Here is a 144,179-nt window from a genome sequence, read left to right on the forward strand (position 1 = left end):
CCAATCACTCAGATTTGCAACCTGCCAGTCATTCTTGACTCTTTTTGTCTAATTAAATTGGGGGAGGTAGAGTTTTGTGTAAAACTCCCTCCCTTCAGTATATCATAATGGTCCATTATAATGGTGTCCTAGTTGGTCTCCCAGCCTTTCCCATCTCTAGTCCATCAACTTCCAAGCTGATATCAATTCATAAACCACAGGTCTGACCTTGTCACTCTCCAGTGACTTCCAATGGCCATAGTATAAAACCCAAACTCCTCTGCTGGGCATTTAAAGCTCTTTACAGTCTGGCTTCTGTCTGTCTTTCCAGGCTGATTAGACATTTCTTCTCTTCACATATCTTATTTACTTAACTATAAACTATATCTGTGTTTTCCACCTACTTGGCAGGAATTGTCTCACTTTTGTGCCGGGCACATTTCATAAATAGGTGCTAGCTTATTTCTGAGCTTTGGTCTATTCACATACTAGGTGCTTGTTAAGTATTTATTGAATTAAAGTGAATTTGCCTACCTGACTCAGTAACAAGAATTTTCCATTCATTTTTCTTTGTCCTTGGTTATCCTTATCTCTTTCCTTTCTTGTGTGTGTGTGTGTTCTTAGAAATATGAGAGCATTCAGTTAGGGAAATGGAATATATAGCTTAAAAAGACACTTCTAAGGCAACATGAACAAACAAATTAATAGCTACTTCTTAGGTTAAAGGCTATTTTAAGAGCAGAAGAAAAGAGTGGTCAGCAATTTGGGGTTAATGAGGATGCATAATACTATTTTAGTTGCTTATGTTACATATTAAAAAACAGACCTTATTTACTGCCTTCCAGGAGTCCCATAATCTAATTGAGACAGGATAGACTAATATGTAATCAAAAGAAATATATAAATATAGTCAGTATCTGACTTAGAGACATGTACTTTCCTGCCCTGAGGCTTGAGCTAAGAATTTTTGGTCAAAATGCCAGCTACACAGGTAGTAGCCAACTTTTGACTAAAAAGGCTTTTGACCTCATTTTCTTCTAAGAATTTATATGCGCACACACACATATACCCCATATACATTCCAAACTCTCCTTCACAAGGACTGCATAATAATCACCCAGAGGTCCATCTATAGTAACCTAAGGGTGGCACACTGGCCCTGGTTTCTGTTCAAATCCCAGGTACAATATTCAGAGGATATTCTCCAGTAAGAGTGCTGGCTCTAGACTCAGGCACCTTGGCTCAAACTCCAGCTCTGTCATCGAGTCCCTCAGACAAGTACATGTTTTTGAATCCGTTTCCTCCTTTTTAAAATGAGTAGACCAGAGGTGAGACCAGGTCTTCCTAGCTTCAAGGCTGGCTCTCTATTCATGACACCATGCTGCCTCCAGATAAAAAACCCTTTTAAGGATTACCCCAGACCCATACTAACTTTAGGATAATTACATACATTTCTTTTAAGTTACTAAAGTATAAGAGCATTCTGTATAAGCCATCTCTTGTACACTACTGATGGACCAATTTTTCAAACTTCAGGTATGAACTCTGACCAGCTCCCTATCAGTTCACTTCTGTAGTTGTAATGAAGACTGTCCCCAGCTAAAAATGGATTGATTCCAAAAGTTTTTTATATAACTTACTTGTTTTGGCACACCAATAGAATTCTTCCTTGTTACAAAAATGCCTGGACAGACCAAGAAAACCTAACCATTATCTATGTCTTTCAACTAGTACTATAGATTTTGAACTGGAAGAGGAATTAGAAGTCATCTCATCCAGTCCCCTCATTTCACAGATGAAGAAATTGAATCCCAGAGAGGTTAAGCTAGTCGTTTGAAGAGGGGAAGACATATTTCCCTGGCATCCTTCTGAAGTTGGGCTTGGCCTCTACATTGATTGGAGTGCTGTGGTCTTTGAGTGTTGCATTCAGAATGGATTTTCCCCTGGGAGTAATATTCTATTCTGCTGATTTGGTTTGATTTTTTTTTTAAACCAGCTTTTTTTTTTTTCAAGTGGATTTTTTGCTCTGTTTTGTTCTTTGATTTTTCAGAATTTCTGTTTTGGTCTTTAATTGATGGGTTTTAATTTGTTGATTTTCCAGTGTTTTTAGTTGTATGCCTATGTTGTTGATCTGTGCTCTCTCGGTGTCTCTGTCTGTGCCTCATGTCCACCCCCAATCCCCTTGTCTCTCATTGAGAGTGTTTAGAGATACAAATGTTCCCATAAGAAACTACTTTGTCTGCATCCTATAAGTGTGTTGTCTCATTGTTGTCATTATCTTTGATGAAATTATTGATTTTTTCATGATTAAGTTTTTTTGATTACTTTTGTCATTATGATTGACCCACCTGTTCTTTAGAATTAAGTTAGTATCCAATTAATTTTCATTCTTTGCCTCAAAGGCTCTTTTATTGAATATAATTTTATCGTATTATGGTCCACAAAAGATGCATTTAATATATCTACTTTTCTGCATTTGTTTGTGAGGCTAGCAGTAGAAGCATTCATTTCTATTCTTGTTCAGTAATCTCGAGAGGCCCGCACCGTGTATTTTAAATTTCCAGGGCAGCCCACCAAAAGCCTATTTAACCTTCTATGTATGTGGCTGAATAGTAGTTTAGTACTAGCCTGAATTACAGGTCAAATGAACAGGAAGCCACGCAAGGCAGAAGAGACTTTATAGTCATACTTTTGTATTGTGACCAAGCATCCAATTAAAACAAATATACATGTGTTCTTGAACGATACCCAACTTCCATAAAAGCTTAAATAGGGAGTAGACAGTAGAGTTGGGTGTTATCAGTCAACCAATAGATGTTTACTGAGCACCGAATAGGTGAAATGTAAAAGCTGGTCCCTGACTTTAATGAGTTTATAATTTAGTTGTAGTGATTAAAGGAGGGTGTCCCACTGTGCTCCTTTGGACTTTTCCATCATGTTCCCAGGAACCTCCTCTTCCTGCAAGAACACATCACACCTGGTATGCACCCTTCACCAGAAACCTCTGCCTCTGCCATAGGGGCTGAAGGGCTGAGCTAAGAGCTCCTCCCCAAACTCCCATTAAGGAGAGCGTCCATGCCAGCCATCTCTCCATTATCCATCTCATTGCACTCCTTTGAGTTCTTCATCCTACCTCCACCACAGGTGCCTTCTCAGCTTCCCTTTGTCATCTTCCCTATTAGATTGTAAACTCCTTAGGGTAGGGACTGCCTGTCTTTTTTGTTTCTTAGCACAGCAATTGCACATAGTAGGTGGCTAATAAATGTTTGTTGACTGACAAGATTAACACATACACATGCACACACATCAGGGGCTACCTGTATTTGTAACTAATCATAGTGTTTGCACAAAGTTTGTAATTGGCTATGAGGACAACTTTTTAAGGTCTTCTGGTCCAACTCCCTTACTTTCTCTAAGTCAAATAGGAATTACTCAGTGATGTTGCAGTGCAACATCAGGCAACCTTGCGCTGATGGGCAGGGCTTTTCCATGAGGTATCTAGTCATTAGTTTCTCTATTCTCATAGTTCTCCCTGCTGTGGAGGCAGTAAAGAACTTGTATCACCACCAACCAAATTGGAAGTATTTTAGGCCATTAAGCAACTTTCAGATGGTAGTGCTGCTGCTGAGTGATGCCTGACTTGGAAGCATTTGAATTAATTAGTATTATCATCACTGTTTTACAGTACATGGAAGAAAGGATATGTTCCATAGGATTTTGGAGATCTCTAAGTCATCTGCCTTTATTAACATAAGATATTAGACGTGTGATAAAATCGTTAAGGGATGGCTTTCAACCATATTAAACGTATGAGTCATATAAATCAGGAACTCAGGTGTCCCAGTTCCCTAGTCATTGTTGCTCTGTGCTAGTCACAGTCATAGATTTAGATGAGAAGGGATGGGGAACAATAGATGTCATCATTTTCCTTAGGTAAAGCCCTAAGGGAAAGGTCAAGAACAGATTCATGGTTTATGTATTGTGTTTCTGCACTTGACTAATTAATCAGGTCACTGCAGAGAAAGTTTTGTAAAAGATGACCTATCCCAAGAGATGTATTTTAAAAATATTTGCTTATTCTGTAAGGGAAAGATGACAGAAGTTCCAGATGTAGGAGAATTGTGAAATTCATTTAATGTGGCTTAACAACACTAAATCAAGCACATTCCCTCTCCAAGTTACATGTTAAATTTGTGTGCTTTAAAAGGAAAATAATTTGTATCAAATAGATATTTACAGTTTCTAGTACAATCCTCTTTTTCTGTTCTACTCTCTATGTAAAAATGTTCATTTTATTTGGTGTTTGCTAAGTGTTGAGAATAATTTTTTTTTTAAAGAAAACCTATGCAGTAAACTTGGGAAAATGGATTGGTTGATCTTTGGATTCAGTTAGAGGGCTGCACTTGAGGACCTAGAGCGCTACATTTGGCCTTGAAGCTGCAGGTTTCCCCACCCCTGGGCTAAGCACTAGGAATATAAAAACAGTCTCTGCCTTCAGTGTGCTTACATTCTGTCAGGGGAAATACCATGTTGTATACAAGTAGATAACTAAAGATAAAAAGTAAATAAAAAGTAATTTGGGGGAGAAAGGAGGTAGCAGCAGCTGGTAGACTCAGGAAAGTTCTCCTGAAGAAGGTGGCCATTGAACTGAGCTGGGAAGGAAGCTAGGTATTCTTAGAGGAGGAAGACCATCCCAGTTTAGTGCAAAAGCATGCAGATGGGAAGTGGTGTGTTGTGTAGGAGAAAGTAAGAAGGCCAGTTTGGACTGCAGAGGGTGTGGAGCAAGGCATAGTTTGTAATAAGGCTTCAAAAGTAGATTGGAACAAGATGATAAAGATCTTTAAAGGCCAAACAGAAGAATTTCTTTTTGATCATAGAGGCAATATGGAGCCATTGGGACTTCTTGGGCAGGGCAGTGATATAGTTGGATTTGTATTTAGAAATATCACTTTGACATCTCTGTGGAGATTTGGATGAAAAGGAGAGAATCTAGAGGCAGTGATAAGTAGACAGGTAATTAAGTAAGTATTTATTATGTTCCAGGCACTAACCCAGCCCTGATCATGCAGAGCTAAGAAGGGCAGTCTCTGCACTCAAAGCACTTACATTCCAGTTGGAGAAGATAATACTTTAAGGGGAGTGGGAATGATAGGCATGGGTACCTGAGCAAGGGGCATGGTGGTAAAATCATTTAAGTCAGAAGCACAACTGAGAGGAGAACAAAGCTTGGCTGCTCTGGCCTTACTTCCAAAATGGAGTCTAGGAAAAGAGCTCATGAATGGGAAATGGGAGCTTGACATAGCAGAATGACATTGGTGGGTGATAAGGCCCCAGGTGATAGGCAACGTTCCAGAGTGAGTCATGGTGTTAAAATCATTAGAGTCAAAAACATAGCCAGGAAGGAGAAGGGGAGACCTTCTGGAGGCTTTCAGAAGTAGTACAGGTGGTAGGTGATGAGGGGCATGAACTGCATGGTAGTACATGAGAGTAGAGAATAAGGGATAGAGATGAACAGTCAGTGGGATAAGGGATGAGAAGCCAATTTCAGATTCAAGATAGCCAGAGTCCAAAACCACCCATCTCTAGATAGACTGGCTAGTCACTGAACCTCAATGCTCTAGGCAACTCTCTCAAAGTATACATTGCTTAGCATTTGCCAAGCTGTTAGTGAGGGAGGTTTATTCATGAGGAATTCCCTGCATCAATAAAGTCCTAAGTATAGACACTTGTATCCCCCCTCCCCAAATTATGTGATAAATATATGAGTTACAGAAGAAATTTCTTTGTGAGGTTTAAGGTAGAAGGTTGTTTCCTGACTGGGAAAGAGGAGGTTGACAAGTATGAATAGATAAGTAAACATTCTGGCTGTCTTAAAAATTGCTTTTGTATTTGTACAAACTTCTGGAGTCAAGTTATGAGCATTTACACCAGTATGGTAATGAATTGTTTAATGCAAACCTTTTTTTTCCTTCCAGACAAAAATCAGTGCCCTTGAGAAGGACGTGGGTGTACAGGAGTTTAATTTGGAAAAGGTATGCACTTGAAGATGCTCCAAAGAGATTTTAGAGGATTAGTGGACATAAATCTTGGGCAAATCCTGAATTTTATTCTTGGGTCTCTCATTGATTTATGAGGTAGCTGCCCTCTGCCTTATCCCACCTTATAAATGAATAAATATTACTTGCAGGAATAGGAATGTGGGAAGATTGGAGGCGGTGGTTTCCTACATGCATTCATACTGCTCTTTGAAATGACTAGAATTCTTTTCTGTGGTTGGAAAGGAAACCATACTAGGAAGAATGTTTCTAACATCACTAAATCCCTTTGACTTAAAACAAAGGATAAATGAATTATTCCTGATAGGTTGGTAACATTGATAGAGAATTCTAGTTGTAAGAGTGCAGACGTAGTTAGCATTCAGTGCAGCCTCTCTAAAATACACTGTCCGCTGGGATGGCATGCTTTCTTTAGGGCATTTAGAATGCGTAATTAGTGTTTAATGTTGCTCTGTGTTCACAGGCCCGTTTGGAAGTGCATCGATTTGGGATCACTGGTTATGGGAAGGGGAAGGAACGAATTCTGGAACAGGAGAGAGCCATCATGCTGGGTGCTAAGGTCAGATGCTCCTTGTTGCCTTCCTGTGCCTTGGGGAAGGACAGTCTTTGTGCAGGGAGTTGTCTAAAAACTGCCATTGAGTTAAGGTCAGTAATGTGTGTCCCTTTTTTTTCATGGCAGCCTCCAAAAAATAGTTACGTGAATTACAAGATTTTGCAGGAACAGATCAAAGAAAAAAAGGCAGCAAAGAAAGAAGAGAAAAGAACGGTGGGTATCATCTTTTTCCTTTTTTGATTTTTATACATTGAAAAGATCTTGTGTTTAAATCACCACCGCCTACAGATTTAGCTCCGAATGGGAAGTCAAATCAAATCAACAATCATTTATTAAGCACTTACTATAAGGTAGGCACTGTTTTAAATGCTGGGGACACAAAGAAAAGCAAAAAATAGTCCCTGTTCCCAAAACACTCCCCATCTAATGAAGGTAACAAAATGCAGATAACTTTATACGGATGATAGGTATAGGATAAACTGGGAGGTGATTTTAGAGGGAAGGCACTAAGATGACGATGATAGTGGTGAAGACTGCTCACAATTACATGGTTCCAGGCACTGTGCTGAGCGCTTTTGCAATTATTATCTCATGTGAGCCTCACAGCAACTCTGGGAGATAGGTTCTTTTATTAGCTGTATTTTACAAATGAGGAAACTGAGGCATACAGGATAAGTAACTTGTCCTGGGTCACACAGCCATTCTGCAATAGACAGGAATCTATTTTGTTTCCAGCTCTTTGCTTCCATGAAAAGCACTGCAGTAATCTCTTTGGGTTAAATGCTTAGTGGTGGAGTATCTGAGCAAAAGAGTATGGACATTTTAGTCATTTTATTTAAAATTCCAAATTACCAGAATGGTTGTACCTACTCACAGCTTGATATGTGTGCCTATCTTTCTACAGTCTTCCCAACATTTACTATTTACAGTCTTTGCCAATTTGCTGGTTGTGAGGTGGAATCAAAGGGTTGCCTTAATTTACATTTCTCATTATTAGTGAGATGGGATATTATTCTATGTGGTTGTTAATCATTTGACCACTTCTCTAGGAGAGTGGCTTTTGTTTTTGTTGGTTGTTTTTTTCCTGAGGCAATCAGAGTTAAGTGACTTGCCCAGGTCACACAGCTAACCAGTGTCAGTGTCTGAGGTCTGATTTGAACTCAAGTCCTCCTGACTCCAGGCCTGGTGCTCTATCCCCAGGGCTTTTGTATTTAGATATTTTCATTGGAGACCTATATAAATCTTGGATATCAAACCCTTAATGGAAATAGTTGATAGATTTTTTTATTTTTTACCTAAGTCAACGGCTTCCCTTCTTCCCTTTGGTTAAGCATTCATCTATCCACAGCTGAGAAAAGCACGTGATCTGCTTCAGGTCTCATTTTTTATAGTATGATCTTTCATATATTTAAATCATTTATGCATTTTGAATTTATTGTGGAATATGGTATAGTAACATGTTGGTCAAAAATCTAATTTCTCCACTTGTCCCAGAAGTTCTTATCCAATAAGCACTTCTTTCCTTTTCCTTTCATTTTCCAGTTTACTGGATTATTGTGTTCAGTTATTTCTTATCCTTCCTTGTCTAGTCTGCTCTACTGATTTACTTTCATATATTTTTTCAGCTAATAGAGCATTTATTGTTTTATTTTGTGCCAGACACCGTGTTGAGAGTAACACATACAGGCAAGCAAGACCTCCTTCAAGGAGCTTACCTTATAAAAGCTTATACTGTTTAAGAAGACAATACATAAAGGGGAGATGGAAAGAAGAGTGAGGGTGGGCCGAGGACCCCAGTGACATGGTTTGGATCCGGTAACTGGAAAGTATAGTGGAGGCTTGATTTCTGGGTGACATAAGAGCCCAGGATGGTTCATGGAGTGCAGTACAGATTCCACTGGGCAGCAGATGAGGCCAAAGACCTGAGTGGAAGTGGCATCATTTGAAGCTGATGACTATGAAGTAACAGTGGAGGCTCAATTCCCAGCAAGCTAGGGGTCAAGAGTTCAAAGTTCAGGGTGGTTCCCAGAGTTGGAGTTCTAGTTTAGGGGGAGGAGGAGGTAGGAAAGAAGGTCAGAGGGGAATTGGCATGATTTGGAGCTGGTTACTAAGAAATACCAAGGGGTTTTGATTATGGCTACTTCGTAATAAGAATTTGAAGTCTGGAAGTGCTGTTTCCCCTTTCATTCCTACCTTTTCATTATCTCTCTTGATACTAAGCTCTTCTGTTGAATTTTATAAAGTAACCCTACACTGTCGGTTCTTAATATGTGTTTGTTGAATTAAATGACCTATTAGAAATAAACTATGGATGTTTTTGTGAGAATCACTATTTTGTAGTGACATTGGTGATGCTAACTACTTTGACATAATTCTTTGAAATTGTGAAATTAGGTCCATATCACAGACACTCTCAGAAAAAAGAAGAGGAAAGGTTCAGAGGATAATAGGTGAGTGATAGCTTTTGTTTCAAAAAGTCAATGGTTAAATTCCTATTTAAGAGTCATAACAAAATCTTGTCACTAATATTCGTTTTTAACTTATCCAAGTTATGGTCCTGCCTCATCTGGTTTTGTCTTCACAATAACTTTGTTGGAAGTATAGGTAGAGTAATTATGTTATCCCTAGTTTATATGTAAGAATGCAGAAGTAGAGAAGTAACTTCCCCCAGACAACGAATTTATCCCATTTCCACCAAGCTGAACTTCTTCTTAGATTCCCTGATTGACAGATATTTTTGTCAGACAACTCAGTAACTGTAGATAGGCTTGTGAATCTTTGAAAGCAGATGTTGGCCATACACAGCAGTCTAAGATAGTCATAGACCAGAGATTGGCATTTCCAAAATCAGGACCAATTTCAGAGGAAAAAATAAGGTAAATTGTTACCAACAAATTTTGTTACTGTCTACAAGAACACAAGATTAGAACTTCTAGAATCCTCTCTTCCCCATCCTTTGCCTGAACCCCAAGCAAATCACTGTTTTGTTGAGATTGACTTGTTAATAAGGTCGTGTCTAAGACCTTGCTAATCTGCCATGGTTGTGTGTTTGTCCTCTTTGATTTTGTGTTTCCAGGACTGTTTCAACCTGACTCAAAAGAATACCATAACCATTTCTTTCTTTGTTTTTGGAACGGAATAAGCATTCATTAAGCACCTACTATAAACACTTCTTATGTGCCAGTCACTATGCTAAGCTCTTTATAATTATTATCTCATTTGATTCTCACAACAGTCCTGGGAGGTAGGCACTGTTATCACCCCCATTTTCAAATGAGGAAACTGAGGTGAACAAAGATTCAGTGACTTGCCAGAGTCACATAATAAATAAGTGTCTGAGGCCAGATTTGAACTCAGGTGTTCCTGACTGCAGGCCCAGCATTCTGTCCACAATACCACCTACCTGGCTCTGCCACATCTGTGTGAGCCTGGACAAGTCAGCTAACCTCCCTTAGTCTCAGTTTCCTCATTTGTAAAATGAAAGGTGACTATTTCTTAAGAAAAATATATTTTATTGATGCCCTTTATCTTTACATCACCGTTACCTCAATTCAACCTCTACCCCCCCACCATTAAACTCCTCTGTAAGAAAGAAAACCAATTAGGAAAAAACATCTGACACTGTGACCACATCTGACAACGTATACAGTACTCTATGATCTAGGGGAAATATATTTCAGTATCTTTTCTTTGGGACTGTCGTTGAGGTTTTTTTTGATGATCTTGAGCACACAAACCTTTCCATTTTCTTTGACACAACACTGTGCAATATAGAATATCAGTAATTTTCAGTAATTTCATTGGGTTATATTCTTTTCCTCTGATTTTCATCCTCAAAATAGTCTTTTCTCATTTACGTACATGTCAAGATGTTATCTTTGGTTCCCCTTGAGTTAGGACCTTTGATAGGTGCTTTGTGTATCTTCTTTACTCATCTTAATTATATCCTCGTTTTTTCTTATTTGAAACCTAGGAAATCCAAAAAGAAGAAATTGGCTCCCAGTATTTTGTCAACAGGATCAGCTGGACAAATTGGAAAATTCAAAAATGGGACCTTGATTCTGAGTAGTGTGGATATCAAGAAAATAAATTCTTCTAAAGTGACCAAGTGAAGCATTTGCTGAGTCAGCTAAAAAGAGAAGGGAAGCTGAAATGAGCCCCATTATCCTGAAAGAGGACATAAATTCATTTAGAAATTTCCTTCTTTTCACATTTTTGCTTGGCCTCTTTTTTTTTTTTTTTGCAACATGGTTTAATAAATAATTTAAAAAATTATTTTTATTGGTATCTTGTTTTTATATCATCTCCATTATATCCTCCTTCTTTCTTTCCAAAGAATCATGCCTTCTGACAAAAGAAAACAAAAAAGAGAAAAAGAAAAAAACTCATTTAAACTAAGGAACAGACCAGAAGTCCAGTGTTGTGTTCTGTACTCCATAATCAACGTCTTCCAACTCTGTCTGCAAATAAAGGAAGGAAATGCCTTCTTCCAGCTCTTCTCTGAGGCCAACCTCAGACACTATTATTTCCTAGGGTTCTATTTCTACTGCTTTGTTGTTGCTCATTTCATTTCCAGTGAGTATGTTGTTTTCCTGGTTCTGTTTCACTCAGCATCAGTTCACATAGATCTTACCATGTGCCTCTGCCTTCATCATTTCTTTCAGATTTGTATCATAGTTTCTTTAGCTATTAACCCATCACTACCAAAAGTGCTACTGAAAAAAGAAAAGACACAAGACATCAGAGTGTGATGCCTTTTTAATCATTGACTAGGGGACTGGAGGAAATGGGGGTGGTATATGCCTAGTTATGTGATCTCTGCATTTTCTGAGACTTTTTTACCTTTCAGGAAAGAAAAATCATGTATCATTCATGTCACATTTCAGAGTAGTGAAACTGTGATAGTTCAGAAATAACCAGTTTGTTATGTCCTGAAAGGCTAGTAATACATGATAGTTTCTTAAACGTTTTATAGAAAGGGTAAGTTGAATGTTAGAGCTTAAAAGGACCTTAGTGATTATCTAATTTAACCTGTTTATTTTATAGATGAGGCCCGAGAGGAAAAGCGACTTCCTCGAGGTTACATAGGCAGTAAGGGACAACGTTAGGATTCAGACCTACTTCATCTTACTCCAAGTTTAATTCTCTTTCTCTACTATACCATTATTTTCTGTCTCTTCTAGGTTATAAAGTATTAATTGGCCTTAAGAAGGCTCTGAAAAGCTTTCACTACAATATGACTAAATAGCATGACATTTTATTTTTTTTAATGTTGAACTCACATCCAAAAAACAACGAGCATTCCCATGTATATAGTAGTAACAATAGCTAACAGGGGCTGTGCTAATCACTTTACAAATACTTTCTCATTTAATCCTCATAGCCACCCTGAGAAGTAGGTGCTATTCTTATCCCCATTTTACATATGGGGAAACTGATGCAAACAGAAATTAAGTGACACGCTCAGAATCACATAGCTAGTATGAATCTGAGGCCAGAATTGAATTTAAGTCTCTCTGACTCCAAGTACCGTGCCACCAGCACCATATATCTATATATATATCTATATCTATCTATCTATATCTATCTATCTATCTATCTATCTATCTATCTATCTATCTATCTATCTATCTATCTATGGCAGAGGATTGCATAAGAAACCATGAAGCTCCCTTCCAAACCTCTTGTTTTTTAAAAAAGCAGTCAGCTGAAGTTCCCTACTTATTTGTGTTCCTTCTGAACGTCCTTTTGTTCTTATTTATATATTTTTAAAAATATGTTGAGTTAATGGAACTTCTTTCCCTTGTTGGTTATCTTACTGTGTACAGAGGGCTAGGGCTGGTGAACTGGTTACTAGACCTTGCTTCCTTACCTGTGCAGCATATATCAGTACAATGATCTATGACTAAAGGCTGGAAGAGTAGATTTCTGTTCAGTACAGCTTCTCTCTTAATTATGAGTGTCAGAAGCCAGATTGCACAGGATTTAGAAGAGTGATAGAAAGGAAATAGGAGTAGTGAACATAACTTGTTGTGAACAGGACCCGGTACTGAGTTTTGAAGACAACTTGCAAGCAAGATAATCCCTTCCCACATTCTGCTGGGGGGAGGGGAAGCATAAAGGAGAGCTGTAAGTAAGAAGATAGGTACATGCTATGGAGATGTTGGGGAAGTGATACCATTGGGACCTGGTTTGGTAGAAAATGAGATTGAAAACGCTCCTATCAGAACCCAGCTTCCTAGGGCAGAAGCCAAGACTCCCATGGAAAGGAAATGAGAATGACAGCCAGGCCACATGGTATACAAAGCTTAATTAACTAAATCTAGCTTCCTGGGACAGAATCTAAGATTCCAGTGGGAAACAGGAAATGTTTTTTCCTTTAAAGCATATTAGACTGCCTATTCACAGTTTACAATTCCCATTTAATCTTCATAGACCTGGTAGAACAGTTAGTATTGCTCCCATTAGACAGAGAGGAAGCATGCTCATATTACAGGGATTTTTTCTATCAAGGTTAATAAGTGATATATCAGGATCTTTTCACCCTTTCAGGGAATCTTGAATGATTTTGATGTGTAGAGAAGAGCCTGTGCAGTATTTTTGTTATAAGGAAAAGGTGGTTTTTTTGTTGTTTGGGGCCTTTTTTTTTTTTTTTGGAGGTAGCTAGGCAGCATAATAGGTAGAGTTCTGGACTTATTTATATTAAACTTCTGGATAAAATTATTGTTTTTGGCTTAAAGGGTCATTTGCATGGGATTGTCCTCATTGGTGGATATTGATTGCTCAATGTTTACTGTCTTTCTGAGTGGAAGAAAGAAGGGATTCTGGTTTCCTTTGGGCTTCCAGCTGATTGAAGTACAGCTCCTTTATACATCAGCTTCTACCTAGAACCTTTCTTTCCCTTCAGGAACCTGAAGAACTTTATGCCTTCTCCTCTCACCAGCTGGAGCAAACCCTCATCTCCTCACTCCTGAAAGGCTGCAATAACCTACTGATGGGTCTGCCTGCTTCCATTCTCTTCACCACTCCAATTGATCCACTAAAGTGATTGTCTAAAACTTCAGATCCTATTATATCATCCCCCTGCTCAATAAATTCCAGTACTTCCCTATCACCTCCACAATGAAATATAAAATCTTGTTTGGCATTCAAAACACTTCATAAAATATTCCCTCTCTTACCTTTCCAATCTTTTTATACCTTCTTCCTCACCGTATACTCTTTGATTCAATGACACTGGCCTCCTTGCTGTTCCACAAACAAGACTCTCCATTTCTCTAAGCTCAGGAGAGCAGCATCTCCCATGCCTGAAATGTTCTCCCCTATCTCTATCCAATTAACTAAATTAACAGCCACTAAATCATACTCAAAGATCCCTATGGGAGCTTATAACTTAGAAAGCCACATATTAGCATTATCTATATTTTACTATATTTTTTATTTTGATAATTTTTTTCTCAATTGCATTTTAGTCTGGTTTGTGCTGCACTCAGGGGGCACTCCTGTCATGTTTGACTCCTCTGTTCTACAGGAAGTCTTTTCCAATTCCTCAATTCTACTGCTTTTCTTCTCTTAATTATTCCTTAGTTATCCTGTGTATACCTTGTTTGGACATATTTGTTTGCATAGTGTCTCTCCCATTAAAGTGTGAGCTCCTAGAAGGCAGGAACTCTCTTATGCTTCTTTTTTGTATCCCTAGAATTAGTACTGGGCCTGACATATAATAGGCACTTGAATGTTTCTTTGGTGACTAACTACTACTCTGAGAAGGATGGATAGTTGAGATTGGTAACATTTAATATCATTTTTGGACTTTTAGTAAGGGCCAAAGCCTGAACTAATCAATAAGACTGCTTTGTTTTGCTCTAAAAATGCCCTTTTCTGTGTCAACAATTTCAAAGAGCTGTTTATGACAAGATGTCTGCAACTAGTGGTGTGATTCTTCTTTATCTTTTTTCACAGAAACATATGCTATATGGGGGAAACTCAGATATCCTGGGAATCCTAAATTCCAGCTGATCCTACTTTGTTAATTGTCTTGTCTCACTGAATTCACAACTTATTCAGTTAAGAAAATTACTTTCTCATGGTATACTTAAACACATATAGAGACCATAAATCTGAGGGACAGAGACATCCTTGGATTGTCCTAAAACAGATTTAAGCCTGGTCATTCTTGTATCAACCAGTCAGAAGTTTCCTTCTGGCTCCATGATCATGTATCTGCTAGTTTTAAGGGAATAAATAATAAGAAATTAGCCTGTCTGTGTCTTTTAACCAAACTTTCAGGTCGACAGGATGTATGATGAAGAAAATTTGTGAGAAATTTCCTTGCGTCAGTTCATTCCCCAGCCTTCCCCTCTCCCCCCTACACTTCTTCTTTGATGTCTACTATGCTGACTTTTAGCCAGCCTTGATGAAGGCTGATGGCCTGAGGAGGAGAGAGTGCAGCAGGTGTTACTAGGTATATTTTTCCAGGTCATCTACAATATTTGCTAAACCTACCTATCCTTTGAATTTGTACCAGGCTAATGTTGCTGTCATCATCACCACTGTTGTCATTATCCTCACCATTACTAAAACTGACGTTTACATGGTGCTTTAAAGTTTGCAGAATGCTTTAAATACATGATTCCATTTGAGCCTCTAAACTGCCCTGTGAGAGACACTACAGGATTATACCTATTTTACAGCTAAGGAAACTGAGGCTTGGAGAGAATGAGTGATTTGCCCATGGTCATACAGCTCATAAGCACCAAAAGTGAGATTTGAATCTGCTTCTTCTGATGCAAGTCCACATTCTATTCATTAAACATCCTGCTTGCTCACATGCCATCCATGTAGCACCCAGATAGTCTTAATACTGTCTTCTTCCACCTGGGAAGTGACTCCACCCACAGTCATTCTTACTACAATTGCTTGATCAGTGTGCTTACATGACTGACTACAGGAAAGCCAAAACTTCGGGGACTCATGAGATAATACCTGCCTTGCCTCATTTTCCAAATAGGTGTGGGGGGAATGGGTAATAACAAAGAATAACATATCATCTGCAGAGTTTTTTTCAAAAGCAGACCTAAGAGAAAAAGTCAACAAGAAAAGACTAAAACAGAATGATGAGCAGCACCATTTTTCTAAATCAGTGGGATTGAACCAATAGGCTTTTGCTGAAGGTGGCATTTCAATGTATTCTTTGTTCTTTGTTTTCAAAAGTGATGATGTGTGCATAAATTGGATTTAAATGAGAAAGAGTTGCACAAAGTCATCAGCCTCACTCTCAGAGTCACAGCAATCAAGTGTCAGGACAAAAGTCATGACTGGCGATGCCTCGGGATGCAGTGGATGACGTTGGCATCTTCAGTGTCTGAATATGTTCTAAATATTCCACAGCACCTGCCTCAGCCACTGGGATGGCCAGTGGAGCAAATTGTTCCCATCTGCACATTCTACTGGGAAAAGTTTTCACGTGCTTGGGGTAGATACCCCTTAACTCACGGATAGACTTGAGGCCTATTTGTCACCCCCAACCTGGTTTAACCTGTCTGCTGGGACAGTTTACAGTGAGGCCACTGAACGTGCCACAGCTTCTTGGAGTCACAAGTGAGAGTTGGGTGAATCAGGTGGACACCAGAAGTGGATGAGCAGCCATGAAAAGGGCTTGGCAAAACCTCACACCTGAGGTGCTGGTCCTCCTGAACACTCCATTTTGATGTATATATACTGGGTAAGTGCCAAAAGTACAGAAGTAGCTTTTCCCTGTACCATATGGTATGGAGGAAAGCTAAAGTCATGTGTACAGTAGAAAAGAGAATGACATCTTCTGGGTATAGTGGCTATAATAAACATGCTGGAAAAGCAACCACACTGGCACCTGCCAGGAAGCTCCAGATTCAAGACAAGAACTCCGGGTGGGGACGCAGACAAAGTTATGAGACTTGGGAGTGATGCAGGACATGTGAAAATGGGATTGAGAGCAAGCAGACCCCAAGAGGAAGCAGACAAGCAGACCCCATGCTGTGGATTCCATATACACATTACTGGGATTCTCCATTAAGGTCTGAACAATGACTGGTAGCGGGGGAGTGACAGGTAGGCCTATAATCGTCATCCCATATAACACATTCTGAGCTACTCTAGCTCCTTTAGGGCAAAGACAATGAAGTGACAGCCCTGGAATCAGAAGGACCTGAGTTCAAATACAGCTTCAGATACATGTGTGACCCTGGGCAAGTCACTTAACTCTGTTTGCCTGAGTTTCATCATCTGTAAAATGAGCTGGAGAAGGAAATGGCAAACCACTCCAGTATCTTTGCCAAGAAAACCCCAAATGGGGTCATGAAGAATCAGACTCAACTAAACAAAAACAACTGTTTCTAGCCAATTAAGAGTGAGAAAAGTTTTATTGTTTTGGAATAACAAAGAAATTCCTTTATTAGTCCCTTAATCCTGTGTTAGCAGCAAAGTATTAGCATCAGCATAGTCTGCTGATCCAGGAAAAGGTAGCCACTTGTAAAAAGGAAAATAGGTCCCTGGACACGTTGCCACACATATCTGGTCAACTAGAGCTATGCAATGATACCGTGTTGATAGATAAAATATAGACAACAAAAATGTAAAGTGACATCTTTGAGAAAGATCTAAGTGCATTCCCGCTTTGTCTAAGATGCAATTTCCAGGTCTCCTGATACAGTCAGGAGAAAGAGTGGAAAAGATGAGGGTGGGTGGGAAATCGGCATAGCAATTGTAGAATTTTTAATAAGGGCTTGAAATGGTTAATAAAAAAAAACCAAAACGTTTCCCTTCTATCCTAGGGGAGAGGACCTTCCCTGTATCTTTTCCTTCATCTTTTGTTCCTGTACCCCTGCCCCTGCCCAGTGCCCACCAGGGACAGGACAATGCACACGATCAAAGGGGAAGAAAGGTAACAGAGAGAGAGAGAGAGAGAGAGAGAGAGAGAGAGAGAGAGAGAGAGAGAGAGAGAGAGAGAGAGAGAGAGAGAGAGAGAGAGAGAGAGAGAGAGAGGAGGGCAAGAATGAGACTGGTGAGGATTCTAGAGAGCTTTTCTCAAAAGAAGGTAATTATGAAAGTCATTAAAAAGAACAGGAATGTCCTTATACTTTAAACCATTCCACCTTAATATTTGATTTTAAAAGGTTTAAAGTATTCAAATGGATTGCATAATTAATGCCAAAGCAGGCTGTTTTAGGTATGTATTTCTCCTGGATACATCAGAACTGATTCCTTATCTCTAAAAGAGACCCTAGTCTTCTGCAACCACTGAGGTGAGCCAGGTTTCTGTGAGAGTGAAAGAAGACTCTGGAAGAAGTATGAGATATTTAAAGTCACAGGGGTGCTGAGGGCAGGTCCAATGAATGGGGCAATCTAATTGTAAAATTTTTAGTGTGGACACATCACTTCAGAAATTTAGCAAATGCTATAAATCAAGGCTTGATTTATTTTTTTATTGATTTATAGACTTAAAATGATGGAGAAAAAACTAATAATATAGATTAAACTTAAGAGTACACTGAGTGTATGTTTCTTTTACCCCCCCAGCAAGCCAGTTGTTAAACATTTGCCAGCACATCCCTGTCTAAAGGGGAAAGAGAAGATTTGTTTTTAAATAATAAAATGGTGTTTAGGAGGGCTGTGACAGATATGCTAGATGTCCTGTGGAATCCTAAAGAAGAGGGGGAATTGAAAATCACTATCAACAAGTCCTGTTTATATTGAGAAGTAGAATAAAGTTAGAAGGGTCCATCCCTAGGGAAATCAGCTGAGTAGCTGACATCTCTCTCTTCTCCCAAAGTGAGCTCCTCTGCCTAATAACCTGTCATGAAAGCATCAGAAATGGAAAGATCAAGACAGACAAAGCACCCAGGAAATAAGTAGAGGTAGCAATAGCTTAACCTAGTGCGAGACGACATCTCTCCTTCCTAAAATGTTGGTTTTTAGAAAAACTAAGAGAACAAAAAAACCCAGTGTGCTTTCTGGTCATGTTCTGGCACCTCCTTTGCTCTTATTAGGGAGAAAGCTTATTATTTAGAGAGCCAACTCCACATTTTTATTTTGATGGCTTATCACAGCTTCATTTTAGTCCAAAGATGCCAGGTGAAAGTAATTGAAATAATAACTTGTATTAACCTTATGCTTTTTTCCCAGAAAAGCTTTGCACCTTAAGAGCAAAATCCAATTGGAAAAAAGATTAGTGTGCTTTTATTGTCTCTGAAAAGCATCTTGGTAACTCCTGCCCTGGGGCCCAGCTACCTTGCTTACTGAATGAGAGCAAATTTACCTAGCATACTCAATCTAGCTGGCCAGTGGGCCCAGACCCAGATGCTATGTCACCTTCAAATCTGATTCAGCTATCTCCCAGGCCATCTTGGAATTTGTCTGCTGCTGAGGCTACCCCATTTCTTCCCACTAAGGTCAACATCCTCTGTACACCTGCAGAATATATACTCTGAGTTGCTGGGGAAATTAATCCGGTCCTCAGTGAGCTTATCTTTTAGTGAGGGAGATAACATAAACACATATAAGTATATACAGAATATGAACATGACAGCTGTTTGGAGGTGATCTTCCAAATGGAAGAAAGGAAGAGAATTCTGATACTTATAGCATTGGCTTCTTTTCCTAGCCCTGGAAAATATGGAAAGAATATCACATTGCTTGATATTGAACGGTGGGGGATTATGGAAGAAGACTTGCATGGAGATCTTTGATGAGAATTGATGCCATAGATAGAGGGAAAAACTGTGACAGAGGCAACAATGGCCTCAACACCTTTTTGTCCATGGCAGGCATGACAGCACTGCCCCACTCCCACAATTCAGGGAGCTCAGAGTGTCTCCTCCCTTCTTTTCACTTTCCCTTCCTCTCTTTCACTGCCTTTGAGGAAACACAGATCTAAATGAAAAGCTTCTCATTTCCCTGTTAAGGTCACCTTTGCTATTTCAATATATTTTTTTTGATCTGGTTTTCTCTAGATAAATTATGGGGTGAATTTTAATTATTCCAGATGAGATGACTGAGTGTTCGAGCTATAGAGAGCTAAATGGCTGCAAAGTTGCTTTGAGAGTTTTGTGGCTGGGTGCTATCTAGAGGCCAATATTATTATATTTATTACTATCACTATGAACTACCCCAAGAAGAGAGGGAATAAGCATTTATATAAAGCCTACTATGTGTCAGGTACCATGCTAAGTGCTTTACAAATATTATCTAATTTGATCCTCACAACAATCCAGTGACAAGGTACTATTATTACCCCCATTTTAGAGGTGAGAAAACTGAGGCAGACAGAGGTTAAGTAATTAGTAACTAAGTTCAGATCTGAACTTGATTATCTTCTTGATTATCAGAACCAAAACTGTATCCACTAGAGCTACCAGTTGCCTCTTTAGTGAGTAGAGAGAGGAGTCTGTGTGAATCAGGGACCATTATTTCTTCTGGACATAAGTGAACATATTGTTTTTGTAGCCATAGGCATCCCAGAGCTAAGGAATTCTTTCTCATGACTTCAAAGAAAGTTAAAGTAGAGAAGGGAGAATGAGGCAGGGGCCAAGAGTGTCTCTCTCTCTCTAAGTCACTCCCTAAGCCTGCACCAAAGAGTACAGGTAGCTATAGTCTGGAAGGATTCTGTTCCTACCCTTATCTTAGAGGTGGTTAATGAGGAATGAGTTGACAGCCAATGAGTTTTGTTCTCCACATTGACATCTGGTAGTTATATATAAAAAATGAACACAACATAGTTTACATGTAAAAAATTTTTAAAGTTTTTAACATTCAGTTTTTGTAATTTAGAGTTTTAAGTTTTCTCCTTCCTCCTGCCCCTCCCTCACCCCCTGAAAAGGCAAGCAATATGTGAAGTCATACAAAACATATCTCCATATTAGCCATGTTGCAAAAGAAAAAGCACAAAAAAGCAATAAATAAATAATAAATGAACAAGGTTTTAAAAGTATGCTTCAATCTGCACTCAGTCCATCAGTTCTCTCTGGAGGTGGATAGTATTTTTTCATCATGAATCCTTTGAAATTATCTTGGATCACTGCATTGATCATAGTAGCTAAATCTTTCACAGCTGATCATCCTTACAACATTGCTGTCACTGTGTACAATGTTCTAGGAGTTTACATTCCAATAGGGAGAGACAACAGAAATAGGGGAGTCCTGGAAAGGATGGAGTATTGTGTTTCGGAAAGTTGTAGGGATGGTGAGTATTAAATTAATTTACCCTTTAGAATAGCAATGGTCTAGAAAAAGTATGGAAAGTATGAGAGGGCTGGATAGGGAGGAAGATCTCATGGTATCTACACAGCAGCAATTTGTGACATGAAAAAAGTCAAGATGAATGGCGATGATTCTGGACGCGGCGAATGACCTGGGCATCTTTGGTGTGGAACATTTAGATCTTGGTCGGCTGCCTCCATGACTGTTGGAATAAATTTTTCTCATTTGCCCATTCTGCCTGGGAAAGTCTTCACATGCTTGGGGTAGACACTGACCTAAGTAACCGAAGGGTTTGAGGCCTGATGGTTACCTTCAACCTGGTTTACTCCATCTGCCCAAGACAGTTTTACCAAGGTGTGGCTGCTGTGAATGCTATAGCTTTTTGGAGCAACAGATGAGAACCAGGTGGCAAGTAGACACCAAAGGTGATAAAGCAGCCCTGAAAAGTGTTCAGGAGCCCTCACTCCAAATATAATTGTCTTCCCACAATGCCTCATGTACCCCAATACTTCTGCCAGGTTTCTGCCCTACTCCGAACCTGGAGATATGATAGGTGTGAGTTCAGGTTATATAGGCATAAAGAAGATGGCAACTTGTTTCAAGATCTGTCAGTAAGCAGAGCTATTGATTGGTGCCCTGATCCTAGAGGCACCAATGGTTTATTGAGCAGCAGGTCAATTGAGATGATTAGACCTTTACTTCAGGAAAATCACTTTAGGAGCCATGTGAAGTATGGATTGGAATTAAGAGAATTTTGTCCAGGCAAGAGGTAATGAGGTGTGGGAGTGGAGAGAAAGGGATATATCTGAGAGATGTTGTGAAGGTCAAAATAGCAAAATTTGACAATGGATTGGCTAGGTAGGGGTGAGTGTAATGAGTTGAGAACATGGTACCATGGTTGCAAGCCTGGGGGACTGGAAGCATGGTGGTGACAAGAAAGGGAAAATTTGAATGAGTTGGCTTTTAGGGGGGAGATAATGAGTTGTTTGGTGTATGTTCAGTTGGAGATGTCTGTGGAAAATCCAGTTTGAAATATCCAGTAGCTACTGAAGTGGGAACTAGGGAACTCACAAGGAACTAGATGACTATGTAGATCTGGGGGCCATCTATGTATAAATAATAATTGAACCCATAGTAGCTGAAGAGATCACCAAGGGAAAGTATAGAGAAAAAAGGGCCCAGGACATTATTAGGGACATACTCATATATATGAGATTGCTCTGGATCAAGGGTGGGGAACCTGTGGCCTCGAGGACACATGTGACCCTCTAGGTGCTCAAATGCTGGCCTTTGACTAATCCAAACTTCACAGAATAGATGCCCTTAATAAAAGAGTTTGTTCTGTAAAACTTGAACTCAGTCAAAAGGCCGAACTCAAGGATCTAGAAGACCACATGTGGCCTCAAGGTCACAGGTTCCCTACTGCTGCTTGTAATGTTAATGGAATGGGAAGATCTTCCCCATCCATCAGCAGGGCTATGTGACTTGCTTTGAGCTCTGGCCCAGGTTACAGCTGTGATACAGCCCGAGTCACAGGGAGCCTGAGTCACATGGAGTCCATTGTGGGAGGAGACTGCCCAATGGAATGTTAAATGAAATAGAATGTTGGGGAGAGACGGAGAGAGGCAGAGCAGAGGGAGGAATTCTGCCTAGGGGAACTTGTTTGTGAGGAGGCCTAACAGAAAGAATGCTTAAAGTGTTGGCATTCCCTGGATTGTTGATTATGCTAAATCTTACTTCTTGGTATCCTAATAGTGATGTTCTAAATAAATATTTTGGTTTTGCCTTTGAGGAAGAGAGTTTATTATATTTTGTGAATCTACCCTGGAATACATATGCATATTCAATGCTATGGGTATCACACTGGCATTACACTGTTCTAGATGATAATTCAACACAGGAGATGGGACAGGTAAGAGGAAAACAAAGAGAGTTCAATATCAGGAAAACTCAGAAAGAAGATTTTCCAGGAGAAGAAGGTGGCTAGCAGTGTCAGATGCTACAAAGAAGTCAAGAAGCATGAAGATAGATTAAGAGATTGTTGCTAAATTTGGAGAGAGTGGTTTCACTTAAATGATAAGGTTTGAAGCCAGATTGCAGAGGGCTAAAAAAGAGTAGTGGGGGCACGCATCATAGGTGACTCTTTCAAAGAATTTGACTGAGAAAGGGAAGAGATGATAGTAATGATGGTAGGATGGAGTGTGGATTTTTTGAAGGATAAGGGTAATTTAGGCATGTTTGTAGAGACAAAACCAGGAAATAGGGATAGTTTGGAGACTGTAAGGAGAAGATAATAAATGAAATCTTCAAGAGAAAACTGGTAGAGATAGAATCAAGGGTGTATGTAAGAGATGGAACCAAGATGGTGGGAGTAGATGGAAGCTCCCCCCTCCAAAAGCTCCTCCAAACAGATCTGGAAAATATGCCAGACCAAATATTGACCAGGAAATCCAAGGAAAAAAATCACTGTGAACCATTTTGTTTTTTAGCCTAAGTTGGTATAGGGAGAAAGACAGCAAACTATGTAAATAATGGGAATAGGGTATGGCCATGATATAATGAACAGCTCATTATCTCCCCCTAAAACCAACTGTTCCCCAAATTTCCCCTTTATTGTCATCACCATGCTTCCAGTCACCCAATTTTGGTACCACGCTCTCAACTCCTTATTATACTCACCCTACGTAGCCAATTCATTGTAAAATCTTGCTGTTTCTACCCTCACATCTCTCAGATATATCCCCTTCACTTCACTCATACAGCCACCATCCTAATTTATTACCTCTTGCCTGGACAATTTGGTGACCCTGCCTCAAGATTCCCTCGATTCTAATCCATACTCCGCATGGTTCCGGTAGTGGAGCATTCCAGGGTATAATCAGATCCAGTCAAGAAAAGGCCTCAGATTCAGTATAATGGGACCTAGATATGTGTTGTGCAGGAATATGTGCCAACTGCCAACTTATCACCCAGGTCCAGGTCACAGACCCAGAGTGGACTGAGAAAGGGACTTGTACCTAGGTGTGGTAATCTAAGATGAGGAGGGGTTGTGAGCTCTTGCCTCTTTACCAAGCAAAGAGAAAATTCAGAAAAGCAAGTATCACCTGTGGATCCCAGGAGTGGAGCAGGGTCTCAGTTCGAACTTCTAGCCTAGTCCAAAACCTAGAGGAATAAACAGGGCAGGAATTCCAAACTCTGTTACTGAAGTAGCAGAGTTTTCAAGCTGACGGATGGTGACTGAGTCCAACAGCATTTTACTATTGCTCAGACCCAAACCCAGGTCAGGAGCTTGCAGAATTCAGGTTGGGGGGAGAAGAGAAGGAAACCAGATTTTGCCCTGGATCAGTCCACTTTAGGAGCACTGAAAGCTTGCCTGTTCCTCCCCCTCCCCCCAGGCTGAGCTTGACCCTGAAAGCCTGGAATAATACAACACTCAATAACCTAAGAAAGCAGAAAGCAGGACTAATTTAGACACCTCCAGAAGAATGTCCTAATGTAAAGTCTGAGGTCAGAAAATAGGCTAGAAGAATGAGCAAACACTATAGAAAGCTTTTATGATGGCAGGGATGTTCAAGACACAAATTCAGAAGAAGAGGATGCCTCCAAAACATCTTCCATCAAAGCCACAAAGAAAAACACAGATTGGGCACAAATTCAACTAGAATTCTTAAAAGAGATGAATAAAGAATTTTTAAATGTTTCTATGAATAAAATGAAAGTGCTAGAAGAAGAGACTGGAAAATAAATGAAAGTTATGCAAGAAAGGTGATTAATAGCTTGGCACAAGATGTATAAAACTTTGCCCAAGCAACAAACTCCTTGAAACAAGGAGGAAGGGGGATGGAAGGAACAGCTGGCACTCGAACCTCACTCTCATCTGAATTGATCACAGGAGGGAAAACCATATACACAGTCAGAAATAGAAATAAATTTCATTCAACAGGGAATTAGGAGGGAAAGGAAAGAAGGGAGTTAGAAGAATTATTGGAAGGATAGATTAAGAGATAGATTAGTCCTATGCAAAACAAAATCCAGGTATGTACAAAAATATGTATACCTTTTTTTTTTTGAGGTGGCAAAGAATAGAAATCTTAGGGATCTGATCCTCATCAATTAGGGAATAGCTCAATAAATTATCATATATAAAAATGTAATTTAGTACTCTTGAATACTATATTGTGCTATAAGAAATGATAAAATGTATGCATTCAGAGAAACCTGGGGAGACTTATATCCTACGAAGTGATCTATCCAGGCTATCTTACCAGGCCTGTACATATTCCCTCTCCCTGGCTTCCTTTGTCCTTCCCTCCCTCTTTCTCTCCTTGTCGCTATTTCTCTCTGTCTCTGAATCTGTTTCCCCCTTCTCCTACTCTCTCTTCCTTTCTTGCCTCACACAGCCAATCTAGATCTGAAATGAAAGAAAATACAGCCTGCCAGAAGCTCTGTAAGCTACAAGCACTCTATCAAGCACTTTATGATTATATGGAGAGCAAGAGGCAGTTTGATGGAATGCAGTCAGGAAGATCCAGGTTAGAGTCCTGTCTCTAGAATACATTGTCTCTTTGATCTTATGTGAGCCACTGAACCTCTCAGTTCCCCTAGACAAACTTCTAAGACCATAAGATACAGAATAGTTGCTTACCTTCATTGGTAAGTGGAATTTTCTCAACAGGAAGGAAGGAAACATGCATTTATTAAGTGTCTGCTATGTGCCAATTATCTCATTTGATCCTCACAACAACCCTTCAAGGTAGATAGATGCTGTGGAAACAGAATCAGAGGTTAAATGACTTGCCCAAAGTTATACAGCTAGTAAGAGTCTGAGGCTAGATTTGAACTCAGGTCTTCTTGACTCTAGGTCCAGCACTCTATCCACTGTGAGAACAATGAAGTGACAATTCTGGATCCCTCCCTCCTCCAAAATGACTATTGTTAAGGGCCTTTAGGAGACTTCATAGCAGCCAACAGAGGAACAAATTTTAAAACCTTTTTTTTTTTTTTTTTAGCAGAAGAATATACTTAGCAACTTTTCAGCTGAGGAACATAATTACAGTAAAAATTTGGCCTATCAGGTCAGACCCTATTCCATTCAGCTGGGAACCTCTGACAGATGGACCAAAGGATATTCTCTGAAAGGTTATTGTTGTTGTCTTTGAAGCCAAACTCTTGGGTAACTATTAAAACCCAAATATCTTTTTTGTTAAATGAATTGAATCTATCTTAGTGATCCATTGTGAAGCTGTCATCAGCAAATCTATCTAAATCCTTTTTGAGTTATGTTTTCAGCCGTTATCACCTCGGCATCTTGGAATAAAGAGTTCTAGAAGCTTAGTATTCATTGAATGAAATTGAATTCACTTTTATTTGTTTGAAACTTACCCATTTCAAGCCTCAAGGGCCATCAACTGAACACACTTTCACAGTTCCATGTTCGATGAATATAGTTTTCTACTGTGTTTGCTATTCGTCAATTATTAAACAAAACAAAACATTTGCTGGGGTAGAACACAATGCATTCATCTGTGCTGTTCTCCCATGAGGTATTTCCCAAGTAAATATTAAGATTCTCACTAGACTTGTAAAGGAAATGTCTAATATGTCTCTAAACTAAAATTTCCAGCTGTGGACTTTGGTGGATGCTTCCAGAACAGCTTCAGGGGCTATAGGACATTAGACTGGCTAAAGCTGATGTGAACTCATGCTAGATACAATATAAGAAAAACCAAGATTAAGATTCAGAGTTGGAAGGAGGTGGAAGTGGGGAGAAAAAAAACAGCTCCTATCTGGCAGGAGTGATCTGGGAGCCAAGTTCTATCTCTCTTGGATATCGTGGTTATTGTTCTTTTCCTGTTCTTGTGCATAAGAGACTTGAAGACAGACATGGAAGTACCATAGCAGACCAGAAAGATTTGTGGCAGAGTTGTGCTGAAGCCAGCTCAAACCAGCTCAAACCAGCTCAAGGAAGCTGATTGTTAAATTTTCAGTGTGAGCATTTATATCTCAGAAATTGTCAAATTCTATAAATCAGAACTTGTTCTATTGTTTGTTGATGATGTAGACTTAATAAAGTGACTTGAAAATGCTAACATCACAGATTAAACTTAAAAGTATATTATACACACTTTTGGGGGGGGAGGGAGATTCAGTTGTTAAATATTTACCATTGTGGGAAAACTTTATTGCATTGTTTGAGTATAGTCCTGTGTGGCTTAGAGACCAGATTTTTTGCTTAACTAGGATGTGCAGGTTGTGATTACCCCCAGAAAACTTCCAGGGGAGTCAGACATTACTACAAGGAATATAGGTAGTTTCCTCCCATCATCCATTTCAAGTAACCTCATGTCTTCACTGGAAGCTGCCTACATGGTGTCCAAATGGATATTGTTTCCTTGTACCATTGTTTGAACTCTATATGATGTAGAACTTACAGAGAATGAGAGGAGAATGTCACCTATTTTGGTTCTCTCCTCTCCCAGACCACTTAATAAACTTTTCTAAAACTTTTTTCAGAATTGGATTTATTCTTAACCAACATCAATACACTCCTGCTTATGAGACTTTTTTTGTTCCTGATAACATTAGACTTGAGGACTCAAATATGATTGCACAGCACAAGCCCCCTCCCTTTGAGTGGGACATTATGGCTACAGGAACATGGAGGTTCGCCCATCCAGTGGCAAGACACACTACAGGTCCAGGCATTAAAACATAGCATCTTTAGCCATCATCTATGGCAGATTTTTACTACAACCTGCCCTTGTTCCTATAAACTGAAAGTGACTGTAGTATAGCCACTTGATAGGAGACTGTTACAGCAAAGAAAAAGGGGATTTTTTATAATTTTTCTTTTTGGAGTTCAGTTTGCCAGGCTCAGGCTAAATCGTGAGCATCTGAAGGCTCAATCTCCTTTGAACCATGATAGTTCATAGCTGTGTTGAGTCACTTAGGTTTCGACCCGTGAGCCAATCATGAGCTGAGCCTTTATTATATATAGTCTGAGGTGAGGTTTTGTTTTGGGGCTTGCTCTTTGGAAGAAGGTTCATGTGCCAGATGAGACTCTGGGTAGTCATTAAGGAGCCCCATAGATTTGAAAACCCATATGTTGGTGCTTCTCTCTTTGATAACTATTTATGTATGTAATGGTCAGGAAGTTGGAGCTGTTTGTTGATTTGTGATGTATATATGGCTTATGGTCAAACAGTTAGAAGTCCTGCCTGCTGGTCTTTGTTTCCTCTGCTTATATTTTCTCTGTTTTGAATGTAATTTAAAAAGGTCAATGACCCCTTAAACAGCTCCCTTTCCTAGTAAAGGAGATCTAAGAACCTGTGCTAGTAGCCATCCTCAGTATGCCAGTGTGGTTGCCTTTATAGAGACCCAGAATTGTAGCCTTGTGGCCTGAGTCTGGGAGTTAAAAACAAGGGAGAGAGTAGTTTGGGGATGATGATTGGATTTGAGGTATGTTTTGATTTTTTGCCCTGGAAATCAAGATGCCTTTTATTTTAAATAAATTTTCTTGTTCTCACTATCATATGAAATCATATGATAATTCTTACTAGGTTGAGAGGGAGAGATTCAGTTGAGTTGGGGCTGAATATTATTTTTTTTAAAATTTATTTATTTAACTTTTAACATTCATTTTCACAAAATTTTGGGTTCCAAATTTTCACCCCATTTGTCCCCTCCCCCACCCCAAAACACCAAGCATTCTGATTGTCCCTATCACCAATCTGCCCTCTCTTCTATCATCCCTCCCTTCCCTTGTCCCCATCTTCTCTTTTATCCTGTAGGGCCAGATAACTTTCTATACCCCTTTACCTGTATTTCTTATTTCCTAGTAGCAAGAACAGTACTCGACAGTTGTTACTATAACTTTGAGTTCAAACTTCTCTTCATCCCTCCCTCCCCACCCATTCTCTTTGGGAAGGGAAGCAATTCAATATAGGCCATATCTGTGCAGTTTTGCAAATGACTTCCATAATAGTCATGTTGTGTAAGACTAACTATATTTCCCTCCATCCTATCCTGCCCCCCATTGCTTCTATTCTCTCTTTGGATCCTGTCCCTCCCCAAGAGTGTTGACTTCAGATTGCTCCCTCCTCCCATTACCCCCCCTTCCATCATCCCCCCCACCCTGCTTATCCCCTTCTCCCCCACTTTCCTGTATTGTAAGATAGGTTTTCATACCAAAATGAGTGTGTATTTTGTTCCTTCCTTGAGTCAAGTGTGATGAGAGTAAACTTCATGTTTTTCTCTCACCTCCCCTCTTTTTCCCTCCACTAAAAAGTCTTTTGCCTGCCTCTTTTATGAGAGATAATTTGCCCCATTCCATTTCTCCCTTTCTCCTCCCAATATATTTCTCTCTCACCTCTTAAATTCATTTCTTTAAGATATGATCCCATCCTATTCCATTCACTCTGTGCTCTCTGTCTCTGTGTGTGCGTGTGCTTGCGTGTGTGTGTGTGTGTGTGTGTGTGTGTGTATGTAATCCCACCAACTACCCAGATACTGAAAAGTTTCAAGAGTTACAAATATTGTCTTTCCATTTAGGAATGTAAACAGATCAACTTTAGTAAAGTTCCTTATGACTTCTCTTTGCTGTTTACCTTTTCATGCTTCTCTTCATTCTTGTGTTTGAAAGTCAAATTTTGTTTTCAGCTCTGGTCTTTTCATCAAGAATGCTTGAAAGTCCTTGATTTCATTGAAAGACCATTTTTTCCCCTGAAGTATTATACTCAGTTTTGCTGGGTAGGTGATTCTTGGTTTTAGTCCTAGTTCCTTTGACTTCTGGAATATCCTATTCCACGCCCTTTAGTCCCTTAATGTAGAAGCTGCTAGATCTTGTGGTATCCTGATTGTATTACTTGAATTGTTTCTTTCTAGCTGCTTGCAACATTTCCTCCTTGACCAGGGAACTCTGGAATTTGGCCACAATGTTCCTAGGAGTTTCTCTTTTTGGATCTCTTTCAGGCGGTGATCGGTAGATTCCATGGACACTTATTTTGCCCTCTGGTTCTAGAATATCAGGGCAGTTTTCCTTGATAATTTCATGAAAGATGATGTCTAGGCTCTTTTTTTGATCATGGTTTTCAGGCAGTCCCATAATTTTTAAATTGTCTCTCCTGGATCTATTTTCCAGGTCAGTTGTTTTTCCAATGAGATATTTTACATTATCTTCCATTTTTTCATTCTTTTGGTTTTGTTTTGTGATTTCTTGGTTTCTCATAAAGTCATTAGCCTCCATCTGCTCCATTCTAATTTTGAAATAACTATTTTCTTCAGTGAGCTTTTGAACCTCCTTTTCCATTTGGCTAATTCTGCTTTTGAAAGCATTCTTCTCCTCATTGGCTTTTTGAACCTCTTTTTCCAATTGAGTTAGCCTATTTTTCAAGGTGTTATTTTCTTCAGCATTTTTTTGGGTCTCCTTTAGCAAGGTGTTGACCTGTTTTTTATGCTTTTCTTGCATCTCTCTCATTTCTCTTCCCAGTTTTTCCTCCACCTCTCTAACTTTATTTTCAAAATCCTTTTTGAGCTCTTCCATGGCCTGAGACCATTGAATATTTATTCTGGATGTTTGGGATACAGAAGCCTTGACTTCTGTGTCTTTCCCTGATGGTAAGCCTTGTTCTTCCTCATCAGAAAGGAAGGGAGGAGATACCTGTTCACCAAGAAAGTAGCCTTCTATAGTCTTATTTTTTTTCCCTTTTCTGGGCATTTTCCCAGCAAGTGACTTGACTTCTGAGTGTCCTCTCCACACCCACCATGCCTTCAGATCTGCCCAGCCAGTGCTTGGGATCTGAGATTCAAATGCTGCTCCCCAGCCTCAGGGCTTTGGGCAGGGGCAAGGCTGCTATTCAGTGTGAGATTAAGTTTAGGTGCTCAGGTGGGGGTAGGGCTGTCTCACGGGGCTCAGTTCCCTCAGGGGGTTTATGCAGAGACCTTCAACAATGGATCCGAGCTCCTGCCTGCTTTGGGAGCCCCTGTCCACCATGCCTCAGCTGCTGCCTCCCGAGGGGGCCTGAGTTATGGGGACACCCCACTCCCCTCTCGACCAGCCAAAGAGGCCCTCTCACCGCCCTTCGGCACCTGTGGTTGGAGGGACCCGCACGGCTGCTGGAGATTCTGTCCCGAAGCCTGCTCAGACCTGCTCCTCTTGGTGCTGCATGGCCAAGGCAGGGCTGGGCTCTGCTCAGGGTCCAGTGTGTGATGGACCTTTGGTGTCTGTTTTCAGGGCTCTCTGGAACAGAAATCTCCTCCACTCCGTTATTCTGTGGCTTCTGCTGCTCCCAAATTTGTTGGGAGTTCTTCTTTACAGGTATTTTATGGGCTGTAGGTTTCAGAGCTAGCATATGTGTGTCTTTCTACTCCGCTATCTTGGCTCCTCCCAGCTGGGGCTGAATATTATTGTGAGTAGTTTCAAACTGAAACCAATCCAACAAACTGGGTAAATTCCCAGGGTGACATCTGGTGACCTCCCATGTTTAGAATCACAAAGATAATTTTATTCAATGATATTTGGATTATCAATATGAAGTGAGATATAACATAGGTAGAAATATGCTCATCAAAAGTGTCATGACCACTGCATAAAGACCGTTAAGGAAATCTATCAGTACAATAATCTTGCACAAATACTTCAGATAGACAATGATCTGAGTCCAGAATTGAACAAGAAGAGAAACTGACTGACACTTTTAATAATTTCAAGCTGCATGCACAAACTCAAAACACGCACATTCACACACACAATCTTTTTTTCTATTCATTTTAAAACATTTTTATTTAGAGTTTTAAGTTCCAAATTCTACACCCCCCCTTCCTCCTTTCCCCTTGCCCCTCCCTGAGACAGTATGCAATCAGATACAGGGTATACATGCACATATTAGTCATTTTGTATAAGAAGATTTGAGTAAAAGAAAAAAATGGAAGAAATAAAGTGAAAAATAGTTGTATTCAAATAGTATCAGTTCTTTCTCTGATCATTAGTCCTTTGGGATTGTCTTAGATCATTGTATTGCTCAGAATAGCTAAATCATTTCCAGCTGATCATTTAAAAATATTGCTGTAACTGTGTACAATATTCTCCTGGTTCTGTTCACTTCACTATGTGTTAGCACATGTAAGTCTTTCCAGGTTTTTCTGAAATCATTCTGCCTGTCATTTCTTAAAACACAATAATATTCCATTGCAATCCTACACCGCAGCTTGTTTAGTTATCCCCCAATTGATGGTCATCTCTTTGATTTTCAATTCTTAACCACCACAAAAAGAGTTCTATAAATATTTTTGTACAAACAGTCCTTCCTTTTTTGGGGATGTCTTTGGGATATAGACTGAGCAGTGGTATTGCTAGATCAAAGAGTATGCACAGTTTTATAGCCCTTTGGGCATAGTTCCAAATTGCTTTCCAGAGTGATTGGATTACTTCAGAACTCCAATGACAGTGCATTAGTGTCCCAGTTTTCCCACATCCACTCCAACATCCAATATTTTCCTTTTTTGTCATATTAGTCTATCTGCTAAGTGTGAGGTTGGACCTCAGAGTTGCTTTAATTTGCATTTCTCTAATCAATGGTGATTTAGAGCATTTTTCTATATGCTATAGACAGTTTTGATTTCTTTGTCTGAAAAATGCTTGTTCATTTCCTTTGACCATTTGTCAACTGGGCAATGACTTGTATTTTTCTAAATTAGACTGAGTTCTCTATGTATTTGAGAAATGATGCCTTTATCAGAAATACTTGTTGCAAAATTCCCTACCCCCAATTTTTTGATTTCCTTAAAATTTTGGTTGCCTTGGTTTTATTTGTGCAAAAGCATTTTAATTTTATATAATCAAAGTTATCTAGTTTACATTCTGTAATGCTCTCTATATTTTCTTGTGTTCTAAGTTCTTTCCCTATTCATAAATGTGACAGGTAAATTATTCCATTCTCTCTTAATTGATTTATTATGTACCTTTATGTGTAAATCATGTACCCATTTTGACCTTATCTTGATACATGGTGTGAGATGTTAGCCTACACCTAGTTTTTGCCATATTATTTCCCAGTTTTCCCAACAGTTATTGTCAAATAATGAGTTTCTGTTCTAAAAGCTTGGATCTTTGGATTTGTCATATACTAGATTACTATAGTTTTTCTAATATTGAACCTGCTATAAACCCCACTTAGTCATAGTGTATGACCTTTGTGCTTTATTGCTGTGATCTCTTTGTTAGTATTTTATTTAAAAAATTTGCCTCAATATTCATTAGAGAAATTGGTGTATAATTTTCCTTCTCTGTTTTGGCTCTCTCTGGCTTAGGTATAAGCACTGTATTTGTGTCAAAAAAAGGCATTTGGCAGGGCTTCTTCTTTGCCAATTTTTCCATATAGTTTCTATAGTGTTGGGATTAATTGTCTTTAAATGTTTGGTAGAATTCACCTGTGAATCCATCTGGTCCTGGAGATTTTTTCTTAGGAAGTTCATTGATGGTTTGTTCAATTTCTTTTTCTAAGACTGAGTTATTTAAATATTTTATTTCTTCTTTTTTTAATCTGGGTAATTTATATTGCTGTAGATATTTATCTATTTCATTTAGATGGTCAAGTTTATTGGCATATAATTGGCCAAAATAGCTCTTAACAATTATCTTAATTTCTTCTTCATTGGTGGTGAATTCACCCTTTTGTTTTTGATATTAGTAATTTGGTTTTCTTCTTTCCTTTTTAAAATCAATTTAACTAATGGCATATCTATTGCATTGTTCCCTCTCTCCCTAGTAAAGCCACCTTCTAGTTTTATTTATTAGTTCAATGGTTTTCTTACTTTTAATTTTACTAATCTCTCATTTGATTTTTCAGTATTTTCAATTTGGTATTTAATTGGGAGTTCTTAATTTATTCTTTTTCTAGTTTTTTAGTTGCCCAATTCACTGGTCTGTTTTTTTCCCTCTTTTACTGATGTAAGCAATTTGAGATATGAATTTTCCCCTATGTACTGCTTTGGCTGCATTCCATAAAATTTGGTATGTTGTCTCATTGTAATTTTCTTTAGTGAAATTATTGATTGTTTCTATGATGTGTTCTTTGACGCACTTATTTTTTTGTAATTAGATTACTTAATTTCCAATTAATTTTTCATCTCCCTATTGTCCATTTATTGACGGTGTGACATGGGAGACAATGGTACAGGACCCCTCAGTATGGCATGCCCACATCAGAGAAGGTGCTGTACTCCTTGAGCAAAGCAGAATTGAAACAACTCAAGGGAAATATAGGATGCTCAAATTTAGAGTATTCACCCCAAATGTTTACATGGACTATCTGTACCCAATCTGTGATAGAGCATTCTGAGCTCATATTGTTTTGATCAGCCATAGTTGGGCACATTGAAATTCACTTTATCATAGTGATATCATTTTGGTCCTCTTCAAGAAGGGAGGACAACAACCAACTGAATGTAATTTTTATTGCATCAAGATCTGAAAAGGATATATTTGCTATTTCTGCTTTTCTGCATTTTGTTGTGAGGCTCTCACAATATTTTTATAATGTGATATTCTTCCTGTGATTTTAAATGGTCATGTATCACAGAACACTGTAATCTTCAAAGAATCAAAATTTTCAGGGATCCAAAGGACCAGAATGTGGTACATGGTGGGTCTTAATAGGCCCATTATTCAAAGACGATTGCATATAAGAGATGGTGTAAAAAACATTATCCCTGAAATGTATTATTGGAAAAGGAGGTGGGCTAGCCATGTAGCAAGATTAAAGGATAATGGATTGAGTCTAATTGTTAGACTGTTAACCATAGAATGTTAAAGCCAACATCACCTATCATTGAATAACAGGTAAGCCAGCCTAGCTGAAGAAGCAAAGCACTCTGAGGGAAAGGCAGAAGATGCATATGCCAGGCAAGTCAAACCACCTTGAACATCACCTCCCCTCAGACCCTGGTGAAGACAGAACAGGACTCTGAGCCCAAAGACTACAGGAATATCAGTGCCCTTCATCCTTTCAGTTCTTCTTCAAGCTTGGTTTTTGTTGCCACCATCAAGATAATAAGCAACTCTTGTGGAGATGCAACCTGATGACTATCCCTGCAGGGGCTGCAACTCCTTCTTCTTCAGCAGTCATAGAGAATGAAGACCCAGAGAAGGATGTTCTCTAAATTCTTTGCGCTGGGGAAAAGAAATATTAACCCCAAATATTTTACAGTTAAAACAACAACTCCAAACACTAACAGAAATAACTTATCTGGGCTATGTTGGGAACAGAATACCATTCTTCTTTCATCAATCTGGTGATCTATGGGACTGACTGGTAGAAAAAGTTCAAACCAAAGAGAAACCGGAGATCTGAGGGTGAGTAGTAATTACAGACCACGCCTTCCCATGGGTTGTTGGCAGTGTCAAAAGAATTTATTTCAAATCTGGTTAAGACAGTGGTAAAACTTAGGTTTTCCAAAAAGTAATACATAAAGTTCAACCAGACCCCAAAAGACCAAAAAACACTTGTGTTTCCAATTCAAAAAATACAAATGCTTGCAGCTACCAATACAAAAATTAGAAAAAAGTTTTCTTTCCTTTCCTCCTGTCTCCAGTAACACATGAGTACAGATGTGACCAACAACTGTTACTAACTCCCAATGATGAACAACAGAAAGTGACCACACTACAGGAGGAACAAGGATGGGTAAAGAGAGGTGGAATTTTTTTTTAACAACCAAACAAGACACAATTTTTTTCTTACTTTTTAAGTTCCTTTGCCAACATTTAAACTAACATCTTTCATGCTTCATACAATAGTTTGGTGCAAAGGCAGCAATTCTATTTCATGCATTTTAACTCTTCTGCTTTGCCCCATGGCGCCTCTTGGCTGTGCTTTCATTCATTGCTGATTGAGAAAGCCTGGTGTATAGTTATTTCTAGCCACAGTGTTGAGGGGAAGGGTCGGAGTCTGTAACCACCATTTTTTCTGTCTCTTCTCTCCACCCCAAATCCCACTCACTCCTTCCCCAGTCTTGTTCATGCTTAAACACCTAACAGGAATATCTTTGCTGAGCCTGATGCTTATCCTAGGATTCAGCTTCATGGTTTTATCCTCAAATAAAGCATGCAGCAACCACAGGTGATGAACTTTGACTGTTTGGGAAAATACAAATAGATGCCCACAGAAGAAACCACACTGTGACTAATCTTCCAATTCCTTATCTACCTAAAAACAGTTTCATTCATTGAACGGACCAGTAAACTCCCATTGGAGACAGTTCAATGGAAGTCCAGGCATTTATCAATTACCTGGAAACATCTTAATACTCTTAAAGTTACTACCTTTTAGATTTAAGTTTGGTTTGCATCTTGTCATATGTCCAGACACTCATATGTAAGAATGCTCATGGTGTGTGAGGCCCTCAGTCATAAAAACGGCATGCTATCCGATGAGTGATTTTGTGTGTGTGTGAGTGATTGTGTGTGTGTGTGAGCACCAATCTTGAATGAGGAGGCAGAAGCCCTGACCCATCTCTTTGTGTGGCCCATAAGGGTTTCTGCCCATTCGATGCCTTGGTAACAAATAATGAGAACACTGACACTTATAACACTTGTATAAGATGACTCATTAAAACTGGCCCAACTTAAAGCTAGAGCACTTGGGATTTTTTTAGCAGTCAAACTAGGCCTGTTTTCAATACCTTTATGCCCCTAACCAGGCTAGCCATTGTATGAATATATACTGATGATTACCAAAGAAACAGGAGAGTGGATCAGTGAAAAACCCCTGTACAATCAACTGTTGTATAGATAGAGTTCATTAGCAAAGGTTTCAGAGATGATGGCTACTTTTCTTAAGGCTTCTTGCTGTTCCTTGAAGAAGACACTCCATCTTCAGACTTCTGGCATTTTCACTGACTGTTTCCCATACTTAGAACGCTCTCCCTTCTCATCTCTGCCCCCTGGCTTCCTTCAGGTACTAGCTAAAATCCCATTTCCTACAGGAAGCCTTTTCCAATCCCACTTCATTTTAATGTTTTCCCTCTGTTGATTATTTTCAACTTATCCTACATATAGCCTGGTTGTACATAGTTGTTTACATGCCATCTCCCCCATTAGATTGTGAGTTTCTTGAGAACTGAGTTTGCCTTTTAACTTTCTTTATATCTCCAGTGCTTAGTGAAGTACCTGGCATGTAATAATTGCTTAATACTGATTAATTGCCTGACCATTCATTTTCACAACAGCAGTAGAGGTAGGTTACACTGTGATAATAATAATTGTCCCATTTTACTGATGGGAAGGCTGAGGCACAGAGAGATTAAATAATTTGCCTGGGACCACACAGTAAATCAGTAACAGAGCCAAAGTAAAACGTTTCAGGAGTCAGGACTTTATACCTTGGATAATAAATACTATTACTTAATGTCTTCTTTCAGTTCTTTTCCAGTTTAAGCTGCTTAGGGGTTTTTTTATGCTCAAAAAGGTATCCTAAAGAGATATTACCATTAAAAAGGCCCCAAACAAACAAAACCAAAATTGGCTACTTTTAGAAAAGAAAAGAGAAATCCTGAGAACACCTTGGAGATAATATAGTCCTTTTCTTTGCTGTGTGTCTTCTAACCAAGTTTGAGAATGTTCCTTCCTAACCAGTTGAAGCTCCCATGTCACTGACCTCCCTTTTCAGGGAAGACTAAGAACTCTGTTTTCATTCTAAAGCCAAAGGGTCAATTTCCTATGGATGGTGGTATGGGCAGGGAGTATTTCTTGCGGGTATAAGTGTGGGAGCTTAACACTGTTCATTTTGAGTTAAGATACCCCTAGATCTGCCTCATTAAATCATTTCCCCTAGAGTTACTGAAATACAGTAGAAAACTCCATTTTGATGCTGATGTTGGAGGAAAAAACACATTATAAATATTGCAGGTTAGGTTTCCTAGGTTACTATGGAAGAAATTCATCACTTTGCATGTGAGGCAGACTATATAAGTTGTATGGCAAGGTGCCTAATAATTATGTTTTATAGTATTCACAAATTCCACTTCCAAAGATCATTTTCTCTACCACCCCTATTTATGAGAATCTGGGAAGAGGAAGTAGATGGTTTGGTACCAGAACCAGCATTACACTGCATTGGTTGAGTTGGTATTTGGCTACCAGATGAGTGGCAAATTTTGATTTTTTTTTAAGGGCAGGTTTTAATAAAGCGGAGGGCACAGAGTACGTGGAAGGGGAGAGAATGATATTCAGTTGTTTTTCAGTTGTGTTTTTCAAACTCTTCATGACCCCTTTGGATGTTTTCTTGGGAAAGATACTGGAGCGGTTTGCCATTTCCTTCTCAAACTCATTTTACAGACGAGGAAACTGAGTGACTTAAAAGTTAAGCAACATGCATAGGGTCACACAGCTAGTAAGTGTCTGAAACTGGATTTGAATTCAGAAAGATGAGTCCAGGCCCAGAACTCTATCCATTGTGCTACCTAGCTGCCCCCAGGGAATGAAAAGGAACATGTAGAGTGGGTCAAAGGGCCTTGCCTTCCAGAAATAGTCTCAGGTCTCTTATAAGGCATATTGCCTAGGGGAAGTTGGAGGCTCACAGGTACAGGCAGCATTTCAGGACACATTTCTAAAATGTTTAGATCAGTTACACTGTGGCAGTTGCCTTTGTCCACATCCTCTATACGTTGGACTCAGTAGTTTTCCAAACATCAGAACAGAAAAGTGAGGTAAAGTAAGATTGTATGTGATATTTCTCTTTGTCCTAGATCAAGTTCTAGGAAGCTCTGTTCTGAATTTCTTTTGGATATTTTAAAGAGATGTTAAAAAAAAAAAACACTGACCAAACTATCACCACTGAATTATGTACTAGAACTACTTTAGGATAACATTATTTACAATGGAATGAGATCCTTAATACTTCAAACTACTTCAAATTTCATCCTTTCTCACTAAACTATGCTTGATAAATTAATCAAGTGGATTTCATAGCTAGCCTATTATAAACTCTTGATAAGTTGGGGTTTTTTAAATGTACAAAGGATGACATTACCATATAATAACACAATAGAGACTCTAATGAGAGACCATAACTCCATATTATTTCATCCTGAGTCCTAGGAAGCCAGTACTTTCTCTCTTTTTTTGGACTGCAGAAACGACTCATTACCTTTTATTTTTAAATACCCCATAGACAAAGGCGAGTATGTACAGGCTTGCCCCTCCCCCCCGCCCCCATTGGCATCTGTCCTTGGTCTCAGTAAACTGGACATTGCTTTGAACTAACACAGAGGAATGAACGAGGAAGTATAGCTCCATCCAATATGTAAGAGTTTTCATTTTGAGGTGTTGATTGTGGAAGGTTGGATTATCCACTCCCCTCCACACCTGGGAAGCAAAAATTAGGAGAAGGCGTATGGCAAAGGACCCAGGAAGGGTGCTGAGAGGAAAAAGCAGAGGGAAATCTTTCCCAAAGGTCACATTTTAGGCACTAGTTTCTCTTTAGCCTCCACATAATGCAGGCCACCCGAGACCTTAGGAATTTTCAGCTTCCTGTTGGAAACAGATACAAGTTGTTTTAGAGGGAGAGGTGGATTTAGTATTTCTGTATGTTGGAAAGAGTCTTCTTTTCTCTCTCTCCTTTCCTGTTCCTGGTCCACAAATCAGTACAAACTTCTCTGAATCCTCCATACCTCTCTTCCCCTCCATCTCTGGGCAGTCAGGTACTATGGGCTTCTATTTACTTGAATATGGGTTAAAGAAAACTGGGAGAGAGGGGTTTTAGCCTACAAATATCTTCCTGTTAATCTAAGTAGGAACTGTCTCTATCCCTTAAAGTACTACTCTGATGCCACATCCTGGGTGGAAAAGACTTTCAGTTTTGGAAGGCTGCACAATCACAACAGATGTTTTGGCAGGTCTTATCATACAAGAAAGATTTCCAATACAGGCTCTTCTATGGACTACAGACAGCCTATTGCCTGAGGTCTAGGCTGAGGGCAGAAAGGTTCTTCACCACAAGTGGGCAGCAGATAATGTTTTTTGTTTTGTTTTTATCCACAGTAATTCACAAGAACTGTTTCCTAAGGCATGATGGGGCTGTAAAATGCACCCAAACTAAAAATATCAAGGATTTTCTTTTTAGTATTGAAGGAGCCAAAAGGAGCTGATTTCTATCTCATTTTTTTTTCCCTCGAGCCACAGGTTTAAGACTCTATGTGAGAAGTCCCCATGGGTCCCAAAGGGTCCACTCTGGCCCTTAGCCAGCTCTCACAAATAATAACAATAGTTTACAAAGTGCTTCACATTCATTATTATTTCACTTGATTAAATGCCATCACTGTCTCCAAAAGTGGAGAATTATCCCAAAATCATTGAAGCAATCTAGCTTAACTGCTGTCATTGGCTAACCACAGAAATTTAATATCTTTCAGCCTTGGACATCATTGAAAACATTGTTTGACTTCATTCTGGCCACAGTTTAGGGAAAGAAGAAAGCCTCTGTGTTATCATATGCTTCTTCTTTTTTTTTTTTAATTTGTTTCTGATGCCTCTGGAGATGAATCAGTCGCTAGCAGTTTACCCTAATCATTTTTCAAAGGAAGCTGTGTGTCTCTCACAGCAATAGAAACTGCTGGCCAAAGCACATGAGTTGAGAATCTAGAATCCGTCATTACTTCCAAATCCTGATAACACACACAAAAATAATTCTTTGCTCATTTCCACTGGTTCTTCCTGGAAAATCAACCCAGAGTCATGATCCTCAGAAACAACTTGCAAGAAAAGACAACAAAATCCTTGCTTGAACAGTGGGAGAGAGAGAGAGGGCGTTAAATATCCCACATAAGCAGTGGCAAAGTTCCCTCTGTTTGGTATTCTCTTGAAGGGTCTCATAGGAAACAGACCTACTGAGAAACTGTCAAAGGAAGAACTGCCTTCCTCTTTCTTAGAAACTGCTGTGCTCAGAAGCTGAGTCGGGAAGAGGATATTTTCTAGGACAAAGTTCAGTGGTACTTTATTCACAACAGTCCCATGCAATGCCTATTCTACTCTTCCTCAAGAAAGCAAGATGAGAGGGTTCCCCAGGACTATTCAAGATCTGGAAGCATGAGATCTGAGGTAGGCTTGTTGGATCCACTGAATAAAAGATCAAAACCTGCACAGCATCAACCGGTGATAGTAAGAAACCTAATATATAAATAAGAATCTAGAACCTAAGAAAAACACAGTTGGTTTCGGCTCACAGATCAAAGTAAGAAGAGTTTCAGCAGGTAGGTTAGCCCTCAACCTCAAAAATAAGAGGCCTGATAGAACATACTCTTCAAGAAAAGGAAAGAAAAATCACTTGTTGCTATCAGATGAAATTGCTTATTTGTGTTGCTTCCTTCATTTAATATTTGATACAAAAGTGTATGTCTCTGTTGGATGGTAGGATGGGAACTGGGAAGAAGTTGGGATGATCACAGGTAAGCCAGGGAAACTGAAGACGAGATTCTTAGCACGCTTCACTTCTCAGACATACCCATTATGGCATCTCCTCCTTTCCAAAGGTCCTGGTGTCACTACAAATTTCCTCTGTCTTGACTGCTGCTTTTGATCCCCCAATGGTCTCCTTGTCCACACAATGGGCAGATGAAGCATGCTTTCCAAGTTAGTGTCCAACTGTTGCCAACCCATACAAGCAAAGGAGATGACAGTGTGATGCCAATCTACAGACTTAACTCTGGCTGGGCACAAACCTATGGACAGGCTTGTTTGTGTATCTTGAAAAAAATAGCATGCCAATTCATGAGCTGTGCTTCTTCGATAAGTGAGTATGCAGGCAAAAAATGAGAGCTATGTAGCAGTGCACACAGCTCTACACCCAGAAAATGAGTCCCATGGAAAGGGCAAAAGTATTGGATGTAGTATTGTCCTCCAGAGTTGCCCATATCATCTGCTGTTGTTATGAGTCTCGTTAAGCCCTGGCCACCTTGACCAAATTCAACTGTGAATTGTGTGGATGATACTGAGGTATAGTATTTGCCTTTTGTGTGGTACCTCTGAGAACATTCCATCTGGTGATGGTGTCTGAGGTGACCAGGGCAGAGGCAAATGTTCTGAGAAAAAACATATGTTCAATGGGATAGGAAGTTTGACTTAGAGCAGGCTCCTAGCAGTCTGGGAATCCTGGGGTGAGCCACCTCCAGAAATTATGGAACCCCTAAAGCTAAGTCAGTGTTGGACTTCCCTGGCGAAGGGTACGAAACAGCACATACCATAGCATCTGACTAACTGGGACATCTTGATCATATTCAGCTTTGTGGTAGCGAAAGAAAGGGTGTGATCCCAGAGCTTCCTTTGTACAGCATGGATCTCAAACACCATCCAGGATTCAGCAGTATTTAAAAGACAGTATTAACCATTTCCTACCTTCACCAGTAGATCAACGACTGTAAAGTTCAAATTAGCACTCCCCCTCCCCTCCCTCCCCCCACCCCGCCCCCATAACCTTACCCAGACCCCAGGGCAGAACTTTTATTGACTTCACTGACATTTTTGCTTGCAGTCTTAGGTTTTGAGGCAAATGGGTATGGGAGGAGGGTAAGAAGTCCTATTATGAACCCCAGATCTTACTTGATTGTGAGGATGAGACTGACAGCGCTAGGAAGGGCAACTCCAAAGCCAGTAGCTCTCTAGTCACCTCTTTCCCAGCTTTTTTGTAAGTTAACCTCACAAGTAAGGCCCAGACAGTATTTTCCCAGCCTGCTCTCTTCCAAGGAGAAACATGAGTATCCAGAACAGTGATATATATATATATATATATATATATATATATATATATATATATATATATATATATATATATATATATTTTTTTTTTTTTTTTTTCCTTAGCTAGGATAGAGGACTACTGGTCCTTTCAGATTGGTGATCAATGAATTATCAAGAATTTATTAAGCACCTACTATGTGCTAACCCCTGGTAGTTCCAAATAAGGAACAGAAGGATTCCTTGCAAAAGAACCTGGAGATTATTTCTGCTCTGACTATTGGAACTAGGGGTATGAGTTGATTGTTAAGCTTTTAGTGAGCATTTACACCTTAAAAATTAGCAAATGCTACAAATCAAGGCTTGATTTATTGTTTTGCTGATTGTCTAGACTTAAAGTGTTGGAGAAAATGTTAATAATTAAGACTAAATTTAAAAGTGTTTTGTGCGTATTTATTTTTCCCCCAGATAGCAGTTGTTAGACATTTACCAGCACATCATTAATTGGAATTGAGTTTCCAGGGAGGGATATGCTACCCAGGGATAGGTTGTAATTTGCTCAATATATTTTCAGGAAAACACTAATGTTTGCATTAGAGCGTTTAGGCAGATTTCTTCTGCGGATGTGTGTATTTGTGTGTGTCTGTGTGTCTGTTTTAAGGTAGATCTTAATTAAGGAAGGAGAAAGGAACTGCCTGGACTACAACACAGATGAGTCAGATATTGCAAGTTCTAGGAAAGTCATTCTGTGAAGTCCAGAACAAATCAATGGAAAAACTAGAATCCAGGATCTATTTTTTTTCTATGTTCTGGATAACTTCGTGTGCAGGGCAATAAACTATGCAAACAGTAGGTGCTTAACAAATGTTTTTAAAATTGCATTATTAGACTGGACTGATACCAGCAGGTATCAAGTAGCAGACTACAGACTCCTGAAGGAAGAAATTGGAGATATGAATTATAAGGAATGATTTTCCTATCCCAAGAGGAGAGTTTAGCAATCATGGGACTGCAAAGAAGTAGGGGCATCTCAGAAAAAAGGCAAATCATACAGCACACTCCATTTAGTACTTGGAATTAAACAGTCATTATTACCCTTTCTGGAAGTATCATTCTCACAACCAGGAAATGGAAACCTAAAAAACTAATTCCCATTTTAAAATGAGTTATAAGAAACCTACACATACCACCTAGACTTGCCGTCTCACTTGCCTGTTAAAATTCCCTTTCTTGTAATTAGGGAAAGGAACTCTGACTTCTGAGGTTCTCAGAGTAATGCTTAATCTCAAGCTACTCCAGTCTCCCATCCCATCCTAAAGAGCTCTGCTATGGAAAAGTGAGGCTATGAGGATAAAATATGCAGATCACACACCCACTTCTGTATGTGAAAAGGGACTTGTGGTGAGGAGACCCATTCCTGATTCTCCATAGGAAAAGTTTTTTACATAGTCTTCAGTGGCTCCTGGGCAGCCCTCCTCATTTGACCATTTTGTGTGACTCAGGATAGATTCTGTGCTAAATTTGAAGAGAGGGATGGCTGAGTTTCTCTCAGGGAGGATCTTCTCACTGAAGATCATCAATTTCTGGGATTTCAGTTGCCAGACAGTTTTTGCTGCCTGGTGTTCAGTGGTACCTCTAGTCCTGTGTGCAGAGTAACCTGGAAAAAGAAGAGGGGATAACTCCAGGTAGAGCTGTTGCCTCAAATAGGACATTTAAAACAGTCTAGAAACCACATGAATAACAGCTGGAGTGATTTGTGACACAAGCTCAGAGAGTACCCTAGTTACTTCTCTCTGAAATTACCTTCCATTTACATCACATATATCTTGCTGGGCAGTTATTTCCATGTTGCCTTCCCCATTAGACCTCAGACAATGTGAGTTCTTTGAGAATAGAAACTCTTATAGCTTTCCTCTGTTATCTCCAGCCTCAACAGATAGTAAGCCCTTAAGAAATGCTTGTTGGCCAACTGACTGCTGTACATACAGACCCAGGTCTGCCCCCTTTCCAAAGATAATCCTGAAGACCTGAGGATGAGAGGCAATTCTGCTTCAACTGAGGGCATCATCAAAGAATTTGAGAGGTGGAAGGGACCCCATTGGCCATGTAGTCCAATACATACAGACATGAGAAAAATCCTCATTATAGCCACCTGACCAGTGTTCATCCACTGAAACCTCTAAGGACGGGAAATTCATTGCCTCCTGAAGCAGCCCATTCCACTTTTGAACAACTCCAGTTATTAGCAAGCTTTTTCTGATATTGCCTCTTTGCAATATTCACTTAGTATTCTCGGTTCTGTCCTCCAGGGCCAAACAGAACAAATCTAATTCTTCTTTTGTAAGGCTGCCCTTCTGGGCAGTTAGATGGTACAGTGGATAGAATGCTGCCCTGAAATCAGGAGGACCTGAGTTCAAATCTGGCCTCAGACACCTAGCATCTACGTGACCCTAGGCAATCAAGTACCTCAAGATTCTCAACATGTCTCTTCCTCTACACCCTCTCCAAGAAAGTCAATGTGTCAACTGATCCTCCTAAGGCCCTTCATTGTGCTGGTTGCTTTCCTCTGGGCATTCTCCATCTTAACCATGTCAAGTCAACAAACTTAAATATATCAAGCTCTTATTATGTATCCAGCACTGTGCTAAGCAGGGGAGGGGGGGATAACAAGAATGAACATGTAGCACCCAGAATCGAGACCCAGTGAAGGGTACTGAACATAGTACTCCAGATGAGGTATGACCAGAACAGACGGCAGGCCTCTCTTTTCCTGGAAATTATGTCTCTCTTAATGCTGTCCAGGACTGAAGTGGAACTTTTGGCTGCCACATCATGTTGCTGATTCTTCTCAAGGCTTTGGTCCAATAAAATGCAGTTACTGTTTAACCATGCCTCTCCTACATTGTTGTAATGTTTATTTTTTTCCCCATTCAAGTATAAGACTTTATACCCTTTTCCCTATTGAGTTTTGTCTTACTAGATTCAACCCAGTGCTCTAGCCTGACAGGATCCTTTTAGATTCTAACTCTCATCTTGTGTTTTAGCTTTTCCATCCAAACTGGGTCATCTGGAAATTAGATGAGCCTAGCACCTATGCCTTTATTCAGGTCATTGAAAACAATTTTAACACATAGGGCCAAGCAGAGCTCTCTGAGGCTCTACAATGGAGATTGGACACATCAATATTGAACCACCAAAAACTATTCTTTATTTCTTACTGAGCAATCAGCCCTGACTCCATCTAATTATAATATCACCTAATCTGTATCTCTTTATCTTCTCTACAATGTTGGCACAAAATGTAGTAGAATCTATTCTAAAATCTAGGTAAAGGTTGGGTCCACAGCCACATCTTTTACTTCTCCCTCTTCTGTCTCACTGACATTTTGGGGAAATGCTTCTAACCTTTTATCTGATGAGCCTTGGCCTCCACGTGTCATCATCACTCATCTGAGGCCTGCATTCAACAATGGGGATCCCCCAGAAAAGGTTCTCCTCCTAGTCCATATGAGAGCCATAGGAAAGGTAGTAGGGGAGGAGGACACTAGGGAAGACCTCCACCTGTTCAAATAGTCTCCTATAATTATTTTCTTCTGTACATCATCCTCAAAGGGCAGGCACATGAAACAGCATATCAGCACATCTGAGGCATGGAATTAAAAGTCAGTACTCGGGAAGGTCTCCATAACTAGGGAGGTAGTGTGTGTGGTACAGTCTTAGAAGGGAAAACACTCTATCACCTGCTCCAACTTTTCCACCTCAACTTCCCCAGGTCAGTAGTCTCATTGAGCTAAAATACCATTCTGCTTCTTTTGCTCCCACCCTTCCCATAGGCTAACAGCTTTAGAAACAGCTATTTTCTTCCTCTCTTGGGGTGAAAAACCAGAATGTGTATTGGGTATCATTATTTCCATCATCAACAACTTCCAAGAGGCAGGATTGGTTTCAAAGACCGCAGTGATGCAGAACTTTATTTACAGGTGACTCCCTCAGCTGAGTTTCCAGACCATTTTGGGACCCAAGGAATTCACTATACCTGAACATTTCGATTGAGGCTGACAGCTGGCATGAAGACCCCATCCACATGGTCAAAGGCAGTAGGACCCTGTTGTTGCCCATTGATGTAGAAGGTCAGGGTATGTTTATTCAGATCCAGAAGTACACCAACTGTAGCCCCTTTAAATACACCACCTTCAGTCCTAGAGGAAACCCAACAAAGCCCAGTTACCAATGCTGACCTTACACTGTTGGTGAAATAGGTGATCACAGTATCACAGATTTAAAGCTGGAAGGGACCTCAGAGTCCAACTATAACTTACTCATTTTATAGATGAGAAACTAAGGACCAGTTAAGTGACTCTGCATTGCACATAGAGCAATATGGGGATGTGCTGGTAAATGTTTAATAACTGAGCTGCAGAAGATGGGGACAGGCAGAATGGATGCACCTACCTTCCAGTTTCATCTGCATTATCAGCACTTTTTTAAATCCAGACAATCAAACAGTAACTCAATTAACAATAAATCAAGCCCTGATATATAGCATTTACCAACTCTGAGGCGTAAATGCCTACAATGAAAACTTTACAATCTGTTTTAAGCAAGTCAGTTAGTAAACCCCTATTGAAATCCCAGCACTAGAGATTCAATCCTTTGACTTTACTCAACTGAAACCAATTCAACTAACCTTTAAATAATTATTGAGCATAAAGTGTGGTACCAAGCAATGGGATTAAAGGATTTAAAAAAAATCATAGCTTTTGTCTTCTAGGAGTCAAAAATTGGGTGAATAACAAGATGTGGCCATAAACATAATTTGTTCAAATATAGTTAAGGGAAGGTCAGTGTGGTACAATGAAAAGAGTCCCGGGTTTGGAGTCAGAGAATTTATGTATAAATCACTGCTCTGCCCCTTATTACCCATGTGACTTTAGGCAGAACATTTAATTTCTGTGCACCTTCAATCCTCAACTGTAAATCTCCACTCCCAAGCATACGTTATGTACCTGTGACAGAGGGTGCAAGGGGTGGTCCAAATAGAGTAATAGGCCCAGTAAATTAAAGGAGGGAGGGATCACTTTTAATTGGGAGAAAGCGAGAATCATAGAAGTCTTAAAGGAGGTAGCACCTAATCTTGTGCTTTTAAGAGTGAGAATTTCAACAAGGTAGCAGTGGGAAGTTACCTCAAGGTATGATGTTAGCAAATCTACAGAGGTACAAGACTGAGAAGATGAGATCAGTGAGAAACAAATAATAACTTGACCAGAGCATAGAGTATGTGAAAGGCATCAATATAACATAAGGCTGCAAAGCTAGGTTGGAAGCAGGAGGTTAAGGGACTTGAAAAACTGGCTAAGGAGTTTCTATTACATCTTTTAGCACTAATGAATTACTGAAGGTTTTTTCCTCAGGAGCCTGACTTTATGATATCTATGAATTAGGACACTTGCTTTGGCAATTCTGTGAAGGATGGAGTGGAAATGGTAAGGACTGGATTCAGAGAGGTCATTGAGGAAGCCATTACAAAAGGTCTACGAAATAGCATAGTCCAAGTAACAAGGGCTAGAACTAGGGTATTGACAGTGTGAGTAGAGAGAAAGGTATAGGTTATGAAAGATATTGTAGAGTAGAGGTGTCAAACTGTGGAAAGCAAATTAAAATGTATTTGGGAAATATTTAACAAAGTAAATGAAAATACAATGAAACAGAGATAATGTGTTAATATGTTCCTCCAGGATCATTGACTTGTTGGTAAAGGGGATTACATAGCTGAATTAAACCATGGACCATGCTATGTAGGGTTCCCAAGATGGACAATATAGTCAAAAGTTCTGACAAAAGGTGATATACTGGAGAAAAAAATAGTAAATCACCCCAGTATCTTTGCCAAGAAAGCCCCATGGACAATATCAAAATGATAGAAGGTATGAAACTAGAAGATGAGCCTCTCGGGCAGGAAGGTGTCCAATATCTTACTGGGGAATAGTGGAAGACAACTACAAGTTGCTCCAGAAAGAATGAAGCTGCTGGATCAAAGCCAGAAGGAAGTTCAGCTGAGGATAAGATCAATATTGTAGAGGAAACTGGAATGTAAGATCTATGGACCAAGCTGGATGTAGTCAACAGGCAATGGAAAAATTAAACATCTGCATCTTGGGTGTCAGTGAATTTAAATGAATAGGAAGGGGTGAATTTAATTCAGATGATCTTTACATATATAACTGTGGGCAAGAATCCTTACAAGAAATGGAGTAGCCCTCATAATCAATAAAAAAAGTAAGAAAATCAGTACTAAAGTATAATCTCAAAAATGAGAGAATAACAGAGGATTCTGGGAAGATGGCAGAGTAGATCAAAAGATTTCAAGCTGTCACGGTTTTCTTCCACAAAAGAGATAAAACAGCACCTGTGAGAGAAAATAGAGCTGTGAAAACAAGTAAGAACAGGGGCAGAACAGGGGTCCTCTTGGGACCATTGGAGAAGACTTGCAGAAAAATCCCAGGACTAGTCTCCTCCCTGTGAAGAGTAAACACCTCCAGGCTAAGAGCCACTTTCATAACAAGCCACAGACTGCAAGCCCTGAGGTTAGCTGGGTTGGGAGACTGCCTCTGTCTGCCAAAGGAAATTTTAACCCTGAGAGAAGTGAGTAGGGCATCTGACCTGGAGAAGATCTAGGGAACCTCTTCTGATAAGGAATGCCAGATTCAGCTGTCCTGCGGTGAGTGACAGAAGTGAAAAGGAACCAGCACACGCCTAGTGAGTGCAGAAGCAGTGGGGCAGGGACTCCACAGGCTGTGGACACTTACAGGAGGCTGGAGGTTTTGGTTTGAGTACAAGGTCAGAGGGGAGAACTGAAGAGGATCAGAGGCCAGAGGCACTATCCTTTATAATCCAGGACCAGAGGTGATTATAAAAACTAAATAATCCCTCCCTCCCCCCTGCAAAAACTGCACAGGCAAGGGAGAAAGAATCCAACCACAGAGAGCTGATATGGAATTAGAGACAACTGGGGTTTGTCTTCAGAGGAGGATACTGAAGCAACCAAACCCTCTTCTGTCCCAAAAAATAATTACAAAAGGTTACCTGTCCAAAAAGAATTCATTGAAAAACTTAAAAAGACTTTAAAAAATCAAATGAGAGACATTGAGGAAAAATTAAAAATAAAAATGAGAATAGTACAGGAAAAACAAGATGATTATGAGAAGAAAGTCAAACTATTAGAAAAGGAGATCCAGAATCTTAAGGAAGAAAATAACTCCTTGAAAATCAGAATTGGTCAAAGGGAAGCCATTGAAGTTATAAGAGATGAAGAAATTTTAAAAAAACCCAAAATATAAAGAATGAAAAAATAGAAGAGAATGTGAAACATCTCATAAGAAAAACAACAGATCTAGAGGACATATCAAGAAGAGAAAGCATAAGAATAATTGGACTACCTGAAAGTTCTGATCAACAAAAGAATTTTGATACAATAATACACAAAATAAATAAAGAAAATTGTCCCTAAGTATTAGAACAAGAGGGGAAAGTAGAAATAGGAAAAAGTCCACCAATTACCCACCTGAAAGAGATCCTACAAGGAAAACTCGCAGGCATATTACAGTTAAGTTCCAAGACTCCCAAATCAAGTGTGGCACAAATAACATCTCTTATGAATATGAAGTGGAAATGATGACTAGATTTAAGGGATTAGATCTGGTAGATAAGAGTACCTGAAGAACTATGGACGGAGGTTTGAGATATTGTACAGAAGGCAGCAACAAAAAACGTTTCAAAGAAAAAAGAAAAGCAAGAAAGCAAAATGACTGTCTGATGAGGTTTAACAAATAGTTGAGGAAAGAAGAAAAGTGAAAAGTAGAGGAGAAAGGGAAAGATAAACCCAACTGAATGCAGAATTCCACAGAATAGCAAAGACAGATAAGAAGGTTTTCTTTAATGAGCAGTGCAAAGAAACAGAAGACAAGAGATCTCTTCAAGAAAATTAAAGATATTAAGGGAATATTTCATGCAAAAATGGGCATGATAAAAGACCAAAAATGGTAGGTACTTAACAAAAGTAGAAGAGATTAAGAAGAAGTGGCCAGAATACACAGAGCAATTATATAAGAAAGATCTTAACATCACCAATAACCATGATGGTGTGTTGACTGATCTAGAGTTATATATCCTGGAGAATGAAGTCAAGTGGACCATAGGGAGCCTTGCTAACAATAAGGCTAGTGGAGGCCTTATTGTTCCAGCTGAGTTATTTAAAGTCCTAAAAGATGGTGCTGTTAAAGTGCTGCAGTTAATATGCCAGCAAATTTGGAAAACTCAACAGTGGCCCCTGGATTGGAAAAGATCAGTTTATGTTCCAATCCTAAGAAGGGCAATCCCAAAGAATGTTCAAATTACCAAGTGATTGTGCTCTTTTCATATGCCAGCTTAAAAATCTGCAAGCTAGGCTTCAGCAATATATCAACTGAGAATGATCACAACAGGCTATTTTTCCAAAGAGACAGAGGAACGACCCATTATGGAGAAAACAAGGGAGTTCCAAAAAAACTTCTTTGACTGCATTGCAGCCTTTGACTGTGTAGATCACAACAAAATGTGGCAAATCCTCAAAGAGATGGGAGTACCAGATCATCTTACTTGTCTCCTGAGGAACCCAGATATGGCCCAAGAAGCAACATGGAACAACTGATAAGTTTAAGATTGGACAAGGAGAATGCCAAGACTGTATATTGTCATCTTACTTAACTTTCATGCAGAGTACCTCATGCAAAACGCCAGGCTGGATGAATTAAAAGCCAGAATTATGGTTGCTGGGAGAAATATCAAGAATCTAAAATAATTTTATGGACAATTTCTCAGATAAAGACCTCATACCTCAAACATATAGAGAACTTTGTCAAATTTATAAGAATATAAGTTTTTCCTCAAGTAATAAGTGATTAAAGGACATGAACAGGCAGTTTTTTTTGATGAAGAAATCAAAACTGCACATAGTCATGTGAAAAAATGTTCTAAACCATTATTAACTAGAGAAATGTAAATTAAAACTACTTTGAGACATCATCTTACACCTATCAGATTTGCTAAAATGATAGAAGGGAAAAATGACAAGTGTTGGAGGGGATGTAGAAAAATTAAGACACTAATATACTCAGTGAAACTGTGAACTGATTCTACAATTTTGGACAGCAATTTGGAATTGTGCCCAAAGAGTTATAAAATTGTATATCCTTTGACCAAGCAATACCACTATTAGGTTTGTTTCCCAAGGTGATCAAGGGAAAAAGGAAATGAAGCTATATGTTTTAAAATATTTATACGAGCTCTCTTTATGGTGGCAAAGAAGATGGGACTCATTGGAAAAGACCCTGATGTTGGAAAAAATTGAAGTCAAAAAGAAAATGAGATGGCAGAGAATGGATGGATAGATAGAATCATGGAAGCAATGAGCATGAGCTTAGACACACTTTAGGAGGTGGTGGAGGATGGACCCCCTCGGTGTGCTATAATCCATAGGGTCACAAAGAATTGAACATAACTAAATGACTGAACAATAGCAAATGTTAATATGTACTTTTCTAAGTTAACTCAGCAGTCCAAAGGATCCTTATGTATAATTTAATGTCCCTCTTTCTAGTTGCCTTTGACGCCACTGCTATAGAGTTAACAGGACTTAGCAAATGATTGAACTTGGAGAGGCAGAAGGAAAGAAAAGGGTCCAAGATAATTCCCAGGTTTTGAGATTGGATGTTTGGGAGAATAGGGAAGCAATTTAGAGGTGATAGATGTGAAGTTCAGCTTGGGATATAAAGAGTCTGAGACTGGAACATATCGACACAGATACCCAGTTTCCTGGGTAGCTATAAATTCAGTGTACCTAGTGGTTTGGTTTAAGAAGTACAAAACATTTTTATGTACATTATTTCATTTTACCTTCATAAACACCCTGTAATTTGGTGGTGCAATGGGTAAGTAAGAGTTCTGGAAGTGGAAGCAGAGAACTTTTGAATCCCATTGGAATTCTCCCTTTGCTACTTACTGCATGTGGGTCCTCGAACAAGTCACAATCTCTCTAGGTCTCAGTTTTGAGCTTAGACCTGATCATCTCTAAAGTCCCTTTCAGTTCTAAATCTATGATCTGTATTGTCCAGTAGCGAGGCATTCACAGTAATTCTGTTATCTTCCTTTTTCAGATAAGGAAAGTTTAGAGAGGTTATGATTTGTCCAGGGTCACTCAGTTACACAATGGCAGAGTTAAAACTCAAACCCAAACCTCTAAGCCCAGTACTACTCATTTTCCTATAGTATGTTGTCTCTCACAAATAAATCCCTTTTAAAATGTAAGTACCCTTGGCAAGGTGAACACAGTAAGTGGCTAGCCCACCTCTTAGGAGGATTCACCTTATTTGGACATTTTCTTTCTAATTAACCAGGATCAGAGTACTGAGGAGCTCAGAGCTTTGATGGGTGAGATCATGTTTTGAGTAAAGCGCTACCTGGTAAGGGCAGGTCTCAGTGCATAAAGCATCATGAGGCTACTGAGTATGCCAGGTAGGCAAGTATATTAGCAAAGTGGGAAGGGTGCAGTCAATAGAACTTCTTTACACTATTGCCTAGAAATGACTTTACTCCTCACAAAGAGATAATTGCAATTAATAGCATAAATTAAAATTCTAGATCTCTCAGCCCTTTGGTAAAGTATCCAAAGAAACTAAAGATGCAAAATAGTTCCCTCTAGTCTAGTTTAAAAATATATATATATATATCCCTAGCATTTAGCACAATATCTCGAACATAGTAAGAGCTTAATAAATCTTTGTCGACTGACTGAGTAGCTCATAACAAATCTTCCTATCTGCCCAACTTCCACTGATAGTAGGAGCTAAGGCTTCCACTTAGAAAAAAAATTCCCACTCATCCTAGAGCTTGAAAATATATTAGAACTATTCAGCATTGGTGTCTATTAAAAATGTAAATCCTTTCCTGAGAGGTGATATTTTAAGTATTTATACCTTGGTACAAATGAATTCACCCCTTAACTGAAAGATTTTTTTAATTGGGTTGGGGTGGAGAGAAGGAAAGAGGAATGAATTTAAGTTATAATAAGGAGGAAGGAGGAAGGAAAGCTCTGAAAGGGAAATTGGAGGCACTGAGCACAAACCTTGTCTGTTTCACAATTATTTTTTCCCAATACTGGCCATGGAGTGGCTCCCTCAGAGTGTAGAGCAAGGATGTGTCTGGAGCTGGGGATTCGGGGTCCTGCACCAAGTGTTGAGAACAGAATGGCAAAGCTTGAGCGTGCCACATAAACAATCAGAACTAGTGCTGTTCTGATATAGACCACAGTGTGGCAGTACAGGACAGGGAAGTGGTTAATAACATGGCGACAAAGATGCCACACTCAAGTAGGTGAAGCCAGCCTTTGTCTTGAACAGATTCAAACATCCTTCTTCCCCAAACTTAACTGGCTCCATACCTACCCCTACTAGTCTCCTTACTGTTGCCTGAAAGCCTTCTCCAGCAGTAGCTTCTATAAGCCTGTAACCCCAGATACTGAAGAAATCCTGACTGTTCTCTCCCTCAACCTTCTCCCATGGCCTTTCCATACATATGCTGCCAATAACTCTCTATTTGGCCCCATCCTCACAGCTTAACAGTCTCAAGAGGGAGGAAACTGAAATCAGTGGTACTCATCAGGTTATTGGGATCTCTGCAAATTACAGTTCTGCAAGTTTGCCAATCTCAATTTCCTTGCTAAAAACTAAGGGCCTGACTGGAAAAATCTCTTACATCTATAGAAAATAGGGGGGGACATGGCATGTCCTCCCCAGAAGATGGTTGCCAACTTTGTAGGGAGTATAGGAGTAGACTGAACTAAGATCCCTCTCCCTTAAAAACAGCCATATACATTCCACTAGGAAAAATGCAGCTCTATTTAAAGGAGGTTGAGGAGGGGGGTTTTCCACAATTTTAGTTTTTCTCTGGACCATTAGGGTACCCTTGGACAAATTACTTTTCTCTTCCAGGTCCAGGCTTCCCAATAAGAAAAGATGACTCCTTTCAGTGTCTGGGAGAAATATCTGATTGCTCTTTCTAAGGGGTTTGCCAGAATGAACCAAGCAAGACAGAGGAAATCAAAGAATTTTCTTTTGAAGACTCAGTTTCCAGCTTTGCCCTTGAGACTTCTCTAACCCACACTGTCCTTTCTGGCTGGACAGAGAATAGCACATGGAAAATCTAGAAGCAGAGTGAGGCTTGGGGCTTTTTCCCTCTCTGTTTCTAGGTTTCTCGGCCAGAGGAGAGTACAGTGACTGATTTCAGTGATTTTCCATTACTTGTGTACCCTGGCAGAAGGTAAAGATGAAATCTCTCCAGAGAAACAGAAAGAGGGCACTGAGTAGAGAAGGGAGGAGTCAGGTTGGTGCTGTCGCATTCTTTGTGGTTAAGGAGAGTGACCAAGGTGACCATGAAATACTGCAGTGAGTCCAGGCATTGCAGATACTTCTTTCCAACCAGGCTGATAAAGAACACCAATCTCCCCTTCTGCAAGTTAGGTTGGTCAGGTTTTAGTCAGTCGTCTGCTGTACTCAGGAGGCTGTAATAAGTCTGCTATCTTAATTCCCGTAATCTTTTTAAAAAATTCTTTTCTTTCACTCATTTGATTCCAACACTATTTGTTGAGAACTTGCTATTTATTTTGTGAGTATAGTATGTAAAGAAGCATTATACTCAGTGCTAAGGGATCCATTAAGATGAATAAAATGTGGTCCTTTTAAGGTATTTTTTATCTCCTGTAACATACTCCTGTTGTCTTATACTTAAGGAAAAGCAGGAAGATAGACAGCAATATGGTACAGTGGAAAAAATGTTCTCCCTGAAATCACATGACTGGGTTCAAATTCTGTTTGTGACACTTTCTCTGTGACCTTGGGTACATCACCTGACTGAGCAGCCTCAGTTTCCTCATATGTAAAAAAAAGAGGTTATAGATGGCTTCTGAAGTCTGTTCCAGGACTACATTAATGATCTAGGAGGTACAATGTACATATTTACAAAATGAACAGGAACGAGACCTTCCTCCCCTGGGAAACCCCTGCTAGAGAAAGCACAATAATAGAACTTAGAATACAGTGAATGCTGGGCAAAGCATGCCAACCCAAAGCCAGGGAGGAAAACCATCTTCAATAAGATAGAGGTATAAGATCCCCCCAAATAGGAACCAACTAGTATTTAATGGCTGGGGAAGCCATTTAATTAAAGAAGAACTGTGAATTTGAGGGAGGTAAGTTTTGGGTTAAAGTGAAAAAAAGGTTTTAGGAAATGAGGAAGGTCAATTCACAAGAGACCTTTCTAAGCCAGGGCACAAATCCTTGTCATGGCTGACTTTGGGGGAGATGGGTTGAATAGGAAGCAATAAAGGAATATCTATGTGGTTGTTATAGCTGTTTCTCAACTCATCCCTTGCTCTTGGTATCATTTTGTACTGAGCCAAGTAATCACTAGCTTCTGCTTGTGTTCTGGGCCTCCACTTTTCCTTCTTGAAAATAGGGACCAAGAGTAACTAAAATATTTCCCAACCTCTCAGGTGATAATGATTATAAAACAGAAGAGAAAGATACCACTCAAATGGGAATGTTCATTCAGAGAGACCCCAGTGAGCCCAGGTCATAAGGGAGAGTCAAGCCCAGGACCACTCACCGGTTGGTGTGGGAGTTGCAGTGCATGAACCAGCTTCGATTATTGTCCACGTACATGGCCCAGGCCTTGTCATCCTTACCCAGCATCATATCCTTGACCACATTAACTCTGGCTACACCAAAAGCTGGATCCGGATGGTTGTCATATCGGTCCACGTGGAATTCCCAGTAATGAACTCCCTTAGAAAAAGCTGCTGTACCCAGCACTACCCGGTCATCATAACTGCTACATGTAGCCGTCTGGTTGTCATTTGACAGGACTATGTCCCGGTGGCCAGAGTTGGGGTCGAATGTGAACCAGGCCACTATAGCAGAAGAAGAAGGAGGAACAGGAGGAGAAGGAGGAAGAAGAGGAGGAGAGAGAGAGAAGAAAAGAGAGAGAGAGAGAGAGAGAGAGAGAGAGAGAGAGAGAGAGAGAGAGAGAGAGAGAGTCAAAGGGAAGGAATTTAAATAGCATTGAGGCAGTTAGTGGTACAGTGGGTAGAATACTGGGCATACAATCAGAAAGACCTGAATTCAAATTCACACTCAGACATTTACTAGTTTTGTGACCCTGGGCAAGACATGTAACCTCTGTTTGTCTCAGTTTCCTCAACTGGGAAATGAGGTTAATAATAGCACCTATTCCAACAGGGTTGTTGTAATGATCAAATGAAATAATAATTATAAAAAGGGCTTAGCACAGTGCCTGGCACAAAGTAGGCACTATGGAGATACTTATTCACTTCTCAGTCTGATAGAAAAAGGGCTTCACACAGTTAACAAAGTGATTTTTTTCTAAGATACTGATCTGACCAAGTCACTCCCTTACTCAATAAACTCCAATGGCTCCCTATGAGTTCTAGAATAATTTAAACTCCTCTGTTTATCATTCCCCCACCTGATTCCAACCTTCTTTTCCAGCCTTTTTCACATTACTCTCTATCACACACCCTACCCTATTGTCCAACTGTACTGGATTGTAAATTGCTGCATACCTGACTCTCTGTCTTATCTCTATACACACTTGCACTGGCTGATCCTTAAACCTGGAAGGTATTCCTTACTCATCTTTGCCTCTTAGAATTCCTAGTTTCCTTCAACGCTCAACTCAAGCCTATGGTTTTTCTCATCTCTCTCCAGCTATTAGTACTTCAGCCCCCCTACCCCCTACCCCAACATTACCTTTTATTTACTTATTTATTTTGTGCATACCTATATATGTACATGTTGTTTTCCTCAAGTAGATTGTAAACTCCCTGAGGGAGTTTTTGTATCACCAATGCCTCACATAGTCCCTGGCACGTAGTAGTAATAAATGAATGTGGGGGATTGTGTAATTAATTATAAGAGAGAAGTTGGACTAGATAACTTGTAAGGATCTTCTTAGTTCTAAAATGTTATGATTCTATGTTTCATTTAATTTTCTTTGGAAATTAAGAGACCAAAGCTGACTATTGTTCAGTTTAATTCAATTCAATTCAGTCCCCCAAAGCACTAATTAGGCATCTACCATGAGGTAAGCAGCTAGGTGGTGGAGTGGATAGAGTGCCAACCTTGGAATCAAGAAGACTCATCTTCCTGAGTTCAAATCCAGACTCAGGCACTTACTAGCTGTGTCATGTTGGGCAAGTCATTTAACCCTGTTTGCCTCAGTTTCCTCATTGGCAAAATGAGTTGGAGAAGGAAATGATAAACCACACCAATGTGTTTGCCAAAAAAATCCTTAATGGGGTCATGAAGAGTCAGACACAACCGACAAAGACTGAACAACAACAACATGGAACAGGTACTGTGCTAAGCACTAATATGAAACAAAAACAAAAGATTTTCTAGGGGAAATAACACAGACAGAGATAAATACAAAATATGTATGAAATAAACACAAAATAGTTGGGAGAGTGGGTGGTGGTGGTAAACACTGGGGGAAACAAGAAAGGTCTCTTATAGGATATTGCTCTTTGAGTTGAGCCAAGAAGGTAGCTAGGAGTTCCAAGAAGTGGAGAGAGAGACAGAGAGAGAGAGACAGAGAGAGAGAGAGAGAGAGAGAGAGAGAGAGACAGAGAGAGACAGAGAGAGAGAGACAGAGAGAGAGAGAGAGAGAGAGAGAGAGAGAGGGAGAGAGGGAGAGAGAGACAGAGAGAGAGAGAGAGAGAGAGAGAAAGAGAGAGAGAGAAAGAGAGAACATTACAAGTCATGGGGTATATAGCTTGTGCATGAACATGGGAAATGGAAACTAAGGTTAAGAGAGATGAAGAGACTTGAACAAGGTCTCACAGCTAACTGTTTGTCAGAGTCAGGCCTGCTGACTCTCAGTCTGTTGAACTATGCAGCTCCCCAGTTATCAGAGGAAGTAGGCTGTAGGCAAGTAATAACAGCTAACACTTATGCATTTATATAGTACCTTAATGTCTGCAAAATGCTTTATAAATAAACTCCTTTTATCCTCCCAAAAGCCCTAGGAGATAGATACTATGATTAGCTTCATTTTACAGATTGAGGAAACTGAGGCAGTCAGAGTTTAAACAACTTTCCCAGGGTCACACAGCTACTAAATGTCTGAGGCTGGATTTGAACTCAGTTATTCTTGACTCCAGGCCCAGTGCTCTATTCACTATGGTACTTAGCTGATCCAAGTTGAAATCTTCCCTTAAAATTGTGACTATAAAATCGTATGAGTACTGTCTACCTTTAGGTTACTGAGGCCTTCTGCTGTGAGGTATGCTATTCTGCTAGCATCACAGGGTTTAAATTTACATTATTTTATAGATGAGGAAACTGAGACACAGAGAGGTTATTCAAGTTGCCCAACTTTACACAGCGAGGAACAGAACTCACCTGTCAGGATAAAGGAGGCTGGTGAACATTTTTAGAGTTGTCTAGTGGTTTTGTAAGCTGGCATATTTTAAATATGCCTCTAGCAGGCAGATCTACTATTACTTCTGACACATTCTGACTGTATGACCCCAGAAAGATATTTAACTCCTGAGTACCCACAAGCAAGGGTGGGGAACCTGGGCCCTTGAGGCCACATGTGGCCTCTAGGTCCTCAAGTGTGACCCTTTAACTGAATCCAAACTTCAGCTTGAATCTTCAGACTGAATCCAAATGATAACTTCAAGTTTCGATTCGGTCAAAGGGCCTCACTTGAGGACCTAGAGGGTCACATATGGCCTGAAGACCCCAGGTTCTCCACTCCAGAGTCTAATGCTATCCATTGCAGAGAAGGTGCCGAGTTATGCACTGATTGAGATAGTTTATTTTTAAAAAATATTCACCAGTTTCCCTTTATTGCTATTGCTTCTTAGGCTTTTATGCTCCTCTGGGAGCATATGCACCTGGGTTACAATCTGGAGCTCCTAGTTCTTTATGAACAGTAAGCAGTTGGACAACAGGGAGTAGGGCTCTGTGAGGCAAGGAAGGGATAGCAGCTGGGGAAGCGGGGAAGCTGTGGCCTTGATTTAGCAGAAGCAAAACATCCATGGATTTTGATTCTCTATCCCTAGTATTGTTCCCATCTACTGGCATGGAAAATCAAGATCTGATTATCTATAAATGTACTCATATGACCTAAAAACCAGATGGGTGTTTAGGCTAAATAAAGTCAGCTGTCACATCTGAGCTCTTTTCACTTTGTTTTTGATGAATGTGTTAGTGTGGAGAGAAAGGGCGAAAGCCCTAGAGACTGAAACCCATTCAACCTTAGAATATCAAATACCATTCAGGGGTCATTACACGAAGCAAGCAGCAGCAGCAGCAACAACCCTACCCTCCCAGGTTGCTCCATCGCTAGCCCACCAACATGGCTTGCACATCAAGGGATTTTTCTCAACCTTCTAGGACTGCTGGATTTTCAGTGACTAAAGAAGAGCTGCTTTAGTTGTGGTATGGGGTCAGGTATAGATGTGGGAGGGGATATTTTTATGAGTTCTTAGGATGAGATAAGGTAGGTATCTTGTTATTTTATGTATGAACAAGAAACATAACAACACATTAGTTCTGTGTTCTAAGTTGCTGACGTTTCCTTTACAGTGTGTTTGCTGCTATCAGGCCATCCCACCCTCAAGATGAAATGCAGTCCAGGTCTGCATCCTTAGGGAAATAAATATCCCATAGGAAACCACAGACATGTGTGGCCATATCTGTTGTGTTTTGAAGAAAAATGTAAACAAGACTCACCATCAGATGTCTGAAGAACGACAGTCTTGCTGTAAGGCCCAACTCCAGAGGAATTGAAAGCCTTGACTCTTGCATTGTAGGTACTGTTGAAATGGAGGCCATCAATGGTGCACAGGGTTTCCTTGCCAACATAGACTTCCTAAATGAGAGGCAAGACCATTAAGCTTCCCCCCACATTTGTAAATTTCAATTAGGAAATGGCACAAAAGCAATAAGTAGATAATAATTCAGTAATTTAAGACTTTCCTTGGGGGTGGGGAGATCAAATGTCTAAATTCCCTGTCAACTATAAGCCCATGACTTTCATAGATCTTGAAAGCAGTTATTGTTGGAGCAAGAATCATAATAATCAATGATCTCTTATTGCCCTGGTCACCTCAAATCAGAGTAATGGCCCAACATTAAAGCTAGTCCTCAATTTAAAGTATTTAGTAACATTAAGCTGGCTGACCTACACTGACTTGATAACCTCCTCTAGCTAACAGTATTTGTTATCTAATTCAATTCAATTCAGCCCAACATTAATTTATTAATCACCTACCAAGTACCAGGCACTATGCTAGGCACTGGGAATAGGACCAAAAAAAATTTACTAAAATGTTCTTGGGGCAGAAAAAGAATACTGCTTTGGTAAGAAAAACTGATAAAATCAGCTTGAAGAAGAAAATAGCCTCTCAGATAAAATGAGGAGGGGAGATACAGAGGCTCCTGAAGATCTGAGGGAGAATTCCCCTCAGATAAATATACTGGGAAGAACTATTTAAATAAAGGCAGATCACTGACTGAGGAATTGGATTTAGGCCATTGTGGTCTATTAGCTCATTTGTATATTACTATTTTCTGTGTTTTGAAAGACAGAGTTGATTCCTCAAATAACTGAGGAATATGAGATAGTCATATGAGAGCTTTTGGGGTTATAACTGAGAGAAAAGTACAACTGTTGATTTCACATCATAAGTTGCAAACTGATCACTTTTTATGAGTACTTATTTGAGGGATTAGAAGCTAGGTAGAAGAAGGAGCTAAAAAAGGGGGACAAAGAGATGATCAGGTAAAGATAGAAGTAGGAGAGAAAGAGTCAGAGACAGAAGATACAGAAGACTGCAAGAGTGGCTGCTTATAGAAGATAGAATACGGGAGCTGACAGAGAGCTGATCAAGGCTTATAGGAAGGATCTGCAGCTGTTTTGCTGGGAACTGTGCTGATTAGAAGAGAGACACTGCTTTGCTGAGAGCTGATTGGTTGAAGAAATGCAGTATTAGCCTCTAGTGCCATCTACAACTTGAGAAAAGGGACCTTTCTCAAGTTTTGCCTACACTGCTCTTTACTTTTCTCTGCTTTCTGATTTAAGGTGGAGAAACAGAGTGGGAAAGGCAGGCTTTGCATCTTCTTTGCTTTGTAAAGAAGTGTAACTGTTGAGAGATACTTGGATAAATCGGAATTACCTGCTATTTAAAGAGCTGGCGAGGGTAAAGGTGCATGGCCCTATTACTAAACTCCATAGAGCCAACCTCAGAGAACATGGTAGTTCTTCAGTTGAAGGCAATTACTTGCAACAAGAGCATAATACTTTTTCAGCACCCTGCTAAGGTTGGCTATTAGAGGTTGGAGCTTATTACTGCTTTAACATCCCAAGAGCAGCCCAGAAGCAACTTTGTCCAGTTAGAAAACTGTGAGGACAAGAAGGAAAGCAGATCATAGACAAATAGTTTTGCCCAGATGGTGACTAGTATTCTCCAGAGACACCAAGAAGAAGGCACACATCTTGTGTTATGAGGTGCCTTAAGTACCTGGGTTTCCCTAGTCATGTGCTTCCCTGGTAGGTTTCTGTATTATTCCATAGCTTGAAATTATACAGTATCACTACAATAATACTGAAATTTTAAAAAATGAGCCTTTGTCTCAGGGAGAAACCTGAGTTTGTTAAGAACATTGTGTGATTGCTCAAAGGCAATCCAGCCTAATTTCATCCTCCTCCTAGTCAATTGAGTAAAGATCTCAATAGAAGACTCTACAGTGTTTCAGGGCTTAATGTAATCAGCACAGTGTCATCTGAAAACAAGAATCTGGGGGACCTCACCATCTATAAGGAATCCCTTTTTAATTTGGTCTCTTATTCATGGCAGTGATATTTGGTTTTATACTTCTTTGTATTATCATGGAGTTATTGAACCAAGTTACCCATTATTTTTTCTTTTTTGAATATTATCTAATATAATTTTGATTTATGCATGGTAGTTACCTTGTTGAAGGAGAGTCTTTGAAGTGACATTTTACTTTATAGTATAATATTTTTTAATAGTCAGTCAAAAACAAGCATAATGGGATAGTGTATTCTTTGCACATTTCAATCCAGTCATTATGTGACTGAAAAGATGTAGTCGAAAGTAGGATACAATTTGTGAAAATCTGCCCATTCCCTACTCAAGCCTTTATCAAGGATATCCTCAATGCATGTGTTTATTGTTCTTATAAGAACTTATTTAAAAAACTGTGGGAATGGAAAAACAGGCCTACGGAATGGTACTTACTGATACTCCTTCAGTCACTTTTTTGGGGGGTAATTATAAAGTATGTTCCTTTTTTTCTATAAGTGTATCTTTCCCTTATTCTGTATTCCCTATATATTCTATAATGTATCTTTGTCTTTTTCAGATGGCCTAAGTATTAATCTCTCAATGTCCTCTGAATTATGTGCTTCCAGGACAGATCTCCTCTGTGTATACTTGGTCTAGTTGAACTGTTCTTCCTTTCTTTTCTAGTGACTTCTTGTACAGTACACCAGTGGTTGTGATATTATGCTTTAAGTGTGGAAACATCTGTCATTTGTGGAGAAAACAGTTTGTTATAGAAAACCCTATCTCCAACCAGCAATCAAGCTCCCAGCCATGTGACTCTGAGTTATGACTGGTGAGCATCTACTTTATCTTGCCTGGGAATAGTAATCAAATGAACACTATCATTCCTGGAAAGGACATGTCAGTCGTTTAACTTGTAGTTGCTATCATCATTCTTCCGAGTTCCTGGTCCAAAACATTCCTCCCTGGCCACCACTCTCCTTTCTGTGTTGTCTTCTCCTATTAGAATGTAAACTCTAGGGAAGGGGCTGGCTTGCTTCTATTCCCAGTGTTTAACACAATGTCTGGCACATAGTAAGAATTTAAATTCTTTTTCATTCATTCATTTATATTGATAGATATTTTCCATTTTCCTCTCTCTCTCTCTCTCTCTCTCCCTCTCTCTCTCTCTCTCTCCCTCTCTCTCTCTCTCTCTCTCTCTCTCTCTCTCTCTCTCTCTCTCTCCCTCTCTCCCTCTCTCCCTCTCTCTCTCCATCTCTCTACTCCTCTTGTCTCTCTTACCTAGCTTGAAAGTGCAATGATCATTCATATTGGCCAACACCACTGCTAATAAGCAGGGAAGCTTTGATCTGCTCCATTTCTGACCTTGGTTGGTTTATCCCTCCTTGGGCTGCATGGTGTTCACCTCTCCCTGCCACCTTCTTCTGGCCTTATCATATTAATGCTAGATATCTAACTGCCTTCAGCCCTACTGTAGCTCAGAGCTCCAGAACTCAAACAATCTCTCAGTTTCATCCTCCTCTAGTAGCATGGATTATAGGACTGTACTAGCATACTCAGCCTTTTATCCATTTTCCATCTGTTCATGGTCTTGTACCGAATTTCATCTCTAAATGTCTTTGGGATACTGTAGCTTAGTTGGTCGTTTTGACAAGTGATCTATGTGTAACCTTTTCTTTTTATCTGCTGCTACTTGATAATTTATAAGGCAATTCTCATAATATTTCATTATCTTTTTCTGTAAGATTTTAACAAATGATATACTAAGCCAGGGTTGGTCTTGCTGCCATCTGTTGATTTGACAAGGAAATCAAATGTTTTCTGGCTTACATAGAATCTACACTTTTAAAATTCTCGTTGTAGTCATTGATTTGTATCAGTTAAACTCACTTAGGAAATGGTAATAGTCTATGTAGATGCCTATTTTAAAAAAAATCAATTTCCTAGTCAGCAGCTTGTTTCAGTAGTTCATACTGGAGCAGCCTCAATTATGCTACATGCCCTCTCCTCATTTTTATCCTTTCTTCTAATTTGAAAAGGATTTTTATCTTTGCATGAGCAAGTTGTTGTTCTGACTAAACATGGATTGGAACAATCACAGTAAAATAGCTTTTGTCTTGTCTTCATATCCCCAGTCCCCACCACAGCTTCTTGCATATAGTATGCGCTCAATAAATGCTTTTGGGATTAGAGTGGAGTGGAGTGGACAATCACTCTTATGTTGGTAGCCAATCATTTCTTGGGTGTCAAAATACAAACAATTTCTTTTTTTTATCACGTCCCAAATATTCTAATTCTCTTATTAAGAAAGTATTCATGATATGCAAGCATGAGGCTTCTTCTCTGTTTTCCACAAGCCTCTGACCCCTCATTTCTTACTTCTACAAAAGTCATTTTTTCCAAGACACTTTTCACTGTCTTTCCCTATGCCTACCTTTGCAGTGAAGTCATAGAGTACCAGATTATCTATTGATTCAAATTGGACGTGTCATGATGATCCTTGATGATGGGTCATCATGACCTTTACATGACCCTGCAAGTGTCACGATGACACTTGTAGAATGTCTGTTTCCTTATTCTCTACAAAAAAATTTGTCACATAAACTACAATTATCTTCATGGTAGCCTGAACATGAGCGCTGTGATAAGAAATGACCAAATATCCTGTAAAATGCTGTTTCTTTTTGCCTTTCAAGCCCACATTGCCATCTCCTTCATCTGCCTTTCCAAAGAGAATTTGTGAGCTATTTTGCCATTTAGCTATGACTTATTTTAGACTTCTGGTTTCATTTGGGTCAGGAATATCAACATTCCTATAATTCAGTTTCTCCATTACTCTGTCCATTTGTTGATCATTGGGCAAGGATCCTATAATTTGAGTATCACGTGTTAAGTATGTCTCTGGAGAGTCTAAAAACTTTGTGTTCTCAGCATATTCTCCACCCTTTTCAGGGGCTTGCTCAATGTGAGATTTAAACTAGGCCTTCCTGATCCTGATTCTGATTCTGAGTCAAGCAGGCGCTCTATCCACTACCCCATGCTTTCTCTCCTGGGCATTGTGAATAATACACACAATAAATGCTGCCGATTCAGAAAAGGATGCTATTTAAGTGGGCTGGCAGAGGTGACACTCCTTAGGGGTAGCATTTGGATAAATAGAGGGAAACTTAGAATTACACATGTGCATATGACATCTTCATATGCCTGACATTGTTTTGGGGTTCTGTGCTACTTCCTAAAATGATCTTGAACACCACAGCTATTTGGATATTCCTTCTGCTCTAAGTCACATATCAATCAGAAACCAGTTTTCTTTAGTCAGATACTGCCTTGGTATTAGGATTCACCCTGTGTCTAAGATCTCAGATTAGTTCCCTTTGATTTTAGAGTTAGGATAGGATCATAGGTCATTTAGTTCAATCCCAATTGTATAGATAATGAAACTGAGGCTAACCAAAGAGATTAAGTAAATTGCTTGATGTCCCAGTTAGATAGCATCAGAACTGAGATTAGAACCTGGGTCTCCTTTACATCCAAAAGCTGCATCCAGGGAGTTCTTGGGAAAAAAAAACCTTGTTTTGCTGGCACAGAGAGAAAAGTTATCTAGATTATCATCATCACCACCACCACCACCACCACCACCACCACCACCACCACCACCACCACCACCACCATCATCATCTCCATGCCATTCAGACTCCTAGAACAAATCAGCTCACCCGAAACTGCCCTCCATCCCCATCATCCAGCTCCAGGATATAGCCCTCCACAGGGCTGTGGATAAAAGGTGGCATCCTCCAGGCCAAAGTGACACTGTTATTTCGGGTGCAGCACTTCTCCAGCTGCAGTAAGGGGACAGGAGGCACTGCGACAGGAACTGAGTACAGGTTAGTGTAGTCCTATCTTTCCCTATCTTACATCCAAAGGAAGCATCCTAGAATTTGTCTGTTCCCCCCACTCAAGTGATAACTCCAACCACTGAGAGTCATGGCCACAGAAAACCTACTTGGGTTTTGAATCTCTCCTTGACAGTCTCCAAGTTAGCATCCACAAGGAGTTTGTCAGGAATCCCAAATACACATACACCTTTGGTCGGGCCCTTCATATCAGAACTTGAAGGGACTTTAAGGTTTACGTATTCCAATATCCATATTTTAAAGATGAAGACATTGAGGACCAGACAGATTAAATGGTTTCCCCAAAGTCAAACAAGAATTAAATGACAGAGTTATGATTAGAACCCTAGTCATCCAACTCATAGCCCAGGCCCTTCCGGTATGTCATTCAGGAAGATATTAATTTGAAAACATTCAAAGTAACCTTAAGGCAGAAGCTTGGTCCTAGGGATGGCGAACTAACCATAGAAACAGCAGCACAACTAGGAATTCTGGCGGCCAAGGCAAATTCAGTCAGGATCAATGGTGATAGATCATGGTTAGGGTACTCATTTCTCACCCACATGTATCCTGCACTGCCCTGGAGCTGTGCTCTCCCTCTCCCCAGTCTGAAACACGTAGGACTTGCTAGACCCTTGTCCTAAGAGGACCAGAGGCCCTAAATTTCTTCTTCTCCAAGGATGATCATGGTCAGAGGGACTTCTCACCAGTCAAACACTTTCCCCTGAGATTGTCTGGGAGCTGCATTGCTCCTTTGTCTGGGAAGAGTTTTATCAAGCCTCTAGAGCACCCTTCCTCCATGGAGAAGGGAAGTACCTGAAGGGCCCCTTTTCTCAGGTAGAAAGTAGTCCAAAGAAGCCTACTCTCTCCTGCCACTTATTCCCAGTCTGCCTAGAATTGTGATGCCCTTGTGCCAATGGATCAGCTCCTTTCAGGGATCAGCAGCATCTTTCCAGGAGATTCTGTCTCTGCTCATTCCTTTTCTCAGGACCAACCTGCCTCAGACTTGAATCTAAGAATCAGGGATAGGAAAATGAGTCCCTCAGGAATGATTGGGAGTATATTTTGATTTTTTACACAATTCAGGTAAGATTTCTTTTTTTAAAGAAAATACTCAGGTTCTAATAGATTAGAGCTATTTCATTGGGAAGTTGATTGATTGAAACAATACCTTTAGCTCAGGTTCAGGTTTTTCAATATGGGGGTCATATGCTAGTATGTTTAAAATTGTTTGGGAATACAGTTTAGCCATGAGTTCAGGGACAAGAGAACATAGACTGACACTTCTAGTCCCTCATTTAAAAACTGAATAAAATCTCAATTTTGTATTTATTTCTTTGTTCTGTGACTATTTCTCTGCTTTTTTTCCTTTAAAAAACATCAGTTTCTCACTGTCAATTACCCTGTCCTTTCGGAAGACAGTAGTTGGACCAATCAATACAGAACCTTTTGCCTTCACCAAGTTTTTGGGGAAGGTTGGTGTAGACTCCCTTCTTTACAATACCAGTCCCAGAGTCCCATAGGTGAAGGAAGATTTTGAACTTTTATTGGAGCTCTTTGAGCCAAGGCTCTGAAGCAATGATCAATGTTGCTCCAAGTAGTTTCGTTTATATTAACACAGTAGCAGTTCCAAACTATGTCTCCAGATGAGCTTAAAAGTTATTCCAGCACCAAATTATAAAAGTGGGCATAAGCCTGGGAACAGGTTCATGAGAAGGGTGAGGGTATTTCTTCAGAGTTTCTCTTCTTTAAAAAAGAATATAGGGGAATGCCTCCAAGGCAAAGATCTCAAGCATCTCAGGTTCCGTAGCTATAGTTCAACCCTTTGATGCTTTAGTTATTGACTCAAGTTCCTTATTCATTCTTCCAAACACACAACTGGAATAACATGCGGATTGGGCTGAGTAGGAGTGGTCCTCCTCCTCTCCCTCATTACATGAAAACTAGGCCTTTGAGGAGGAAAGACACTCCCTTGAAGCTTCCAGTGGCCTTTCTCTGAAGACCAGAGGCAGTAGAGAACTCCACTAGGAATTTCTGCTACATTCCTTACTACAACAGGACTATTTCCATGGATTCTCTGAGCAGTTCTATTAAAGAATCCTATTGAATTTATGAGATTTTTTAAAATAATAATAATTTAATAATAATAAATAAATTTTATTTGCTTATTAATCCAAAGTCAGCAACGTGTTCTGTTTCTGTCCTTGGAAATGAGGAAAATTCTGAATGAATCCAGTGATATATCCCTATTCCTGAGCCACTGGAACCCTACTTTTTTTTTTTTTTAAGTAGGAGACCTTGGGCCTCAGAGAACTGGCCTGGGCCATTACTATTGCCCTAAGTATCATCTACAATGCTGCTATAGAACAAATGTTCACCAAAATGAACACATGTCCAACCAAAGCTCACCCCTACATTTCATCTGGATGAAGTCCAGCTGATGGATAGCCTGAAGGAGAGGCTCACTGTCCAAGGTCAAGTCAAACTCTGCAGACACCTTGGGCTCCAAAGCTCCTTTGACCCACTGCTCTTGAGACACCTGGACACGCTTGATCAGAGCATCTGAAATCTTAAAGAGACCATTAGAGTTTATGTGTTATGAATCTTTAAAAGGGAGGATAAATGGAAAGTTGAGGGGCTCAAGGATAGGAAACCATTAAGCCATTTATTTAGTCTCATGCACCCTAGATATTTTAGAGGGAGAAAGAGAGAGACAGAGAAAGAGGGAGGGAGACAGAAACAGAGACCGATGCAGAAACAGAGAGAGAGAGAGAGAGACAGACAGAGACAGAGACAGAGACAGAGAGACAGAGACAGAGTCAGAGACTTCAACTTTGTTTCTGACTACTTAACTTTGAGTCTTATGAGAATGTGGCAGCCAAATAGCACAGTGGAGAGAATATAGCACTTTGAGCCAGGAGGACTAAGTTCAAATCCTGCCTCACATACTTACTAACTCTGACCTTGGGCAAATCAATTAACCAATTCTGTCCCAGTTTCCTTATCTATAAAACTGAGATGATAATAGAACCCACCTCACAGAGTTGTTGTGAGGATCAAATGAGGCAATAAGTAAAGCTCATTGCAAACCCTGAAGTACTACATAAATGCTAGCTAGTAATATTTTATAAAAAGTTTTATTTTGAAAATGGAATCACATTTGAAATATGACATCTGGTATTTAAAGGAACTCTGCAGTGAATACTTCTGTGAAATTAAAAAAATGTTTTTTTTTTATAGCAAAGGTAATCCTTATTTCAATTTTTAAAAAATTAGTTGAGTGTTTTGTAGAGTGGGGAACAAGTATGTTTTATCAACTAGATTCTTAGGAGCAAAAGAAAATAAACATTGTGTTGCTGAAAGTTGCTTATATCTCATTTCATTTAGTTTGTTTTCTCAAGCCTATTCCATACTCTGTCCCCCTCAATCCCATTAGCAACATGTTCACAGCATTACCCAATTTACAATTCAGCTAAACTAGACTTCTTACTTTTCCTCACACATGACATCTCATCTCTCATCTCTGTTCCTTTGCATGGGTTGTCTCCCATACTCGGAATGTACTCCTTCACTCCTATCTCTTAGAATTACTAGTTCTTTTAAATGTCACCTCATTGATTATCTCTTACATGAAGCCTTGTCTGATGTCCCTTAGTTGCTACTGCTACGCTCCCAAAAGCTAGCTTTGTTTACTTGGCATATATGATGAATATACATATTTATACACACACATATAATTTTCTTCATTTGCTTGAGAAGGACTTTCATTTTTACTTTTGTTTCTTTAATTCTTAGTTCAGTAGATGATTAATAAATGCTTATTGATTGATGCCAGGAATGATTTTAGTTCAAATTCCAAGGGAGGAACCCGTATCCAGCATGGTGCTCCTCAATCTCAGTGGAGGGGACATTTTTTTTGACAGTAGGAAACATTCTACTCTCTTTTGAAAATAATACTACCTTTTTTACAATCAGAACCACTATGCATTAATTCATCCTCCCAATATGAGACCAAGCAAGAGGGCTATCATAAAATGGGAGGCAGAGCACTGAAAGATTGTTTTGATTTCTTTATCTAAAAACTGCCTGTTCACACCTTTTGACCATTGAGGAATAACTTATATTCTTATAGATTTTACAAAGTTCTTTATATATTTGAGATATGAAACCTTCATCTGAGAAACCATCTATAAAATTGCCCCCTAATTTTCTGCTTTCCTTCTGATCTTGGCTACATTTGTTATATTTGTGCAAAATCTTTTTTAATTTAATGTAACTGAAATTATCCATTTTACATTTAACTCTACTCTCTATCAAAAGAGAGTAAATCTTGACTTAATTTTAAAAAATGATGTATTTAACAATTACCAATGAATATGAACATTTCAGTATACAAAGAACACAAAACAGCATTTTGTATGAAATTATGAACTTCTATAAATATAATGTTTTTAAAGTGTGTATTAAATTTAACTTGGCAGTAATAAACTTGTCTTGTTTATTTCTGTCAATAAATCAATAAACATGAATTTATTAGCTTCCTACTGTGTACCAGGTATGATGTCCTTTTAGAAATTCTTGTTTTCTTATTCTGTATTCTTTAAAATGTTTTATTGATTCCCTTTTCTTCCCTTTTTTTGCATTCCTATTACCCTCCACTAACTTATATTCTCACTTCTCCATAGAAGCCCTTCCTTGACAATAAAAATAGCCAAGAAAAACAATTAACCACATTGGTCACATCTTAAAATGTCTTATTCTACAGTCCTACTCCTTCACCTCTCTGCCAAGAAGTGGGTGGCTCTTACCTAAGGCCAGGATAAGATTCCAGGAATCTTTGGCTCCTGGGAACATGGACAAAGCATTAATAGCTCTTAGTAACTTTCAGTTGTCCCTGTAGAGTCCTTAGGGAATGAATAATCAAGACAACTCATCATTCCATTTACAGAAAGAGGGTTACACTTATTTCTGCATCACTGTTGTATTCCAGAAATCATACAGCTCCGAACTAGTCTGCTGTGCTAGGGATCAAATTCTAAATAAGGCTGGATTACCCCAGAGGACAACTGGAAATTTGTTCTGTCCTATGGGAACTTGCACTTTTGAATGTGAGAAGAAATAACAGCACTGGCTTGCCATCATGCACACTCTGTTAAGCAGCCTTACATCACCAGACCAAGCCCTACTTGCCTTACAGAGGTCTCTTTATCCTGATCCTTGCCTTTTCTGTAGAGGATTAGGCAAAAGAGTAGAAGGATAGTTACCAAAACACAAAAATATAGAATCAGAGCTAGGAGGAAACTTAAAACTCAGCAACCCCCATTTCACGGATAAAAAAACTGACGCCTAGAGCGGTTGAGTGACTTGCTTATAATCACTAGATATCCTAAGAGCCAAAACGAGTCCCCAGCTCATTTGACTTCTAGGCTAGTGTTCTTTCTACAATTTGTGTGTGTGTTTGTCCTTCATTGCCAAAGAAGACCATGCCATCAGAGAAATGATGACATGACTTGCACTTGACTTTGTTTTGAGTGAGGGAGGGCTGTGCAGGTCACCAGCCTCACTTCTCCTCCAGAGCCATCTGAATCCAGTGACCAGATATTCATCAGGATGAATGACCCAGGATGAGGCAACTGGGGGTAAGCGACTTGCCCAAGGTCACACAGCTAGTGAGTGTCAAGTGTCTGAGGTGAGATTTGAACTTAGGTCCTCCTGACTCCTGCACTGGTGCTTTATCCACTGCACCACCTAGCTGCCCTTTCTACAGTTACAAAGGGACAGAAAGGAACAAGCATTTATATAGCCTCTACTATGTGCCACATTCTTTACTAAGCACTTTACTAATATCTCATTTGACCCTCACAACAATCCATAAAATAGATGTTGGTATTCACATTTTACAGTTGAGGAAACTAAGGCAAATAGAGGTCAAGTGTTTTGCCCAGAGTCGTATAGCTATTAAGTGTCTGAGGCTGGATTTGAATTTAGATCTCCTTGATTCTAGGCCAACTGCTCTATCTACTGCACCACCCAGCTACCTCTAGAATTTTATGATATAATGTTCTTCTAATAGCAAGCAAAAGCGAATCAATATAATTCCAAATCAGTGGAAAAGGGTTTTATTTTTAACTACAAAGTGTGAGTAGGTGCAGTGCCGGTAGAAAAGACAGGGAAAACACCCTTCATCCCCTAGCAAAGATCATGATGAAGACACTTACCTGCAAAAACCCAGAGGGGTCATTTTCTTTGATCACCTCTAGGCAGTATTCCATTAATCCGGTAGACTGGCGTAACTTTAATGTGCAATGGTTGATCTGGTCCCAAACCACCTGCAAAGAGGAGAAAAGTTCACACTGGGGTATACCATGGCTTTCTGTCTTTGGAAGAGAATTAAATGAAAGGCTGGGGGGCGCAGCTAGGTATTACAGTGGACAGAGTGCTGGAGCTGAAGTCAGGAAGACTCACTTTGCTGAGTTCAAATCTGGCCTCAGACACTTACTAACCATGTGACCCTGGGGTAAGTCACTTAACCTTGTTTGCCTCAGTTTCCTCTTCTGGAGGAGGAAATAGCAAACTGCTCCAGTAAAATTGCCAAGAAAACCCCAGATGGGGTCAGAAAGAGGAAGACATGGCTAAAATGACAGCAATGAAGGATAAGGACAGTAATAATAGGTCATTTAAAAAAATCAGTGGGGAGAGCTGCCTGGCAGTCTTCTCTCCTTGTATCTGAATTCTGCATGCAATCTGTAGTGGGAAGCAATGTTGAATTTTTCCCCAATGATCTTGGATTAGGCACCCAAATATACCTTCCTGAATCCTGAATATAGAAAAGCAGAATTGAGATGGTCCAAAGCAGCAGTGATTGGCTCCTTATGTGGCCCATGGGTAGCTCAATACACCCCTCCCTCATAAAAAACAAAGTCAAGTGCAAGTCATGTCATTATTTCTCTGATGGCATGATCTTCCTCAGCAATGAAAGATGAACACACACAGTGGACTCATACATGCATAGACTTACAATAGGCTTATAAAGCCCTAAAAAGACCTTAGAAATTATTTACTCTATTTTTCTCCAACTAATTTAGTCACAGGACCCTTTTGATCTTGAAATACATTGACAATATTCAGTCTACAAAGCTGGAGCTATGGAATACCCCAAAGATAAAGAAAAGTGGGAAATTTTTGATCAAAGTAGAGAAATAAAGTAGATTTTCATACTGAAAAATTCTGGAAATAATGAGTATTTTGTTATAAATATAATTTATATTTAATATTTTAGGAAAAAATAGGATCCACATTTATACTTCCTCCTGTGATTCTATTAGAATTACAGGCAACATCAGGGCTGTGGAATACAGTACAGTATAGGAAATGCTGAGCTAGCCCAACCTCTTCATTTTCTACATTAGCAAACTAAAGCCCAGAGACATGAAATAACTTCAACAAAGTCACATGGGAAAACTAGATGTAGAACTCAAGTGAACATCTGGTTGAGCAGGCCAAAGTTGAACTTATAAGAAAAATATTTTCTCAGAATGACCTCATACTAGACTTTTGTGTATTTACATATATCTTTCAAGATTTCTGTTACATCTTTTTCTCCTTTTGATGAAGCTTTATTTTATAATATTGCACACTATGTGGATATGAGTGGGGAGTCAGCTGCAGTCTCATGTACATATGTTCTCCCATGTTTTCTGGGTGGGTCCTAGGAGCCAACAAAATGAGAAAATACCCATTATGTCCCTGACTCCTTTGTGTTCTGAGTGAGTCTCCACCACAAAGGCTACATACGTTAAAAGCAGACCCAGATCACACTGTCAAGGAGCTTGTATTAAATAATCAAGATGAGAGACTTCTGTGTAATGAATAGAAGTATAGATAACTGCAAGAAGGAGTTGGAATTATGTGTGTATTTATAGACTGTAGTAGGGCAGGTGAGTTTGACAATAGGTGAAAGCTTCCTAGATGACATGAGCCTAAAGCATGTGGATTCTAAAAGGGGAGAGATGTGCCTGTGGTACACCCTCATGAATGTTTTTGTAGAAAGGGCAAGAGGTTGATGTGATATTTTCTGATTTGCTAAGAACATTAAATTGGAGAAGAGAATAGCAAACCACTTCAGCATCTTTGCCAAGAAAACCCCAAATGGGGTCACAAAGAGTCGGACACGGCTGAATTGACTGATCAACAACAAAGCACATTAAACCTCTCTATTCTCTGGAGACTGTAAATGGATACTGAAAAACAGTTTTCTTCTAGTTGACAACTCCCAAGGAAACAGACACCCCTGTCACTCACCTTCAATTTGTGTTCCCGCTCTTTAGTGACCTTGGTGAGTAATTTGGCTTTTTGTCGAGTTAAAGCATCAACCAGGGCATCACACTGAGCGACCAGGCAGGCCTCATAGTCTAGTCCATTTTCCTGGAGGAAATCAAGGTTTATTAAGAAGAAAGGTTAAAATGAAATACTGTGACTACAAGGTTTTATCTCTCTCAATTCCCTTGTCTCTTAAGCATCTAAGTGGATTCTCCATGTCATATTTCTTTGTGTTTCCTCTCCATTCTCCTTTTTAACCTGTGGCCTGAAACACTTCACTTCATAACTACCTACTTCAGCTTGTTAAGAGGGCTAATCTTTAGTGAATCTCTCACAATTCAGTGGATTCAATGGTCCTACAGTTTATTTCTTCTTGAAAATTTAATAGACTAAAGCTTAACAAGAATCATGATCTATTTATGTAAACATGATTATAAATATGTGGAGGAAGAAGAAGCTGTGATGTAGTGGAAAGATCAATGAACTCAAAGTCAGAGGACCAGTCACTTTTGACCTTGAAAAAAATCCCTGACTATGTGACCTTGGTTAAGATGCTTAACATCTCTAAGCAAAGTGCTTCATGTAACTATAAAAATACAAAATATATTACATTATGCATGTGATTATCTAAAAGAACATATTGAAGTATCCTTTAAATGTGAATTATAATTATCGTGCCTATTGTTTACTTGGACCTTAGATTTCATGGATAGAGACAGCTCTAGTATGGAAACGGCTTCCATTGTTGCAGATTGGTGACTATTTATAAATTATGGTCTCAGAGAGTTTCCTTGAGCGCTGAAAGATTAAGTGACTTGCATATATATGGTCATATGGTCAATATGCATCAGAGGCAGGAATTGAACCCAGGTGTTCCTGAGCCCTATGCTGGGCCTCTATCCATCATGTCACATGGCTTCTCATTGTGCATATGCTAGATTCAGAATATCTACATACAGACACATGTAAACATGAAGCATGACACAGAGGAAAGAATACTCCCTCTGAAGTCAGAAGATGTGGGTTCAAATCTTGTCTTTGGTACTTAATACATATGTGACTTTGAGCAAGTCTCTCAGGTTCTGTTTTTTCATCTATAAAAGAAGAGGTTTAGACTAGATGGTCTCTAAAGTCCCTTGCGGTTTCTCTCTCTCTCTCTCTCTCTCTCTCTCTCTCTCTCTCTCTCTCTCTCTCTCTCTCTCTCTCTCTCTCTCTCTCTCTCTCTCTCTCTCTCCCTCTCCCTCTCTCTCTCTCTCTCTCCCTCCCTCTCATCTTATTGTAAAGGGGTAGTAGTTACTGAGTCAGTCACCTCACCTCACTTATCCCTGATTATCACGTGAGAACACTTCTTTACTTCTTTATGTAATCAGTCAGAAGATAGATATTCATTGAATCACTCACTTACCTTAAAAGGCATTTCAATTAGGTGTGACAGGAAGTCTGTTTGGATTTACTGAGAGACTTGGTCATATTCTATGAGGTTTCTAGAAAACTATCAAGCTAATTTGTAACCAAGGAATTTAGTGTCTAGCAGTTTAGTGTTGGAAACCTTTCATCTAAACCCCTGAAAAACAATAACCTGAGAGGGAAGAAGAGGGCTTCATCATCAACCTTGGTCTTCCATCCACCCTCTACCTTGGTTAGAAGAGAACCTTGGGAACTTCAGAATATTTGGACTTTTCATTGGTGTCTGAGCAGTGTTCCTGAACAGTTAATGGCAGTGTCTATATCAGAATCCAAAAACAGATTGGACTCAAGGAGAAAAGGCCAAGCAATCCAAGGAAAAAAATTATATCATACCATACTTATTTCCTAATGTTTCAAAGGGAACATCATGAGGACTCTACAAAAAGGGAGAAAAGAACTTTCTGAATCTGCGATTTACTCTGTGTTCTAAGTCTGAATACACTTTCCCCTGAATTCTGTATGTACTTGTGGTACAGTGTTGTAGACTTTAGGAAGGGGAAATGCTTTGTGCTAACTAGGGTACTGTAGTAAATATTCATTTCTAAAAGCTAAACAAGTTTGACTAACTGATATCAATGGATAATCAGGTGAAACACACTGGTGGGGGCTCATTAGCAACGACATTAGAACACCTCACCCCCACCCCTTTCAGGGTTAACTCTAGACCGGAGGTTCAGCAAATTACAGTCAGAATACCAAACTTAATCACCTCCAGTTAACCAGTCAGCTAAGAATGGTATCTATATTTTAAAACACAGTATAACGTTTTTAAAAATGTAGGAACTATTCTTAGCTCACAGATGGTAGATGTCAGCAATAGTTTGTCAACCTCTTTCCTAGAGCTCTGAGGGGATGAAGTAGTCATCTTTGGAGACATAGCCTTGCAGCATGCGTAAGGGCTGAGAAATTAGCTCCAGCACATGCGCCACACTGTTACATACCATATTTTTGCCATTAAAGTCCTGTATGACCACTTTGGTTGGAATAAAGATGTTTTTGAGTTGTCAAATAGTGGAATATAAGCATGGGCAGGTCTTTTCAAGCTGGAAAGGCTTCAAGTACAAGCCTTCTGACAAACTATGTGCCTGTCACCCAAGAAACAGCCTATCTAAATTAAGAGAGTCTTATCACCAGAAGGTTGGCTACCAGTAGAGGAATTTTTTTGGCTCTAGAAAGTCATGAAATCTGTGTCAGTAGAGTAAGTCCTATAATCTACAGGATCACAGATTTTCTCAACTACTGAAGAATAATGTATCAAATGCAATCTCTCTCTGAAAATGAGGGAGTTAAGTGAGATGCTCTTATTGTACTAGCCAGGTCCCAATTAGTGTGAGTGAATCCTGAGAAGTGGTTGTAAGTATTAGAATCAGTACAGTTCAAACAGGAGTGGGGAACCTGAGGCCTTGAAGCCACATGTGGTCCTCTAGATCCTCAAGTGCCACCCTTTGATATGTGGCCTTGAGGCCACAGGTTCCTTACCCCTGGTTCAAAGTTGTAATTGTATAATGTGATAATTGCTTTTAGTCAAATGGAGACGTGCAGAGCAAATTTGAATAATGCTACCACTTTACAGAATTCATTATTCACACTACTCTCCACCTAACTGTATTTATACCATCCTAGGGATGAAAAGAAATTTAAAGGTCATTTACCTTAACCCCTTTATCTTACAGATGAACAATTTAAGGTCTAAAGGTACTTTCTAATTTTAATGTTCTTGTAAATCAAAGATCTAGAGCTGGAAGTGACCTCAGAGGTCATCTAATACAGCTCTCTAATTTGATAAATGAGGAACCTAAAGCTCAATAAAGTTAAGAGATTTGTCAGCATCAGAGACAGCACTTGAAAGCAGGTCCTCTGCCCTGCTCCTTCCACCATCCTCCTTATGACAATCATAATACTTTATGTTAGTTTTTATTTAAATAAATTTCCTTTCTTTCTTAGCTGTCAGGTAATTGTCAATATCTTGCTTTTGTCATATTTATGAGGATCAAGGCTGGAGCTTCATTTTATAGCCAATACAATCTTTGAAAATGAATCTGTTATGCTACTCCTGACTCATCACTTAATATTTCTCTCCCAGGAGAGGGTTTGAGGGGAGTTATCCTCTAATGGTCCCAGGACATCCTTACCTGGATCTGCTGAAGTATGTTCTTGAGCTGAACTAGGAACTCTTTTGCTTCCTTTGCTTTATCAGAGACACCATTCAATGCTTGAGAGAGCTGTGCCTAAACCATAACATACAGATATGTAAGAAAGAAAAATTAGAAATAAGCAGAAGGCAAAAATTACACTTAAGAAATCCCTCCATTTAAACAGCATGTCTCTTTGTAGAGCTCAGCTATTGTAGATACAATCACGCTAACAATAGTTGATCTTTATACAGCACTTTAAGGTTTGCAAAGACCTTGACATACATGACCTCATTTAGAGCCACAATAGAACTGTGAGAGAGGTGCTGCTATTACTTTACATGGATGAGGAAATTGAAGGTCCTAGACACTAGGGAACTTGCGCATGATCATGCAGCTAATGTATAGAAAATGACATTTGAACTTAAGTACTTAGGTTCTAAATACTAAGTACTTACAAGGTGATTGGGTGGGTGGTAATGTGTTATACACCTTGAAATCTCATAAAACCATTATTAAGCATTTTTCATATGGTCACATCTATTATGTTTGGGGCAGCTAGGTGGTGCAGTGGATAGAGCACCAGTGCAGGAGTCAGAAGGACCTGAGTTCAAATCTCACCTCAGACACTTGATACTCACTAACTGTGTGACCTTGGGCAAGTTAACCCCAGTTGCCTCATCCTGGATCATCTCCAGTCATCCTGGTGAACATCTGGTCACTGGATTCAGATGGCTCTGGAGGAGAAGTGAGGCTGGTGACCTGCACAGCCCTCCCTCACTCAAAACAAAGTCAAGTGCAAGTCATGTCATTATTTCTCTGATGGCATGGTCTTCTTTGGCCACGAAGGACAAACATGCACATCAATTATGTTCACTAGTCGTAGGGAACATAGAGATAAATGGGCAATGGACTCTGACTTCAAGGAGCTGTGATTTTAATGTAAGGTTAATAGTGGGTAGGGGGAAGAGTTAAAGATCTTCTCTACCCATTAATAGGCCTCAGACACCTTTTGTTAATTTCTAATGAGGCATTGGGTTACAAGGATCATGCCCCCCAGCTTTGGAAAATGTATAAATACTCTGAAGTGAGGGTTTTCTTTGGGACTTATTTTTTGGAAGAAGGTTTGTGAGTCAGATGATTCTGGGTAGCCACTAAGGAACCCTGTGGTTTTGAAAACCCAAATGGTGGTGCTTCTCTCTTTGGTAATGATGTATGTATTGTCTGTGCTCAGGCAGTTGAAAGCCCTGTCTGTTGGTTTTTCTGTTTGTAATTTCTGTCTGTATTTTCTCTGAAGTTCAGAGTGCTGACTTTTTCCCTTGAACTAAGTAAATGATATATGTGCTTGATTAAAGTAGATAGCTGACCATTCAAAAGTTGCTTTCCTTTTAGAAAAACAGATCTAAGAATCTGTACAGCAGGTCCTCCTGTGTATGCTGGGGTCCCTGCTGATATAAGAGTTTGCAATCCAATAGGAAGCATATGGCATGTACACAAATCATAAATAGCAAGAATACAAATAAAGAGATTGGATATTATAAATTTAATATAAATTGGTCATCAGAAGGGGGAGAGGCAAGGGGACCTCTTTGGCTACACTACAACTCTCCCATCCTGTCCTTTTCAACTGTCCTTCCCCCAGGACTCTAAGAGGCACAGCTTTATTCACAGTGGAAGCATGCGGCACCAGCTGCTTGTCAATTTCTTGCCAATTCTTCTGATTCTTACTAGTCTTGTAGAAGAATAAAATTAAGAATAATAGAATCTTAACATTGGAAGGGACTAGCGGTCAGCAAGTGCACGACCATGAGTGTTCTTTATGGTGTTTTATGCTTAACTTGTGCTTCTCTAAAACAGATATTAGTATAGAGCAAAACATTAATAATAAGTTTTTGTGGCACAGAGAATTGGAGACAAAATGAGTCACTGTAGATTGAGGAATGACTAAACGAACTGTTTAATAATGGAATATTATTGCATAGTAAAAAACATGCTAAATATGAAGAATTTAGAGAAACATGGGAAGATTCAAAAATTGATGTAGTAGAGTGAGGAAAGCAGAACTAGGAAAACAATCTATATAATTACTGCCTAGACCAAATGTATTATCTGATTATAAGCACCTTGAGGACAGGAATTGTCTTTTGCCTCTTTTATCTTCCCAGCATTTAACACAATGCCTGGCACATAGTAGGTCCTTAATAAATGTTAAATGAATTGAAAATTTGAATATGAATGTGATAGAATTCTACTGTCTATTGTGAAATGAGGAAATAGATACTTTCAAAGAAGCATAGAAAAACTTTTGTGAACTGCTACAGAATGAAGTAAGCAGAATCAGAATAATTTATACTGTGATATCAATATTATAAAAATAAATAATTTTGAAGGCTTTTATAAATGAATAAATTTTATGAATTTATTTATTTATAAATATGGTAAAAAATGAAATGAGTAAATTAGGGAATAATTAATCCAATAACAGTAACACTTAAAAAAACTTTGAAATCTTCAAGAACTATGATCAATCCAATGACCATTCAGGATTCTGGGGGATCAGTAATGAAGCATGTTACTACCTCCTCACATAGAGATGATAGATTCAAGGTCTAGAAAGAGATATAATTTTGAACACAGGCAATGAGGCATTTTGTTTTATTTGATTGTGCATTTGTTTTGAGAAACTTATTTTTATTTTTTCAATGGGGAGGGAAATGAGAAAAAGAGAAAACATACATAAATAAATACATACCAAAACAATACAAGACAAACTTGGGAGGTGGTGGTGGTGATACCCTGAGAAGTGTATGGTTGGCAGGACTGGAAGACAAGCTCATGGCTCAGGAGACACTCTCTTGTTGGTCATAGTTTTACAGTCTGACTTGTTAGTTATACTTGTTAGCTCCGGTTTGAGGTTGAAGGATAGTTCAGGCCTAATGAATCTAAAAATCAACTTCTGGAACATCATAATATATGTTCCTTGGATAGCTTGAACTCCTTACTGATGATCAAGTAGAAGAGAAGTAATATATAGAGGGAACCCTTGCCTGGAAGTGGGGAAATTTTGACTCTTTTTCCAGCCTGAGAAGTCATTTTATCTCTTGTCAGTCTAGATTCAAGAATCAGAAACATGCCAGCCAATATGGTACAGTTGTGGGGAAAACAATGGATTTAGAGTCAGAAAATCTGGAACAGCATCCTAATATTTATTGTTCGTGTTGACTATGGCCAAGTCACTTGGCTTTTCTGGGCCTCAGTTTTTTAATCTATAAAATCAAGGAGTTAGATTTTATTTCTAAGGTCTTGTACAAAGCCTAAGATAATCTAACAAAATGTCAGATGCATTGAACTCATAGATCAAGGAAATAGAGAAACACAGATGTAATTTATGTGGATGAGATTGCTTTATAAAGCTGTGCTCAAGAAAAGAGGCTGCATCTCTTCTTCACCTTCCCTGAGGTGTCAGGTCAAGAACTGAGTTCTAAGTGAGAATCCTCAGGGTGATATACAGAATAGAGGAACACAAGAATTGTCATGCGAGGTCAAACCAAGGATTTATTTTAGCCCATGCTTTAGTTTCTGGCAATGGCTAAGAGGAACAGTTTGTCCGACAGCATGGTCTCTGTCTGACATAACATTATCTTCCTAGCTTAGTAACCTACATATACCAGTCCTAGGTCACCTTTTAATAACTCCTGATAGATTAATCAACTGTAAATTTTGCTACCTTTCTAGAACTTCTTTATAGAGACTTGCCACCTGTATAACTGCATGGTGAAATGATTAGCATTCTAGACTTAAACTCAAGAGGATCTGAATTTGAATCCTTACTTATTGTGTGACCATGGTTAATCACTTAATCTCCCAAGCCTCATTTTTCTTTATCTGTAAACCTAGTTTAATAGCATCAACAAACTTTTAAGTGGTATTGGAGCTGGGTTTTGAAGGGAACTAAGAATTCTAAGAGGTAGAAGAGACAAAGGCATTCCCCCAAACACAGGATACTTTGTGCAAAGATGGAATGCCATGTTTGAGGTATAGCCAGAAGGTCATTTGTGGCTGGACTATAAGAGTGTGGGAAGCAGAGTAATATGTAATTAGCTTTGAGATAGGATGGAGGTTTTAAATGCTAAGCAGAAGAGTTTGTATTTGGCCTTTTGGTAGTCAGGAGCCATTTCAGTTTATTGAGCAAGGCAGTGACTAGGAAAGACTTCTTGTAGAAGGTGGGATTTTAGCTGATGCTTAAAAGAAGTCAGGGAAGCTGGGACACAGAAACAAGGAGGGACAATGTTCCAGACATGGGCAACAGGTAATAAATATATGTGGAGTCAGGAGATGGAATATTTTGTGTAAAGAATAGCTAAAAGACAGTGTCACTGGGGCAGCTAGATAGCACAGTGGATAGATTGCTGGGTATGAAGTCAGAAAGAGATATCTTCCTGAGTTCAAATGCAGCTTCAGACATTTACTAGCTGTTTGACCCTGGGGAAGTCACTTAATCCTGTTGGCCTCAGTTTCCTCATCTGTAAAATGATTTGAAGAAGGAAACAGCAAAGCACTCCAGTATCTTTGCCAAGAAAACCCCAAATGGGGTCACAAAGAGTTGGATATGACTGAAATGACTGAGCAACAACAAATGTTACTGGATTTTGGATTTTATGGCAAGTAGTAAAGTGTAAGAAGATTGGAAAGGTAGGAAGGGGACAGGTTAAGAAGGGTTTTAAAAGTCAGATCAAGGATTTTATATTTGATAGTAAAAGTAATATGGAATTGATGAAGCTATTTGAGTAGGAGGAGATGACATGTCAGACTGATACTTTAGGAAGATTACTTTGTCAGGTGAGTGGAAGGTAGACTGTAGTGGGGAAGAGACTTGAGGTAGGGAGATCAACTGGAAGACTGTTGCAGTAACCCAGGTATGAGGTGATGTAAGTCTGCACCAGGGTGGTGGCAGTGGAGAGAAGGGAGTGGTACAGGAGATACCATAAAAGTAAGACTGATAGGACTTGGCAACCAAATGGATGTGGGGTGGTGTGAGAGAGAGAAGTAAAGACTCAAGGTTTTGAACCTGGGTGACTGGGAAGATGGTGATTCCTCATCAGTAACAGAAAAGTTAGGAAGAGGGGAAGGTTTAGGGGGAAAGATGATAAGTTCAGTTTTAGACAAACTGAATTTAAGATGTCTATAAGACCTCCAATTTGAGATGTCCAGTAAGCAGTTAGAGATGCGAGACTGAAGATCAGCAGAGAGGTTAGAGTTGGAAAAATAAATCTGAGAATTATCTGCAGAGAGATAATAACTGAACCCATCAAACCTGATGAGATCACCAAATGAAATATACTACAGAGGAAGAAGAAAAGAGGGTCTAGGACAAATCTTTAAGGAACACCAATAGTTAATGGGCTCAGCCTGAATAAATACTCAGCAAAGGAAACTGAGGAGTAATCACATAGGAGGAGAACTAGAAGGGAACAAGGTCACAAAAATCTAAAAAGAAGAGAGTATCAAGAAGAATGGGGTGATTAACAAGGCGAGAAGTTAAAAAGAATGAAAACTGAGAAAGGTCATTAAATTTCGAAATTAAGAGAATGTTGGTAATTTTTGGAAAGAGCAGTTTGAGCTGAAATATGAAGTCAGAAGGCAGATTGAAGAGAGTTTAGAAGAGAATGAGAAGCAAGATCACTTTATCAAGGAGTTCAGGCATGAAAGGGAGCTAATGAGGGGGGGGAGACAGACAGACAGACAGACAGACAGACACAGACATAGACACAGACACAAACAGAGACAGACAGAGACAGAGACACACACACACACACACACACAGAGGGAATCTGGGAAGCTCAAAAACTATTCGTCATAAATCCACTATCCATAGGTAGGATTTTCTTTATTAAGAAATATTCATGTTAATGCAATCTCCAATAACTTGAATGAGTTCGTAGTCACTTAATTATATTTGTGGGATAGAGGTATGAGGGGAGGAGGCAAGAGATTTATTCTTTAGAACATTTTTCTTATGTTCAAAAGAATAATTCTTATTGACATGTTCATCCTTCGTTGCTGAAGAAGATCATGCCATCAGAGAAATGATGATATGATTTGCATTTGACTTTGTTTTAAGTGAGGAAGGGCTGTGCAGGTCACCAGCCTCACTTCTCTTCCAGAGCCATCTGAATCCAGTGACGAGATATTCATCAGGATGACTGGAGATGACCCAGGATGAGGCAATTGGGGTTAAAGTGACTTGCCCAAGGTCACACAGCTAGTGAGTATCAAGTGTTTGAGGTGAGATTTGAACTCAGGTCCTCCTGACTCCTGCATTGGTGTTCTATCCACTGCATCACCTAGCTGCCCCTATTGACTTAATAGTTCACAGGTGAAATAAGAGTTCAGGGTCTTTCAAGGAATTACTGATTTCCTTTAGAAGCAGCAATAACAGTACCGGGAATGAAGAAACTTGCTTTCAGGATGTACCATCTGTTTGCTCCAGATTTTGCCTAATTAGTTCCCTTGAGGGTCCATCCCTCCAAACTATGCACTAGACACCATATGAATGGCCATCTGACTTCACACAACCTACTTTTTCTAGGACATAGAAAGCACATACAAGAACCAAATTCAAGTCTTTTGACATATACTGATACATAACAGAGAAATGTGATATGTTAGAAAGAGTATTGAACTGGAAATCAGAAAGTTTGGATTCTAGTCCCAGCTCTACCAGTAACTGGCCCTGCGACCAATTGTTTAACCTCAGACACCTAATTTGTAAAAATAAAATGAAGATATTATATTAGATATCTTTAAAGTCCCTTCAACTCTAGAATTTTATGTTTCATTTCATAAGATCAAAGAATCATGAGTTTATAGCTAGAAGGGACCTTAAAGATCATCCAGTCACATCCTTTCAATTTATGCACAAGCAAATTGAAGTCTAGATACAGTGAATTCACTTCAGTTCACTTTCTATTAAATTTAATAAAGTTTCATACCTATATCACACCTTGCCTAGACTATTGCAATAACTTTTAACTGGTCTTTCTACCCCATATTTTTCCTTCTTCAATCTATCCTCCACACAGTCACCATAATTATATTTCTAAAGTGCAGGTATGACTATGTCACTTCCTCACTCAAGAAGCATCAGTGGCTACTTATTACTACGAGGAAGAAAAACAAACTCCTCACTTTGTTTTTTTCAAGCATTCACAATCTGACTGCAGTCCACCCCTTAGGCTTATTTCATACTATTCCTCTTCATACAACCTATGTTCCAGTCAAACTGGACTACTTGCTTCTCCTTGTGCAGGACATTTCTTCTCATGTTCCCATGACTTCCATATTTAGAATATAGTTCCTCCTAATCTCAGCCTCCTGGAATGCCTGGTTTCTTTCAAGTCAACTCAGCAAATCCACTGTCCATAGATAAGGTTTTCATTGTTAGAAAATATGCGTGTTAATACAATCTCCAACAACACGAATGAGCCAAAGGGCTATAAAACCATGTATATACTCTTTGACCCCCCAATATCATTACTAGGTCTGTATCCCAAAGAGATTGTTAAAAACTATTTAGTATTTATTTATTTATTTGTAAAAAAAAATCCCTAGTTACATGTGAAAACAATTTTTAACGTTCATTTTTAAAACTTTGAGTTCCAAATTCTCTCCCTTTCTCCCTCCCACCCCCATCCCCATTGAGAATGCAAGCAGTTTGATATAGGTTATATATGTGTAGTCATGTAAAAAATATCCATAATCATCATTTTGTGAAAGAAAACATAGCCAAAAGAGCCAAGAAAAATAAAGAAAGTTAAAAAAGTATGCTTTAATCTGTATTCAGACACCATTAGTTCTTTCTCTGGGAATGGATAGCATTTTTTCTTCCTGAGTCCTTCAGAGTTGAGAAGATTGTTGTATTGGTGAGAAAGTCATTCACAACTAATCTTCTCACAGTACTGCTGTTACTTTGTACACAGTACATTTCATTTGCATCAGCCAATGCAAGTCTTTCCAGATTTTTCTGAGAATAGTACAATAGTATTCCACCATAATCACACACCATAACTTGCTCATCCATTCCCCAACTGATGGGCCTTCCCTCAATTTCTAATTCTTTGCCCCCAGAAAATAGTGTCTATAAATATGTTTGTGCATATAGATCCTTTTCCTTTTGGTTTTTTATCTCTTTTGGGATACAGTCCAAGTAGTGGTATTGCTATGTCAAAGGTTATGCATGGTTTTATCCTTTGGATATAGTTCCAAATTGCTCTACAGAATGGTTGAATCAGTTCACAATTCCACCAACAGTGCATTAATATCTCATTTTCTCATATCCCCTCCAAAATTTACCATTTAGCTTTTCTGTCCTATCAATCTAACAGTTATGAGATGGTGCCTCAGAATTGTTTAAATTTGCATTTCTCCAGTCAACAGCGGGTTGGAGTATTTCTTTTCATACTGCTATAGATAGCTTCATCTGAAAACTGATCTTTTTTTTTGATCCCTTATCAATTGGGGAATGGCACTTATTTTTATAAATTTGGCTCAATTCTCTATATGTTTGAGAAATGAAGCATTTATCAAAGAAATTGGCTTCAAAAATTTTTTTCAGTTGCTAACTCTATTTCCCTCTATTTTATTCCCCTCCCTCCATTTATTTTATCCTCTCTCTCATTTCATCATGTCTCTTCTGAAAAGTGTTTTGCATCTGACTACTCCCCCCAATCTACCCTCCCATTCTATCAATTTCCCCTTCTCTTATCCCCTTCCCTTCCTACTTTCCTGTAGGGTAAGATAGATTTCTATACTCAAATGGGTGTGTATGTTATTCCTTCTAAAGAATTTTTTTAAAAAAAAAAAAAAAGGAAAAGGACTTATATGTACAAAAAAAAAATTTATGGCAGTTCTTATTGTGGTGACAAAGAATTGGGAATTAAGGGAATGCCCATCAATTGGTGAATGGCTGAACAAGCTGTTATATATGATCATGATGGAACACTATCATGCTATAAGAAATGATGAGTAGGATGCTTTCAGAAAAACCTGGAAAGACTTACATGAACTGATGCAAAGTGAGGTGAGTAGAACCAGGAGAACACTGTACATAGTAATATTAATATTGTAAAACGATCTACTGTGAATGATTTAGCTTTTCTCAGCAATACAAAGATCCAAGGTAATTCCAAAGGACTTATGATGAAAAATGCTATTCACCTCCAAGGAAGAACTGACAGAGTCTGAAGGCAAATGAAAACATACTATTTTTTACTTTTATTATTTAAAAAAATTATTTTTGGTCTGTGCTTTCTCTTACAGCATGACTAATATGAAAATATGTTTTGCATCACTGAACATGTATAACATATCAAATTGCCTGCCTTCTTAAAGAGAAGGCGAAGGGAGGAAGAGAAGGAGAAAATTTGGAACTAAAATTTTTTAAACAGGAATATTAAAATTGTTTTTACATGGAATTGGAAAAAATAAAATATTTAGAATAGATAAAAAGTCAGCTCAAATGCCACTTCTCCAAGAGGCTTATCTTCATCTCTCTGGATATGCAAGCTCCGCCCCCCAAGAAATTACTCTGAATACATTTTGTATTTGATTTTCTGTATACATATTGTTTTCTCACACTAGAACTCCTTAAGGGCAGTAACTGTTTGCTTTTATCTTTTCATCATGAGTGCTTACTCACAGAGCTTAGTACTTAGTAAGTGCCTAATAAATGCTTGTTATTTGTTGAATGCTTACTTTCTTTTGCGTGAGGTGCTCTGGGGACATACTTCACAGAGAGATTGGCAACTGAATTGAGACAAAGTAAGAAAGGCATTTCATTAAGAAGAGGTGGAGATTGGTGTAAAAGAAGTGTAAAAGGTCCATTCCAGGAAAATGAGACAACATGGATGAGGTTAAGATGTAAATAATGATTAGTCTAATTTGGCTGGAAAAGTTGAAGGAGATTCTATGCCTTTCATGACCTTCTGGGGGTTTATTATTCCCAGAGGAGTTGCTGGAACTAAAGAGCTCAAAGCTCCAGCCTAGTCCGAAGAACCTCTGCTCCTCTCTCATTTTTCACTTCAACCCATGGAGCTAAATGATAACCCCCTAATAGTTCCCTGCTATTTCTCTCTGGGATAGTTTGCTTATAGTTAACAAAGCTCTTCCCCTAGACAGCTTAGGCTTCATTTCTCAGTGCCTCTAAACTGGCAAGCCAGCTGGGAAACTGATCTTTTTAAGGATTCAAGAACCTAGTAACCAAAAGTTACATAACAGTCCTATTTAGTTTCACAAAGCTTGACAGTGATCTTTTAATAGCCCTTACTACTGATAGAGACCCAACAACAGACTTCTGAATGTGGAAAACAAAATAGTACTCTACAGGACTCATTGAAGCTGGCTCACTGGATACTGGGAGAGGGAAATACCTAGTATTTATGGAGGTTGTGGGAGCCCAGGGAAGGGGTAGATACTGAAAACTCCATTGTTCAAATGGAAAAAATCGAGGCACCAAGTGGGGTCATGACTCAGTCACACATGCATTGCCAGGCCTCCCTAATTCCCAGACTCAAGTCACCTCAGCAGCATAGCATTTTCCTTTAAATGATCTCCCAGGACCCCTGGGATAAGAGGGAGGAGAAACTGAGAAGGAAAGGAGGTAAACACTGTGCTAGTGAAAAGAATTCATGATGATTGTTATTATCAAAAGCTCAGATTTTTTGTGTGGCTGCAAGCCATGGAATGTTATAGTCTCTGCAGAATTAAAAATAAGTATTGGGTCATTTATTGTGGGCTTCCTTTTCTTCACTGCCAACCCCCTTGACATTATCTCTCCCTCTTCTCCCCCCTTTGCCTCCTTCTCAGCTGAGAATCTAGCCTCTTTACTGGAAAAAAGAGGCCACTTGATGAGCTCCTTCTTGTACCATTCTCTTCATTCCAAAACTCCTTGACATCATTTCCCACTCTCTCCTCCATTCTCCCAGTCTGACAAAGAGGTGGCTTTTCTTGCCCGCAAGAACTCCTCATCCTATGCTCTTGATCCTTTCCCTTCCCACCTTCTCTTGCAGATTGTACCTCAACATCTTCCCCTTTCTAATCTTCAGTGTCTCCTCATGTACTTATTCCTTTTTTTACAAGCTTCAAACAATCCCTAGTCTTCCCATCTTGAAAAGAAAACAGCACAACTTCACTAGATCTTACCATCCCCTCAAACTACCATCCTATGCCTTTCCTCCATGTCTCAAACTCCTAGAAAAATCCATCTACACTCTATCCACTTCCTCTTCTCTCACTCCTCTACCCTTTGAAATCTGGCTTCTGAACTCATCACTCAATTGAAATTGGAGTCTTCAAAGTTATCAGTGATCTACCCAAGGTGCCTCCACTGTGGAGAAAAAAGTATGTTTAATCTTACAGTTTCCTAATTTAAATAATAATTCTTGTTAATGGGTTGTTAAGCTCATTTGCTGGTATGCTGCTGAAGCACTAGAAGTATTATCAATACACAAACAATTTTGGTGCTCTTGGGCAAAGTCCTGTCCTTTTTCTGGCTCTGCAAAACATATTACTTCTTCATTTAACTCAGGAAACAAAGTATATGTGGAAAAGGCCAGTCTCCATGTTACCTTCTTAGCAACATAAATGAATGCAACGATTGCCTTATATCTGAAAGGCACTCAAATATGCGTTGAGCAAAAACAATTGGCAATAATATATTAACCATACAGAAAATGGAGCGATATGTATTGAGGAGACTAAAAGTTGGGTGATGGCAAGAATGCTAAATTTTGAGTTAGAACACCTGGGTTCAGGACCTAGGTAAGTTAAGTCACTTGTCTTTGCTGGACCTCAGTTTTTCATTTGTAGAAAGAAATTGAACTAGATTTCCCCTAAGATTCCCTGGACTCTAAAATGTTATGATTTTCAAGGTCAGTACTATGTGTAGGCAGAGTAAGAGCACCTAGCACAGTTTAAGGATCACTGCCAAAAGGTCCTTCTCACAAATATCTTCATAGACAAAAGATTATTTCCTCTGAGTTAGGGTATGTATGGTTGTACTGGTTAAATCTTCTTTCAAAATGCAAATACGCTGGGAAGAGGGCTATATTAAGCAATTAACATTGTGATGTCAAATGGGCTAACTTATGCAAAGCCTTAGTAATCCTAGATACTGGGGAGCTAATATTACTACCAAATTATTTTTTAGATCATAATAAAATAATGCCATCCACTAAAAAAGTTATCAGTGACCTTTGAATTTTCAAATCTACTGGCTCTTTTCTCAGTTCTTTCTGTGTTTTTTCTTTAGCCCCTTGGCAGCATTCAATACTGTTGTCTACTCTTTGTTCTTGTATGCTCTTTCTTATTTGGATTTTCCTGATACTTCCCTCTCTTCATTCCCTTCCTACCTGTCTGACTATTCCTTTATGTGATAATTATTGAATTATCATCCCTAACATGCCCCCTAACTGTTGGTGTCCCTCATGGTGATCTTGGACCCTTTTCTCTTTCTCTATACCTTACCTCTCTGTCTTTCTGTGACTTCATCACAGTTCCCCTGGATTTAAATATCATCTCTATGCAAATAACATATAGATCTTTATATCCAGCTGCAGGGTCTCTCCTAACTTCCAGTACTTCATGGCCAACTCCCTTTTATCAACATGTAACTAGGCAAAACAATTTCTAATAATTTCTTTATTTCTTCTTCATATCTTGTAAGTTCATTTCCCCCCATTTTTGATACTTGTCATTTGGTTTTCTTCTCTTTTTATAAATCAAATTAACTAGTGACATATCTTTTTTTTATTTAAAGAATATAGTTGTACTTATTTAATTTAATTTTTTCTTTCAATTTTGTTACTCTAATTTTCAGAACTTCAATTTTTTGTTTAATTCAGGATTTGAATTAGTTAGTTTTCTAGTTTTTAAAAATTGCATGCCAAATTTGTTGATCTATTCTTACTCTGTTTAATTTATGAATTTGTTTAGATTTATGGATTTCTCCCTAAGAACTGTTTTGAATCAATCCCTAAAATTTTAGTATATTGTCTCATTAGTGTCATTTTCCTTGATGAAATCATCTATTGTTTCTATGATTTGTCCTTTAACCCACCCTCTACTTAGGATTGCTATTTAGTGATCAATTAATTTTAAATTTTTTCTTCAGTAGCTTTTATTGACTATAGCTTCTTATTATATTGTCATCAGCAAAAGATAGGTTTAATATTTCTGCTTTTCTAAATTTATCTGTAGGGTTTTCATGCTCTAATACTTGGTCAGTTTTTGTATGGGCATCATAAATATTTGAGAAATATGCATATTCCATTCTAGTGCTATTTAGTAATTACAAGATACTTATTATATCTAACATTTCTAAATTCTATACATGTCTTCAACTTCTTTTTTAGTTAGGCTTTTGTTAGATTGGGCTAGCTATAACATGGTACATTAAAGTCACCCACTATTACACTTTTATTATCTATTTCTTCCTATAACTCACTTAACTTTTCTTTTAAGTATTTAGATGCTACGTCATTTGGTGAACATATGTTTAGTATTCGTTGTCAATGATAACTTTCAGCATAATATAGTTTCCTTATTTATCTTTTAATCAAGTCTACTTGTGCTATTATCTTTTCTGAAATCAAAATTTCTGTCTATGGCTTCTTTACTTTAGTACACATTTAATAGACCACTCTAGCTTCTTATTTTAACATTGAGTGAATCTTTATATTTCAAGAATGTTTGCTGCAAACAACATATTTTTGGATTCTGCTTTATTATCCACTCTGCTATTCTCTTACATTTTATGGGTGAGTTAATTCCATTCACATCCACAGTCAGTATAATTAATTGCATATTCCCCTCCAATCTGTTCTGTTATATTTTTCTTCCTTTTGCTTTTTGCCTCCTCTTTATAAAGAAGGAATGGGTAGTGAGTGAGAAGTGTGCTTAGCATGAGTGCTTGATGAAATCTTCTTCCACTCCTCTGACTCTCTTCTCTTTTCTTAACTCAGACCTCAATCACAAGTTCTTTCTTTTTTTTCCCTTTTAAATCCTTCTAGGTGGTCTAATATCCATGGTTATATTTCTATGCATATGATTAATCCTTTCCTGAATATACCCTCCCTGTTAGTCTTCCCTTCTGACTCTCTCTCCATTCCCTCTTATTTCCTTATTGAATGAAATTTATTTTTTTCATTTAATTCTAGATGTGTATGTGTGTGTTTTCTAGCCTCCTTTGATCAGTTCAGATGAAAGTAAAGTTTGAGTGTTGCCTACTTTCCCCTCCCTACGTCCTTATCAGTCAGTCAGTCAATAAGTTAGGTAACATTTATTAAGTGCCTACCATGGTGCTATGTCCTGGAGATAAAAAGAAAGGTAAAAACCATTCTTGCTCTCAAGTAACTCACTCTAATGGTGGAGACAACATGCTCCTTATTTTTATAGTCTTCTACTTCTACTCTTCTACTTTCAACTCAATCTGGTGCTTTTCTAGGTCATTGTGGAGTTGTTAGTGTGGGGAAGTAGAGGGAATGGGCTATACTACTTCCTCTTACTCCACCACATTGGCAGGTCTTTCTTCTAATGTCTTCATTTTAAAGAAAAAGAAACTGAGGTCCAAAAAAGCTATCCAAGCTTTGATCCAAGATCATACACTTAACAAATAACCAAGTCAGGATTCAAACATAGGTCCTGTGACTCCAAATATAGCACTTTTACCACAGCACCACAACTATTCCCTTCCAGATGCAGCTCCTAAGAATGTGCCTGTTTTGTTCTCTGGGAGGCATTACCTAATTCTCACAAGGATTTCTTGGGTCATACCTCTGCCTTGGATATCCTCTCCCTGAGGAGACAGGGTTCAGACTCACTGGGGAAGGTAAAGGAGAAACAGGTTGGAAAGTCTATGTACAACTATGACTACTCTAAATATCCCCCAAATCATACCCTTTTCCAAGATTATTCAATGGAAGCAATTCATTGTAGCAATTTTGACCAATATAGGAATAGGATGATGAAAACTAAGTCTGAGGGATAAATGAAAAAGGAGGCACAAAAATAGAGGACCTGAGAATTCTTGACTTAGACTCAATCAGTAATGAGTGTTTAATAAGCACCTATGTGTCAGGCACAATACTTGGCTCTATGGATACAATCACAAAAGTGATATGGTCCCTTTTGTCAAGAAGCTTACATTCTAATGGAAAACCTGAATCTAATTATGACACTGAACAACTGAGTCATCTTGATTAAGTCTCTCCATCTTTCAAAGGCTTAATTTCCCTTAGGGATATGAAAATTTTCTTCAAGTATTTGAAGGAAAATTAAGGGTAAACGCGATTAATGTTGTTCTGTTTGGCCTCAATGCATACCTAGGAGAAAGAACAGTAAGTTCTAAAGAGAGGATGATTCAGATTTTCTTTAGAGCTATACAAAGGTGGAATGATTTGCCTTGGGAGATAGTGGGTTCTTCATTTCTGAAGGTATTCAAGTAAAGAGTGGATGACTATTTGCTAGCAATATTAAAGAAAGAATTCCTGTTCAGAAAAGGGTTAGATTCAAATGAGGGTGGGGGGGTGGCACTCAGCATCTGCTGTTTAAGTGGATTTGAGTAGAAAAACATAGTTGTCCAAGGGGTACACTCATTCTCCAGACCTTCCTAAGTCGCAAGGAAGGAAATAAGTAAAAGATATGAATAGCTATTTGGGAAGTAGGGGGTAAAGGAGAAGGAGTGTGCAAAGAAGCATGAAAGAACTTACTTTCAGCTGTGAATGGCACAGTCAATAATAACTTGCTCAGCTGAACTCCCCTAATTTTTTAATCCCTACTGATTTTCAATTTGGAAGTATTAAGTATTTGCCTGCATGAAGTACTACATAAAATATGCTAGCCCATGGGGGGTTTCCAAACTAAGATGAATGATAAGAAAGGGACACACAGAAAGAAGATTCAAACACCTAGACAAATGTTAACAGATATACAAATTAAGGCTAGCATATAATATTAAATAGAAATAGAAGGGGAAGCACCTGCCATGATGTGGTGAGTATGGAGAATCTCTGTATTTGGGTTGAAGCCATTGGGACTTTCTCTCACCCCTTTACTCTAAGGAGTTTTCAATAATAGCTCACATTATATCCAATGTCTCAATTGATCCTCTCAAAACCCCTTTAAAATAGATATTAGTATTACCCTCCTTTTATAGAAGAGGAAAACAACAATTAGAGAAGTCAAGGGCCTTGCCTATCATCATCTAGCTAAGTATCCAAGGTGGAATTCAAACCTAGTTCTTCCTTATTCTAAATCCATTCCTTTATATCCTATGCCACCTTGCCTTGGAAATAGTGATGGGACACTTAAAAAAATTATCAACTGACTGCAAATTCCCATATGACTCTCTTAATAGAATTAGAATGTGTGTTCTCTCATTTACAGAATAACACCTCATATTCCCAGCATGTAGCACCGTGTTCCACACATTTTTTAAAAATCCTGACTTGTGACTTCATTGTTATATTTAGCATCAAGTAAGGAAACCCCCGCAACCAACGCACACTCATAACTGTCCTGCAACTTATTTTCTTAGACAGTTGACTTGAGCATATAAAGGTTAAGGGACTTGCCTAAGGTCACACAGCTAGTATGTATCAGAGATTGGTATTGAAGCCAGGTCTTCCTGATTTTGAAGCTGGTCCTCTACCCAATATGCCATGCTGACTCTGCTTTCCACATAATAAATGTACAAAAAACTTATTGTTTGTTGAATGAGATATTGGGGGGGGGGATTATGTATGAAGAACAGTAGTAGTTCCTGGACATATTTTGCACCCACCTGCTGTGACTATACTTTAGTCCCAAAGAATAACAGTGAATGCCATTGTTGAAAAACCATAGGGTGCTGACCTCGGCTACTACTTCATCTCCCTCTTCGGAAAGTCAAACAATCCTGGCATAAAAGATGTACTTTTGTGGGTGTTTCTCTGTTTAGTGTTGGGGGTGGGTGGGTGAAGAGGAATTGTGGGAAGGGAGAGTTGGAAAGCTTTTATCATTCTCCCTCCCGATGAACTACATATGCCTTCGGGAGGCAGAGGTAGGGCCACAGCGGTTTCCTTCCTTGAATTCCAGTTCAGGGCCCCTCCTGCAGTGTAGGAGACAGGGGACACAGAAGCTGAACCATGAACAATCAGCACAGCTGTGATCCCCTCCCTACTCTGGCTGCCTGGGCAGCCTCTGGGCTTTCTGTTCTGAGGTTTATCTTCTGTTGAAGATTTATATGTCTTGGAAGATTAGCATCCTTCTTAGCCTAACTACTCCCCATAGATTGGAGACCATGGGTGTTATGGAAATATGTAGATTAAAAAGACCTCAGCAGGATAGAAACCATTCAAAGAAAGAATAGGAATGTTTATGTCTCTTCACCCAAGCCTTCCTTCTATATTCTTGGTTTCACAGTGCCTGGCACATAATATGAGCTTGTTAACTATTAAGGGATGAGAAACTGTGAGGACTTTTGAGTTCTGAGGCCCCACTCAGAGGATTTTTGTTCCCTGAACTTGACCAAAGGGCAGGTCAATGCCCAGGTGTCCTGAAGATAGGATAGCCCTTGAATTATACTTCCTGGAGGGTTTGGCATTGTGGTCTCTCATTAACTCATTTTGTCTTCACTGGAATATATTTCTGTCACTTCTATTCCCTAATCTCTTCCTTTCCCACCTTGGGGTCATGGAGCTGCAATCCCTACATGTCAGTGTGGCACTATAGCATGTTAGAGGAGACTAGTATATGAAAATAGGGATAACAGCCAAAGATTGGAGACTTAGCTTCTTGGTGGCACTTTCTGTAACGTCCAGCCTTTACTCTTTTCAGGATTTGGGGATGTCACAGCTTTAACAAATATATTTGCATATATACACATATTTTCATGCTATATAACCATACATTTAAAATATATATACATATTATGCAAATATATGTATATATATATGTATGTGTGTGTGTATGTGTGTGTGTTTGTGTATGTATTGTTCAGTTGTTTCAGGTGTGTCCAACTCTTCAAGACCCCATTTGGAGTTTTCTTGGCAAAGTTACTAGAGTAGTTTGCCATTCCTTCTTCAGCTCATTTTACAGATGGGAAAACTTAGGTAGAGTTAAGTGACTTGCACAGGGTCACACAATTAAGTGTCTGAGGTCAGATTTGAACTCAGGAAGATGAGTCTTCTGATTCCAGGCCCAGAACGCTATCTATTGCACCACCTACTATGCAAATGGAGAACCAGCCAAAACAAAACCATCAAAAATAGAAGGCTGTATAATTCCCAAATTTGACCTCCAAGAAGAGAAATGAGAATGTAATTCCCATCCTTCTTTACAGTAGGGAACACTGAAAATAATTTCATGCTTGGTTGGTATGTTGACTACTTTTGGCAAACTGTTAGTTTTTTCTTTAATCTTTCTTATTCTTAGTTATCTGTAATGACTCTGGGAGGGAAAAGAGGAAACAGATATGTTGGAAAATATAGGTGATATTTTTAAAAGATGTCAAGAAAAATAAGTAAAAATAAAGTCCCCTAAGACAAAATAAAAGGCTGCCTGTTGCTATTTTATGAGGGTGACCTACAAATATATCAAAGGTATCTTTCATGTTGACTGACACAAAAACCCATTTAAAAAAATCAACATTCTTCTAGTGATGTTATATAGCTATGAGTAAAGAAACACCACAATTGCCAAAGAATTAAAATAATGGGCCACCCAAAAAGCAACGGAGAGATTGGCTCTCTCTTCAAAAGGAAGGGTTCTCATTTGAAAGAGTGAGGGGTAAGGGGAGATATATAGGCTGAGGTATATTATCTGGGATTACTAATGCATGAGAAATGATATGAGAAATTTCATTCAAGAAATATATTATCAGGAAAATGCTGATCATTTAGTGAGAAAGAGGGATAACAAATAAAGAACCTGAATGCTGTGCTGATGACCCCCACAGATGAAAACACCGAGAGGAAGGCCTCTTGCATATGGAGTAGATACTTTATGGAAAATTGATGGAGGCACAAGAACAAGAAGTGAACAGGATGAAAAGGTGTGAATGGGTTGTGGTCTGTACTGGTGGAAAGAGTATTCATGTTGATAAAATCACAAGGCTTTAAAGTATTCATTCTATCAAATCAGATGCTTTTTTGTGTGATAAAAAAGCAGGAAATTGGTCTCTTATATTCCCTATATCAGGTTGCTTAGTGGTGCAGTGGATAGAGTGCTTGTCCTGGAGTGAGCAACGCTCATCTTCCTGAGTTCAAAATTGGCATCAGGTACTTACTAGCTGCGTGACTGGACAAGTCCCTTAATCCTGTTTGCCTCATCTGTAAAATGAACTGAAGAAGGACATGGCAAATCACTCCAGTAGGTTACAAAAAGTCAGACATGACTAAAACAAGTGAACAAAAACCCAACAAAATTCCCAGTATCCGTGCCAATTGTGTGATTGCGAAGGCTGCTGTACTGTAGAGAATCACATGGGGAAGTCAGCAGGTTCCTATTCAAAATTCATTAAGGAGACCCTCAATATGTACATAAACTATTCTCACAAAGATTTTTATAGTAACGAGAAAATAAATAATCGTACTAAGCAACAGTTAACTCTTTCTTCCTGTTTGCCATTTGGGGGCAACAATATTGTCCATGAACTCTTCTATAGTTTCAGAATGTTTTCCTCACCTTGAGATATCTTGAAAGCTGATTTTTCAGTGTCTTTACATCTGTTACCTCTAGCACTAATTCTGTCCACATGTCTTTGGTTAGATTTAGTTACTTCTCTCCAGATTACAACTTTATGTTGATTATGAGGCACGCATCATAAATACTAGGGATAGAAAGAAAGGTGAAAACCCAGTCTCTTCTGCCCAAAAGCTTATATTCTAATGGGGAAGATGATCTGAAAACAGCAATATACTACACACACACACACACACACACACACACACACATGCACCCACATGCACATGCACACACACATGCACCCACATGCACATGCACACACACAAACACACACATACACATTGCATGCAGACAGACATATATACACTATCAAAAAGGAAGTAAACTCAGCTGGCTTATGACCTCATAGGATTAGACAGTCTCGCTGCTGGCAATACAAGGGACCACAAAAGGTCTGATATGAACTGTCTTGAAGGAAGACAGGAAAGCCAGATGGAGAATACTCCAGGCATGGGGGACAGCCAGTAAAAAGGAAAGTTGGGAAATGGAATTGTGTTTGAGGAACAGTAAGAAGGTCAGTGTTGTTGAATTGTAGAGTGTGCAGTAAAATGTGAGAAGACTGGAAAGGGGTTGAGTTGTGAAAGGCTTTAAAAGCCACAAGGTTTTGCATTTGATGCTAGAGGTAACATTTACTGAGTTTGTTGAGTTTTAAAAGCTTTTGCGTGCACAAAATCAATAAAGATATCATTAGATGAGGAGGAAAACAGATGACAACATTACTGGCACAGCTTTCAAGAACCCAGACTCCCCATCATGAGGCAACAAAGCTGTGGTGGAAGCAGAGGTGGGGAACCTATGGTCTCAAGGCCACATGTGGCCCTCTAGGTCTTCAAGTGTGGCCCTTTGACTGAATCCAAACTTCACAGAACAAATGCCCTTAATAAAAGGATTATTATGAGGCATTGGAGTAGGAAACCTGGTTTTAGATGATGGAAGCATCCTATTAATAAATTGATTTATTTGATTCATCTTTCAATTTTGAAAACTAATTTCACAGAATTATAGAACCTCACAGTCAGAAGGGACCCCAAAAGTTATCTGGTCCCAATCATTTAAAATAAGTATGCTCTCTACAATAAAACTTGGTCATCCAGCCTCTACTTCAAGACTTCCAGTGATGGGAAACTCACTACCTCCAAAGTCTTGTGAATTGTAAATTCATTTATTTTTAAATTCATTCACTTGTAAATTCATTCACTTTTGGACATCATTTTAAGAAGATCAGGCTATATTTCCGTTTCATATCCTGTCACTCAACTGTCTATCTAGGTCATCTCTCACCATCTTCCTTCTGCCGCAGACCTGATCCTCCCTATCTGGTCCAACATCCTCCACACCAACCTAAATTCCTGGATCTTCATACCTTTTTGAATCCATGTGCTATTCCCTGGGGAAGTTAATCCACATCTTTGGAATTTCCTCCTAATTCTCCACTCAGCAGATTGGTAACTAAGCATGTGCAAAATAGATCACTTAGTTCATTTTATCTCTTGACTGATCATTAAGATTCTATATTATGTTTCAGCTTCCTACCCCATATAGCCACTTAGACCATCTATGGTGATGATCTGCTTTCCTCCTTTTTCTCCTCCTTCTTCTTCCTAGAACAAAACTTCCTTCCCTAGATAGCTCTCTCATAAATGTATTATATTTTCTGTTAGCTTATAAGCTCCTAGAGGGTAGGAACTCTTATATTTTTAGTCTTTGTATCTTGAGTTTTTAGCATCATGCCTAGCATATAGCATGCACTTCACAAATGTTTTTTATTCATTCATTGATTTTCCTCATATCTAGCATAAATTTTCCCTACATAGTTTTCCAAGAGCTGACATCTGAATCCCAGTGGAACAAATCTGTTTCCTCTTTCTTATAACAACCCTTCAAACACTTGAAGAGACCTATCATGTTTCCTAAATTTTCTCCCCTCAAGGGGAAATATCCATAGTTCCTTCAGATGATCTTCATATGACATGGTGTCTAGTGGTTTAGTTCTCTCCAACAGTGTACCAACTATCATCCAGGTAGGGGAACATCAATGTGTCCCTTACCATTCAGGTTTGCTTTTGACTCTTTACCAATTGTTCACTATCAGAGTGAATGGAAGTCACATTTAGCATTTCTTCTCCCCAGAAGACTCCAAGTTAGTGGCAGTTTCAGCATCCCAATAATTCCCAATTGGTTCAGAAGAAATTGCTGTATCCCCACATCTGTCCTGCTACATTCCCTAGTCATCTTACAGAGAGGTTGCCACTCAGAATATAGCCCCTCCCAGCATTTATAAGCCCCAATATGCAGTGGGTACAGCAATAGCTGTTTGATACTTTGTGCTTATTATCGACCCTTTAAAGCTACAACTCTTGAAATATCCCTGTGGAGATAGCAAGTGGTAAGAATAATTTTCTTGTTTTCCTACTTACTACTCAGTAGGGGATCTCCTGGATCTTCTCCAGTTTTAATTTCTGTGATTTTCAGAGTAGCTGTCCCCAATAAGTTGGTGCCCTCCACATGTGCATGGTGGCAGCCTGGTCTGTCAACATTTATTTTCAAGCTGCTAATGTTGATGTGTCAGAGCCAACAACCATTCTCAGTTTGAACTTAATGGTGGGATGGAAAATGAAAGTGGACAGGCTTAATAGGAACTACAGCCAGGAACTAGATTCTGATCATTAGACACACACACACACACACACACACACACACACACACACACACGGCACTCTCATTCTTTTCCACTGTGTCAATTTGGGGCAGTTATTGCTAACAGTACATGGCACCTGGATGATGGCAGGGACCATAACATACTTACCTTTGTATTTTCTCCCTTCTGCCCTCTCCTCACTCCCAAATGAGTACTAGGTCTCACATACAGTAGGTACTAAATAAATGGTTGTTGAAAGACTATGTATGAGCTATATACAGAGCAAGTAAACAATATACCACCTCCAGAACTTAAACCATTCCTGTAGTTGATCACTACATATATATGTATACATATATGTATATATATATGTATATACACACACAATCTCACACATACACATACATATTACATATATATGTGTATGTGTAAAATGATCCCTATATCCCACACAACTAACTGCTCACTCTGCCAGTACAAAGAAGAGGGCTAGCTTCAAGCTGGTTCTGTGTCAAGGTCAAGGGGGCTATAACACATTAAAGAGTGTCTTAACTTTCCCAAAGATAACATTTTGAGCCTTTTCACTTGAGGGAGGTTCAATTGCTCCATGGAAAATGCCCCTGAAGATAAGGGAAATTAAGCCTATTCTGAGGTAGGGTTCTTTGCCCATTCATTTTAGATTGGCCATCTAGAGGAAACATTTGTTTCCCAATTTGACCACAGTAGGATTTGGCATTTGGGGGCTAATACCAGGAGTTGAAAGCCTAAATCAATCTTTCTTTCTCCTAGTGTCCGCACATGTTTCTCTTTAACACACTAGAGACTTTGTTCTTCCTCATCCAGCAAGATCCCACCTAATTTATTCCCCAGACAAGCACTGGGCAAAACATTAGTAATGTGGTCATACCACTTTTGAGTATAAACCAAGTCCCTATGTCTAGTTAAAGCCCATTGCTACTTATCCCACCACTTCATAAATGGTGTGGTCAAGACATTTAGGTAGAAATGTGTGGTCTTCGTTGTTCATCCTTTGTTTATGAAAAGGACCAATGACATCATGAAGTGATATCTTGACCTGCAAGTCAATCGGACTTAAGTGAGGTAGAGTTGCATGAAGTCATAAGCCTCACTCTCTCTTCCAAAGTCATCAAAGTCGAGAGGCAAGACAAAAGTCCGGGTTGTTGGGATGGCCTGGGATGCAGTGAATGACTTTGGTGTTATTGATGTCTGACTAAGCTCTAAGCACTCCACAGGAGAAGTGAAGCTGGTGACCTGCACAGCCCTCCCTCACTCAAAACAAAGTCAAGTGCAAGTCATGTCATCATTTCTCTGACGACACGGTCTTTGGCAACAAAGGATGAAAACAATTCTGTGAGTAGATGCAGCTGACTGAATGCTAGCTGGGTAACTCACCTCCTCCTCTCCTGTCTGCCTCCCCCTCCTCTTCCTTCTCCTCTCCAAAGGAAAGTAAACTTAGATGGCCAAAAGATGCCCAGTTGACTTGAGTTTTACTGGCTCCTTTCCTATTTCCCTTTCCTCTCTTCTCCTCCCCTTCCCTCACCCCTCTCCTCCCCTCCCCTCCTCTGTCCTGTCCTGTCCTCTCCCAAAACCTTAAATCTACTGCACTCTGAAACTGGGACTCCACTGCGGCCCTGCCTGAGGACTCCTCTGGACCCTCCTAGCTTGAGAATGATTATCAATAGTAACTGTTGCTGTTTCCCACCCAGCCTGATGTCTTTCTTTTTTCTTCACCTCATTAAAGGGGCCATGCCCTGGCTCCTTCTTAAACAGGTTTATTCAATGAATGGGTGTTGCCTCATCCTAAGTGAGTACCTGCAAAGACCTTGACCTAAAGAGCCCAAGGTCTCCCAGTGCATCCTGGGTCACCTCCGGTCATCCTGAGGAATATCAGGTCTCTGTATTCAGATGGCCCTGGAGGAGAAGTGAGGCTGGTGAACTGCACAGCCCTCCCTCACTCAGAACAAAGTCAAGTGCAAGTCATGTCATCATTTGTCTGATGGCATGATCTTCTTCGGCAACGAAGGACGAACACAAGCACTCCACAGTGCCTGCTTCAGCCATCAGAACAAATTGCTCTCATCCATGCATTCAACAAGGGGAAGTCTTCACATGCTTGGGGTAGACATTACCCTGATTCACTGATGGGTTTGAGGTCTGTCAGTTACCCTCATTCTGGTTTAGAGCATCTGCCACAGCTTCTTAAAGCCTCAGTTGAGAATTGGGTGAAAAGTGGACACCAAAGTTGGATGAGCAGTCCATGAAGCCCAAGAAAAAAAAAACCTTATTTATTTTTCTTTCTATGCTATTTCCTATTCTTTCCTACCTATCTTAACCCTTTCTGACTTCAAGGCAAATGTAGTTTTATTTATCACCTTAACTGGAGCACTTCATTACCAAAACACTCACTTATAAAAGCTCAAAATGAACAAGGAATTGGACAGACATGCCCATATGGCACTAGAAAGTACCCCCAAGGACATAGAAGATTTTGAACTAGCAGGGACTTCCAAGGTCATCTCATTTTGTCTCTTAATTTATGAATGAAGAAACTGAGGCCTAGAGAGGTAAAATACTTTGTTGAAGGTTAAACAGTTAAAAGTGATAGAACCAGAACTTGAATCCATGCCCACTAACTCTACCTCAGTATTTATTTCAATACACAAAAGACCATCTATCTTTGTGTCCATTCAGATTATCCTTATGAACCCTTTACCAATGACAGTGTAACCTAACCTAAACAGGAAGTTTAAAAACACTACCTCAGTCACAGAGGAACACCCACATTATCTGAATTTGGAATAGCAGAAACCACTTGAGAAGCAATCTGGTTCTTCTATAATATCTTGTCAGGCTATTTTGTTCTGACTGGTCTCCTTTCTTGGATTTTTCCTCCTTCCAGTCCATCCTCCACACAGCTATCAAATTATTCTTCCTAACATGAATGTCTCACCATTTCATCCTCTCTATTCAAGTAACTCCATTATTTCCTTATTTCCTCCAGGATGTAATAGAAAATCCTTCACTTGACTTTTAAAGCCCTTTATAACCTGGATCCTTTCTGCCTTTCCAGTCTTACACTGGTCCCTTGAGGACCATCTCCAATTGTCCTGATCTATATCTGGCCACTGGACCCAGGTGGCTCTGGAGGAGAAAGTGAGGTTGGTGACTTTGCACAGCTCTCCCTCACTTAAATCCAATTCACTTGCATGTCATGGCATCACCTCCCTGATGTCATGATCCTCTTTGAGAATGAAGGACAAATAACAACTATACTCCCCTCCTCCTACTTTGATTTAATAATACTGTTCTTTTTGCTGTTTCTCACTCATGGCACTTGCGTCTCCTTATTTTGTACTTTTTCATTGGTTGTCCCCATGCTTGGAATGCTCTATTCTCACTTCATGTCCTGATTCCTTGTTTTTTTCTAGACTCAGCTCAAGTCCCAGCATCTGCCAGAAGTCTTTCTTATATGCTGTTAGTAGCTTCCTTCCAAGATTACCTCCTTTTTGCACTGTATACATCTTGTATTAGCATAGCTTTTTGCATGTTATCTTCCTCATTGCTATTTGAGCTCTTTGAGGTCCAGAACCCCGTTTTTTACTTTCTCTGTATCCTCAGCTTTTAACACAGTGCCCAGTACAAAGTAAGTGTCTAGTAATTATTTGTTGACTGACTGTGCCTTGACTGTGTCTTCTCTTTAGCACTCTTGAATTCTTAATATTATTACATTGGACACATTATGGGGATAGAGCTTTGTAGGGGTGGAATATTTATTAATGCCAGTATGCCAACCCAAATAAGAAATTAGAGAAACTAATGTAAAGGATTTGTCTAATTGACCCCTACAACAGCTTCTTGGCTGGTCTGATAGGATGTGATTGATGTGGTCATGAAAGATCCTTTGCCCCCTTGTTCTATCACCCCCTTGCTAAACTCCTACTCTGAATTACTACCACTCTCTGCATCCAACACTCTTATTCACTTCCTGTTCTGCAGAGCTGGAGGAAATCATAAAACAATGCTGATTGAGTTCGTTGTAAATTTATTTATTTTAGCTAGTTAATTTTAAATTTATACTGTCTAATATCAACTAGGCAATCATCATCATCCTCACAGCAAAACAAGCATTTTATTTCCCTTCAATTTGCTATCCCCATCTCCAAAGCAGTTGTCCCAAACTTTGCTTTCATTAAGTCTCCCACAGTACTCCCTCTGCTCACCCTCTCAGCTGAAGACCTTATGTATGTGTTTTACTGAAAAAAAATCGAAGCCATTTGATGAGAACTCCCCCTTCTCCCCTTTTCCTCATCTCACATTATTAGAACATCTTCCACCACTATCGCCTCCTTTACACGTATATTACTTGTAAATGTGGTTCTTCTCCTAGCTGAAGACAACCCCACTACCCTTGATCTCACCCTTCCTTGCTTGTCTAATAGATTGCCTTATCATTCCTGCTCTCTATTATCTTTGATCTCTATGTACTGCTCTTGCCTACAAATATGTCCATGTCTTCTCCATCCTTAAAAAATCCTCACTTGATCTTACCACCTTTCGTCCCTTTCCTGACTAAGTCTAAGAAAACCATCTATGGGTATTTTCACTTCCTCTTCTATCATTCTCATCTAAATCCTCTACATTCTGATTTCTGGCCCAATCATTAAAATGACCATTGTCTCTAGATCTGAGTGATTTCTTAACTGCCAAATCTGATGGTATTTCTAATTCCTCATCCATCCTAACCCTCTTTGCATCAATCATCCTCTCCTCCAGGATACTGCCTTCTCAGTGGGCTTTTGTGATGCTGCTTTCTCCTGATTCCTTCTGTCTGTTCAATCATTCCTTAGTCTCCATGGATGATTCTTTATCTGTCATATCCAATAACTGTGGGTGTATTATAAGGCTCTATCCTGGACCCATTTTTGTTCTCTATATATACTATCTTGTTTCTTGATCTCATTAGCCTTCACAGGTTCAATTATCATCTCCATGTAAATGACTTCCAGATCTCTATATCTAGACCTAGTCTCTCTCCACAGGCACAGGCATCTTTTGGACACCTCAAATTGGATGACTCTTAAGCATTTCAAGCTCAACAGGTCCAAAATGGAGCTCATTAGCTTTTCTCCAAGATACTTCACATTTCCAGTCTTCTAGATTATTGTTGATGGCACCACTATCCTCATAGTGAACCATGTGTGCAGCCTTGGTGTCATCCTTGACTCCTTGCTCTCATTTATCCCCCATATTCTGTTTGCCAAATCTTGTCATTTCCATCTATCTATCTATCTATCTATCTATCTATCTATCTATCTATCTATCTATCTATCTATCTACCTATTTATCTCATTCTCTCTCCATTCATAAACCATCACTCTCATTGAGACCTTCATCCTCTGTCTACTGGACTCTTGCAAGATTTCTAACTGGTTTCCTTATCCCAAGGGTCTTCTCACACCAATTCATCCTTCACTCAGCTGCCAAAGTGATTTTTTCTAAAGTGTAAGTCTTACCATCTCTCTCTCTTTCTCTCTCTCTCTCTGTCTCTGTCTCTGTCTCTCTCTCTGTCTGTCTGTCTCTCTCTCTCTCTGTCTCTGTCTCTCTATCTCTATCTCTTTCTGTCTCTCCCCTCCATACACATACACATACACACATACACAGCAAGCTCTAGTAGCTCTTTATTATCTTCAAGATCAGGATCATATTTAAACTCCTCAACATTTAAAATTCTTCAGAGCTTGTTCTCTTCCCATCTTTCCAGTCTTTTTTATACTTTACTTTACTTTACTCTCATCAACACATTATGTTCCAGCAATGTTGACTTACTTGTAGTTCTTGGAACTTGAGATTCTATGTCCCATCGCTGTGCCTTCATACTGTTTGTCTGCCATATTCTCATATCCACCTCATATTTTCCTGGACTTCCTTCAAGATTTAGCTCAAATTCCATCTATTATAGAAGGTCATATCTGCTTCATTGCCTTTTGTCTACTCTATATATATCTTGTATGAATATAGTTGTATCTCTTGTGCTTAGTATCATCCGTGGCACATAGTACATGTTTAATTCATGTGTGTTGGCTTGAAAAAGGGCAGATGACATAGTTGTCTGAATTGGGCAAAGTCTTATCTTTATCTTATTAGCTGTGTGGGGATGATCAGGTCTTTAGCATACCTTAACATCATTGGGAAAGGAACTGGATTATCTTGAGGGCTCTGTTTTGGATGTGTTGAATTTGAAATACTTATGGGACATCCAGTTTAGGATGTCTAAGAGGCAGAAATGTATAACTGTAGTTCAGGAGAGAGACTTTCACAGGGTTACACAGCTAGTAAGTGTCTGAGGTAAGATTTGAACTCAGGTCTTCCTGACTCCAGATCCAGAGCTCTGACCATTGTGACATCTGGCTGGCTATAATTATCAGGCTCATAGCAATGGTCATATCCTGGATATCACCATTTCCATGCGTTCCATTCCTCAATTAGCAACTCTAACATTCCTGTATCTGATCATAACCTTCCATAATTTTATCTCTCCCTCTGCCTCACTTCTCCTAAACATATTCTCTATTTAATCTCCCCATCTATCATTTAGTATTTTCTCAGCCCTGTTTTGACTTTACTTTCCTCCTTCCCCTATTGTACCACTTCTGATGCTACCCACACGATGCTGAATAGATCTGTAAGGAAGTTATACAACAATGCTGCCTATTTCACCATCAATTCATATTATACAACTTCAACTGGGCTCTTGCTACAGCAAAGCAATCCTTTTACTTCTCCATCATTGATTCCTTTTCTGATTCCCCATAGAAACTATTCCAAATCTTTTCTTCTCACCTCAAGCCTCCCACACCTCTGCTTCTCCCACTTTCTCAGAGGAAGACCTCACCTCTTACTTTTCTGAGAAAACTGAGACTATTTGCTCTTCTCCCTTTCTTTTCATCTAAAAACCCCTTGTCATTATCCTCCACTCTTTCCTCCTCACTTCCAGTCTCTGACAAAGAGAGGGCCTTTTCCTTGCCAAGGTTAGCCCCTTTATATGTGTCATTGATCTCATCTTCTCTTGCCTTTTCCAGAAGACTACTCCTTTCTTTTTCTAACCATCAACCTCTTCCAATTTGCTAATTTCTTCCTTTACTGACTTCAAACATGCCCTAGTCCAGAGGTGGGGAACCTGCAACCTTGAGGCCACATGTGGTCTTCTAGGTCCTCAGGTGTGTCCTTTTGACTGAGTCCAAGTTTTACGGAACAAATTCTTTTATTAAAGGAATTTGTTCTGTGAAGTTTGGATTCAACCAAAGGGCTGGTCTTGAGGACCTAGAGGGCCACATGTGGTCTTTAGACTGCAGGTTCCCCACCCCTGCCCTAGTTTCACCTATCTCTAAAAGAAAAAAAAAAAGAAAAAAGACTGTTAAGACCCTCAAGCTATTGTCCTATATCTTTCTTCCCCTTCTCAGATAAACTCTTAGAAAAAGTCTTCTATACTCACTGACTCTACTTCCTCTCATTTCACTCCTCAGTACTTTACAATTTAACTTTCAACCTTATCATTAAACGGAAACTATTCTATCCAGAGTTAGCAATGATCAACCATCATCTTCCTTTATCTCTGTGCTGTACTTAACATATTGACCACCCTCTCTACTGGATAATCTTTCTCTAAGTTTTTGTGACCCTAATTTCTCCTAGTTCCCTTCCTTTTCTACTTTACTGACAGTTCCTTTTCGATTTCCTTTGCTGGTACTTCATCTGTAGCATATCCCCTAACTGTCAATGTTCCCCAAAGTTCTATCTTAGGCCTCCTACTCTTCTCTCTCTCTCTCTCTCTCTCTCTCTCTCTCTCTCTCTCTCTCTCTCTCTCTCTCTCTCCCCCACCCCCATCCCCTACCCTCCCTCTCAGTGACTTCATCAGTTCCTATGGGTTTTAATTATCATCTCCTTGCAGATGATTGCCAGATCTAGATATTCAATCCAAATCTCCTCTGAGCTTCATTCCACATCACCATTTGTCTATTGGCCATTTCAAGCTGAATGTCCTGGAGACATCTCTAACTCAACATGTCCAAAACAGAACTCACTATCCTTCCTCCTAAAGCCATTCTTCTGCCAAACTTTCCTATTTTTGTTGAAAGTACCATCATTCTTCTAGTCTTTGAGATTTGTAGATTTGGCATTTTCCTCAATTCCTCACTCTCCCTCATCCCACATATTTAATCAGTTGCTAATTCATTTTTTAAAAAATTTCTCTACCGTATCTCTTTCATTCAACTTCTTCTTCCTTCTCATACAGCCACCACCTAGGTTTGGACCTTCATCATCTCTTGCCTAGATTATTGCAATGACCACTTAATTGGTGCCCCTGCTTCAAGTCTCTACCAATTTCAATCCATCTTCCACATTGCTGCTGCCAAAGTGATTTTTCTTAAGTGCAGATCTGACCATGACACTTATACACTCAGTAAAATGTAGTAGGTCCCTATTGCTTCTGTGATAAGGTATAAACCCTTTGTGTAGTTTTTACAACCTGTCCCTGACTCATTTTTCCAGCCTCATTGTACATTTCTCTATCTTCTATATTCTGAGATCCAGAATTGGTCTTCTCTCTGCTCCTCACAAATGACACTTCATTTCCCTCCTTTGCACTGGTTATCTCCCATGCCTAGAATGTGTTCATCATCTCTGCCTCAGAGAATCCCTGTCTTCCTTCAAGACTCAGTTTAAACATCATCTTTCTACATGAAGCACAGTAAATAGAGTACTGTGCCTGACATACAGTAGATGCTTAATAAATGTTTATTGATGGATTAAAGGAGTTGGACTAAGAGATCTCTGTGGTTTGGGTTCAGCAACATTTCAGTTGTATCCAAAGTACAGATATGTTTGCATGTAGTTGATCCCAAAGTTCTCTATAAGAGAGAGCATAGATATATCCTGCACGGTTCATTGTCCATCACAAATGTAACTTAAGGGGCTTGAGAACCATGTAGTGAAGGCAGGGTTATGGTTCCTTGAAAGAGAGCTGTAGTGTTGAGAGAGAGAGAGAGAGAGAGAGAGAGAGAGAGAGAGAGAGAGAGAGAGAGAGAGAGAGAGAGAGAGAGAGAGAGAGAGAAGAGAGAAATACAAAAGGAAAGAAAGAAAGAAGAAAGGAACAAAGAGAAATAGAAAAAAGAAAAGGAAAGAAAATAAATGAAAAGAAATGTGGCATCTTAGCCTGTAGTTGGTCTTTTCAGCTCATCTTTAGCTATTTTATCCTTAACCCTCCATCAATGACAGCTTGAACAGAAGCTACTTTGAGCACTCTGCTTCCCAGAAACCTCAAAGTTGGTATATATATATAAAATCAGCTTCACACTTATTCAAGCTCTTGGCTGAAAAAAATTTGCACTATCCTTAGATCTACCCTGCTACATGCTCTGAAAACCCAGACAGGTTTCTCCCTAATGATATAGTGCTTACAGTTGACATCTGAAGTAATGTGAAGCAATCAGTGTGAAGGGACAAAATTCTAAATCCCTCAGCAAAATCACAAAATGAATGTGTCTTTTTCTTCCCCTGAGAAATATCCCTTGCTATTTGTCTAAAGTCTCAACTCTTTCATAGATCTGTAAGACCTGTAGGTAATGCCAGATAGTAATTATGTCCATGGAAGGAGCTTGTATGAGGTTCCTGGGAGTCTGACCCAAGTGCTGGTAAATCCAGCAATTCAGATACAAATTAAAAACTTCATTGTAGCTCAGAATAACATTCTCAGGGGCTTTAAAGATTATTATCCCATCCCTTTTAACAGAGGAGGCAACAGGAGTTCACAGGCCAAATGCCTTCTGGCATAATGTTATAACAAGTCTGTGACAGAGGTCCTGTCTCTCTAGATCCCTGGTTTTCTAAGACATGTACTCTTTTGTATCTGTGCTGGCTCAATGGGAGCAGCAGTCTCAGGGCTGTAAGATGGCAATTAAAAAAATATGCCATCTGCTATTTTCAACATATTTCAAAGAGCTCCCAAAGAAGCATTCATCTAGAATTTTGTAACTGTTTCAGAGATCAATTCCTATTTCCTTCAATTCAGGGTCAAATTACCTCTACCCAGCAGACCAAACACAATGCCAAGATGCTAAGTGCTTGGGTGAATTACAAGGGAATTTATGATAGTCTGTGAAATATCACAACAGGGCTGCAAGTCACTAAGTCTCCTGAACCCCCTGGCGCCTAGTACCATCCTGGTATTGATGGGATCACTTTCATGTTGTCTTAATTTGTTTCTACATGCCCCTCTCCCACACCCATTAGAATGCAAGTTCCAGGGGCTAGTTCTTGGAAGAAGGTTTGTGTGCTAGATGAGACTCTGGGAAGGCGCTAAGCAGCCTCCCCAGCTTTGAAAATCCAGATGTTGGTGCTTCCCTCTCTGGTAACTATGTATGTATGTAATGGTCAGACAACTGGAAGCCTGTCTTTTTGTCTTTATTTCCATTCTTGCATTTTTCTCTATTGGAGAATGATATATGTGCTTGATTAAAGGAGATTGTTAATGCCACAAAAAAAAAAAAAAAAAAAAGAATGCAAGTTCCTTGAAGTCAAAGATTTTTTTTTGTCTGTGTCCTTAGTGCCTATCAGCATGCCTGGCTGACAGTAGATACTTAGTAAATGCTTGTTCCATGAATAAATCAGTGTTTATCCTTACCATCATAAAAGTGGGGTTCCATGTCCAAAAGTGCTCTGAAGCGGTTTATCCCTTAATTCCTATTTTTTTTGTGCAATTTTAATTTTTTTTAACTCAGAAGTGTTCATTGGAACTGTTAAGCCTCTGCCATGTGAAAAGGTGTTTGTTGAGATCAGTAGCTTTTTCCACTCCTGTGGAAAATGTGCTAATCAATATTTCCCCAAAATAGATACAAGTGCCAAACATGGGCCTCATCTGTAGCCTTAGGATTATACTGATCAGAGTCAAGTTCAGTGAAAGTTGAGTAGTACCAAAGCTAAAGCCTGATGAAAGCTTTTTATGACAGATAATTGAGGACTGCCGGGTTTCAATCTTCTACCACTTAAGCCTATGGAGGCAGATATAAGATAACTAGTTTCTGAAAGTTTTTATAAGACTGTGGGAAGAGATGGAGCCTACTACAGGAGACTATATTTTTCTAAAGAATTCAGTTTTCACAGTGGACAGCTGGTTGGAATTCTGTCTTCTAGTAATATTCATTTCAAGGGAAGACATTGTTACAACTAACAGTTAAATTATGTACACTCACATAAAAAACAAATAAAGGTAGTTGTCAAAGCATCCAGCATTATGGAAAAGGCATGTTTTTTTATTAATGCAATTAATATCATCCTTTTTTTCTATTTAGAGTGATTAATCACCATGAGATAGTAGGTAAGGCATCAAGGCATCATTTCCTGCCCTGTTGGTGCCATGTTTTATGGAAGTGACCTTGGACTCTTTTTAAGAAGAACTTAAGCTCTAGAAGGTTTATCAAAGTGAAAAGATTTCTACAGATATGGCAAAGGCCCTTACGTCAATCATCCAAGGACCTAACAAAGTTTGTTGTCACAATATTGGCCACCAGGAACTGAATTTATTTTGGCCACAGTAATTTATGAAGGCAATTTACTGAAGTATAATGGGATTGTGATCTGCATTAAGGGAGGGAATACTTATGCCAATAGAAACTCAATTCCTCAATGTACTGGAAAGCATGACAGAATTTTCTTACTTAGGTTTAACAAGTATTTTTCATTTGTCCTCATAGTTCTGTCAGGAACTATCAGATCCATATAATTGATAGGAAAACTAAGGCAAGGAATTGAAATAGCTTTTCTTATAACATAGAAGCCCCTCAAACTGTGTCCTATGAAATAACTCATGAGCTCATTTAAAAGAGCTTGAAATCTTTGTAAAGTCTAACTCTTTTAGTCACCTCTTCTATCCCCCTTTCCCTCCCACCATTCTGAGTTTTTAGAAGACAGAACTCAGATTTACTTCTAGAAGAAAATATGAATTTTATACTATTCAATAGATATTGAATTTAGAAGTTATGTTTCCTGGGTTACTAAATCCAGAAAGTCTGCATAACTAATCACATGTCATCTGATCATAGTCTTATCTGCTTGCTTTTTCTAATTTGTAATATGGAGAAGAGAGTTTCAGCTACTTATCTTCAAGCTGATGACTGAATATATATATATATATATATACATATATATATATATATGTATAGCCCTCAACCATTCCTGATCATACATAACTCTTTCCCTTTTCATTGGCTTCCTGATCCTCTTTTCTACTCCTTCCTCTAATGCTACCTTTTTCCTCTTATTTTTCTCTGTTTTTCCTATTCCCACTTTCCATGTCTTTCCCCTCTCTCATTCTTCCTTTGCTTTACCCCCTTCTCATATGCCTTTCTCCCATTCCACTGCTACTAAGTAGCACCCAGAGATAATTTTAACCCTGTTTGCAGAACAAATAAAGATTACTGTATAAGCCAAATAAATAAACAGAACAAAGACAAGAAGTTCAGTTCAGGTAAATTATTAATTAGACAATAGTAATTAATAACAATTATGATGAAGTATTCTGTTTCTAAAACACAAATTCATTGTGGTCTAGTGTAGATATTTTACCCAGCACAAAGTTATTTTAGCATTACTTAGGTAAGTATGCTAAAATTTAGCTTGTTCCTTCCTTGGACTACATGATCAGTTAAAGGAGTATTTTTGCCTCTGACCTATGGTTATCTGAAAGTCTGGCATTATCATCTTTGGGAATGCCATTGATATAGTCAAACCAGATATTAGCAAAACAATTAGCAAAGTCTCTCAAGGCATTGTAATCTCAAAGTACAAAAACAGAAGAATTATTGTTATGAAAAAGATGGAAAGAGGCAGGCAAGATGCTAGTATAGTTAGGTGAGTTCAGAACTAGTTGAATGGTTGCTGACTTAAAAAGAATACTCATTTCAAGAAATTCTTTAGAGAGGCGCCCCATGGATCTGTGCTTGTCCCTGTTCTATTTAACATCAGTAGCTTTGATAAAGGCCTAAATTCCAAGATGGCACAAAGGTGGAAAGGATAAATTGAGTGACAAAGTCAAAACTCCAAATGATCTTATGCTAAATCACTGCTCAGCATCAAGTAAGGTGAAATTTAATAGAGAAAAATGGAAAGTTTTAATCTGAGTACAAACAATTTCACAAGCATATCATGGGGAAGGTGTGGCTAGAAGTAGTTCATCTAAAAAATATATAGGGTTGCAATATATCACAGTAGAAAAAATTCTAGTTCTAGAGTCAGAAAATCTGGGTTGAAATATCATTTTTGATACTCCCTGTTTGACCTTAAGCAAGTCACTTAATCTTTCTAGACTTCACATTCCTCATTTGTAAGATGATGGGCTTAGATTAGAGGGCCTCTGAGGTCTGTTGTAGATCTAAATCTATGATCTTTGTGCCCTTTGTAGGCTACAAGCTCAACAAACGTTAATATGTGATATGGAAAACAAAAAAGCTATGACAATCTTAGGTTGCATTGATAGGAATAGTGTTCAAGACTAGGGAGGTAATAATTTCACTGAACTCCCTGCCCCCAACCTGAGAGCCCTCTCAACCAAGTCCTTAGAGCAAGCTTGTTCAGGTTGGTCATGAAATTTGGAGGAGAAACCTGGAGAAAATCTTTTTCCTTTAATAAATGTTAGAAGACTTGATCATTTGTTTTTAAAAAGAAGAATGTGTTGACTTGACTGGTTTTAATTGTTCCAAAAAGCATCTATTAATTCTTGAAGAAAATTCAAAGTTTAAATAAGACATGGTTACTGCTCTCATGGAACTTATTATCTAGTAGGAAGTTGAGACACCAACAGAGATAATAATAAATAGTATTACATTCTGTACAATACTGAATAAGGGAGTTCAACAATGGAATGCTATGTGAGTTGTGAGCAGTAAGGTCAAAGTCATTACCAACAAGATGATTAAGGGAGGGTTCATGGAAGTGGCTTTTGAATTGGCATTTTAAGAAAGTATAGAACTTGAGTTTTTAAAGAGTATTTAATATTTTATTACTGGTATATACCCTTTCTCATCACCAGACAGTGAGCTACTTTTTTTTTAAATGGTCAGCATCTGTACAGAAAACTCCTGGTATGTGAATTTCTTTCTCTAGTGTATATTGGCTAATCTACATTCTACTCTTAGAGAACTGACTGGACCCCCAAGAGGCTAAATAATTCCACATGCTAAACAACTATTATGTATTAGAGGTAGGGCTTGAACCCTACTCTTTCTGACTGCAAGTTGACCCTTTATTCACTCAACAATGGTCCTTCATGAGCGCATCATTGACTAAAACATTTTATTCTCTCTCAGATTTCTGAAATGACATCACACTAGATACTCTGTCTGTATCTTTGTGATGTGGAAGTCAAATATCACCAAAGTATGTATCTCTTTAGAAAGTCAATAAGGAATTATCTATCATCTTATTTAAAAAGCATACCCTGCACAGTCCTTTTCAACCCAGTCTTCCTCTCACACTGTCCGAAATTACTAGGGTAAAGAAATGGGTAATACTTGAGAAACTAACATCCCACTGGAGAAAAGATTGGGCACTCGAATTTCAGTAATGGACTTGTGACACATGTCTTTCCCATAAGAAAATGACTTTTTAGAGATTCTAGGATGAGAAACTTACTAGAAGTAATGAAATGCAGAATGCAAGTTTAAGATGAAGGTAAAAACTACATAGGGAGCAAGTTGGAGGGTAGGGTTCTATCTGTAGGAAAAGGAATTAACCTGATGGGCCTATAGTTTGAGGAAAAGCTAAGGAATTTTCCCTCCCATGGGAGCAGATAGAAGTTCTGCATTTTCTTGGTGCTATATGAGGAACATCTTGTCATTGGGTTATCACAGGAATTGGTAATCAGACTTAGATGCAAAAGTCATTTCTTTGCTTGTGCTAGCTTTCTGTGGAGGGTGTGAATCTCTGCCCACACTCCTTCTTACTTCATTCTTGTAAGATAGAAGTGAAGAAATTCCTCCCAGGGTTAGCGTTCCACCCCTCCCAAACTCTACTTTTCGGAACTTTCATCTCAGCTGTACGTTTGCCCCTAAGATATTTCTATTTGCTGCTCACCTTGTGCAGTTTCCACATGGCCCCTAGAGGTTTGACTTCATGCTTTCCGTGTCTGCCCTCCTCCAGACACTGGTAGCAGACAGGGGTACGACAGCTCACACAGTACATACTATAGTTCTCCAGCTCATGATCGGTGCAAGTGGGAAACTTACGGACCCCGGTGCCCCCTGCTGCCCCCGCCCCAGGGCCTGGGCTTTTGCTGCTGCTGCCGCCGCTGCCGCTGGAGGCTCCTTGGGCAGCACCTAGAGGTGGAGAGGCCGCTGGCTGTGGCGGCGGAGGTGGCACCAAGCGGTGCTTGGCAAATGGTCCTCTGGACGGATGGCATTTAATCTGGCAAGCAGAACAGTAGAGTACATCGCACTGCTCACAGAGCGTAGCTGCTGGCTCTGGAGGGGTGCGGTCGCAGAGCTGGCAATGGGCAACGACAGCTGCTGCGGTCGTTCCAGTCCCAGAACCCCGACTCTGTTGATAGCGATGTACAATGGCCTCCAGCAGCCGGTTGCGCTGGAAGCCACGGAGGCCGCGGTGGTCCAAAGAGGCGCTGCGGTGGCATTGAGGGCAGGTGATGGAGCTGGAAGAAGAAGAGGACAGGGAGGAACAGGCTGCTCCCCGGGCAGCGGCGGCTGAGGAGCCTGGGGGTGCGGGCACCATGGGTAGTACTCGCACTCCATTAGGGGACTTAAGGCTGGGAGTGTAGGAACCATAACCGCTGTCCGTCTCGCTATGCAAGCTCAACTTGTCAGCATGATCCCCTCCCCCAACGACACCACCTACACCTCCGCCGCCGCCGCCGCCGCCACCGCCGCCACTGCTGCTGGTACCTCCACCACTACAGACTGGTCCGGTACCAGTTTCATATTCTGGTGGAGGACCTGCAGTTGCGCCGGTGGGCAACGAAGGTCCCCGAGAATGCAAGAGAGGCGGAGGCAGGTGTTGCTCACTGTCAGGAGTCTGTACAGCTATGGTGCGGGCACAAGGCAAGCAGACATTGTGGGAACAGGGCAAGATGATGGGCTCTCGGAACAGGGACCCACACACTGGGCACTTCAGCTCCTCTTCCATCTCGGCTCGGACGGCGTCGGTTGCTCAGAGGCTGGCGGGAAGGCTCGAAGCCCTGGGAGTTGAGGGGGGCGAGATAGTGATTACCACAGTGTAGCAACGAAGGTAATTGACATCAAAGAGGCATGGTTTCCCGCCCCGCCCCCACTTTGTGGTGCACACTTCTTTCTATTCTTTTGCTGTGACCGCCCTTACGCTTAGGGCTCCTGCACCCGGCTACTTTCACTCCCACTGTCCAGGCCTGGGGGAGAGTTCCTCGCTGTTCTCTGGGTAAAAGCCTCCAAGTAATATGTGATGAATCAGCAAGAGCGCCTCCCTGAGTTGCAGTGCTAGCTTTTCAACAACCCGGCTAGGGGAGCAGGCAGCCTGTCTCTCCTCGCTCTCCCTCTTTTGCTGCAGCCCCTTGATTGCTGTAGGTAGCTGTCAGGGCCCCTTCACCGAGAGGAAGTGGACGGTATAGGGAAACAGTTAGACTTGCCTTGAGGCAGAGCTGGATTCAGCACCAGTACCCTGTTGGACAGCGCCCTACTAGCAGAAAATGCCTCTATCCTTTGGAGATGAACAAGGCGCAGTCTGCGAGGTGGGAGGCGGGTGGAAATGCTGCTGCTACTGCTGCTGCTGCCGCTGCTGCTGTTCCCGACTGATTGAACGCTGCTTGGGTGGGGATGATCCTGCTACGCCTCATAGGGTAGCTGCGGCTGCCACTGTTGTGGCGGTCAATCCCAGGCTAGGCATTACAAGCTGCCTTGGTTTTCCACCGCTAGTCCCGGAGCGCCGCTGACCTTGGTCTAGCCGAGGATGGCAGTCGGTAGACTGAGGGCGTGATCCCAGATTGCACGGGAATTCCCCCCGCCTTCCGCCTCCTCCCTCTTCCTGGTCTAGGTGCTGGTGCATGGTGGAGTTGTAATTTTCATAGCAGAGCGTAATAGGGAGGGGAGGTGGGAGGAAAGAGAGAATCTGCTTAGCAAATAAGAGCTTGCTTCACATGGTCGGCAGGGCAAAGAGAAAATTTAAAGGGATTCACATAAATTGGATCATTATAAATTGCAATCGATTATTTAGAGGGAGAACACATTTTGGAAGGAGCACCGCCCTATCTTCCCATCATCCCCACATCTCTTTTCCCTGCTTCTTCCCCCAAAATAAACAAACGAGGAAAAATAGAGCTGTCAAAAATTGATAGCTTTAAAATGTATTGGAGACACCGGTTGAGGGTTTCTTTTCATATCTATTATGGAGTTAAAACGATGGTCACAAAATGTCGGACAGCATTAAACCAAACGATGAAGCTTTATTAAATTATTTAATATAAGACGTTTTGTCTTTCTGTTATACACATCGCCTCTGAACCTTGGCTTGATAACATAGACTAACTAACCTTGTAAATAACGTGGATTTTGGAGTTTAAAGGAAGGAAGTCCTAGTGAAATGTAACACACACACACACACACACACACACACACACACACTAAAGTAGCATGTACCACTGTCAAGAATTAAGCACCAAGACCATGTATAGGCTGTGGTGGAGGGGGAACTAAGGCGACTGGAGGTCTCCAAGGAGAGCAGGGAGCAGAATTGTAAGTTTTGTGAATGGAAAATTCATCACACCCTCAAAAGCAAGTCACTAGCGGCGGGAACAGCCTACCCACGCAACCCTCGAATCTCAGTCTGCTCTGCAGATCTCTCGGATTTCTATGTATTGTGGTGCAGACAGAAGGGAAGAGATCACAAATAGGAATTAGTCTGCCTACGGAAATTTCTAGGTATCATGAATCAGAAAAATATTTAGATACTATTTACTTAGAAACTACATGAATATCCAAATAATTCCCTCCTTCCCATCGCTTCCTGGGTATGCAGAAACAAAAGGCATAAAGACGGAGTAATTGCATACAGTATCTAGATCATCAATACCTTAACGTCAGTGGCGAAGGTGGTTGTGCTATTTCGACTAGTCAGCAGAAAAAGGAATCAGTTTCTTCACCCATCACTATGCCATTCCAGCCCTCTACCAACCACCCCGCCCCCTTTCCCCTTTGGCATTTCATAAGGCAGGTTGTTTAGGAGAAAAGCGAAATTTGAGAATGAATGGGAGAGCAGGTAGACGGTATCTCTCCTCAAACCTCACTATAGTGGCTAAAAAAATACCCCTGTGGATTAATTATCAAGATGAGACCTGACATTTGAAAACTCTGTTTTGTTCATTGCTTATCTGTCTGCTGTCAGTTTGCTTGATGCATCTGTTATAGAAAGAGCAATGGGGAGGGGGGGGTGGCCTTTAATGGACTTTAGGACTTTAAACAATTAAATTCAACAAACATGAATCTAAGCTGTGTTCAGAAAAAAAGAGCTAGGTTAGGTTCTGGGAGAGGATGGGAAGAGATGGAGAAGCAGAGGTGAATTTAATTAAGATCTAGCATATAAGCAGATAACTGTAATACTTAATGTGTGTTAGCAAAATGCCTAAACAAATGGTATTTCATATCAGAGGAGATAATTGTTCCTTACAGAGGATATCAAAGAAAGCTTCATGAAAGAGATTTCTTTTTTGAGTTAGGCTTTAAAGAATGAGTAGGAATTTGCCAACCAATGAGTGAGGGCATTCCAGTTGCAAAGAAAAGTGCAAAGGCAAAGAAATAGGAAGGAGAAGGGTTAGTGGTGTATCACATCAGTGAGCATACCAGTTTGTTTGGAACTCAAATGTGGAGGGGAATGATATGAGATAGGACTAGAAAGTGGTGTTGTATTGTGGAGGGCTTTGAAGACCAGGCAAAGGAATCTGAGTGTGAATTTGACTCATAAGGCCACTGAATTTTTTTTTTTTTGAGTGAAGAAGTGGCGTGGCCCTTCCCAGTCCTGCCATGTGCTAATGGCTTTCTCCTTAAGGCTACCTTATACTTACATTGTATGTATGTTGTAAATACCTATATATGTACACATTGACATCCTTATTAAAATGACCTTGAGTTCAGGAACTTTTTTTCTTTGCATCTTCAGTACTTAACACAGTGCCTGGCATGTTGTTGGTGATTTATAAATGTTTGTTGATTCATTAAATGATTGATGTCAGGGACTTGGTAGCATCCAATTCAATTTCCTTAAAGCAATTCTCCAGGGCCTGATCTTTTTCCATCTTTTCCAAACCTTTCACCTTCCCAGTACACAAAACCTTCACTTTAATCCTGCTGTTGTGGCAGATCTCTGAGGCTGATGATGATATGAAATCTCTGGAGAGCATCCCAGACTTCTCCAGACTTACAAAATTTCAGTGTTAAAAGGGATATTAAAGGGCATCTATTGCAACATGTCCCTGAACAAGAATTCCTTCTATATCTCCTGGTAAATAGTCTCTTAGCCATTGCTTTAAAGAAGATGAAAAATTCACTACCTTCTAAGACAGCATACTCCACTTTAGAATAGTTACAATTATTAAACAGCTTTCTCTTATCTAATTGAAATCTGACTGTAATATCCATCCATTGCTCCAAATTGTGCCCTCTGAACCAAGAAGAACAAAGTTAATCTCTCTTTCACACAACACACAGCTCTTCAGATCCTTGAAAATGACTATCATGTCCCTCCTAAGGTTTCTTTCCCCAGGAAAAATATACTTGATCCTCATATGGTATGATCTCAAGGCCTCGTAGAATCCATATGGTCTTGTTGTTCTCCAGTCTGTTGATATTCTCCTAAAATGTGGTACCCAGAATCTCTAAAGAGACTGTAGGGTATTCTGGGTCCTGGATAGTATGCTTCTTTTAATGTAGTCTAAGTTCACAATAGTTTATTTGGCTAATCTTTGCAGTGTACCTAAGTATCAAGATCACATGAACTATTTTATATCCATAGTTCTTGATCTAACCCAAGCTGTACTCAGAGAGAAGTAGCATTTGTGGTTGTGTTCATGTTTAAGAGACAGAAGAAGGTGTGAACTTTGAATGGAGAGTTTCCCAATGCCACATTCATATCAGGGGAAAGCCCCTCTACATGTCCATTAATTTCCATTACCTGCACCCCCAAAGACTGCTAAGAGAATACAACTCCAATAAAATTATTCTCTCCCTTGCTTTGCAGGGGTTGTACCTCACTCCTCAAAGTGTCCATTTAGTTTTGTGTATTCTATTACCTACACTAATCTATATAACTTGCCCAATTTCTGTTTCACTATTTACTCTGATAAAAATGGTTGCTTATTACTCATAATTGTCTTTTGTGTGCAATCAGTGTTTGGTGGGAAGAAGTTAAGTTGAGTAAGAGTAAGCTAATTGTTACTTTTTCCACTAGACTGATCATGGAAAGGCACTTTTATTTTGAACATATAAAAGACCATTATATCCCTATACTACAAATATCTCGTGTGAAACAGATTGATAGATATAATGTTATCCCAACACCATACAGAGAGACAGAAACAGAGAGACAGAGAGGAGATATTTATATGTGTATATATATATATATATATATATACATACACATATATGCATACATACATATGTGTGTATGTATATCTGTATATACATATATATGTATGTGTGTGTGTATTGTTTTCATGTTGTCTCCCTCATTATAAACTCCTTGAGGACAGGGACTGTCTTTTGCCTCTTTTTGTATCCCTAGCATTTAACACTATGCCTTGCACACTGTAGGCACTTAATAAATGTTTATTAATGATGGTGATGATGAGAGGTTACTGGTAGTATGATTACAAACTTCCTCTTACTTTTTATGAAGGTGGAATTGCAGTCTCTCCAGAAATAGAGTGGGTCACATTCCATATGATAGCTACCTAAATAAATATATCTCTGAAACATATGCCACTCTGGGTTAACATATCCTGATTTAAACTCTATATGTAACTGGGGGCTGACCAAAGAGACCCTAGTAGTTAAAAGTATGGGCACAATGCTCTGCCTGATGCAACCCCCCATGTAAAAGCTAGAGGTGAGCTTGCTTCTAGAAGCTTATGATGATGTGGAATTTCAGAGCATGGACAGGTATTCTCTGACTGCTTACTTTCCACTTACTATGTAGTGAAGAAAGCTCCTTTTGGTTAGGAGATGAGTCAGAACTGAGAGTGCCTGAAAAAGACCTAAGAACAGACATTCAGTCTCTTTCCCTCCTCTTGGCCTTTCCTTCCTGTTGAGGTATAAAGAAAGAAGACTTTCTCAGTTTCAAAAGATGAAGAGGGAAGGGTGTTCCAATAGGCCAGTTGGCATAACAAACTTGTGTCTAAGATGGGAAGATTATTTCCTTTTTCTCTTCTCTTTCTCATACTTGTACTTGTACTTTTTGTATACTCTTTCAGTATGAGAGTCTTGTGAGATTTTTAAGAATCCAAAAACTAGTGTCCATAAGAGAGTTTTGAGGCAACCAAGCCCTGCCAGGATCACAGATATGAAGAATGTCTTATGGGACTCAGCAAGCAGTGGATCAGTGGCAGCCAAGACAAAGCATCCTGCAAGCATGATCATCTATGCCACATTTGGAAGTGAACTTGGTGAGATGAATATTTTGTAGCATCTGCTTTAAATTTGAGCCTAATTTCTTCTGAGGCAGACTGAGGTGGTAGAAGAGTTTGCTCCCTCAGTTTTGGGGAAGGATGTGTTTATAACACTTCTTGTTCTATCTTCTCAGCAAATAGCCCTTTGTAAAAGCTAATTGATGTTAATTGGTTAAATGTTATTAAAGTGCTAATCATTGGGTCAATCAATGGTATAGAAAAGATTCTAACTAAATTGGTGATTGAAATTGGGGAAAACATACAAGAATGGCAACTTGAACCAATAATATTAGAAGAACAACACACACCCCAACCCTGCAGAATTCTTCTTAAAACTTGGAGAAGAAAAGTGTAATTAGTTGCCTTCTGGGGATATGACTTGCCATGAGTGAATGTGAGTTGGTAGAAGGACTCTCAGAATTTCTATGAGCTACAGTGGTTTATTTAACAATAATCAGAAAAGACATTAAGCAAGGATATAGTATTGATTCAGTTGTCTTCCTGCGTCAGCATTCGTCATGGTAGATCACCTGCCAGAAGCCTGTGTTAAGCCTGAGGTGACTTCTTGTGCACTGTATTTGGTATGTAGGTGACCAGGAAGCTATGTCAGTGATCCAGTATTTAGTCCCCTAGATTAATTATTGAGAACTGTTTCATCAACTTTAAAAAAAATAAACTTACTGATATCCTTTGTTGTTTTTGTTGTTGTTTATTTCACCAGAATTTTTCCCAGGATCCCTCCTGACTCTTCCAGTGAGCAGTCTCATATAAGAAGCAGCATTATGAAAGAAAAATAGAAAAAGAAGAGAAAGGAGTGAGCAATACATTGGGAAAATATCTGAAAATATATGCAGTGTACCATAGTGTAGTCTCTTACCTTTGCAAAGCAGGTGGGACGGTGTTTTCACATATCTTAAGTAGAACCATGCTAGTTATTTCTAACTTTTCAACATTTACTTTCATTATTTTGTGCTTGTTTCTCCATTTATTTTGTTGCAGTTGTTGTATATGTGGTTTTCACAGCTCTCTTTACTCCTCTTCAGATCATGTAAATCTTCCCATATCTCTCTGTATTTACAATATTAATAATTTTTTTACAGCACAGTAATATTCCATTGCATTCATTTGTTGCAATCACTGTCTCTCACATGTAGCATGGGAGTATTGTTGTGTGTCTCAAATGGAGGCAGAATAGACAGCTCTTGCCTCTCTCCCTCCATTCTTCTCCAAAGGAAGAGAACTGGAGGTTTGGGCCAGAAGTTTGGCTGCCCTGTTTTTCTCAGTGAGAGGGAGTGTGGGGCTAGAATTATATCTATCTGCTCCCTTAAATTTTGTTAGTCTAAGGGGTATAGTTTTCAGGTTCAAAATAATTTCTGGTCATTGTTCATTTAGTCAGGGGAAGGGGGTAAACCTCAAGCTTTAAATCTAAGGCTCAACTCCCTTCCCACCAAATACCAGTTCCACAAAGAACACACACATAGGAATTATCAAAGATACCCATTTATCCAATTTAGTAGCAAAACAGAAATCAGAGAAAGTATATATGAGAATATAGACCAGACAATACAGAATGAAGATCTCCCATTTGAAGAGAGATAACTCACTTCAACCAAGACACAGAGTCCTAGATTTCACAAGGAGATTGTTGTAGGTAAAATTGAACTAAAGGTTACACTGAGGCATTTCTCTAAGAAATATAGCATTTATTAAGAGGCATGCTGTCTTCCCCAATTGCTAAATGGTCAAAGGATATGAACAGGCAATTTTCAGAGGAAGAAATTAAAGATATCTATAATCATATGAAAAAATGCTCTAAATCACTTTTGATTAGAGAGATGCAAATCAAAACAACTCTGAAGTACCACATCACACCTATCAGATTGGCAAACATGACAGAACAGGAAAATGATAAATGCTGGAGAGGATGTGGGAGAGTTGGAACACTAATTCATTGTTGGTGGAGCTGCGAGCTCATCCAACCATTCTGGAGAGTGATTTGAAACTATGCCCAACGGGTTACAAAGATGTTCATACCTTTGGCCCAGCAATATCACTTCTAGGACTGTATCCTCAAGAGATAATAAAAATGGGAAAGGGTCCCACATGTACAAAAATATTTATAGCAGCAATCTTTATAGTGGCCAAGAACTGGAAATCAAGGGGATGCCCATCAATTGGGGAATGGCTGAATAAATTATGGTATATGAATGTAACATAATACTACTGCGCTACAAGAAATGATGAACAAGGTGACTTCAGAGAGGCATGGAAAGACTTATATGATCTGATGCTGAGTGAAAGGAGCAGAACCAGGAGAACTCTGTGCACAGCAATGACCACAGTGTGAGGGAGTTTCTTCTGGTAGACTTGGATCTTCATAGCAATGCAAGGACTTAAAAAAAAGTTCCCAATGACCTTCTAAGACAAAATGCCTTCTACATCCAGAGAAGGAACTATGGAATTCAATCGCAGAATGTAGCAGATCATTTTTGTGTGTGTGTATTTAATGTTTGGTTTGTTATATGATTTCTCCCATTTATTTTAGTTCTTCTACATAGTATGACTATAGTGAAAATGTATTCAATAGGAATGTATGTGTAGATCCTATATAGAATTGTATGCCATCTCAGGGAGGGAGGGGGGTGGTGGGGGGTATGTAGGGGGGAAAAATCTAAGTTTTATGGTAGTGATTGTAGAACACTAAAAATAAATAAAATTTAATATAAAAAATAAAATAAAATAAAATGTAGCATCCAGGGCTGCCAAAAAAAAAGAGGCATGCTGTCTGTCAATAAAGAGATCAGTGACTTGCCTCCATTTATGCGAAAGACTCTAAGCTCATGGACAGCTCCCTTTTTATAGGCTTTAGAGAATACAGAACAAAGAGGAGAACAAAGTAGATGACATCAGAGTTCAGGACAACATTACTGATTACAGAGCTGAGATGTAGAGAACAACATGATTGGTTGTAAATTTGGTGATGGGGGCTAACAATGACTCCATCCTTCACTCCTGAGATTAAGACGTGCTCATTGTTTGAGTCCAGGTGCAAGACAGTGAGGAGATTTTGGAACAGCAAGCCAGACATCTTTGAAGGATAGCTTGGTGGTGTAAATATATTAGACCTGGCTCCTTTGTGTTCACACAGCATCCCCTAAGCTAAATTTCTTAAGACAAGAATGGATCAGTGATTAGCAGGAACACTAGATTTTTAAAAATCAACCCATTACAAGCCAGGTGAATTCTGAACCAAGTTCAGAGACAGAGAACTATGACTTAAACAGTTATAGGACAAAAGCAACTAATTGTAAATATGATCAATAAGAAAATGATACAGAATTAATCATTATGATTTCCATTTCCCCTTTGATTAATGAGAGACAAGCATGTCTCTCATAGATTACTTATCTATAAGTTAATCCTAAAAGGTCTTTACTACACTTATTATTAACGGTACACAGAGGCTAATTCTTCTGATACAACTTTAGGGCAGATTTTAACATAGCAGCTAATGGAAAGTCTAAAAAGAGTAACAAGACTGATTAATCATAGCACAAGCCATGGTAAAAAATATCTAAAACCATGGATTAAATTTAGAGAGGAGATTTACAAGTGTCAAGGTAACTAAGAAAACTCAGCAAGCAGATATGGCATACATAACAAAAGCAAAAGCAGTGCGATAATGATCAATAACTAACATCAAGTCTCCTAATAAACCAGTAACCCATTGCCAATGTCCATTTAGTCAGCACACTTAATCTTGGATCACAGATGTTCCATATAGTCATGTGGCCTAGGAATAGGACTTGTTCTCAGGGCACTTCTGAAATGGTCTTCTCATTAGGAGATTTACTTTTCTAATTACACATTACTTAAAGAAATTCTTCACAAAACAGATCTCAATATACTTGAGAACATTGTTATAAAATTTATTTCTCCAATAACAAGCTCATATGATGAAAATCAGCTCAAACCTTGTGGTTCTGATCTTAAGAACAACAAAACTTTAAGAAGAGTATTAAATTGGGAACCCATAGTTTACTTAAAACTTCATAAAATTTAAATTCTTAAATACACTTTCTTGTTTCTATCTTTACCTAAACCCTGTACTTTCAAAAATACTGTTAACAACAGGCTGAAGAATAAAAAAAAATTTACTTATGAGCATATGACTTGTAAAATGAGTCTTTCTGGTTAAAAACTTAATATTTACCAAGGTAAACATGTGGCATGAAAGGTAGGGTTAAGAATGCTTTTATCAATTGTCATTGATAGCATTATCATTTAACTCCCTATGATGTTAGCAAACTATTACATTGATATATTTAAGAAATTCAAATACCAACTGAAAAATCAAAAGCTAAATATTTTACAATACCATAAGAGCTAGAATTCTTAAAACCTTTTAAATTTCTGAAAAACTTTTAAATTACCTATGTAATCATTTGATATAGTTGCTTTCTTTAAAAATTTTACTCCTTTTTTTTACTGCACCTATTTAGAACTCCAAATTTTTTCAGCTAATTCCAATTGAATTTCCCCTTTAGGAGGAGTAAAGACTGATAAGGATCTAACCCTTAAATGATGACATAGGCAACAATACTTTTTGCGCCTTTATTACACAAATGAATTTACTAAAAAGTTGCAAATTTTATTCCAATTGGAGCAAAAGATATGGAATGAGATGGGTAAATATATTAAGCAAATAATTTTAAATTGTATACAAAGAACAGGACATATCAAATGAGTTGTCTGTAGTAAAACATGTTTGCACTTCAGGGCATTCTTAATAGATGATAATTCCAAATTAAATGATAAACCTAAGTAAAATTGGACTTCCCTTTAAGGTAACATAAAGTAGTCCGTAAATTACTCTCCTCAAAGATAACTGATGGCAGTGAAGTTCTATTCTTTAAAAGAAAACGGAAGTTGTTTCTGACAATCTTACTAATTAATAGATTTACATATTATATATATATATATAATTACTTCCATATCATTCTAAAAAATTTTAGAACCTTATGTTACTCAAGAATATAACTATAAGCGGGCAGATGACAAGTCCAAATACCCATCTAGCCAGCTGTTCAGGATATGGGAATGACTATAATCTTAGAGTGAAAACAGTAAGAGATTCTAAGGTATTGCAGCAAAAAAAATCATTATCAAAAGCATAGCTTAACTTGCCCTCATTAGAGAGATTTGCTATGAAAGGAAGAAACAGGGACATGCTTGTAACAGTATCAATACTGGTCCTTTAGGCCTAAGCCTAAGGACACAGAATGATTAAAGACAAGTATTATATGACAAAGTATCCTTAGTTTCCTTTCATTTCATTTAAGAAACAGTATAAGAAGTCAAGTGTATGACAGGCCAAGCTCAGAATTAGCCACATAAAAAGATTTCATGCATGGGAAACTGAGTCAAGAGGGTCCTGCCTTAGACTTCCCAAGGCTGCTCCCCACCCCCAACCTTTTTCCAGGGACAGATATTAACTGGCTATAGATCACAGAACTTCATATCATTGAGCGCCTAGTATTTTTCTTGAAGTGGTAAAACCTTGGTTCAAGGACACGACAAACCTAAAAATGAAGATAAAAAAGAAAAATACTGGTCCCAAAAGGCTTCACCTTAAACAGGCAAAGTCTCACTATTCACAATATGGCTAGACACAATTGTTATCAATTGCTCTTATGTCATTGCAATAAATTACCTAACAAATAAAAAATTGTAAGTCCATCTTTTAAAAAAAAGATTTTAAATAGCATTCTTTTCTTCTATTATTTCCTTTTTTCAAGTACAACTTAAAACTCATTCTGATTTGAAAGGTGAACATCAGACTTTAACAAAGCAATCACATTACATAAATTTATATAGAGAGTGAATATATAATAATTCCCTCAAAAAGAATCTCTTGTAATACCCTGGTTAATTGTTTTTAGTCTCCAGACTAGCAGTTATCAATCTTCTAAGGTACTGCATACTAACCTCTAAAACAAAATAAAATCTTTGAGACTGGGGTCTGTTAATACAAAGTTGGTTAAAGATATAACTTCAGTATAGGCCATTCAAGATATGACTTAATAATTGACATAAAACAGTTGTATAACATAACAAATTCTTAATTACTTCCTCCCTTTCATCAAAGAATGTTTGCTGTGGGGTAATGGAGATCCTGTTCCCTAAATAAATAAATCTAAAAATTCTTTCACAGGGGTGATAAGGTGTTTATGATCTTTCTAAAGAAACTTGGCAGGGTAGCAAATAAGATTTTTTAATAAGGTCTTTCTCTCACTCTACTTTTGTTTTTGTGAAAAGTAAGCAATCACTATTCTTCCCTTTTAATACATATAACCAATTAAATGCTTCATGGATTTTAATATATTGACAATATCCTCTAATAATTCAATATCCCACAGTATCCAAATTAAAAGGCATGAAATTCTCCAATGAAGTAATATTACCATTCCCTTAAAAGCATTTCTCAATCAATGGTTTCCAAGAGTTTACAATATTGGAAAATTTAGAAATATGATAATAATATTCATAACACCACAAATTTAAAACATGAAACAAAACTCCATACTAATCAAATGATCTTAATTCAATCAATTACATGGACAAATTATATTTATACAGAAAATCATTCATCCTTCCATAAGTGGCTTTTAAATTCACGATCCTCATAGTTTGGAAGAGGAATTTAATTAAAGACCCAGTTAGCAAAACTATAAAATATGCATATCCCAAATGAGATCATATAAGACAAATGAATCTCACTGTAAAATTACTAGAAAATACCTATAAGGCTTTACCAATTTATATTTACAACTGTTATTATTAGATCAGTTTAAAAAATGCATTAGAGGTAATTGTTTTAAAATTCCTTACTATATTTAAAGAGTTTAAAGATTGTAGAACTCTTTGTTTCCCAAATGAGGGCATCTTCAAGAGATTTCTGTCATATCAAACTCACAATAAAATATTATTAATACCTATTGCATTACTAAATCAACCATTTAAAACAATTTTAACTATTCTTTTAACAATTGAATCTATAACCCCAGAGAATCCAGACTAAAAAGAATTTACCATTTTAACAATATTTCTAATATAATATATTATCAAGTTAATATAAAGTATTATCTTTATCCACATGACAGATGGATAAATTGAGGTAACTTTTCTTAAGGTCACACAATTAACAAATTTCCTAATGTGGGAATTTCCCCAACACTTTGTCTTAATGCCAAAATAGTAGAATAAATTCTAGCTTATCATACATGTCTTATTAGGAGAGATATAACTCAGTTAAAATGAGACCAGAATAAGTTGAATTACACCTGGGTCCATTTTCCCCAGTGGTATCACACAGAATCTCAATTTTACAATGGCCATTTTGTATTATGGGACCCACTATTTCCAGTTAATCCATAGCCAAAGACCTAAAAGTGGCAATCTACTAAGTTCCATTCTATTCCAATTATCTCAAAAGGCAAGCACACTTAAGAACACATTTTAATTTAATTCAGATCTGGGTTTTATTATTACCAATGGCAACATTTAAAGTCTCAGAGAGAACCAATTGCTATTAGTTTACTTCTACTTCTTTATAAATTTTCTCTATTTACTTTAAATGAAAGTTCAATTTGTATTACTGAAGTTTCCATAAAATAAATACATTTAAGTTTCTCACACCTCCAGTGATCTTAAAAATCACACCTTTTTCATTCCCTTCATAGTCTTCTCTTAAACCTTTTATTTTGCTCACTCCCTAAATTCTCCTTCATATTCCCATTGTATTCCAGACTACTCATAACTCTTTAATCTTTACTTCACTTAATTCCTCCCCTTTAAGTTTAGCATACCTTATTAAGCAAAACCAGTGACTTACAAAAGACTTTTATTCTTAAAGTGCAATATTGACAGTATACATCTAATAATTAAACTGTTGAATTATGGTTAATAGGTTACAGTTCTGTTATTCTTAAAGAAATGGAAGTACTGGGGGGCGGAGCCAAGATGGCGGAGTGAAAGCAACGACTCACCTAAGCTCCTGGACAAATTCCTCTGGATACCTCTGAAAGGAGAATCTGACCAAACTTTGGAGGTGCGGAATCCAGTGGGTGACAGACTTTGATGGATTCGGAGCCCAGGTTAGACTGGAAGGTCCGCGGGAAGGATCTGTTCCGTGGGGGTGAGCCCCAGCGCACAGCACAGCCCGGTCAGCGCAGCAGGGCGGAAGGGACCTGAGAAGCTCAAGAGTGGCGGGCAAAACCAGTGGAGCAGGAGACTAGCCAAACCGAGCCGGTGAGAGCCGCTGAGCGCCAGATATCAGTGCAGCAGCCCTTGAAACCTTCAGCCTGAAGACTAAACTTCGGTAAGTCACCTACTTGAACTTCCGGGAGCCAGGATGGTGGAGTGATCAGTAAATGCTCTCTCCTCCCCCCGATGACCATGAAAGAACCATAAAATATTTCCCCAGAAAAATCCTGGATCAGCGGGAACAGCAGAAGGGGGCAAATAGTCTCATAACACCAGAGGCTAGGAAAATAGCAAAGGGGGATTCTTCCTACTGTGGCGGAGGCAATCCGGAAGGACAGAGGACCCAGGGCAGAGAAAATTCGCACTGAGACCCAGGCAAGCCTCAGCGCCAGGAGACGAGCCCCAGGAGGGGTGGGAACACGCATTAGCATCTAGGCGTGCCTCAGCCCTCCAAGGGAAAAGGGAAGACAATAGGGAAGCTGGGATCACCATCCCCTGACCTTGCCTTTGCCTCAGGTCAGCTGAGGAGATCTCCTATGACCAGACCACCCCTCCCACACACTTAACAAGCTAACCCCAGGGTTGATCTGGGAAACAAAAAACAAAAACCTGTTTTTAGCTTCTTCACACATCAGCTCAACACAAAGTTCTGTACCTTCTGACTGAAAGAACCAGAAGCTACAACACTCAGCCAACATCATGAATCGGAAAAAGCAGACAAAAAGTGAAAAAACCATAGAATCTTTCTATGGGGATAAGGACCAAAACACAAACACCAAAGAGGTCAGAGCTGAGACTGTACTTCCATCTGAAACTTCAGAAGGGACTATGAATTTCTCGCAAGCACAACTAGATTACCTGGACAGCTGAAGAAGGGAATAGAAGAAAAACTGGCCAATGATTTGAAAATTATAAAAAAAGAATTCACTGATGAGAACATCACTTTGAAAAGGAAAATTGAACAAATGGAAAAGGAAGTTCAAAAATTAACTGGAGAAAATAATTCCCTAAAAGGAAGAGTTAATCAAACGGAAAAGGAAACCCAAAACCTAATTGGGAAAATTGATCAAATGGAAGAGGAAACACAAAACCTAACTGGGAAAATTGGTCGAATGGAAAAAGAAGTACAAAAATTAAATGGAGAAAATAGCTCCTTAAAGGGAAAAATTGGTCAGATGGAAAAGGAGATGCAAAAGTTAACTGAAGGAAACAATACGATGAAGATTAGAATTGGGCAAGTAGAAACTAATGACTCAATGAGGCAACAAGAATCAGTCAAACAAAATCTAAAGAATGAAAAGATAGAAGAAAATGTAAAATATTTAATTGGAAAAACAACTGACCTGGAAAATAGATCCAGGAGAGAAAATTTAAGAATTATTGGCCTGCCAGAAACCCATGATGAAGAAAAGAGTCTGGACAATATCTTCCAGGAAATCATCAAGGAAAACTGCCCAGAAGTACTAGACTCAGAGGGCAAAATAGTCATCGAAAGAATCCACCGTTCCCCTCCCGAAAGGGATCCCAAACTCAAAACCCCAAGAAATATCGTTGCCAAATTCCAGAGCTATCAAGTGAAGGAGAAAATACTACAAGCAGCCAGAAAGAAACAATTCAAATATCAAGGACATACAGTCAGGATCACACAGGACCTTGCAGCTTCTACATTAAAAGATCGAAAGAATTGGAACCCAATATTCCGTAAGGCAAAGGAGTTGGGACTTCAACCAAGGATCAACTACCCAGCAAAGTTCAGCATAACATTTCAGGCAAGGAGAAAGTCATTCAACGAAATAAGGGAATTCCAGAGCTTCCTGACCAAAACACCAGAACTCAATAGACAATTTGATCTTCAGATGCAGATCTCAAGAGAATCATAAAAAGGTAAACAGGGGGGAAAAAACAAAAACAAAAACTTGCTACTCAATTAGGGCAAACTGTTTACCTCCCTATAAGGGAAGATGATACCTGTAAATCTTGAGAACTGTGCAGCTATTATGATAAAAGGGATATACGTAGAGGGAACGGGTATAAAGTAAATGATGTCATGTCAAAAATATGATTTAAGTATGAGGAGGGATTGTAATAGGAGGTGTGAAAAGGAGGAAGCAGAAAATGGCAAATTACATCACAGGAAGAAGTACAAAACTATAGTAGAGGGAAGGAGGGGTGGGAGATGAGCATTGTTTGAGAGGTACTCTCATCTGATTTGTTTAAAGGAGGGAACAATAATCTTAAGTAGATAATCCTAACTAGCTATATAAGGTAGTAGGAGGGGAAGGGGGAAGAAAGGGGAGGGAGGCTAAAAGGGAGGGAAGAAGCAATAAGAGTAAAGGGGAGTAAAAGGGAGGGGGGGCTAAAAGAAGGAGGGGAAGGCTGCAGGAGGAGGGGGAGAAAAGTGAATACTATTGAGGAGGGGAAGGGAGACGGGAGAGCTAAAAGCACAAATGGTGGGAAAGAGGATGGAGGGAAATACACAGATTGTAATTGTAACTGTGAATGTGAATGGAATGAACTCTCCCATAAAACGGAGACAGATAGCAGAATGGATTAAAAGCCATAATCCAACAATATGCTGCTTACAAGAAACACATTTGAAACGGGGGGATACACATAGGATAAAGGTCAAAGGATGGAGCAGAATATATTGTGCCTCAGCTCATGTAAGAAAGGCAGGAGTAGCAATCCTAATCTTAGACAAAGCAAAAGCAGAAATAGATCTAATCAAAAGGGATAAGGATGGAAACTATATCCTGCTAAAAGGCACCATAGACAATGAAGCAATATCATTACTAAACATGTACGCTCCAAGTGGTATAGCATCCAAATTCGTAGAGGAGAGGTTGGGGGAGTTGAAGGAAGAAATTGACAGCAAAACTCTACTAGTGGGGGACCTCAACCTCCCCCTCTCTGAACTTGATAAATCTAACCTCAAAATAAACAAGAAAGAGGTTAAGGAGGTAAATAAAACTCTGGATAAGGTAGATATGATAGAACTTTGGAGAAAATTAAATGGGAATAGAAAGGAATACACCTTTTTCTCAGCGGTACATGGAACATTTACAAAAATTGACCATGTACTAGGACATAAAAATCTCACAATCCAGTGCAGAAAGGTAGAGATAATCAATGCATCCTTCTCAGATCATAATGCATTAAAAATTACATGTAATAAAAGGCCATGGAAAGAGAAACCAAAAATCAATTGGAAACTAAATAATCTAATTCTAAAGAAGGGTTGGGTTAAAGAAGAAATCATAGAAACAATCAACAATTTCATTCAAGAGAATGACAATAGTGAGACAACATACCAAATCTTATGGGATACTGCAAAAGCAGTTATTAGGGGAAGTTTTATATCTTTGAATGCTTACATAAATAAAATAGAGAGAGAGGAGATCAATGACTTGGGCTTGCAGTTGAAAAAGCTAGAAAAAGAGCAAATTGAAAATCCCCAAGTAAATACCAAATTAGAAATACTGAAAACCAAAGGAGAGATTAATAAAATTGAAATTAAGAAAACTATTGAATTAATAAATAAAACCAATAGTTGGTTTTATGAAAAAACTAATAAAATTGATAAACCTTTGGTCAATCTGATTAAAAAAAAGAAAGAAGAAAATCAAATTACTAATATTAAAAATGAAAGGGGTGAACTCACCTCCAATGAGGAGGAAATTAAAACAATAATTAGAAACTACTTTGCCCAACTTTATGCCCACAAATTCGATAATCTAAACGAGATGGATGAATATTTTAAAAAATACAAATTGCCCAGATTAACAGAAGAGGAAGTTGAATACTTAAACAACCCCATCTCAGAAAAAGAAATTGAACAAGCCATCAATGAACTCCCTAGGAAAAAATCTCCAGGGCCAGATGGATTCACAAGTGAATTCTATCAAACATTTAAAGAACAGTTAATTCCAATACTACATACACTATTCTTGAAAATTGGGGAAGAAGGAGTCCTCCCAAATTCTTTCTATGATACAAATATGGTTTTGATACCCAAACCAGGAAGAGACAAAACAGAGAAAGAAAATTATAGACCAATTTCCCTAATGAATATAGATGCAAAAATTTTAAATAAGATTTTAGCAAAACGAATACAGCATCTTATCATGAGATTAATACATTATGATCAGGTAGGATTCATACCAGGACTACAGGGCTGGTTCAATATTAGGAAAACTATTAGCATTATCGATCACATCAACAACAAAGCCAAGAAAAACCACATGATTATCTCAATAGATGCAGAAAAAGCTTTTGACAAAATACAACACCCATTCCTACTAAAAACACTGGAGAACGTAGGAATAAAGGGAACTTTCCATAAAATAATAAGCAGTATCTATCTAAAACCTACAGCAAGCATTATATGCAATGGGGATAAGCTAGATGCATTCCCAATAAGATCAGGGGTGAAACAAGGATGTCCATTATCACCACTATTATTCAATATGGTACTAGAAATGTTAGCTGTAGCAATTAGACAAGATGAAGATATTGAAGGAATAAGAATAGCCAAAGAAGAAACTAAGTTATCACTCTTTGAAGATGATATGATGATCTACTTAGAGAATCCCAGAGATTCAAGTAAAAAATTACTTGAAATAATAAACAACTTTGGCAAAGTTGCAGGTTACAAAATAAACCCACACAAATCTTCTGCATTCCTATATATTAGCAACAAAGTCCAACATCAAGAGATAGAAAGAGAAATCCCATTTAAAGCTAGGGTAGACAGTATAAAATACTTAGGAGTTTACCTGCCCAAACAAACCCAGGGATTATATGAACACAATTACAAGACACTTTTTGCACAAATAAAGTCAGATTTAAGTAAGTGGAAAAACATTAGTTGCTCATGGGTAGGTCGTGCTAATATAATAAAAATGACAATTCTACTTAAATTAATTTACTTATTTAGTGCCATACCAATTAAACTATCAGACAATTATTTTCTAGAGCTGGATAAAATAATATCAAAATTCATTTGGAAACACAAAAGGTCCAGAATATCAAAGGGACTAATGAAAAGAAATGCTTGGGAAGGTGGCCTAGCGCTACCAGACCTCAAACTGTACTATAAAGCAGCAATTATCAAAACCACTTGGCATTGGCTAAGAAACTGAGAGGTAGACAAGTGGAATAGACTTGGCACTCAAGATGCAGTAGGCAAGGAATATAGCAACCTTCTGTTTGATAAACCCAAGGACCCCAGCTTCTGGGATAAGAACTCACTGTTTAACAAAAATTGCTGGGAAAACTGGATAACAGTGTGGTGGAAATTAGGCATAGACCCATACCTGACACCGTACACAAGAATAAAGTCCAAATGGGTACATGATTTAGGTATAAAGATTGATACCATGAATAAACTGGAGAAGCAAAGAATAGTGTATTTATCAGATCTACGGAGAAGGGAAGAATTTTTTACTAAAGGAGAGATAGAAAGCATTATGAAATGCAAAATGGATAACTTTGATTACATTAAACTGAGAAGTTTTTGCACAACCAAACCCAATGCAACCAAAATCCGGAGGGATGTAGTAAATTGGGAAAGAATTTTTACAGCTAAGCTCGGGGATGAAGGCCTCATTTCTAGAATATATAGAGAACTGACTCAAATGTATAATCATACAAGTCATTCCCCAATTGATAAATGGTCAAAGGATATGAACAGGCAATTTTCAGAGGAAGAAATTAAAGCTATCTATAATCATATGAAAAAATGCTCTAAATCACTATTGATTAGAGAGATGCAAATCAAAACAACTCTGAGGTACCACATCACACCTATTAGATTGGCAAACATGACAGAACAAGAAAATGATAGATTCTGGAGAGGATGTGGGAGAGTTGGAACACTAATTCATTGTTGGTGGAGCTGCGAGCGCATCCAACCATTCTGGAGAGCAATTTGGAACTATGCCCAAAGGGCTACAAAAATGTGCATACCCTTTGACCCAGCAATATCGCTACTAGGACTGTATCCCCAAGAGATCATAAAAATGGGAAAGGGTCCCACATGTACAAAAATATTTAGAGCAGCACTCTATGTAGTTGCCAAAAACTGGAAGTCAAGGGGATGTCCATCAATTGGGGAATGGCTGAATAAATTATGGTATATGAATGTAATGGAGTACTATTGTGCCATAAGAAATGATGAACAAGAAGACTTCAGAGAGGCCTGGAAGGACTTATATGACCTGATGCTGAGTGAAAGGAGCAGAACCAGGAGAACTTTGTGCACAGCAATGACCACAGTGTGTGAAAGTTTTTTCTGGTAGACTTGGAATTTCGTAATAACGCAAGAACTTCTTAAAAAAAAAAAAATCCCAATGGTGGTTCTCAAGGCAAAATGCCTTCCACACTCAGAGAAAGAAATATGGAAGTCATTCACAAAATGTAGCAGATCATGTTTGTGTGTGTGTAAGTTTTTGTGTATCATGTTTTGATTTGTTGTATGATTTCTTTCATTTATTTTAGTCTGACTACATAGCATGACTATAGTTAAAATACACTCAATAGGAAAGTATATGTAGAACCTATACAGAATTGTATGCAGTCGTGGGGAGGGAGGGGGGTAGTGGGGGGTTGGTGTGAGGGGGATAAAATCTCAATTGTATGGCAGTGATTGTTAAACATTAAAAAATAAAAAAATATATATATATAAAAAAAGAAATGGAAGTACCCACAAAACAGAAAGGTCTTTCCTTCTAAGATCCATGCCCACAATATTATTATTTTTTAAATAAATTAATTTGTTTTCGGTTTTCAGTAATCACTTCCATAAATCTTAAATTTTCTCCCTCTCCTTTCCCACTCCCTCCCTAAGGCAGCATGCAATCTTATATGGGTTCTACACATACATTCTTATTAAACACATTTTCACATAGTCATTTTGCATAGAAGAATAAAAAGAATGGGAGAAACCATGAGAGAAACCAAACCAAACCAAAATATAGCGCAAGAGGAAATAGTCTGCTTCATTCTGCCTTCAATTCCGTAGTTCTTTCTCTGGGTGTGGATGACATTTTGTCTCAGGAGTTCTTTGGGAATGTTTTAGGTCCTTGCATTTTTGTGAAGGGCTAAGTCTGTCAGAACCAGTCCTCGCACAATGTATATGCCCACAATATTCTAAAAGCAATCAATAAAATATCAGAGATAGACACCGTTGTAGATACTCAGACAACTGACAAATAAACAGACAACAACGAGAGATGGGGAGGGGGGGGGGGGTGTCAGTATTTCCTTATTGGCAAGGTTGTAGTTACCAGCCTTCTGAATATTCACTTCTACTGATAATTTACCACCTCTGTTCAAGAAAATTTTTTACTAGTTCAATTTAACTAAATGCCACTGACCATCTTTACATATTCCCTTACTAGTTTGGTTGCTGAAGACCATTTTCTCTATCTCTCTCTCTATCTGTCTCTTTCTGCCTGTCTCTCTCTCTGTTTCTCTGCCTTCTCTCTCTTTCACATACACAGACACATATCTCATTTTGGCAATAAATTTGGTTTAATTTGATGTTCTAATGGATCATCAACTAAAGTCCAGTTTGATCAGAACCAAAGTTTTCAAATATGCCAGACTGGAAAGACACCAAAAGCACTATTGAAGATTAGTGTTTGGTTTCTGTAAATCTCTCAGTCCCTACTAGTAGTCATAATGCCAAGGACTTTGCGTTCAACTTTCGTTGTCCTTCTATCCTATTTCAAGGGATCTTCTTTAACAGAACACATTCTATTAAAAGCCATCTATAGGAACCCAGCCCAAGCTTTTTCTATCTATCTATCTATCTATCTATTTATCTATCTATCTATCTATCTATCTATCTATCTATCTAATTAATTTCCAAATTCAAAACATGTAGCTATTAATACAAACACTCAAAACAGACATAAACTATACAACATTTACCCTCTCACCCAGGAAAGATCTGACTGTTGTGAATAGGGAGAGAGCCTATCCATAGCCATGAGTTCCTAACAGAAACTATCCCTTTGTGGGAAATTGTTCCATGTGGACCCAATAGAATAGGGGGAACTTTTGATAAGGATCTTGGGGGAAGCTCTTATTCCTTATCCCACTGCTGTCACCAAACTGTCACAGGTAAAACTGAACAAAAGGATAAACTGAAGCAATTCTCTGAGCAAGATAACATTTACTAACAGAGGCATACTTCTGTTAATAAAGGGGGCAAAGGCTTGCCTCCATTTATACTAAGACCCTACGCAGACAGACAGCTTTGGGAATACAGAACAAAGAGCAGAAGAGGGTAGATGACATAATAGGGTTGAGGGCAACATGATTGGTTACAGATCTAAGGTACAGGGAACAACATGATTAGTTGGAAGTTTGGTGATGGGGGTTAGCAATGACTCCCTCTTTCCTGAGACTAACAAGTGCTCATTGTTTGATTCCAGGTGCAAGATAGTGAGGAGATTTTTGGACAGGAAGTAAGACATCCTCGAAGGATAGCTTGGTGGTACAAAGATATTAGACCTCACTCCCTTGTGTTCACACAACATCCCCCTAAGCTAAATTCCTTGAGGTAAAAATAGATCAGTGATTAGCAAGAGAGCTGAATTTTTAAACTTAACACATAAAAGGTCAGCTGAATTTGGAATCAAGTTCAGAGACAGAGAATCAAGTTCAGAGACAGAGATCCACGACTTAAGCAATTACAGGAGAAAAGCAATTAATCGCAAATAGGATCAATAAGAAAATGATTCAGAATTATCACCAGTTATTTCAAGATGTTCTCCAAAGTCTGTAGTATAGCCATTTTACAATAGGGACATGATGGAGACTGCCAGCTTCTCTAGTGTCAGATTCTTCAATCTGAAGTAGGGTTGGTATCATCCACCTTCTCTCTTGAAGATGGAAGCCAGAAGTTCCTGGAGCCTGAAAAGATTGGAGGGAACTAAAGAGACTCTTAAATTTAAAGAGATTGGACTGCTCCTCTTTCCCATTCTTGCCAACTCTATCTGCTCTTTACACAGGCTCAGAGCATTGAGTTCCATCAGTGAGGAGAGTCCCATATCAATGGGCTTTGGGATTGATGTTACACATATATGATAATTTGTTAAGCCATTCCTCAATCAACAAACAACTACTTTGTTTCCAATTCTTTGCTTTCTTTATGTTGTAAGGAAAAACTAGCCTAACCTTCATGAAGTAAATGTTGTGCTTATGGCACCCTACACCTTGGTGGAAAAAGTCTCAAAGGTCTTCCAGAAGACCTTTTAATTAACCACCTAGTGACTGTAGGTCCATTATAGGACAGTCTTGACCTAGGGGATGTGAAAAACTTAGTATAGGTAGCAGTGCAGGTTAAGAAAAACATCAGCAAAGACAATAAATAATCTAACAAGTCCAGATTATGGAGTAGAATGAAAACCAGAAATCCCAAGCTTTATCTTTTTGCTTCAGAAGGATTGTGTGGTGCCTGATGCTAAATCTTCACAGTTATCTCTTTGTCTCCCAAGATAATATAGTGATAATGAGTTGGAACAGTATAAGGAATATCAGGGCTAAAATATACATAATGACATCTCCATCCTCATCATGGATCAGGGTCACCTATAGTAAAATAATTATGCCCTCTTGCATGTAGCCTTTCTTGTCACCCAGATCAATACTGATACTTGCCCTGTACCCAAGGGTGTGCTAGAGCCAGTTCAGACTGGCTCATCAGAGCTGATTGTTAAATTTTCAGTGTGAACATTTACACTTTGAAAATAGGCAAATGCTACACATCAGAGCCTGATTTATTGTATTGTTCATTTCTAGATTTAAGAAAGTGATGAGGGAAATGTTAAACTTAAAAGTGTGTTAGAAAGAAAAGTACTCCTAATAGTTCCACCACTTGGCCATCCAAGCCCTACTTGAGAAGGAATTGCTCTCTGAAGATTAAGTGCTGCAGGAGAATCGAGGCAAAGGAATCACATCAGTTCCAGATTATAAGGAAATGTCTATTGTGGACACAGTACAGTTCATTCTACTAAGGCCCGCACTGCTGCTGATCATTCTATTGCTGTTGGGTCCTAAGTGTTACCTCCCTATAATAGGGCTAAATCCTATGCTAGCTGAATCCTCCTTGTCCCACCCTATGCTAGGGTGAGAGTTTCTCCAGGGACTGACAGTGCCCCTGAAGCATTAATTAATTTATGGAATTATTAAATAGGGACAGGCATGACTGGTTCTTTGGGTACTTGCCAGGAAAGACCATGATGACAGTGGAGAGTAATGTCTTGATCACACTTTAATAAGGCACAGAAGGTACAGGGACAAATGGCACAAGGGGGCAGACATAAAGTCAGACAGTATGAGGATAGGGATTGGATGGTGGAGGAAGACAGGCAGAATGGGGAAGAGAATGGAGAGGGGGAGAATCACTTAGGTAACCACAGATCAAAGTTGGGAGCCCTCAAGAAGCATGGACTCTTAGGGGATGAAAGAGTGTTTGGACAGGAGTGTTTAGGGTCTCATTTTACAGGGTTTTGGAGTAACTCTTTAGGGTTAATTCATTAACATATCTACATCACCTCAAAGTTATCAGGAATACTTTGGTGTCAGTTCATTAACATTAACATTTCTACATCATAATATTTAGTGTCTTGATGGTCTTACTACAGATGTCTGGCGCTTATCTGAGCCTTACATAGTATGGGCAGTTAGCAGAACCAAGAGGCCCTTACAGCAAGGCCTATTTGGCTTTCCCTAATTTAACATATAGTCTCAGGATGTGATTTTTAGTCAGTTTATGGTACATTTGGGCAACTAACTGTTATGTTCCTTTGATCTATAGGACTGTAAGTGACTTCACATTACCCTTTGCAATCTTACTTTCTGCTAGTGTTACTTTATTCTGGCTCCTTATAAACTTACTTACTATTCTAACTAGAAGAGGGAGTGTTTAGGTACCAGAACAAGATACAGTTTTAACACATCTCCTTATTATGCGTAGGTCCAAGCACAGCAACTTTCTCACTATGTCACTAAACCCCACTAAGTATGCCCCTGTGCCAAGCCAGACGCTGCTACAGTTACTACTGCTCAAGCTCTCTACAGCCTTTTACACTGTTAATTATCCTCTTCTCCTTGGTATTTTCTCTCTAAGTTTTTGGAGCATCATTCTCTCCTGGTTTTCCTCCTACCTGTCATGCTCCTTCTTTCTCAATCTCTTTCCCTGAATCCTCATCTGTGTCATACTCTCTAACTGTAGGTGTCCCATGGGGCTCTGCCCTGGGCTCTCTTCCTTCCTCCCGCTATACTTTTTTACTCGGTGATCTCATCAGCTTCTATGAATTTCGTTACCATCTCTACACTGATGATTCTCAAATCTACCTGTCTTGCCTTAGTCTTCTGTTGAATTCCAGTCTTAAATCTTCAACTTATATCTTATGTCTTCAACCTTCAGACAGCTTAAACTGGATGTCTAATAGATATGCAATCAAACTCAATATCTTTAAACTAACTCATTATTTTTAACTTAAACCTTCCCCATCCTCATTTCTTCCTTATTTCTCCCAGGCTCCCAGTTTTTCAACCTAGGTGTCATTCTCCTCTCTACTTTCTCTCACTCTCCATCCAATCAGTTGCCAAGGACTATTGATTTCACCTTTATAACATCTCTCACATATTCGCCCTTCCCTCCTCTGATACTGCTCCCACCCTATTGCAGCCCCTCATCACCTCACACTTAGACCACTTTAATAGCCTGCTGGTGGGTCTTCCTGTTGCAAGTCTCTCTCCCTTCCAATTCATCCTCCATTCACCTGCCAAAGAAATTTTCCTAAAGCATATGTCTGACCATGTTGTCCTCCTCCTACTCAACAAATTCTAGCATCCCCCACCGTCTTCAAGATCAACGCCTATTTGGCATTCAAAACCTAGACCTCCCTCTACTTCTCCAGTCTTCTTATTCTTTGTTCCAAGCCATGTACTCTCAAATTCAGTGACAGTGGCATCCTTACTGTTCCTTAAACAAGATCCTTCATCTCTCGGCATGAGGCATTTTCTCTAGCTTTCCATCATGCCTGTAATACTCGCTCTTCTCATCTCTACCTACTGACTTCCTTCAAGTTCCAACTAAAATCCCATATTCTACAGAAAGCTTTTTCCAACGCTTCTTAATTCTAATGCCTTCCCTTTTAAATTTATTTCCTATTTATCCCATATAAGGTTCACTTGTATATATTTGCTTGCTTATTGCCTCCTCCAATTAGATTATGAGATCCTTGAGGGCAGGGACTGTCTTTTGTCCTCTTAAAAAATATATTCCCAGAGCTTAATGCAGTGCCTGAATCATAGCAGGTGTTCAATAAATATTTATTGACTGAGAGACTGCTACTGCTCCTTTGTGCTTGGACCAAGCTATGCTCCTTTTGTACTAGGACCTGAATGCTGTTATCAAGAGTTAATGTTGCTCAACAAGCATTTATTTAACACTTACTCTGGGCTAAGACCTGAAGATAAAAAGAAAGGTTTTTAAAAATGATCCCTACTCTTAAGAAGTTCACATTTTATTGAAGGAGAAAACTCACAAAAAGTTACATATAAGATACATATAGCATAAATGGAAAGTAATCTCAGAGGGAAAAGACTAGTGGAGGATTAGGCACTGAGAGAAGATCTCCTATAGAAAATAGGATTCAAAGGGAGGGAGGGAGGGAGGTGGAGAAAACTTGGAACTCAAAATCTCATGGAAGTGAATGTGGAAAACTAAAAATTAATTAATTAACAAAAAATAAAGAAAATAAAAAGAAAATAGAATTTGAGCTGAATCTTGATGGAAGCCAGGAGGGTGAGGAAGGAAGGGCATTCCAGGTTTGGTAGAAAAACAGCAAAAAGGCATGGAGTCAGAGATAGAATTTCATATGTGAAAAATTGCAAGAAGGTCAGTGTTGTTAGATTGTAAAGTATATAGAGGGGAGTAAAGTGTAAAAAGACTGGAAATGTAGAAAGAGTTCTGGTTGTCAAAGCTAGCATCTTGGGGTCACTTCATTTATTTATGCTCAGCAAAAGAGATAAAAAGCAGAAAAGGTGGGTAGAGACTCATCTAGGCCATCATGTCTCTAGGTGCCATGTGTGACCAGTTGCTATTTCCACTGGGATAGGACAAAGTACGTTGAGTCTGCACTGGGACTCCTTCAACTGGGGAACCTCACCTACTTTTCTCTTCAAATTCCAGAGAGAAAAAGTTCTAGTTCACAGATCTGGAATAAAAGAGGAAGCTGTGTTTCCTTTTAGTCTCATGCAGCATTCTACCCCCTGGATTCAGCAAATGAAGTGGAGTACATTTGACACATTTGTCCATACATTCCATTTTGGAAAGATTTCTAGTGCCCTGGGGGAGACACAAGCTTCCTTTTATGTGTCTCACACAGTGCATTACACTAAGAAATCTCAACAAAGTCTACATGGCATAGTTCTTAATGGCTTCCTAGATGTCATGTAAAACCCCAAATCAGTTCA

The 144,179-nt window shown here is 39.0% G+C and overlaps 2 protein-coding genes across 4 annotated transcripts in view; one reads left to right on the top strand and one right to left on the bottom strand.

The window, feature by feature from the left end:
* Positions 1-10,863, top strand: part of FSAF1 (40S small subunit processome assembly factor 1) — a 21,474-nt gene extending 10,611 nt beyond the window's left edge. The window contains exons 3-7 of the mRNA XM_072647452.1: positions 5,955-6,011; positions 6,499-6,594; positions 6,715-6,801; positions 8,983-9,038; positions 10,562-10,863. Coding sequence (XP_072503553.1) covers positions 5,955-6,011; positions 6,499-6,594; positions 6,715-6,801; positions 8,983-9,038; positions 10,562-10,700 — 435 coding nt within the window. The 3' untranslated portion in view covers positions 10,701-10,863. The remainder of the gene's footprint in view (positions 1-5,954; positions 6,012-6,498; positions 6,595-6,714; positions 6,802-8,982; positions 9,039-10,561) is intronic.
* Positions 10,864-44,050: 33,187 nt separating this feature from the next.
* TRIM67 (tripartite motif containing 67) lies at positions 44,051-116,917 on the bottom strand. 3 transcript variants are annotated; one of them, XM_072638594.1, is made up of 12 exons: positions 116,797-116,917; positions 116,130-116,676; positions 115,856-116,069; positions 78,292-78,387; positions 74,675-74,797; positions 72,592-72,702; positions 68,783-68,942; positions 66,197-66,342; positions 60,400-60,538; positions 56,243-56,546; positions 46,584-46,746; positions 44,051-44,204 (listed from the first exon to the last, which is right to left on the bottom strand). In XM_072638594.1, exons 1-12 carry the CDS (start codon positions 116,915-116,917, stop codon positions 44,139-44,141), a joined length of 2,190 nt encoding a protein of 729 aa, XP_072494695.1. In that variant the 3' UTR covers positions 44,051-44,138. The 3 variants fall into 3 exon arrangements, with proteins under 3 accessions (XP_072494695.1, XP_072494694.1, XP_072494693.1); XM_072638593.1 differs by having other exon boundaries at positions 68,789-68,942; positions 115,856-116,917; XM_072638592.1 differs by having other exon boundaries at positions 115,856-116,917.
* Between the last annotated feature and the right edge of the window lie 27,262 nt (positions 116,918-144,179).

The sequence above is a fragment of the Notamacropus eugenii genome, chromosome 2, assembly GCF_028372415.1.
Source record: "Notamacropus eugenii isolate mMacEug1 chromosome 2, mMacEug1.pri_v2, whole genome shotgun sequence".
Classification (NCBI taxonomy): Eukaryota; Metazoa; Chordata; class Mammalia; order Diprotodontia; family Macropodidae; genus Notamacropus; species Notamacropus eugenii.

Coding starts and splice junctions, on each gene's coding strand:
- TRIM67 (XM_072638592.1), bottom strand. CDS start 116,917: ATGGAAGAGGAGCTGAAGTGCCCAGTGTGTGGGTCCCTGTTCCGAGAG. Junction 74,798..78,291: donor ACATACTTCAGCAGATCCAG/GTAAGGATGTCC, acceptor GATTTCCTCCAG/GAAAATGGACTAGACTATGA. Junction 72,703..74,674: donor AGCGGGAACACAAATTGAAG/GTGAGTGACAGG, acceptor TCCTCTTTGCAG/GTGGTTTGGGACCAGATCAA.